The sequence below is a fragment of the Physella acuta genome, unplaced genomic scaffold (assembly GCF_028476545.2).
Source record: "Physella acuta isolate Inbredline_101_S28 unplaced genomic scaffold, ASM2847654v3 ptg000535l, whole genome shotgun sequence".
In the NCBI taxonomy this organism is placed as follows: Eukaryota; Metazoa; Mollusca; class Gastropoda; family Physidae; genus Physella; species Physella acuta.
The window spans coordinates 189,179-295,071 of NW_026732054.1; the positions used below are offsets into that span (position 1 = coordinate 189,179).

At 36.3% G+C, this 105,893-nt stretch overlaps 6 protein-coding genes across 15 annotated transcripts in view; 3 read left to right on the forward strand and 3 right to left on the reverse strand.

Annotated features, from left to right (window-relative positions):
* The window catches only part of LOC131945820 (neurexin-4-like), an 18,630-nt gene extending 3,624 nt beyond the window's left edge, over window positions 1-15,006 (forward strand). Inside the window, exons 6-26 of the mRNA XM_059306422.1 lie at window positions 526-704; window positions 2,403-2,573; window positions 2,779-2,937; window positions 3,613-3,694; window positions 3,968-4,123; window positions 4,219-4,363; window positions 4,609-4,715; window positions 5,187-5,309; window positions 5,496-5,705; window positions 5,940-6,118; window positions 7,790-7,934; window positions 8,550-8,726; window positions 9,004-9,222; window positions 9,879-9,998; window positions 10,288-10,407; window positions 10,859-11,044; window positions 11,632-11,774; window positions 12,176-12,275; window positions 12,370-12,497; window positions 12,752-12,899; window positions 13,753-15,006. Of these exons, the coding sequence (XP_059162405.1) occupies window positions 526-704; window positions 2,403-2,573; window positions 2,779-2,937; window positions 3,613-3,694; window positions 3,968-4,123; window positions 4,219-4,363; window positions 4,609-4,715; window positions 5,187-5,309; window positions 5,496-5,705; window positions 5,940-6,118; window positions 7,790-7,934; window positions 8,550-8,726; window positions 9,004-9,222; window positions 9,879-9,998; window positions 10,288-10,407; window positions 10,859-11,044; window positions 11,632-11,774; window positions 12,176-12,275; window positions 12,370-12,497; window positions 12,752-12,899; window positions 13,753-13,943 (3,188 nt within the window). The 3' untranslated portion in view covers window positions 13,944-15,006. The remainder of the gene's footprint in view (window positions 1-525; window positions 705-2,402; window positions 2,574-2,778; window positions 2,938-3,612; window positions 3,695-3,967; window positions 4,124-4,218; window positions 4,364-4,608; window positions 4,716-5,186; window positions 5,310-5,495; window positions 5,706-5,939; window positions 6,119-7,789; window positions 7,935-8,549; window positions 8,727-9,003; window positions 9,223-9,878; window positions 9,999-10,287; window positions 10,408-10,858; window positions 11,045-11,631; window positions 11,775-12,175; window positions 12,276-12,369; window positions 12,498-12,751; window positions 12,900-13,752) is intronic.
* A 2,979-nt stretch (window positions 15,007-17,985) lies between these two features.
* On the reverse strand, window positions 17,986-55,857 carry LOC131945824 (puromycin-sensitive aminopeptidase-like protein). 6 transcript variants are annotated; one of them, XM_059306425.1, is made up of 16 exons: window positions 55,711-55,856; window positions 30,660-31,344; window positions 29,551-29,824; window positions 28,190-28,310; window positions 26,548-26,702; window positions 26,188-26,301; window positions 25,864-25,995; window positions 25,516-25,647; window positions 25,000-25,181; window positions 23,924-24,193; window positions 22,237-22,458; window positions 21,476-21,583; window positions 20,551-20,718; window positions 19,756-19,896; window positions 18,808-18,889; window positions 17,986-18,184 (listed from the first exon to the last, which is right to left on the reverse strand). In XM_059306425.1, exons 1-16 carry the CDS (start codon window positions 55,745-55,747, stop codon window positions 18,035-18,037), a joined length of 2,973 nt encoding a protein of 990 aa, XP_059162408.1. In that variant the 5' UTR covers window positions 55,748-55,856; the 3' UTR covers window positions 17,986-18,034. The 6 variants fall into 6 exon arrangements, with proteins under 6 accessions (XP_059162408.1, XP_059162411.1, XP_059162409.1 ...); XM_059306428.1 differs by lacking the exon at window positions 55,711-55,856 and adding an exon at window positions 52,489-52,856; XM_059306426.1 differs by lacking the exon at window positions 55,711-55,856 and adding an exon at window positions 36,561-36,669.
* A 5,594-nt stretch (window positions 55,858-61,451) lies between these two features.
* Window positions 61,452-70,146, forward strand: LOC131945826 (origin recognition complex subunit 4). Of its 3 annotated transcripts, XM_059306436.1 has the most exons (15): window positions 61,452-61,478; window positions 62,818-63,263; window positions 63,676-63,766; window positions 64,478-64,553; window positions 64,665-64,750; window positions 65,120-65,168; window positions 65,442-65,590; window positions 66,379-66,552; window positions 66,913-66,999; window positions 67,148-67,256; window positions 68,310-68,405; window positions 68,534-68,598; window positions 68,874-68,993; window positions 69,382-69,462; window positions 69,526-70,146. In XM_059306436.1, exons 2-14 carry the CDS (start codon window positions 62,833-62,835, stop codon window positions 69,454-69,456), a joined length of 1,608 nt encoding a protein of 535 aa, XP_059162419.1. In that variant the 5' UTR covers window positions 61,452-61,478; window positions 62,818-62,832; the 3' UTR covers window positions 69,457-69,462; window positions 69,526-70,146. The 3 variants fall into 3 exon arrangements, with proteins under 3 accessions (XP_059162419.1, XP_059162417.1, XP_059162418.1); XM_059306434.1 differs by having other exon boundaries at window positions 69,382-70,146; XM_059306435.1 differs by lacking the exon at window positions 61,452-61,478 and adding an exon at window positions 61,489-61,564 and having other exon boundaries at window positions 69,382-70,146.
* A 92-nt stretch (window positions 70,147-70,238) lies between these two features.
* LOC131945828 (testis-expressed protein 49-like) lies at window positions 70,239-72,696 on the reverse strand. The gene is made up of 3 exons (XM_059306437.1): window positions 72,390-72,696; window positions 71,783-71,918; window positions 70,239-71,128 (listed from the first exon to the last, which is right to left on the reverse strand). The coding sequence occupies exons 1-3, from the start codon at window positions 72,637-72,639 to the stop codon at window positions 71,080-71,082; spliced, it is 435 nt and encodes a 144-aa protein (XP_059162420.1). The 5' UTR covers window positions 72,640-72,696; the 3' UTR covers window positions 70,239-71,079.
* Window positions 72,697-78,387: 5,691 nt separating this feature from the next.
* On the forward strand, window positions 78,388-82,450 carry LOC131945821 (T-complex protein 1 subunit epsilon). The gene is made up of 10 exons (XM_059306423.1): window positions 78,388-78,605; window positions 79,280-79,505; window positions 79,794-79,992; window positions 80,083-80,275; window positions 80,363-80,512; window positions 80,601-80,720; window positions 80,998-81,183; window positions 81,299-81,436; window positions 81,532-81,712; window positions 82,033-82,450. The coding sequence occupies exons 1-10, from the start codon at window positions 78,498-78,500 to the stop codon at window positions 82,158-82,160; spliced, it is 1,629 nt and encodes a 542-aa protein (XP_059162406.1). The 5' UTR covers window positions 78,388-78,497; the 3' UTR covers window positions 82,161-82,450.
* Window positions 82,451-88,849: 6,399 nt separating this feature from the next.
* LOC131945823 (dnaJ homolog subfamily C member 30, mitochondrial) lies at window positions 88,850-103,461 on the reverse strand. 3 transcript variants are annotated; one of them, XR_009387633.1, is made up of 2 exons: window positions 103,367-103,461; window positions 88,850-88,922 (listed from the first exon to the last, which is right to left on the reverse strand). XR_009387633.1 is itself a non-coding variant. In XM_059306424.1 (2 exons), the coding sequence occupies exon 2, from the start codon at window positions 94,555-94,557 to the stop codon at window positions 93,877-93,879; it is 681 nt and encodes a 226-aa protein (XP_059162407.1). In that variant the 5' UTR covers window positions 94,558-94,588; window positions 103,367-103,453; the 3' UTR covers window positions 93,429-93,876. The 3 variants fall into 3 exon arrangements, 1 of the variants encoding a protein (XP_059162407.1); XR_009387634.1 differs by lacking the exon at window positions 103,367-103,461 and adding an exon at window positions 92,162-92,510 and having other exon boundaries at window positions 88,856-88,922; XM_059306424.1 differs by lacking the exon at window positions 88,850-88,922 and adding an exon at window positions 93,429-94,588 and having other exon boundaries at window positions 103,367-103,453.
* Window positions 103,462-105,893: the final 2,432 nt, after the last annotated feature.

The following is a 105,893-nucleotide window of genomic DNA, read 5'->3' on the forward strand; positions in this document are numbered from 1 at the left end:
GCTCACAGTTTGATGTTTGTCTTGTGTCTGACCATTCTCACAGTTTGATGTTTGTCTTGTGTCTGACCAGGCTCACAGTTTGATGTTTGTCTTGTGTCTGACCAGGCTCACAGTTTGATGTTTGCCTTGTGTCTGACCAGGCTCACAGTTTGATGTTTGTCTTGTGTCTGACCAGGCTCACAGTTTGATGTTTGTCTTGTGTCTGACCAGGCTCACAGTTTGATGTTTGTATTGTGTCTGACCAGGCTCACAGTTTGATGTTTGTCTTGTGCCTGACCAGGCTCACAGTTTGATGTTTGTCTTGTGTCTGACCAGGCTCACAGTTTGATGTTTGTCTTGTGTCTGACCATTCTCACAGTTTGATGTTTGTCTTGTGTCTGACCAGGCTCACAGTTTGATGTTTGTCTTGTGTCTGACCAGGCTCACAGTTTGATGTTTGTCTTGTGTCTGACCAGGCTTACAGTTTGATGTTTGTCTTGTGTCTGACCAGGCTCACAGTTTGATGTTTGTATTGTGTCTGACCAGGCTCAACTGCTGAGAACGCTGGCATGACAGTGGTCAAGGCTGGCAGTTTGTTGGATGACAACCAGTGGCACGACATTGTCATCACCAGGGACAAGAAGACCGTAAAGATTGTAGTGGACAGGCTCATCAACCAGGTGGACACAACTGGGCTGTTCTACAGGCTAGATATTGACAAATATGTGAGTATATGGGGTCTATAAGCTAGATATGTATATGTGAGTATATGGGGTCTAGAGACTAGGTATGTGTATGTGAGTATATGGGGTTTATAAGCTAGATATGTATATGTGAGTATATGGGGTCTATAAGCTAGATATGTATATGTGAGTATATGGGGTCTAGAGACTAGGTATGTGTATGTGAGTATATGGGGTTTATAAGCTAGATATGTATATGTGAGTATATGGGGTCTAGTGTAGATATTGATAAATGTGTATGGTGTCTATAGAGGCTAGGTATGTGTATGTGAGTATATGGGGTCTAGAGGCTGGATATTGACAAATATGTGAGTATAATGGAGTCTAGATATGTATGGTGCCCTGTCAAAACGGCCCTGTTAATTTGACCCCGTCAAATCGACCCCTGTAAAATAGCCCCGTCAAAAGGGCCCCGACTTATCGGCTCCCGTTATATTGACTCGCGACATATAGGATCCCGACATTTAGGCTCCCGGCATATAGGCTCAGGACATATTGGCTCCCGACATATTGGCTACAGACAAATGAATTGTAAAAGTAACCATTTTGTCCTCCCTCCACTAGAACTAAAACCTCTTTTAAATGCCTGAATGAAATTGCTTTTCCATGAAAAAACATCAATTCACAAACAAATCAAGCCCTTAACAGCTAAAATCCACCAATTCTAAAATTTTGATAATGTTTAATTTACAACAGTAAAGATCTGTTGCTTAAAAGCGAGCACAGAAGTGAAAATTTATGATATACATGATGTTTACAGGATAACGGCACTTTGTTTTGATAACTTACAAGCATACTGCATGTTGGCAGGTACAGTATGGACCCCTCTCCCCACACACTGAGTTGGAACAGCCTATAACCGACTCAATTATGGAAGTCATAGATAGATGACCCTTAAATTCAAACATACTATTTCTTATAACAGATAAACTAATATAAAAATAAGGCCTGTCGAACAAGAGATGCAAATGTTGTATTACTTAAGAGTGTTGGATAAGCTAACTCTAAAGAATATTGATGAAGGGGTCCCACTGGCAGGTGTCATGACACCGCTTTGCCGGGAGACTTAGTCTCTACAGAAACGGTATTGTCAGTGGTCCTTTTGTTGGGAGCCAAATTGACAGGAGCCTATTTGTCGTGAGCCAAAATGACGGGGGCTTATTTTTCGTGAGTCGCAATGACGGGGGCCATTTTGTGGAGAAACTAAATGACGGGAGCCTATTTGTCAGGAGCCTTATTGACTGGAGCCTTATTGACTGGAGCCCTTTTGTCGGGAACCTATATAATGGGAGCCTTTATGACGGGGTCCATATGTCGCAGGCCATTTTGACAGGGCTCTTATGTCGGGGCCGTTTTGACGCCGCACAGATATGTATATGTGAGTATATGGGGTCTAGAGGCTAGAAATTGACAAATATGTAAGTATATGGTGTCTATAAGCTAGATATTGACAAATATGTGAGTATATGGTATCTAGAGGCTAGATATGTATGAGTATATTGCATGTACTGAATAAGCTCCAACAAATTTCTTTATTGTATTGTGCTAGAAATTAAGTTTATTTTTATGGTGTAATGTTAAATGTATCTAGTAACTTCCATTGTTTGATAATAATAAGTAAATATATCAGATATCTAAACTAATATAATTTACTGAGTGGGTTATTGAAATTGTGTGCAGATGTACATTGGTGGTGTCCCCTTCTTCAACCAAGATGGCATCTCAGTCAAGTACAACTTTGTGGGATGTGTACAGAATGTCATCCTCAATGGTGCTAAACTGATCAGAGACGCCATGAGTGGTACTATATCAACCATCTCTACAAAAAACAATGTCAACCCTTACTGTAATGTAAGTTTTTTTTCTTATAATATTAAATTATAATTTGGACTAAGTCAAAGGGTGTTTTGTTCGTAGGATACATAAAAAGAGTTGAAGCCATCACACTTTAAGTCTACTGCCTTTTTATTTAATGTAACTTACAGATGTACACAATGTAGGCCTATATGTACATCTGTTTTTTTTTACCACAAACTGTTACCATACTTTTTAACAGGTTGCTGCCAAAGTTCCAATAACCTTCCCTTCACTGGCATCTCATTTGTTTGTCACTGCCTTATCTGGCCGGGTCATCCACGTGTCTCTTGATTTTAGAACTCACGACGAAGATGGGCTGCTGGTCTATCATCCAATGAATGCTGATAGCTATTTAACTGTAGGTTTTTCCATTTTAATTTTTACTTAACATAAATCCACAAAGAAATTTTAATGCAGACAAGTCTATAAAAAAGTATAATCATAAAGAAAATAATGGAACATCCAAAGAGTTAACTGTTAATAGATATGTCCATTGCAAGTTTTAAATTTTAAAATATAAAAATAATTATCATTAAAAAATTTTTTAAAAACCCATGTTTTCTGATTGAACTAAAAAGTAGCAGAAGAGGGAAAGTACCGAACCTTGTTTTTATCAAATTACAATTACTAGGTTATGTCCCTTTTTTGTACAAATCAATAGGAGCCTAAAATGATCAATAAAATTTTTCCATGGATCAATTTAGTAATAATAATAATTGAATATTGTATTGTCATCGGAAACAAAGCTTCCCTGAAAATGTCAGCGCGCTAGCTAGCTGGGAAGTGCCCGAAATTTCGATCGCAAGGTTTGATGGAAAGACAAACAAACAAACAAACAGACACGAAAGCAAGTTAAAGAAAACGTAGAAAAAAATGTCCATAGTGTAAAAGTTGTGGGTTGTTTGAAGCTCCAGCTTGTTGTTTGACAGTTTTTTAATCTCTTAGCACCATGTTGGGTGGTTGTTTATCTAGTTGAAGTGTGTCCTGACTTGTCAATTTTAACCTGAGCCCATGCAATATTTCCTGTCTACAGATCATGCTGGATCAAGATGGCTACATCAAGTACTCTCTTAAAACAGCTGATGGAGTTTTGGTGGAGGACATTGTCAGAAACAGTGAGTTCAGTCTGCACTTCTCATGTACTTGAAAACTTCTGATAACTTAAAAATTTTTATAGTGCTTGAAAATTTCTATAGCTTCTAAAAATAATGTATGCATCTATAAAAAGGCAGAAGTTTCAAATTTTATAAGGTGCAATACTTTTCATAACGTTTTAATTTTTTTAATGACATTTTAATACTTTTCATGACATTTTAATACTTTTCATGACATTTCAATACTTTTCATGACATTTCAATATTTTTCATGACATTTAAAACATTTCTCAGCCGATGTCAGTGCCCCTGATAGCTCCTTCACTGATGGCCTCTGGCACTCTTTATATATGTACATTGACAACGAAAAGATCAACTGCACTGTAGACAGAAACTCTAAAGTTTCTTTGAGGAAATTAAGTGTTCAAGCTTTAACTGACTTCTACATAGGTTGGTGAAATGTTGCAGTATATTGTTTTTAGTTAATTTATCATGGTGCTTCTTTTTTAATATAGATTTTATGGCTTTTTTTTAACTATGTTAAGGTGGGCATGAACTGTTTAATGGTTTCCGTGGTTGCATGAGGGACATCCAGATAGCTCAGAAAGCTGTGAGTTTGGACACCTTGACACAGAACGCTGCTTCAAGTATATACGGGGCTGAGATTGGCACCTGTGCTATCAGAGACAGGTAACTGGTGTTTTACAAGTTCTGTAAATCTGTCTTTTTTATGTTAATTTTAACTTACTTTGATGTAAACCTAACCTTAATTTGATAAAATCTAAACATACTTCAATATAAATCTAGCCTTACTTTGATTAAAAAAAAACAAAATGTAACCTTATTTTGTAAACCTAACTAATGTTATGAGACATGTTCGTGTTTAGACCCCATTTTTTTTATGTTAACCTCTGAACTTTGACCTTCCATGCCAGGTGCACCCCTAACCCATGTGAGCACAACGGGACATGTAAACAAACCTGGAGCACCTTCACCTGTGAATGTGGTGACACAGGGTACTTTGGGGAACTTTGTCATGCCTGTAAGTTGTCTTTACCTGTGAATGTGGTGACACAGGGTACTTTGGTGAACTTTGTCATGCCTGTAAGTTGTCTTTACCTGTGAATGTGGTGACACAGGGTACTTTGGTGAACTTTGTCATGCCTGTAAGTTGTCTTTACCTGTGAATGTGGTGACACAGGGTACTTTGGTGAACTTTGTCATGCCTGTAAGTTGTCTTTACCTGTGAATGTGGTGACACAGGGTACTTTGGTGAACTTTGTCATGCCTGTAAGTTGTCTTGCTGTGCCTGTAAGCTTGTGATGTCTGTGAGGAAATGATTCACAACACTGCAATAATCATGGACATTCGTCAAATAAAGAAATAACTAGCATACATATTTTTTATTCCATTAAAATTTTCTCTCGATGATATTCATACTTAAGACCAATAGCTATATCTCCAGAAATTCTCTTCTCTAATGCTTATGTGAAGCTTGTTTTATTTTTTCTAGCTTCTTATCATGTGTCTTGTGAAATGCACAAGTTTTACTCAAATATTGAGGGCAAAGAGGTCGCCATGCTGGATCTCGATGGTGCAGGACCTTTAAAACCTTTTCAAGCATCATGTGAAAGAGGTAGGTGATGGTAAATCTCCAAGCTATAACCCTGTTAAATCCTTTTTTTTTTTTGCTAAACTTTTGCTGGGTTGTTTTCTACAAAATTATATATTATTTGGTTTGTAGTCTTGAGCAAGTCTGAGCATTTATTGATTGTGTACAAATTATTTTTTTTTATTACATAATTTATTATTTATGTTCTAGATGATACGGGTACGATTATCACCTACCTGGCCCATGACAGTATGGGGGCCATACGTGTAAATGGATTCCAAGATCCTGGCTCATATGTTCGTAAGATTAAATACAATACTGCTGAAATACGTGAGCTGGAAGAACTGATTGACAGGTCTGTCTCATGCAGACAAAATGTGCTTTACCGTTGCAAGAATTCTCGTTTCCTTTCCAGTCCAGGTAATTTATAAATTATATAATGAATTTTGAACATTAAAAAAAACAAAAATGTGGAGAACAAAATTATAGCGTTTTAAGAAAAGAAACAAATTGGTGGATGTAAACCTTAACATTTACTTCCATCTAAAATCTAACCCAACTTTGAACTAAGGTAAAAAAAAAAAAGTAAAAGAAAAACATTTGAAGATTAGCCTCTATTATTTTTAAGTGGATTATTGTCTTGTTTGACCACAGGGGTTATGCCTGACCCAAGTATCAGAACTTGGGGTTGGTGGGTTGGGAGAACATTCCAACCCATGTACTACTGGGGTGGTGCAGCCCCAGGCTCCGGCAAGTGTAAGTGTGGTCTGGACGAAGAGGGCTGTGGGGGTCAGAGCTCCACCTGCTACTGCGACATCCTCATGGGGCAAACAGTAAGTTTTATCTCAACTGTCATTTGTACCTGTCGTAAACAGTAAGTTTTGTTAGAACTGTCATTTGTTACTATGGTAAACAGTAAGTTTTATCTCAACTGTCATTTGTATCTGGTAAACAGTAAGTTTTATCTGAAGTGTCATTCGTTACTGTGGTAAACAGTAAGTTTTGTTAGAACTGTCATTTGTATCTGTGGTAAACAGTAAGTTTTGTTAGAACTGTCATTTGTATATGTGGTAAACAGTGAGTTTTGTTAGAACTGTCATTTGTATATGTGGCAAACAGTGAGTTTTGTTAGAACTGTCATTTATTGCTGTGGTAAACAGTAAGTTTTGTTAGAACTGTTATTTGTTACTGTGGTAAAGTTTTATCTGAACTGTCATTTGTATCTGTGGTAAACAGTAAGTTTTATCTGAAGTGTCATTCGTTACTGTGGTAAACAGTAAGTTTTATCTCAACTGTCATTTGTATCTGGTAAACAGTAAGTTTTATCTGAAGTGTCATTTGTTACTGTGGTAAACAGTAAGTTTTATCTCAACTGTCATTTGTATCTGTGGTAAACAGTAAGTTTTGTTAGAACTGTTATTTGTATCTGTGGTAAACAGTAAGTTTTGTTAGAACTGTTATTTGTATATGTGGTAAACAGTGAGTTTTGTTAGAACTGTCATTTGTATATGTGGTAAACAGTGAGTTTTTATCTCAACTGTCATTTGTTACTGTGGTAAACTGTTATCTGAACTGTCATTTGTTACTGTGGTAAACTGTTATCTGAACTGTCATTTGTTACTGTGGTAAACTGTTATCTGAACTGTCATTTGTACCTTTGTTAAACAGTAGGTTTTATCTCAACTGTCATTTGTATATGTGGTAAACAGTGAGTTTTGTTAGAACTGTCATTTGTATATGTGGTAAACAGTGAGTTTTGTTAGAACTGTCATTTGTATATGTGGCAAACAGTGAGTTTTGTTAGAACTGTCATTTATTGCTGTGGTAAACAGTAAGTTTTGTTAGAACTGTTATTTGTTACTGTGGTAAAGTTTTATCTGAACTGTCATTTGTATCTGTGGTAAACAGTAAGTTTTATCTGAAGTGTCATTCGTTACTGTGGTAAACAGTAAGTTTTATCTCAACTGTCATTTGTATCTGGTAAACAGTAAGTTTTATCTGAAGTGTCATTTGTTACTGTGGTAAACAGTAAGTTTTATCTCAACTGTCATTTGTATCTGTGGTAAACAGTAAGTTTTGTTAGAACTGTTATTTGTATCTGTGGTAAACAGTAAGTTTTGTTAGAACTGTTATTTGTATATGTGGTAAACAGTGAGTTTTGTTAGAACTGTCATTTGTATATGTGGTAAACAGTGAGTTTTTATCTCAACTGTCATTTGTTACTGTGGTAAACTGTTATCTGAACTGTCATTTGTTACTGTGGTAAACTGTTATCTGAACTGTCATTTGTTACTGTGGTAAACTGTTATCTGAACTGTCATTTGTACCTTTGTTAAACAGTAGGTTTTATCTCAACTGTCATTTGTTACTGTGGTAAACTGTTATCTGAACTGTCATTTGTATCTGTATCTGCTGTATTTAATTATTTTTTTACACCTTTATTTTATTTTAACTATGTATTTGTGTATTTGTAACAGTATAAACCATTTTCTGTACTTCAACAGGTGAATGATGTAAAAGTGGACCAGGGTTACCTCCAACACAAAGAGTATCTGCCTGTGTTGGAGCTCAGGTTTGGGGACACAGGTTCTACAACTGATGACAAGTGGGCAGAGCATGAGATAGGAGAACTGGAATGTTTTGGTGACAGTGAGTAGTGGAACTTTATTTCATGCTACGGTGTCAGTGAGTAGTCGTACTTTATTTCATGCTATGGTGTCAGTGAGTAGTCGTACTTCATTTCATGCTATGGTGTCAGTGAGTAGTCGTACTTCATTTCATGCTATGGTGTCAGTGAGTAGTCTCAGTGAGTAGTCAAACTTCATTTCATGCTATGGTGTCAGTGAGTAGTCTCAGTGAGTAGTCAAACTTCACTTCATGCTATGGTGACAGTGAGTAGTCATACTTCATTTCATGCTATGGTGACAGTGAGTAGTCGTACTTCATTTCATGCTATGGTGACAGTGAGTAGTTGTACTTCATTTCATGCTATGGTGACAGTGAGTAGTCGAACTTCATTTCATGCTATGGTGACAGTTAGTAGTCGTACTTCATTTTATGCTATGGTGTCAGTGAGTAGTCGTACTTCATTTCATGCTATGGTGTCAGTGAATAGTCGTACTTCACTTCATGCTTCTTTGCTCTTAATATTTGAGTAAAACTTGTGCATTTTTTCTTTGACATGAAGTACCCTACTATGACTGGTTTTCCTGGGTTTTTTATTTTTTATATAACAATAATTAATTATACATTCAATGATTTCAGATCTGTTTGATAACACTGTGACCTTCACCCAGAAAGATGGTGCCTTAGAGTTCCCTACCTTTGAAGCCCAGACAGCTGGGGATGTTTGGATGCAGTTTAAAACAACAGCTGAGGATGGTGTTTTGATACATTGCACTGGTTCAGAAGTTGCAGACTTTATTGAAATCAGGCTTTTCCGTAAGCTTTTTATAAATGTTACGACTTGACTACTTTATTATATGATTAATCTGGAATTATTTTGCTGATTTAATTATTATTATTAGAAGTAACGCATATTTCTCAAGCAAGCTTATTTTTACATTGTTGTATTCATATTAATTAAACTTGACATCATGAATTGATGATTTACTTAATATATTACTTGCTATATAATTACATAAATTATCACTTGCAATATATTGATTTATATTATCCCTTGCGGTATATTCACTTGTATCTTCACTATATTTTCCAGAGTCCAACACGATACAGTTCCGTTATGACGTGGGTAACGGGGTGTCAGTCCTCGCCTTTAAAAGCCCTTCCCCGCTGAATGACGACACATGGCACACCATCCATGTTGAAAAGAACCGCAAGCAGGCCTGGATGAAAGTTGATGATTACCCAGCTACTGCCCTGAATGAGGACGCTGACCTCATCAGACAGCTGGATCTCACCAGCCCTCTTTACGTTGGTCAGTCATTATTTAAGTCGCAATTATTTAATATAATTATTTCGTGGCACAAAAATGATTTTAGCTTTAGTTCAGGAACATGTTTTAACAGTCAAATGTTCTGCAACTTTTTTTAAGAGCCAAATGTTCTGGAACATGTTTTAAGAGCCAAATGTTCTGGAACATGTTTTAAGTTATAATTGTTCTGGAACATGTTTTAAGTTATAATTGTTCTGGAACATGTTTTAAGAGACAAATATTCAGGAACATGTTTTAACAGCCAAATGTTCTGCAACTTTTTTTAAGAGCCAAATGTTCTGGAACATGTTTTAAGAGACAAATGTTCTGGAACATGTTTTAACATCCAAATGTTCTGGAACATGTTTTAAGAGACATGTTCTGGAACATGTTTTAACATCCAAATGTTCTGGACATGTTTTAACATCCAAATGTTCTGGAACATGTTTTAAGAGACAAATATTCTGGAACATGTTTTAAGAGACTATTGTTCTGGAACATGTTTTAAGAGACAATTGTTCTGGAACATGTTTTAAGAGACAAATGTTCTGGGACATGTTTTAAGAGACAAATATTCTGGAACACATTGGTTTAGTCAAATATTGTTATATCTACAATGATTTAAGAGACACTTGTTGACCAAAGTTGAAACCATTCAGGGTCCCTGGTTGGCTACCAAGATGGCTATGTGGGTTGTATGAGAGGACTGAGAGTAAATGGCCGCCTCATGGACATGCTGGGTAAACTCAGGAACGGAGACGTGTATGGTGTTAGGGCAGGTAAACATATGTTTATAATAAACTACTTTGGTTTTTTATTGAAGTTAATACTCTTTTTTTTAACTAAATACATCTATTACTTTTCTATCTGATTTAAGCTAAAGATAATTATAAATTCATTATTTTCATAATAAACTTTTAAGTGTTGTTGGGATGTGTTCGACATTTTAATTATTTTCTAATTAAAATTTAAGTTGTTAATAATTTTTTTCATTTTATTGCTTAATAATTATAATTAATTAAAATTAAGGTGTTGTTAAGATTGATTTATTTTCTAAATACAATTCAGGCTGTGTGGGTAAGTGTGCTAGCAGCCCTTGCTTTAATGGAGGCACATGTCGTGAAGGCTATGACAGATACCGCTGCGACTGCTCTTACACACCATGGAGAGGCTGGAACTGTGGCAGGGGTGAGGCTCACATTTTTAGTGACATTCTTATATCAAGGATATATATTTCTGATCACATGTTTATATCGAGGGGAAAAAATTCTTGTATTTTTATATCAGGGCACTACATTTCATTTCATTTACAATTGTTCAACTGCAGAAATAAAGTGTAATATATCATTATTATTAATTTAAAACCTCTATATTGAATTACTATACATGATGTCACAGCTTAGGGATAATTTTGTATTCTGTATATTTTATCAATATTTCTAATCAAACATTCCATGGGTCAGTTGATCTTAAGGTAGAAACAAAAGGGTTCACATCAAATCATTGCAGAATCTAAATAAATACAATTTATATTGATGTATTATTGCTTACTATAAAAAAACAGATTTTTATCCTCAATCTTTCAATGGTATAAAGACATAAATGTGTTACATTTTTAATTTTCTATTTGAACTATCAGAGGTTGGTGTCAACCTGAAGAACAACTACATGGTGCGGTACACATTCGATGAGACCCAGGGTCTATCTGCCTCTGACTTCCAGCGCGCCATGATTGGCTTCTCCACCAAAGTCAAACAGGGCATCCTCATGCAAATGAGAAATGAGGCCAACACTGAGTACATCAGCGTGGAGATGAACAACAACGGTGGGTTTCTTCACTCTCTCGTTAGTGCATGAAATTCTATGGTGGGTTTCTTCTGTAATATGGGCATGAAATAAAAATGGTGGGTGTCTTCACTCTCTCATTATTGCATGAAATTCCATGGTGGGTTTCTTCACTGTCTCATTATTGCATGAAATTCTATGGTGGGTTTCTTCTGTAATATGGGCATGAAATAAAAATGGTGGGTTTCTTCTCAATTAGGGCTTGAAATAAAAATGGTGGGTTTCTTCTCCAATTGAGGTTTGAAAAAAAGGTGGGCTTCTCAATAATTGCATAAAATAAAAATTAGGGCATCGATTAAAAATGGTGGGCTTCTTCTCAATTAGGGCATCGATTAAAAATGGTGGGTTTCTTCTCCAATAGGAGTATGAAAAAAGGGGATTTCTTCTCCAATTAGGGTATGAAATAAAAATGGTGGGTTTCTTCTCCAATTAGGATATGAAAAACTGATGTGTTTCTTGTATCTCATCTGAATAGAAACAAATGAACCGCTTCAAACGTAGTTATAAATTTTGGTGTTTGTCTGCTTCTGTTTGCTGGAAAATAAAATTTAAAAAAATGTTATGCAGGTGGTGTGAAGGTGGCCATGGACGTAGGGTTTGAGAGAGTTGAAGTCAACACCCCCATGCAGCTGGGTATTGACTACGCTAACAGTCAGACTCATGTTGTTGTTATAGAGCGCTCTAACTACGGAAAGGATATTAAAGTCCAGGTTTGTTAGCTTATTGTTTAATCATCATCCATGTGAAATTAAATATTTTTATTTACACCTTACATGAACCAGACATGAAGTTGACAACTTTTTTTTTTACATTTTTTTAAAGTTCTGATTTAGTCTTATAGTCGAATTTTTGTTTTTATTTCTTATGATTTGGTTAATAGCATTTTTTAATATATTTTATAGAGTATGAGATTTCTTTTCTTGCTTGATTGTTGGTATTTTTTAACTTTTCATTTTTAGCCTATTTTTTATGAATTTAAGGGAGTTAAATAGATTTATTGGCCAAATTTTCTAGCCTTGGAAAAAGTTTGAAGTGAAGACATAGTGCCATAAAACTTGTGCCTGTATAAGCTGGTTGCCTGATGTGATATTCTTTTAAATGTGTTCACCAGGTTGACAACTACCCTGCAGCCTTCTACAGGTTTGGTGATGCCTCCAGTAGCTCAGATACCATCCTGGACAACCCCAAGTATCTGTTCATTGGCAACAATGGCAAGTAGTTTGTTGTTTTTTTTTTAAAAGGTTTTTATCCAAAGTTTAGGTAAAGTACTGAACTAACAATTTTTCCACAATTCAATCTACTCAGATACCACTAATACTAATCGTGGATTTGAAGGATGTATATACCGGATGCAAGTGGATAATATTTTCCCACTTAAAAGAGCTTTCCAAGATCCAAAGCCTGTTTACATGGCTTTAATTCCTGATGATAAAGTATGTAAAAATGTTCTGTAGTAACTTTATACACATTCAGAATCTGTTTCAATCCTTTCATTCAAAAACTGAATTTAAAAAACTGAACTATTGTTCTTTTAACTAATGTTCATGCAACTAATATTTTTACCACAAATGTTCTTGTAACAAATGTTCTTTTAACTAATGTTCTTGCAACAAATGTTCTTATAACTAATGTTCTTGCAACAAATGTTTTTACCACTACTGTTCCTACAACTATCACCTTGACTTAGGTAAAGGAGGATATGTGCAGCTTTGAGGAGATCACTGTGTCACCAGAACCAATCCAAACCCGGCCATTTACTGGTGTTTTACAGAACGTCACATACAGAAGAGCTACAGAGCCACCTCTCACTGATGAGGAGAAAGCTTTAGTTGGAGGTGCTTAATTTTAACAGTCTTTTTTTTTTTTACTCCAAACATCATTTAATTCTAAAAGACTGCAATTATTTTCAAATTTCATTGCAACTTTTTCCCATCAATTTTCGTTTAGTAGGCCTACTTATGCAGCACCACTAAAATTATAAACATAGATTGTAATTGAATGTCCTACAAGATATCTATATATATATAATTCTCTTCTTGGATACCCTAGAAAACACTAAGTGCCTAGCAGCCCCCTCTCTTCCTCTCTAAGCATATCCCAACTAACCCCACCCCCACTTGGTCTGGTGAGCTGTGGTTCACGCTAAACGTTTACAATCGTAGAGCAGGGTTTAGTGACTGCTGTTAGGGGCAGATAATTTAGTTTGAAACGATTTTAAACTTAGGGGAGTAACTCAGAGGAGGCTGCTTTCACGGGGGAGGGGGTAGGGGTTTGGGGAAAGTAGGGTGGGGGGGGTTATCGTCCTTAACAACCTACTGGTAGTGTTTTAAAGCAAATATTTTCAGTGGCAGCATTGGTACTGTCGAATTCACAAATTATGAATTACTGAAAAGTAGAAAATAAAACAACTAAATAGTGGTGTGTGATACGCCGCGGGTCGGCTCGTTAGTTTTAAAAGATTGAAAGAAGAAAAAATAGATAAGCTTTTCTCTTGAAAAAAATATACTCATGTTTTGAAACTTAATGACAAATTATATTTCATACATTCTGATCCATAGAAAACAAAAGTATGCCAAGTTTTTTTACCAAAATCATGAATGCATTAATATTAGAATACTATAATTTTGGTTCATTTTTATAATGCGCAGGCATATTTTTCAAATGCTGCTTCTGAATATTTCTCCACAGTTGGCTGCACATTGCTGGTTATACTGCTAGTGTGTATCATTCTGTTCTGCTGCCGGTCAAGATTTGAAGGTGCAGACTATGAAACAGAGGAGGCCAAAGGAGCAGAATTTGCTGATAATCCTGACAGTGCTGTTGTATATAATCAAACTGGTTTGCCAAATATGCCCAAAAGTTATGAATACTTCATGTAGAATAGTGTGTATGTTTTAGTGTGTTGATTATTAAACAATGCAAGGAAATTAATGAAACATTTTTTAATTAGTTCATATCTTAACCATTTTATATGTTCCAGGTAAGACTGTATTCATTCCTTGTGTAAAGTTTTTTATTGTTAAAAAAGTGTACATTCTAAGATGGGTGAAAATAATGTAGAGCAATAGAAATTAAGCTATCGTATGAATTCTTTTCAGTTTGATTTTTTGAGAAAAATTATTTTTTTGCTAAATGTGTAAATAGTGTGTCTGAAATGGGATGAATTTTAAATTGGAAGATTTTTTTACTGCTAGGTTTGTTACAAAAAACATTACATCATCAGCTGTGTGGATGGAATTTTTTTTTAATCTTTGTGGGATAAAAGTATGTGAGAGATATCAATGAATGGATGCTCAAATGTCTTTTAATGACTGCCATTAAAGTTATGACTTAAGTCCAAATAATTTCATAAAGAACAAGATTAACGAATATTAAACTCAACATTTAGCAGTTCAGTTGTGCTTCTCATGTGTTGTCAACATGTGTTTTTGAATTTCATCAGCACTTGTTATTTAGACTAATTTCATTACCCTTATGCAGCAGAACTCATAATAATTATATTCGCCTGTGTTTTGACTTGTAACTAGTTGTAAATAAGACAAAAATAAATCATGTTCATGTATAGTGGGTCTTCATATCCACTCGCTATGCAATGTTTTGTCACTTGATGTATTTTTTGACTCAACACATTCCCAGTTCATTTATAAATAGAATAATGTACGTGACATAATCTTTACATTGGATCAAATCATTTCGTTTGGAGATTTCAGTTTGTGACATTTTAAACTGCTGGAATCTACTCTGTGACTTCTTTCATCTTATGCTGTTGACTCATGATCTGAAAGAAATATTTTCCTTAGATTGACTTTGTTTATAATTCCTCTAAATATTTTTGGCCTTAGGTTAGTTGTAAAGTTTTGTGTACTGTTTCTACTGAGATACATTACCTTTGACCTTATTACAAAATTATTTTGATATTAAAATAATTGAAATTAAAACTAATTTCTTGTTCTGTTGTTTTTTTAAAGTGTTAGTTTTTATATCACAGTTATCAATTTTTTTCATTTCAGTTTTCTTTATGTACTTGGTAATTGTAATTAGTAATTACAATGAAATTTTTTTAACATCCTACATTCACGAGTTTGGGAAATATCTACAAAGGCAATAATTCTTCAGTATATGTTATTTGCACCCCTCCCCGTATTATAGAAAAATGACTCCAGGTTTGGTGTGTGCCATCATGCTAATCTTTTAGCATAACCTCTTATACATAAGACAAAAAACAACTTATTTCACAAATGACATCAACATTTATTGACAGGAAGAAGCACAAAGTAATGATAAAACTTCATTTGCATTACAAAAACCTTAAAATCAATTTTAAATTAACTTGCATTTCATAAATTAACAGTTATCCAGATAGGAAAAAAAGGGTATTTAAAATGTGTAAAAAAAAAATTGCATGAACTAAAATATATAGCTACACAATTGTATTAGTACTGTAGATTGTTTTAAAATAAATAACAGATTTGTAGAAACATGCAAATCATTTTTAGAATGTAAATTGTATTTCTTGAAAGATAAATTTTAAATGCTTTGGTAAAAATATTCTCTTTAAAATCACAAAACAGCAACATTTAAAGTATAAAAAAATATAAACGAATTATTTTGGCCTCAACTAACCACTTCAAGCAGATTAAGTCTTGTTCACTATATACAACTATTTGTGCCATCAACACCAACATAATCAATTTCAAACAACAGTTACAGTTTTTTGCAACAACCTTTTTTTAAATACAAAACATTTTTTAAAACTTTACAATTTTACTTTAAAAAAAAAACATTACCTTAGTTTACTTCGTCATTGAACAAAGAAAAGCAATCACAACACTCATTGACAAGTTACTAAATAAAAAAAATTTTTATAATTCACAATTTTTGTAAAGCAAAAGAAAACTATCCTTAATTTAAAACTATCATTGCAGTCTATGTTACAACAAAAATTCAATAAACTAAACTCAGACAAGGGGAAATAAGCATCACTTAAAACATTAAACAATATTTTTTAATAACATCACAGGACAACAGCCCTTTAAAATATGTTTTTAAGTCATTTTTGGTACTTAAATTAGAGTAAGGTGATACAGTTTTACTTCAACAAATATTTTAATTATTCAAAGAATTTTCTACAACTATAACACACTGACATTAAAGTTATGGCTATAATTGAAACAGATTTATTTCTTAACTTTCTTACAGAACTGTACTAAAATAAAAAAAAATGTATAATAGACCACAAATATAAAACTTCAAATACCAAAAGTTATTATGCTACGAGAACTTTAAAACTTTGCTAGGTGCTATCTTTGCTAGTCCAAATGTTTGTGCACATTCAGTTCTTGTGGCCTTGTTTTAAAATTTTACATCAACAGTATTTTTTATCATATGTCTGATTATATTATATTTATATATATAACTGGTTCATGTTACAACAGTAAAGCATAAAAAAGAAACATTTGTTCAGTTAAATATTGCCTTTACAAAAATGTATCAGATTTATTTTTATGTTTACAAAAAAAAAAAATTGCATATTACTAAACAACAATAAAATTTAAACTAATAACATAATCACTATAATATTTAAAGCATCTTTAAACATTACATATTCACAAATCTGGAGAATATTTAAGACTATTTAATTTTGTTTATCAAAACAAATTGTGTTTGGCTCAAAAGTATCATTAAACAAACAACTTTCTTTTTTTTTTTTAAATTAATAAAACATCACTACAACAACAAAAAAAAAAAAAAAAAAAAAAAAAAAGCAACTCTCAATTCAGAAAAATGTTGGAACAAAATATTTTTGAATTCAAGTGTCAATTCTGTGAATTCCATTTCTAGCTATCCTAAACAAATAATTAAATCCAATAATATTTTTGTAACTGTACCCACCATATGGCCAGCTTGTCTTCCCTATCTAAGGGTTGAATGTATGGATTAATATCCACATTATTAGATTTGTAAATCACTGGGCGTGTTAGGGATCAAACAGTTAAGAAAACTTAGCATCTCAGAACCTTAAATTATCTTATAAAACGAATCGAAATATGTTTACAAAAAATAAAAAAAATGTATATGGTCAATATGAAATAAATACATGTTGTAAAATCTGTACAAATTAAAAATTAGAGAACATTAACAATTATAAACATTAGAAATGTTTTAATACAAAAACCTCTGAAATGATGTTCAATCCCAAAAGTTATGTTTTAGTCAGATAAATGTAAACATAATAGTCATGGTTCAAGTGTAAATTGTAATCCTCTTTATAATCAAGTTTTAGTCCAATGTTTTAATTAATTGAAAGAAAGAGATCATCCGGTAAAAGTCAGATTGTATTTTTAAAAAAGTAAGCTTAAAATAAAAAAAAATTCCCCACACATTAAATTGTTTTATAGTAAACTGGTTTAATTTTTTAAACTAAAAATGTGATCACCCCCTCCCTTATCTTTTGATCACATACCCAGAGCTATCTGGCTCTCAGACAACGTGAAAAACTTTCAAGAGACAAATTAAATTCCCTGAACTTTAATTGTTAAAGAATAGAATAGTTACTTAAAATAGGAATTGATTCCTAGTTCGTTTGTAATTTTAACAACCATAAAAAAAAATCTTTTTTTTATCACAAATGGCAATGGAAAAAACATTGAGATTCATCAGGTATGTGATAAAAATAAATGAAATCAAACAAAGTTTTTGTTAGTTCAGAAAATACCAACTTTAGTTACACTTATCAAATAATAGTGGAATGTAGAAATAGTGCCAGCAAAAATTTGGATATTTTTTACAATTGACTGATATTTTCTGCTTTCCAAAAGACTAAACAAAAGGGAGTTACCACTCTGCTTTATGAGAACACTTGTTTTTGCTTAACATAAAATTTCACTTTGGACTAACATTACCTCACATAATTTTAAAAAAAAATTTTTCTTCAGACTAACATTACTCCACAAAATGTTTAAATAAAGTTTTACTTCGGACTAACATTAGTCTTGAGCCATAGCTTGACAGTGTCCATGTTTCTCCTAGCCCAGTCTATGTGGCTCTGTACAACTTCCAGAGCCTGATCTAGAGCCATCTTGGCAGTTCCTAGCTCTTTGTTCTTGAAAAAGTTGACTATCTGCAAAAGTTAAACAAACTTACCATTGGCTTTGTTGTAATTTTACATTTCTGTATAGGTGAAAGCTTTAAACTGGTGATAGTACAGGGGATGGCGTGGTCAAGTGGTAAATATTATGACTGCTAACACTAAAGTCTTTAAGTTCGGATACCAGGCTCAAGGCTGTAGCATGTCCATGGGTCCACCCAGCTCTGATGGGTACATGACTCACATTAGGGAAACAAAGGTGGGTGGGCATAGTGCTGACCACACCATCCCTTCATTGAAACAGATAAACTCTACTTCATTTGCCCCATATGTCTTGGGCACAAATGGGAAAAAGTGATGTGCTAGGTGATACCAAAGCTTAACTTCTTTATACGTAATAGATCTAGTAGCTGTAAACTGCTTTTTTTTAATACATAAATTCTAAAGCAGCTAGAATAAAGCACACTTTGCTGTTTGAAAATGGCTATTGGTTGGTAGCTGACGACAAAAGTTTTTAATAATTTAAATCTTATGAAAGAAACTTTGCAAACTTTGTTGGCAATCAGAATCTGTATACAGAAACATGGTCAATATAAATAATTAAAAGGGGAGAGGGGGGTAAGAAGATAAACTTAGTTTAATGAAATCACACAAACCTCATCATAATCAAACTGTGTACTAAAAGGTACAGTCACACTTTTTAATACACTGGACAAGATGAAAGCACTGTCCCCATATCTAAAGAAACAAATAAAAACATGTATTTTTTTTTAAGAAAAACTCAAATGTGCAAATATTTTGTTGCCATCTATAAAATTCAACACATAATATCAAATAAACTAAATTTCTTTAATTTACCTAAATTCATCAACCAAATTATAAAACAAAATTCCATAAGTAACCAATTCACCCTTAGCTAACCAATTCACCCTTAGCTAACCTATTAACCCTTAGCTAACCTATTAACCCTTAGCTAACCAATTCACCCTTAGCTAACCTATTAACCCTTAGCTAACCTATTAACCCTTAGCTAACCAATTCACCCTTAGCTAACCTATTAACCCTTAGCTAACCAATTCACCCTTAGCTAACCAATTCACCCTTAGCTAACCAATTCACCCTTAGCTAACCTATTAACCCTTAGCTAACCAATTCACCCTTAGCTAACCTATTAACCCTTAGCTAACCAATTCACCCTTAGCTAACCAATTCACCCTTAGCTAACCTATTAACCCTTAGCTAACCAATTCACCCTTAGCTAACCTATTAACCCTTAGCTAACCAATTCACCCTTAGCTAACCTATTAACCCTTAGCTAACCAATTCACCCTTAGCTAAGCAATTCACCCATAGCTAACCTATTAACCCTTAGCTAACCAATTCACCCTTAGCTAACCAATTCACCCATAGCTAACCTATTAACCCTTAGCTAACCAATTCACCCTTAGCTAACCTATTAACCCTTAGCTAACCAATTCACCCTTAGCTAACCAATTCACCCATAGCTAACCTATTAACCCTTAGCTAACCAATTCACCCTTAGCTAACCAATTCACCCTTAGCTAACCAATTAACCCTAACTAACCTATTAACCCTTAACTAACCTCTCATACAGCTCATCCCAATGTAGCCTGAAGAACCTCCAGCTTAGCAGAAACCCATTGTTGTTTGCAGCAACATACTCAATTACGTCCCCTGAATTTTGGGACTTGACCTTTGTATCATCAAGGCTGTATTCTAAAAAGCTGGACAAACACATCAACATTAATACATGAGCTATTAGGCAAACTATTATATTAATAAAGTTGTTTAATTTGCTATTAAGGTTAAAAAATATAAAATTAACTTAAGTTGTTTCAAAGAGCACATTGGAAGAATTCTATAAAAACTAACTCTTGTATATAAGAGTTCTATAAAAACTAACTTACATTTAAAGAGATCTATAAAAACTAACTCACGTTTGAAGAATTATATAAAAACTAACTCACATTTGAAGGGCTCCATAAAAACTAACTCACATTTAAAGAGTTCTATAAAAACTAACACACATATGAAGAGTTCTATAAAAACTAACTTACATTTGAAGAAATCTATAAAAACTAACTCACATTTGAAGAATTATATAAAAACTAACTCACATTTGAAGAACTCTATAAAAACTAACTCACGCTTGAAGGGCTCCATAAAAACTAACTCACAACATTTAAAGAGTTCTATAAAAACTAACTCACATTTGAAGAATTATATAAAAACTAACATTTGAATAGTTTTATAAAAAAAAACTCAATTTGAAGAGCTATATAAAAACTCACATTTGAAAAGCCCTACAAAACAAACTCACATTTGAAAAGCTCTATAAAACAAACTCACATTTGAAAAGCCCTATAAAACAAACTCACATTTGAAGAACTCTGGCATCCGTAGTATCAGCAAGTGATGACAACAACGTAATCTTTTCAGACGGAACGTTGGATGTGAGGTATCTCTGGAACACAATATCCCAATCAGCTTTCTTGCCGTACTTGAGCCCAGTGCCATAGATGATGCCTCGGAGATCATCATTCATTCTGAGAAACATGAATATTTCCTAGAGGGTGGAGCATGCTCACAACATCTATATATATAATTCTCTTCTGGGAGACGTTAGAAAACAAGCTGCAAGCGCGCCTTGCAGTCCCCTCTCTTCCTCTCTATCGCTACCACCCCCTCCCCCTCACATGGTCAGGTGAGCTGTGGTTCATGCTAAATGTAAGCCGGGTTTGGTGACGGCTATTAGGGGCAGATAATTTAGTTTGAAACGATTTTAAACTTAGAGGAGGTAACTAAGAGGAGGCTGCTTTCACAAAGGGGGGGGGGGAGGTTAGTGTTTTAAAGCAAATATTTTCAGTGGCAGCATTGGTACTGTTGAATTCACAAATTATGAATTACTGAAAAGTAGAAAAAACAACTAAATAGCGGCGTATGAACCACCGCGGGTCGGCTCATAGGAAATAACATAGAAAATTGAGGACTAAAATTACAAAATGTTTCCACCAGTAGGCCTACATCACATTTGTTTATAGGCATTTCATTTTATAACTAATCAATACCAAAGCAAAAAAAGTCTTAAATATTGGGCCTAATTCATTATTATTTATTTATTTTTTTTTGTAAAGGACAAAAGTTGTTCATAAAAACAGAATGAGAAAAAATCACACTCCACTATAAAAGAGGGGTAGAATATCACGAAAATCCATCTAGTTGGTAGAACAAGATCTGTAACATTTAAACACACAGTCATTGAGCTGAAATAGACAACATTTATAACTGGGAGTGAAATCTTACAGTGTGCTTTGGTTTTGAATCCACTGTTTAAATTTGCTTATACCAATATCCACAGCAGGCTGGTACTCCACAGCTATGGCAAGTGTAATCATGGAGGCTCTCAGCTTTCTAAAAATAGAAAAATATGGCAAGTGTAATCATACAGCTCTAAGCTTTCTGAAAATAGAAAAATATGGCAAGTGTAATCATGGAGGCTCTCAGCTTTCTAAAAATAGAAAAATATGGCAAGTGTAATCATGGAGGCTCTCAGCTTTCTAAAAATAGAAAAATATAGCAAGTGTAATCATGAAGGCTCTCAGCTTTCTGAAAATAGAAAAATATGGCAAGTGTAATCATGGAAGCTCTTAGCTTTCTGAAAATAGAAAAATATGGCAAGTGTAATCATGGAAGCTCTCAGCTTTCTGAAACAAAAAAATTATTTTTTTTTAAACAAAATAGATTAAGTACAAATTTTACAAGAAGAATGTCATTTATCTGACAACAATATTAGAAGCAAATTTACTGTAACAAATCTTAGATGTGCTAAAAATAAATGACTAAACCAAACTACAAACTTGGTGAGATGAGTTCAGGATACAAAATAAATGACTAAACCAAAACTACACTTGGTTAGATGAGTCCAGAGTTCAAAATAAATGATTAAACCAAACTACAAACTTGGTTAGATGAGTCCAGAGTTAAAAATTAATGACTAAACCAAACTACAAACTTGGTGAGATGAGTTCAGGGTACAAAATAAATGACTAAACCAAACTACAAACTTTGTGAGATGAGTTCCGGAGTTCTCCCATCCCAGCTTGTCTATGAGCGGCTTGGCCAGACCCAGGAGGAAAGATTTCAGCAAGTCAAACTCCTCCTGCAGCTTCAGCTGGCTCTCCAGGAAGTAGATGTGGCTCAGGGCCTCTTCCCAGACAAAGTAGTCGGTTTCATTGATCAGGTACTTGGTCATTTCTAGAGGGACTGTGTAGTCTATTAGTCCTGCTCTGATGAAATTAAAAAACATTTCATTGATCAGGTACTTGGTCATTTCTAGAGGGACTGTGTAGTCTATTAGTCCTGCTCTGATGAAATTAAAAAAAACATTTCATTGATCAGGTACTTGGTTATTTCTAGAGGGACTGTGTAGTCTATTAGTCCTGCTCTGATGAAATAAAAAAACATTTCATTGATCAGGTACTTGGTCATTTCTAGAGGGACTGTGTAGTCTATTAGTCCTGCTCTGATGAAATTAAAAAAAAACATTTCATTGATCAGGTACTTAGTCATTTCTAGAGGGACTGTGTAGTCTATTAGTCCTGCTCTGATGAAATAAAAAAACATTTCATTGATCAGGTACTTGGTTATTTCTAGAGGGACTGTGTAGTCTATTAGTCCTGCTCTGATGAAATAAAAAAACATTTCATTGATCAGGTACTTGGTTATTTCTAGAGGGACTGTGTAGTCTATTAGTCCTGCTCTGATGAAATTAAAAAAAACATTTCATTGATCAGGTACTTGGTCATTTCTAGAGGGACTGTGTAGTCTATTAGTCCTGCTCTGATGAAATAAAAAACATTTCATTGATCAGGTACTTGGTCATTTCTAAAGGGACTGTATAATCTATTAGTCCTGCTCTAATGAAATAAAAGAAACATTTCATTGATTAGGTACTTGGTCATTTCTAGAGGGACTGTGTAGTCTATTAGTCCTGCTCTGATGAAATAAAAAACATTTCATTGATCAGGTACTTGGTCATTTCTAGAGGGACTGTGTAGTCTATTAGTCCTGCTCTGATGAAATAAAAAACATTTCATTGATCAGGTACTTGGTCATTTCTAGAGGGACTGTGTAGTCTATTAGTCCTGCTCTGATGAAATTAAAAAAACATTTCATTGAATAGGTACTTGGTCATTTCTAAAGGGACTGTATAATCTATTAGTCCTGCTCTGATGAAATAAAAGAAATATTTCATTGATTAGGTACTTGGTCATTTCTAGAGGGACTGCTCTGATGAAATAAAATAAATTTCTATTGTAAAAAAATTTGACAAAGTATTGTATATGCCATTGTCCATTAAAAAACAATACACATTCCTTTTTTTTAATGAGCTAAGGTAGATTCGTAGGGTCAAACAAAACTATTTTTATCACATGCATTACCAATACCATTTTTTAAATAACTGTATTTAAAAAATTGTCTTCAAAAGTAATTTGGCTGCAAGTACTTTCTGTACAAATAGTTTGAAAAAAAAAGTGTTTTTCACAAATGGACTTTTTATTTGGAGACCAAAGTTTGCTCATATGAAGTCAAACTACCAACAATAAATTCTACTTAAATTTTATAAATATCATAAAATAAATGGCAGACACCAATCCTAAAATGTATCAAATTGGAGCTTACTATAAACCTTAATTGAAAACGTTGTACAAAATATAGCCTCCATATTTGAACTAAACTGCTGATGTTTACCTGGCCAGTGAGAAAGCATCACTGATAAGCCCCACTCTGTCAGTGACTGCAAACACAGTATGGTCAGTCCTCAGTTGCTTTATGATGGCCTGCCAGCCCTCCTTGTCATAGTTGACCCTGTAGTAGCCATAGCTGCCCACATTGCCTTTGATCCAGGCCACCGAATCATTGGGCAGATCCACGGAGGCGGAGTCTTTCATCATCCAAACCAGGCTTTGTCGAGATGGGTTGGCCGATGTGGAGTATGTGAAGGGGATGTACCACTTGTAGCTGAAAGAAAAACACTTTGGCTTTTACACAAGACAGTATTAAACAATCTAAGGCCAAAAAATTTTACACAAACTTTACCATAAAGTAAGTAAAGTTTCCCTTTCAAACCTGACGGTCTATGGGGCAAGTGAAGTAGAGTTCATTTGTTTCTGTGATCTTGGCATATGAAGAGATAGTGTGGTCAGCACTATGCCCAGCCGCCTTTACTTTCCCTAACGTGAGTTAAGTACTCATCAGAGCTGGGTGGACTCAGGGACGGTTTACTGACTTGAACCCGGATTCGAACTCGAGACTTACGGGTTAGCAGTCCAGCTCTCTACCGCTAGACCACCCCATCCCACAACTTTACCATAGGTGACAGCAAAAGTATATAATGGTCATTTACATCGAAAATGAGAAAATGTTCGTAAATGAATATTTTTTACTCCTTAAGGGAAGGCATGGCCTAGAGGTAGAGAACTAGAGTGCTAACTCGAGAGACTTGAGTTCGAAGCCTGGTTCAAATCAGTGAACTGTCCCTGAGTCCACCCAGCTCTGATGGGAAACAAAGGAGGCTGGGCATAATGCTGACCACACTATCCCTTCATATGCCAAGGTCAATGAATCAGATGAACTCTACTTCATCTGCCCCATGTGTCTTGAGCATGAACGGGATTAAGAGAAGAGATCATAAATCAGAATTGTTGAAATGACATGCAAATTTAGAAAATTACAATTAACAGGCCTAGAACATATCACATTAATTTTAAATGACTTAACAATGTTGACAAATAGCATCACAAGTGAAAATTTAAAAAAAAAATTACTTGTAAGGTGATTTGTATGAGCTGACAGAGTGATTGTGGGAGACATTCATTATCAGAAATCTCTCCTGAGTTAAGAGTAGTTTCCCCTTCTCCCTCACAACTGTAACAACTGGATAGCCCATTTGTTTGGTCCATGTATCCATGACAACAGATACTTTTAGGCCTGCATCCAAATTACTGGCCTGACAAAAACAATTTACATAGTTAAGAAAGTTTGTTTTTTTTCAAACAAAATTCTCTGCTAAAATATTTGTTACATAAGACTGTTTTAAAACAAAATATGTTCCAAAAAAATAATTGTTAAAAAAATATTTTTTTAAAACCAAATTTGCTGCTAAATATTTGTAAAAATTATTTTTTAAAAAAGAAAATTTTCTGCAAAAATATTTGTTGAACAGGACTATGGCTTTTAAGTGAATGCGTTGATGTCAAATTTTTAGTCATTCTTTCCTTTAGTTCAAACATGTGTGTTGCTTTAGTTACAGAACCTCAGGCTGTATGAGAAAAGTTCCTCACCTCCTCAAAAGCATCCCAGAGATCTTTTGTTTCAGCGTTCCCATACTCGTGTTTTCTGAGGTAGGAGGTAAGTCCATTCTTGAAGTCAGCTTCACCAATAACACTCTGGAGCATCCGTATCAGTGACCCGCCCTACAACAGTTTTAAAGTTTTAAATAGAATTCATAGGGAATTCATAGAACACACAGATATCATTAAAAGTATAACCATTTTCAAACCAGTTACCTCCACCTTACCAGTCACCTCCACTGAACCAGTCACTTACACCCAAACCAGTCACCTCCACCCAAACCAGTCCCCTCCCCCCCCCCCCCCCCCCCAAAAAAAAAATTCAAGCCAGTATTTCACCTTATCGTAAGAGATCTTGTCAAAAGCTGCATCAACTTCACTAGGGTCCAGAACTTCAACTTCTATTGGGTGGGAAGTGGCCAGACTATCCAAATACATGGAGCCACTAAATGGTTCCATGAATGAATCAATCTGCAAATTTATTTTAAAATAATTTCATGCATCACACTGAGTCAATTGTTTCACAAATAATTTATACAATTATTTTCCTCCTATAAAAAATTTATAAAAAATATAAAATGAAACATGTAAATGTAAACTTTAATTAAAAAGTAACATGTAAACGTGGTTACCCTATCGTATGTCATAAGTAAACCTGGTTACCATATGAAATTCTTTATCCACTTGGTCAGCCCCAATACGTTCAACATACGAGGCAAATCCCTCATTCAGCCACAGGTCATTCCACCATTTCATTGTGACCAGGTTACCAAACCACTGAAACATTTTACAACACACCATGAGATCACTAATCTTTATATTAGACCAGTGCTAAAGTCATTTTTCTACTAAAAAGAATATCGAGAAAATTAATAAATCATCTAATTAAGTACAAGTTCATGTAAAACTATGTTGTCATCAGATCTTGATGTCGTTTGAAAGAAATCTGTTCACTAGAAACAAGTGAGCTGTAAACATTTCCCCTAGTTAAACCAGGTTAACCCAGCCCACAACAAAACTTACCTGATGTGCCAGCTCGTGGGCTACAACTATGGTGACCCATTTCTTGGTGCCCTCAGTAGAAATGGCAGGGTCATACAGGATGGATGTATCCCTGTAGGTGATCAGGCCCCAGTTCTCCATGGCGCCAGCAGCAAAGTTGGGGATGGCTATTAGATCTGTACACACAGGAGTCATTAGGTACACACAGGAGTCATTAGGTATACACAGGAGTAATTAGGTACATGGAGTCATTAGGTACACAGAGGAGTCATTAGGTACATGCAGGAGTCATTAGGTACACACAGGAGTCATTAGGTATACACAGGAGTAATTAGGTACATGGAGTCATTAGGTACACAGAGGAGTCATTAGGTACACACTGGAGTCATTAGGTACACACAGGAGTCATTAGGTACACACAGGAGTCATTAGGTACACACAGGAGTCATTAGGTACACATAGGAGTCATTAGGTACACACAGGAGTCATTAGGTTACACACACAGGAGTAATTAGGTACATGGAGTCATAAGTTACACACAGGAGTCATTAGGTACATGCAGGAGTCATTAGGTACACACAGGAGTAATTAGGTACACAGAGGAGTCATTAGGTACACACAGAGGAGTCATTAGGTACATGGAGTCATTAGGTACACAGTGGAGTCATTAGGTACACAGAGGAGTCATTAGGTACACACAGGAGTCATTAGGTACACACTGGAGTCATTAGGTACACACAGGAGTCATTAGGTACATGCAGGAGTCATTAGGTACACACAGGAGTCATTAGGTTACACACACAGGAGTAATTAGGTACATGGAGTCATTAGGTACACAGAGGAGTCATTAGGTACATGCAGGAGTCATTAGGTACACACAGGAGTCATTAGGTACACACTGGAGTCATTAGGTACACACAGGAGTCATTAGGTACACACACAGGAGTCATTAGGTACACACAGGAGTCATAAGGTACACACAGGAGTCATTAGGTACACACAGGAGTCATTAGGTACATGCAGGAGTCATTAGGTACACAGAGGAGTCATTAGGTACACACTGGAGTCATTAGGTACACACAGGAGTCATTAGGTACACACTGGAGTCATTAGGTACATGCAGGAGTCATTAGGTACACACAGGAGTCATTAGGTACACACACAGGAGTCATTAGGTACACACAGGAGTCATTAGGTACACAGAGGAGTCATTAGGTACACACACAGGAGTCATTAGGTACACAGGAGTCATTAGGTACACACACAGGAGTCATTAGGTACACACAGGAGTCATTAGGTACACACACAGGAGTCATTAGGTACACACACAGGAGTCATTAGGTACACACACAGGAGTCATTAGGTACACACAGGAGTCATTAGGTACACAAAGGAGTCATTAGGTACTGAATGGCTAAAATGACAAATCAGTTGAATTACAACTTGTAAGAAAAAAGAGCACAGTAAATAATAAATTACGAATCAAAATATTGTTTAATTTACATATAATTTTAAATATTTATTAATGTGGTAATTCAAATTAACATACTTTTAAAATAAAGTCTAAATGTCAAATTAACTGGAACAGCAAAAAAAAAAAAAAATACAACATCATTTAGAAGACAACTATGTATAAAACAATCTTGTAATTCAAGCTGTGTACCTTGTTTAGGAAGGGGGTAAGGAATACCAAAAAAAGAGTTGTAGTAGTTCAAGACTGTAACAGAAGCATTGAGAGCAAACTCTCCCATGTAGATTTTATCTTCTGGGGCAAATAGGCGCACCTGTGGGAGACATTAGGACATAGTCATATTATCTCTAATAAAACAGACTTTAGGACAGTCATATTATCTCTAATAAAACAGACATTAAGACATAGTCATATTATCTCTTATAAAACACTGGGAAATAGACATTAGGACATAGTAAAATTATCTCTAATATAACAGACATTAGGACATAGTCATATTATCTCTAATAAAACAGACATTAGGACATAGTCATATTATCTGTAATAAAACAGACATTAGGACATAGTCATATTATCTCTAATATAACAGACATTAGGACATAGTCATATTATCTCTAATAAAACAGACATTAGGACAGTCATATTATCTCTAATAAAACAGACATTAGGACATAGTCATATTATCTCTAATTAAAGTAAGTCTCGAGTTTGAATCCGGGTTCAAGTCAGTAAACCATCCCTGAGTCCACCCAACTATGATGGTTACCTTACTCACGTTAGGGAAAGTAAAGGCGGCTGGGAATAGTGCTGACCACACTATCTCTTCATATGCTGAGGTCACAGAAACAAGTGAACTCTACTTCACTTGCCCTATAGACCGTCAGGTTTGAAAAGGGAAATTTACTTTACTTTTACACCCCATCAATATTTTCATAAGGCTTTTCATTTGACTCAGTGTCCAAAATAAAGGGCTAGTTTATTTTGTGAGTAGCCAACATAGCATGAGAAATTTATAGTTTTATAATTTTGCAGTGTGAAATAATTTTAGTACAACATTGCAAGCTTGCAGGATTATGTTAATGGATTAATAGAATGTGGTTATATATTCATGGTATGTGTTAAGATATTTACAAAATATGATCAGATATTCACAGAAAATAGGATAGTATAATCACAGAATGGGATAAGATTATCACATAAAATGGGATCATATATTCAAATAGAATGTGATCAGATATTTACAAAGAATGGCATCAGATAATCATATAGAATGTCATCAGATAATAACATAGAATAGGATCTTATAATGATATAATCACATCAAATATTCACATAGAATGGGATCAGATATCCACATAGAATGGCATCAGATATTCACATAGAATATCATCAGATATTCACATAGAATGTCATCAGATAGTTACATAGAATGTCATCAGATAATTACATAGAATGTCATCAGATAATAACATAGAATGTGGACAGATATTCACATAGAAAGTCATCAGATATTCACAGAGAATGGGATCAGAAACATGAACTGCACCACTCACCTCTACACCATCCTCTGTTGTTTTGCTCATATTCTTGAAATCACATATGACAAACGCAACAAGGTACGTACTCATCTTCACTGACTCCTCGTACTCATCTTGCACCAAACCTTCCCCGTACGGCGTGCTCCCTTTTAATGGCGTGTTGAATAGAGTGATGTGCTCTTTGTTACGGACAATGGACATTTTAAATTTGGCCTTCAGCTGAGGCTCATCAAAACAAGGGAAAGCATTTCTGGCAGATGTTGCTTCAAACTGGGTGCTGGCCATGTATCTAGTGGGCAGAGAATAGTCAAAGGGAAGCTATTCAATTCAAACATTATCAAAGGGAAGCTATTCAATTCAAACATTATCAAAGGGAAGCTATTCAATTCAAACATTATCAAAGGGAAGCTATTCAAACATTATCAAAGGGAAGCTATTCAAACATTATCAAAGGGAAGCTATTCAATTAAAACATCAAAGGAAGCTATTCAATTCAAACATTATCAAAGAGAAGCTATTCAATTCAAAGATTATCAAAGGGAAGCTATTCAATTCAAACATTATCAAAGGGAAGCTATTCTATTAAAACATTATCAAACGGAAGCTATTCAATTCAAACATTATCAAAGGGAAGCTATTCAATTCAAACATTATCAAAGGGAAGCTATTCTATTAAAACATTATCAAAGGGAAGCTATTCTATTAAAACATTATCAAAGGGAAGCTATTCAATTCAAACATTATCAAAGGGAAGCTATTCTATTCAAACATTATCACTTGTAAAAGCCCTTCATCTTGCTGACATGCCCCCCCCCCCCATTGACCAACACCTAAACTGACCTCGTCTCCCCCTTGACTGTATATTCACTCTTGTAAAAGCCCTTCATCTTGCTGACATGCCCCCCCCCCCCCATTGACCAACACCTAAACTGACCTCGTCTCCCCCTTGACTGTATATTCACTCTTGTAAAAGCCCTTCATCTTGCTGACATGCCCCCCCCCCCCCATTGACCAACACCTAAACTGACCTCGTCTCCCCCTTGACTGTATATTCACTCTTGTAAAAGCCCTTCATCTTGCTGACATGCCCCCCCCCCCCCCCATTGACCAACACCTAAACTGACCTCGTCTCCCCCTTGACTGTATATTCACTCTTGTAAAAGCCTTTCATCTTGCTGACACTCTCCAAAGACCCCCTGAAGTTGACGTGGAGCTCCAGCCGTGTCTTGGCCCTGATGGTACTGTCCAGCCTGACGTAGTACTGGTCATTCCTGGGGTACTCCAGCTCCTGCCTCACCTGTAGCCTGGTCTTGCTGAACTCCAGCCTGTGATCCAGCACCTCGTACAGGCTCAGGTCGGATATGTTCAGGTCCTGGGTGTGGAACACGATGAAGTTCGTATCCGACACCACCTCAAGCACCATCTCAACCCTCCCTTTGAAATACGACTGGGATATGTTAGCATGGAGGAATATACTGTAAGACTCGGGGACGACTGTTCCAGGGAGTCTCAAATCTTTCCAGGGAAAGGGTTCCCCGTTGGTGGCAATGTACGTCTGAGGTTTGTCATAACCAGGGTGAAGGTCAGCGGCGCTGTGACCTGAGGACTCAGGTGCCTGCTGGTTGCTGCAAGGCTCTTGTGGCAGGGTGGAGCCTGGCCTGGCAAACGCAGCAATCACTGCTATGGCGATCATGGCGGTGCCCATTGACATCAGGATGCAGATGGCCCAGCCCTTGGAGCAGACGACCTGACGGAACCTTTGACCTTTGGTGGGTTCATACACTGCCTTCTTGTTGAGGATTGCCTCCCCTGAGAGAAACAGAAAATGTGTTACAAAACATAAAATTATTGTATTTTAAAATTGTAACTAACAAAACTAACTTTTTTCCATCATTGTATACCATGTTGATACAATGGTGAGATATGCTTATAAAAAAAAACCCAGAGCATCTGTTTTTAATTACTACCCCATTTTTCATATTGGCTTTGATCCAATGCTTTTAGATCTTTTACCTAATGAAATTACTGCACAGAGAACTACTAAGTGCTTTTAGTGTGACAACCTTATAGATACCAATAATATAAAATATCTTTTCACACCACACTGTTATGGTTTTTTACTACATCATCTTCATAGAACAAACTTTCAACATCATCATAACCTATTTTTTTACTATATCATCTTCATAGAACAAACTATGAACAACATCACAAACTATCATCACAAACTGTTTTTTCAATTTATCATCTTCATAGAACAAACTATATCATCACAAACTGTTGTTGTTTTTTTTTACTTTATTATCTTCACAGAACAAACTTTCAATATCATCACATACTGTTTTTTTTTTACTTTATCATCTTCATAGAACAACAGTTTTTACTACATCATCTTCATAGAACAAACTTTCAACATCATCACAAACTGTTTTTTTACTTTATCATCTTCATAGAACAAACCATAACACAAACTGGCCAGGAAAAAAAAACACCCAGTTATTAAACCATTGGAGGTTGGGCTAATCTAATTAACATCAAGTTAATCACAAGATAATTACAAGTATTTTGACATTCAGCCAAGGTGTAGGTGAAAGGTGATGAGACATGTGAATCTCATTACTCTGTGCTGCACTTATATAGGCCTACACGTGTCTAGGGAGAGAGGAGGGGAAATTTTCTAGGGGGGAAAGTGGGGAATGGGGGGGGGAGGATTATTCCCTAAATAAATACATTTCATTTCAATATTGGTGGTGGTATTTTTTTAAGGTTGGTCGAAATAATTTAAAATAGATAATGTAGTTTTAGTTGATTTGTTTTCGCTTTATAAACAAAAAGATACAGCACATAAAAAAATATTCTTAAAATAAGTTTGTGTCAAGCTTTCGCCATAAAAAGATTTTGCTTATAATACACTTCTGACTAGATGTTACATAAAGATACATTTTTTTCACCAAACAAGAATCAACATAAGAGAAATAGCTTTCTAACCTATGTGATGAAGGTAAACCAACTGTTAGCTGGTTCTTACACAAGCCTCGTATTGAGCTGACGGAGGCAACAAAAGAGCTGGTAAACAGCTGAGATGACATGTACACACTTGACATGTGTCATCAAGTCAACATTGGCAGTGTGTATGTAGGTTAGGTGTGTGTGTGTGTGTAGGCTAGGTGTGTGTGTTGGGTAACACAGCTAGTTTTGTGGGAGTTGACTACAGAGTGTTGTCCCCTTTACAGCTGAGATGACATGTACACACTTGACATGTGTCATCAAGTCAACATTGGCAGTGTGTGTAGGTGTGTGTGTTGGGTAACACAGCTAGTTTTGTGGGAGTTGACTACAGAGTGTTGGCCCCTTTACACTGATGGCAATACAAGGACTGGTCACTTACAGTAGTGACAGGGGAGGACATATGCACTACAGGCTTCACATACGGCCCCAGGGGGGTCATCCAGGGGGGGGGGGTTCATCCAAAACTGACATCACACCTGTGGTGCGGGGTGGGGAGGGGTTGACTTTAAGGAGAGGTTTTTAAGAAATAGAATGTATTATGCTTAAAAGGTAAAAAACATTTTCATTTTAGTAAGAATTAGACTACATGGTCATGGGATAACTTTGAAATAGTAGGCGCGGGGGGGGGGGGGCGCGGGGGGGGGGCGCGGGGGGGGGGGGCGCTATCATGATGATAGTGTTGAGGGACAAAGCCAAGGTGATTTTATTTCTGGAAAAGCCCCTTTTAACAGCAGTGGGTAAATATGGGCTAATGTAGCTTACAGGTGATGTTATTTCTGTAAAAGCCCTTTTTAACAGCAGTGGGCAAATATGGACTAAAGTAGCACGATGCTGATTTCATTGATAGAAAAGCCCCTGTCAGTAGTAGAATGTCTAGAATCATGAACTGCTGTAGCTATGCCGAGTACATCTGTAGAGCTCCCAATACCAGTACTGGTGTTGCAGCAATTATCTCAGCCTGCAGCTTTTTATCAGGCACAAAGATAAGCTGATGATAGCATGACTCCAGATTAGCCACTATGGCAGTCCCACCTCCCCCCTACCATAACCATCCCACCATCACCACCCCACCTCGCCAGTAGACCTACTACACTAAAAGTTTATGAATGCAGGTAACAGATCGTAAAGCTTGGAGAATTTGAATGAACAAAAACAACTCTCACGGACATTTAATTAGACAGATGTGCTGAAATGGGTTTTTAATGACCCATAAATTAGCCGTGCACGTGTTTGGTTAAGTCAACAACTAGCTAGCTAGGTAGCCAGGTACTGAGGTAGCTAGCTAGGTAGCCATGTAGCTAGCTAGGTAGCCATGTAGCTAGCTAGGTAGCCATGTAGCTAGCTAGGTAGCCATGTAGCTAGCTAGCCAGGTAACTGGGGAGCCAGGGGCCAGACAGTAATTGTTGTGATCAAGAACATGCCTGGTCATAATTCTTTAATTCAACAAAAATCCACATACCCCCCCCCCCCCCCCCCCCGTCCACTTAAGCTGGAAGGCAAGGCCGCGAACAGCATCTACATACAGCACACGGTTGCCAGGTTGGCAGAATTTAAAACATACATTGCTAAATAGCAAGCCGTTTTGGCAAACCCCTTAATACAGGCAATAACTCTTTTTTTTTTTTCAATAGCATCAAAGTGTGCAAGAAATGAGAGCACGTCTCAATGATAAGTGTCCCCATTTTAACAAAAATATCAACATCTCCTTCATCAACATTCCTGCCGTAACGCATGACTAATTGCCCGCGTCAAATCAAATTTACCGTAGTCAGATGCAATTTACCGTAGTCAGATCAAATTTACCGTAGTCAATTTACCGTAAACAGATCAAATGTACCGTAGCCAGATCAAATTTACCGTAGTCAGATACAATTTACCGTAGTCAGATCAAATTTACCGTAGTCAGATCAAATTTACCGTAGTCAAATACAATTTACCGTAGTCAGATACAATTTACCGTAGTCAGATCAAATTTACAGTAGTCAGATCAAATTTACCGTAGTCAGATCAAATTTACCGTAGTCAGATACAATTTACCGTAGTCAAATACAATTTACCGTAGACAAATAAATGTAAGTGGTTAAATCAAATCTACCAGCAGACCAGGCGACTTATAAACTACACGACAACACCTGCTAACAGTGCCATTGATTTCTCGAGTGTAATACCCTGATTAGCGCGGATAACTAATTTGAATGGCGGTGCTGACGTCACAAATCTGCGGATTATCGACGGATTATTCTCTACAGTAGCCCGACAAAGTAGGAAAAAAAATTACTCAACTCGCGAGAACACCCATAGATCACATTAATGCTAATTAATGTGCTAATCACCATCCTACGTCAGACCCTGAATTCATCATCAACACCATGCGTCATTGAATCCAGTCTTTACTGTAACGGCATCTTTCTAAGAATTCTTAAGTTTAAGCCTCTAGCGCACGACAATGTCGGTTTAAATAACAGAAGTATGCATGAAACTTTTTTTTAGAAAGGTCTCGGACAATATTTGTAGGATGTCCAACATCTTTTGCTTGTCAAACAACTTTTGCTTGTCAAACATCTTTTGCTTGTCAAACAACTTTTGCTTGTCAAACAACTTTTGTTTGTCCAACAACTTTTGCTTGTCCAACAACTTTTGTTTGTCCAACAACTTTTGTTTGTCCAGCAACTTTTGTCCAACAACTTTTGTTTGTCCAACAACTTTTGTTTGTCCAACAACTTTTGTTTATCCAACAACTTTTGTTTGTCCAGCAACTTTTTCCAACAACTTTTGTTTGTCCAACAACTTTTGTTTGTCCAACAACTTTTGTTTGTCTAGCAACTTTTGTCCAACAACTTTTGTTATTCTAACAGCTCAGCGCGTTGTCCCCCAATGCACACAGCCTGCGTGACCTATGACCTCCAACCTTTAGAGCGGTCTAAAATTGATCAGAGTGTCGCCCTAGCAGTCCAAGCTGTTACTTGTATACCACGTGACTTGCTTTGATCACTGTAACCGTATGGGGGGGGGGGGGGGGGGCTGCGGCACATTATTTACACAAGCCAAGAACTGTATTACGGTGGAAACAACAATTGAATTTTTACTGCTAGGAAAGCATCGTTTGTGGTCATTTAACATGTTTTGTTGTCATGTGATTTAATTTTACATCTTTTGTGGTCATCCATAAACTTTTTAACGCTTCTTTTTTTTTAAAAAAAAAACGTGTTAAAGTTCGACACAGCAACTAATTTGTTAACGTTCACTAACAAAGTTTTCTAAAACTAAAAAATGGATGTGGTGAGATTTGAGAGAGGGTGAGAAAGAAATGGACAGGGGAATGAGAAAATCTTGATTGCCAACGATTGACCAAAAGCAAGGTTTCTTTCAGACATAGCGCTCCGGGGTGGGGTGGAAGGGTGGTTAAAAATATGCAAGAGATTTTATGAGCGCCCAATGCTATTATTAAAGACAGCGAATTAATTATGTTTTCTTGCTTTCGGTGCATTTAAAAGCTTACGATTATAAAGGTTTTATTATATTTGTTTAATTAAATTCAGTTGTTTTTTGTTTTTTCACATGGAGTTCAAAAACATTCTTTTACAGGGTAAAGAGACACTGGGAGAAATGTGGGTTGGTGAATTGGTTTTCGGGCAGTAAAATGTATGGCGGCCAGTGTTTCTATCAGACATTTTCTCGATGGGGGGGGGGGGGGGGTGGCACTTGAAACATTCGGATGGGGGACGGACTTAAATTTCCGGGGAAGGGCGGACACTGATTGAAGCCTTAAAGAAAATGTTGGTGCCTCAACTGCTGAGGAATAAACAACTGCTACCTTTACCATGACAAGATGTGAACCTTGCCTTAAAGAAACTCTGTTGGTGCCTCAACTGCTGAGGAATAAACAACTGCTACCTTTACCATGACAAGATGTGAACCTTGCCTTAAAGAAACTCTGATGGTGCCTCAACTGCTGAGGAATAAACAACTGCTATCTTTACCATGACAAGATGTGAACCTTGCCTTAAAGGTCTTACCCTCATCGATAAAACATTTCTCCTCTAACAAATCCATGTCTTTAGAAAATCTGAACCACGATCTTCCTAATGCAGGAGTCAAATTTTTACGACAAATCGCTTGCTTCAAATTTCCGAAGGCACAAATCGCTTGCTACAAGTTCATGAAGGCACAAATCGCTTGCTACAAGTTCATGAAGGCACAAATCGCTTGCTTCAAATTTCCGAAGGCACAAATCGCTTGCTTCAAATTTCCGAAGGCACAAATCGCTTGCTTCAAATTTCCGAAGGCATAAATAGCTTGCTTCAAATTTCCGAAGGCACAAATCGCTTGCTTCAAGTTCATGAAGGCACAAATCGCTTGCTTCAAATTTCCGAAGGCACAAATCGCTTGCTTCAAATTTCCGAAGGCACAAATCGCTTGCTTCAAATTTCCGAAGGCATAAATAGCTTGCTTCAAATTTCCGAAGGCACAAATCGCTTGCTTCAAATTTCCGAAGGCACAAATCGCTTGCTTCAAATTTCCGAAGGCACAAATCGCTTGCTTCAAATTTCCGAAGGCACAAATCGCTTGCTACAAGTTCATGAAGGCACAAATCGCTTGCTACAAGTTCATGAAGGCACAAATCGCTTGCTACAAGTTCATGAAGGCACAAATCGCTTGCTACAAGTTCATGAAGGCAAAAATCGCTTGCTACAAGTTCATGAAGGCACACGTCGCTTGCTACAAGTTCATGAAGGCACAAATCGCTTGCTACAAGTTCATGAAGGCACAAATCGCTTGCTACAAGTTCATGAAGGCACAAATCGCTTGCTACAAGTTCATGAAGGCATAAATCGCTTGCTACAAGTTCATGAAGGCACAAATCGCCTGCTACAAGTTCATGAAGGCACAAATCGCTTGCTACAAGTTCATGAAGGCACAAATCGCTTGCTACAAGTTCATGAAGGCACAAATCGCTTGCTACAAGTTCATGAAGGCACAAATCGCTTTCTTCAAGTTACCGAAGGCACAAATCGCTTGCTACAAGTTCATGAAGGCACAAATCGCTTGCTACAAGTTCATGAAGGCACACATCGCTTGCTACAAGTTCATGAAGGCACAAATAGCTTTCTTCAAGTTACCGAAGGCACAAATCGCTTGCTACAAGTTCATGAAGGCACAAGTCGCTTGCTACAAGTTCATGAAGGCACAAATCGCTTGCTACACGTTCATGAAGGCACAAATCGCTTGCTACAAGTTCATGAAGGCACAAATCGCTTGCTACAAGTTCATGAAGGCACAAATCGCTTGCTACAAGTTCATGAAGGCACACATCGCTTGCTACAAGTTCATGAAGGCACAAATAGCTAGCTACAAGTTCATGAAGCCACGATCACAACATGATGCTCTTATACCGGTAGTTAAGTATGTATCACATATCCTTAACACATTATACCACATCAGAACATTTCAAACTATCCTGATATCCCAAAACACAGAGTGTAAACACTACCAGCTTCTCAGTCTGCATTACACATCTCATTCTTTATCTCTTCACAATAGCTAGCTTATAAAAAGACCAATCCTTTAATAACGGGTATTGCTTTAGTCCAGTAGCAACTATAGCATAGCACGAATAACTTTATTTGCATCGATCACAGTATGATAAGAATGCTTATCTTTAGAGTATCCTTTGCTATCAATCTCCGTGAAATCCTTCATAATCGGCAACCCGACCTACACTTATTACTCTCGACAGCCCAGCTAAAACTGCAATCAACTCAAGTCTATCCCTATATTGCCAGAGTACTGTTATATAGGCTAGCGGACACACACGCATCTGTTTGTGACATTAACATAATTCAAGAGACCATTTGGATACACAGCCTTTACTACACTAGCCCAGTCGTGTAAAGAAATGTGCTTTAAATCGTTAAGTTGAGGGGGGGGGGGGGGTCGATATGGTAGTGTAGTTTACATTGATATTTTCAAACATTAAAAAAAATTGATTTGCGAAGTTTGAAAGTGAAAGCAACAAGCGATCGGCTTTAAACAAGAAGAATGTAAATAATGTCACTAGATATGTATTTAATGAGAGACGACAGGAGCATCCAGTAAACAGAACTAACCACCCAACAGAACTAACCACCCAACAGAACTAACCACCCAACAGAACTAACCACCCAACAGAACTAACCACCCAACTGGACTAACCACCCAACAGAACTAACCACCCAACTGGACTAACCACCCAACAGAACTAACCACCCAACAGAACTAACCACACAACAGAACTAACCACCCAACAGAACTAACCACCCAACAGAACTAACCACTCAACAGAACTAACCACCCAACTGGACTAACCACCCAACAGAACTAACCACCCAACTGGACTAACCACCCAACAGAACTAACCACTCAACAGCCAACAGAACTAACCACCCAACAGAACTAACCACCCAACAGAACTAACCACTCAACAGAACTAACCACCCAACAGAACTAACCACACAACAGAACTAACCACCCAACAGAACTAACCACCCAACAGAACTAACCACCCAACAGAACTAACCACCCAACAGAACTAACCACTCAACAGAACTAACCACCCAACTGGACTAACCACCCAACAGCACTAACCACCCAACAAAACTAACCACCCAACAGAACTAACCACCCAACAGAACTAACCACTCAACAGCCAACAGAACTAACCACCCAACAGAACTAACCACCCAACAGAACTAACCACCCAACAGAACTAACCACCCAACAGAACTAACCACCCAACAGAACTAACCACCCAACAGAACTAACCACACAACAGAACTAACCACCCAACAGAACTAACCACTCAACAGAACTAACCACCCAACTGGACTAACCACCCAACAGAACTAACCACCCAACTGGACTAACCACCCAACAGAACTAACCACCCAACAGAACTAACCACACAACAGAACTAACCACCCAACAGAACTAACCACCCAACAGAACTAACCACCCAACAGAACTAACCACCCAACAGAACTAACCACTCAACAGAACTAACCACCCAACTGGACTAACCACCCAACAGCACTAACCACCCAACAAAACTAACCACCCAACAGAACTAACCACCCAACAAAACTAACCACCCAACAGCACTAACCACCCAACAAAACTAACCACCCAACAGAACTAACCACCCAACAAAACTAACCACCCAACAGAACTAACCACCCAACAGAACTAACCACTCAACAGCCAACAGAACTAACCACCCAACAGAACTAACCACTCAACAGCCAACAGAACTAACCACCCAACAGAACTAACCACCCAACAGAACTAACCACCCAACAGAACTAACCACCCAACAGAACTAACCACCCAACAGAACTAACCACTCAACAGCCAACAGAACTAACCACCCAACAGAACTAACCACCCAACAGAACTAACCACCCAACAGAACTAACCACCCAACAGAACTAACCACCCAACAGAACTAACCACCCAACAGAACTAACCACCCAACAGAACTAACCACTCAACAGCCAACAGAACTAACCACCCAACAGAACAAACCACCCAACAGAACTAACCACCCAACAGAACTAACCACCCAACAGAACTAACCACCCAACAGAACTAACCACCCAACAGAACTAACCACCCAACAGAACTAACCACCCAACAGAACTAACCACCCAACAGAACTAACCACCCAACAGAACTAACCACTCAACAGCCAACAGAACTAACCACCCAACAGAACTAACCACCCAACAGAACTAACCACCCAACAGAACTAACCACCCAACAGAACTAACCACTCAACAGCCAACAGAACTAACCACCCAACTGGACTAACCACCCAACAGAACTAACCACCCAACAGAACTAACCACACAACAGAACTAACCACCCAACAGAACTAACCACCCAACAGAACTAACCACCCAACAGAACTAACCACCCAACAGAACTAACCACTCAACAGAACTAACCACCCAACAGAACTAACCACCCAACAGAACTAACCACCCAACAGAACTAACCACCCAACAGAACTAACCACCCAACAGAACTAACCACCCAACAGAACTAACCACCCAACACAACTAACCACCCAACAGAACTAACCACCCAACAGAACTAACCACCCAACAGAACTTACCAGAACTAACCACCCAACAACACTAACCACCCAGCCCAATCTATGAATATCTTACAGAGACCATCACCAAGAAGAGACGATGCGATATGTGGCCTAGTGCCAGCTTGATCAAACCTAATCAAACTTAATTAACTTTCCCCCTACCCAACCTGTAGCGACACGTGATGATCTGTTATCAATAAGGTAATATTTGTATTTATTTATGATAGAGACATCGATCTCAAATAGTAGGTATCTTTGTGTGTAGCTGTACACGGAAAAACAGGACACGACAAGCTAAATATGTAGTGTTGTTCTGGATGGGGGAGGGGGAGATTGCATTAATTGCACTTAATTCTATGGCCAGAACCTCGCCACCCCCAGGCCTTTCTCTCTCTATATATAATTCATATATGTGTGTATATGTGTATTGTGTATATACACATAGGTCAGTGACCTCGGTATGTAAGGGTGTAATGTGGTCAGCACTATGCACATCTGTATTTTACTTCATTAACTTAAGTCAGGTACCCATCAGTGCTGGGTGGAGTCAGGGGCGTCCTACAGACTCGAAAACAATATCCGAACAGTCAAAAAGTCGAAAGTGTGAATGTGTTATTCTGACAAAACACAATCACATGTTAAACACATTATGTGAATGTGTTATTTTAACAAAACACAATCACATGTTAAACACATTATGTGAATGTGTTATTCTGACAAAACACAATCACATGTTAAACACATTATGTGAATGTGTTAGTTCTCCCCTTAACACTTGTCCCGGGCCACATGTTAGTACAATACTGTACATCGCTAGTTGAGCCTGTAAGCCACGTGACTATTTCCTGTTTGTTTGCCGCTGTGTTCTATTTATAAGTGGCTTAAATGGTCTAACGGGTATTATTTTACACAAAGAGATGATTATTATTCAAAGTGTATGAAATCCAGAATTTTTTTTAATAATTTACAGTAAATTACACAAATCTATTTAAAGCATAGTATCACCAAACGTCCAATGTGTAGAATTTATTTATTATTTATTTTGGTGTGTGTGCATTGAATACGTTTAATCGCCTTCTTTTATTTTGAAATGTATTTATTTTTAAACCTCTCTTGCATGTTGCTTCTATTTGGTTGTTACTCACGCTAAAATAGAATAGAAAACTTACCAGGAAAACAAAAACGGAAGTATAAAAAATAGTAATTTCCGTTGAATTGTAGCTGAAAAGTACATGTCTATTGTTTTAAAAGAATATAGATCGTATACTGTTACAACTATTATGCAAGTTTCCTCTTGTAGAAAGCATACAATGTTATATGCACTACATTCAATTACAATATATATATATATATATATATATATATATATATATATATATATATATATATATATATATATATATATATATATATATATATATATATATATATATATATATATATATATAAATGAGATTTTCTGTGGAAAAGGTCTATTGAAAGAGAATGATATTAATATAGATACAATAAAGATAAACAGATTGTTATCAACACACAATCAGCATTTCCAAAGCCAATTTACTGTAATCATTATTATTTCACGATGTTTACGACGCGGACCTAAATAATATTTCTTTAAAGAAAAAACAGTACATGGAGTTTTACTTACATTCACAATGGGATCTCATTGTAGAGCTATACCTGAACGTCCCAAGCAAACACAGCGGCTTTAGGTAAAGACAGGTGCACACAATCGATACAGAGGAAAAAGCTTATGAAAGCTGAGTCAACCTCGACAGGTACAGAGAGGGGGTTAATAATGTTTTCATTCACGCGTACTGTTATTTAGATTCGTTTCTTTTTTTTTTTTTTGCAAGCTTTTATTTCACTTGCACCCCCCTGTCTTTTGTGTCGTGTTTCGTCCGTCATTGGTTGAAACTGCCGAGCGAAATTTCGACCACCTCTAACCGACCAATTTATCTTAAACTTGGCACGTGGGTAAAAACCCGATGACAATGCAATGTGACATCAAATTAGATTTAATTGGATGTTTAATTGATTTTTAAGGTATTAATTACAATTTCCTATACAAAGTACTATTTGGCGCGCTATATTATACGCACATTTTCGTGTTAAGTTAGTGCGCGTATAATAGTGTGGAATAGTAGTAAAACGACCTACTAATTTCAGAAAATTTTAATTAATTCATTAAAAAATTAAATATTCATCCAACAAAGTCAAATGTGATGTCAGATTCCATTGTCGTCGGGTCATGACCCACGTACCAAAATTAAAACGAATCGGTCAGTTAGAAATGCTCGAAATTTCGCTCGTCCGTTTCTGGTCTATGACGACAGCGAAAGCAAGTTAACTAACAGCTTGTAAAAACGTTTGAATAACACGCCTTGTGTTACATAATGCACTAAAAAAGAGAAAATAAAAGATTTTCTTTAAGAATATACTAATGAACAACTATTTAAATTAATAACTTAAAAAATAAAAGCTTCTTGAACTCTAGTAAAGGCATTCAATTTATAATTTAGCGACCAACTCTTTTCTTTTCAATTATTTAAATAGTAGTTCACTATTATATATTTAAAGAAAATCGTTTATTTTCTCCTTTTTAACGCATTATTACTAGTGCTCAGGGCTGAGGTGATTGGTTACACCAGGAAACCGCGGCATCATACATCAAGAAATCACCTGTAATGAGGGGCGGGACTGTTACACGTATCGCAGTTAACACGCCAATTGTTACAGTTACAAGATCCCGTCCAATCAAGATTTGAGCTCCTTCAGTAGTGCAGATTTGCACGTGTTTACAAAAATCAGACACCCCCCCCCCCCCCCCCATAAATGATAACTACACCCCGAAAGTTTTAGTTTTTCAAAATATTGTTTTCTCATATATATGTTGAGGGAAGGGTGTGTGGTTGTGGTAGATGTGCTAGAGGGGGGGGGGCGTTCTCTTTGAGATGCTTGAGTTCTATTACTTCCAGGCTATGGTTTCATTTCGAGCACGATTCAAGTTTTATTTTACCAAAAGAAGAATCGAAATTCTTATTAAAATACCGTTACACATCGATACATAAGTCCGACTACACCCCCCCCCCAAACACACACCTTCCTTCCACCCTTACCGACTTTCTTGAATGTGATGTCACTTATGGACGACCCCTAACTTAACCGCTGAGGGTGAAATCCCCCCCCCCCCCCCCGCCCTACTGTTTACATGTATGAATACCGTGTGCACATAACGTCACTGGTCGTTACATTCCAACCTCTAATCGTTACGTGGCTTTATGTCAGCCCAATATAGAGCCAGTGACGAGCAGCGTTTCTTCCAGGCATCTCTTCTTCGGTGGGGGGGGGGGGTGTCGTCGTCCGCCCCCCCCCCCCCCGCCCGAAGAAAGTCTTCCTCCCCCCTCCTCCCCGAACGAGATAGAATTTATATAGTAAACATACATTTTACTAGTGTCCGCCCCCCCCCTCCCCGCAAATATCAAGTGCCACCCCCCCCCCCCACCCCGTGGAGAAAAAAGTCTGGAAGAAACACTGGTGACGAGAGGATGAAGGGTCCAGGCAACAGATTGAAGCCACATTAGCAGACGGCAAGATCTAGACGGTACCAGCTCGTGGTGCTTCGGCGGACATCCACATCCGGCAAACGGCTTGCTGACCTCATTGTTCTAAGTTCTGCTTCAACACGTGACTACTAAACTTCGGTTGAGGGCGCGAAGGAAACCTGTCTTCATCCATAAAGGTACTTGCACGTATCATACTCGGGGAATTTGATATGGTGACACCATCCATATGGGTGACACCATACAATAGGGTGACACCATCCGGTGGGGTGACGCCACAACGAAATATAACTAATTTAAATGAGAAAGTCTACTTTTCCAGTTAGTTCAATAACTAATCAAGGTCGTATGCTTCGTTAGACACAAGGTGACATCATTGCGGATGGGGGTGACACCAAATTTATATTTTTAGTACATCAAATATAATGGCGTCGGAGGGGGGGGGGACACACCCTGTGTTACTGCGCTGGGTGTCCCTCGACCTAGTGATGCCACTACCGAAAAGGGGGCTGGGGGGGGGGGTCTCGTCCACATGTTACAGTTAGATCAAAATATGTGCATGTTGCAAAAAATACACCTAAAATGACGTTTGAATACAAAATGTTTGTGTTTCAAAGAAATTAGCACAGCGGGTAATTAAATCGTAGAATCTGGTTTTAAATCTAGTACTTCAGCTTTAGAGAACGATGAACAAAACAGAAATAGGGTCTATGAGATGAAACAAACATAAATGGGGAGTGGGGGGGTTGATAAGATGAAATAAACAGAAATCTAAAACGATTTTCCCTTTCTCGTATACTCCCGATTTCTCAAAAGCCTTTAACTTGAGTACCGCTTTAGTTAGATGGACGAAATATCATATATATATATATATATATATATATATATATATATATATATATATATATATATATATATATATATATATGTGACCTTCCCCGAGTCTATCCTGCCCGACAACGCCAATTGTAACGAGTTGAACCACTCATGCTACACAACATCGACTACAGTAGAAAGACTCGAAGATGCAGGTTCGCTATTGATCCTTTTATTACATGAATCAAGAAATGCTTCAATATAACACAATGAATCAACAGGAATGTTTCACAATAATAGTCTGAATCAACTGACCCCTAACAGTCCTCACTAGGCTTCATATAACTGAATCCACATGTCTATTGTCCTTCTTAACACAATATAACCAACTTGATATGTCACACAGACTGACTGATCTAAAGCGAGCGATGAAGAGGGAAGAGAACGAGTTCAGCCGTCCCCTCCTATTTATCCCTTGTATCCGTACTCGTCCTCGTACTTGTATTCCTCCGTAATCGATACTTGTACTCGATGTCTCCGACCACTAGTTGCGCAGTTCTAACGTACAGTCCGTGAAATAACATCTGCATCCTATCAATCAAAGTTGACAGGCTGTCTGAATCCCCTCGTACCGTTTCCCAAAATAGCACGCGTTGGCTTTGAGATTGTTATCAGTCCGATCCAATAAGCCACCTGCTATGTTGCATCAGACTGTAATACTGCGTCTCGGCTTATCGTTCGTTATCAGATTTGTAACTAGTGGCTAGGCCTACCCTAGTCACATCCACCCCTGCCTTTTTTTGTGTGTTTTCAACCACAAACAACGCCTGGCAGGTGCACTCCTCCAAAGTCAATCGCACAATCGTAAAAATTTTTTATTATTCCACTCACTGTCCACGACGTCCCATTCGTATACGATTGACAGTTATACCTATTTCACATATCAACTGTGTCTACATCATCTTCCTGAGACACAAAACAGTTCTAGAATTCACATCCACCCTTTTCGTTTGGTGCCTTCACCAGTTCACTGTTATAGCTTTTTGAACCGTCTGTTCTCATACCAGCGCGACCATGAAAGACTTGATGGTTGCTGACAAAAAATTTCGTCTTCCTTCTGTTCCTCAAACTTCTCCGCGGACCACTTATCTGATGGTCTACTGTCTCTCTGCTTCTGGAAGGAACGGGATCCTCTTTGTTGCCGTTATCCTCCACTTGTGTATCGCGGTTGTTCTGTTGATGGTGATATGGTTCCGGGATGGGTATGTGAATTTCCGTTATAGTTTCCGGTTCCCTAATTGTCTTGGATTTCCTTGTGTGTAACTGCTCTTCTTGCCTATTCCAATATTTCTTTAATTGAGCAATATTCGCCCACCGATCCGGTTTGGCGTGATCGATGGGTCTTATCTTAAAGGGGCCACCTGCTACTTTAGGCATCTCCACGACTTGCCATATCTCCTGTCCCCAGAGATCGTGGATTTTGTTTCTGCCTAACGGGTGGCTACGCAGTAATACCCTGTCATTCAGTTTGAGTGGCGGGTCCTTTGTCTGTACCGGCGGTTCCCTTCGCCGTGCTTCATGTTCTAATCTTTCCTGTACTACCCTGTACATTTCTCTTCTTCTCATATGTTCATTCACATATTCCAGTGCGGTGTATGAGCCAGTCATACTCTCTCTTTTTCCTAGGAACAAATCAAGAGGGAGTCGAGCCTCCCGTCCGAACAGCAACATGTATGGCGAAAAGCCGGTTGTGGCATGGGGTGTGCAGTTGTATAGATATACCAACTCTGGGAGAAAATCAGGCCAACGTTTTTTCTGTTCAGGTTCTAGCGTACGCAGCAAATCATGCATGCTGCGGTTGAACCGTTCACACTGTCAGTTTCCTTTCGGATTAAATGTGGTTGTTCTAGATTTGTTGATCCCGTAGTGGCTGCACAGTTGGTTAATTACTTCTGACTCGAAAGCCCTTCCTTGGTCAGAGTGTAATTGTCTTGGTATGCCATATTTGATGAACCAATGTTCTATTAAGACCTTTGCCACTGTTTTGGCAGTCTGATCTCGTGTGGGCACCGCCACAGTCCATTTGGTGAATACATCAGTCATTACCAACACATGTTCCGTCCCATCCGATGATTGCTCCAACGACGTAAAATCCATAGCCACAATCTCTAGTGGTTTTGTCGCTAGTAGGTGTCCTGATGGCTGTCTCATTTTGACAACTGGCATTTTCGCATGCTGACACCTCACACAAGCCTCACAATGGCGTTTGACCTCCATTTCCATATTGGGCCAGTAACACCTCCGTCGTAAAATTTTGTGCGTCCTGTCCTGACCCTGGTGTCCTGCCCTGTCATGTGCCAACCTTAGCACTTCTTCTCGTAATTGTCCAGGCACCACCACCTGGTGTATTGTCCCATCAATGTGGTCATGAATTCTCCGCATGAGAACACCATCCTCTATACTGAGACGGTCCCACTGACTCAGTATTTTCTTTGTTTCTCGACCAAATTGTTCTCTTTCCCTTCTTCCTGGGAATTTTTGTTCCTGGACGTATTTCAATAGCGGTTGTAAGCCACTATCCGTTCTCTGGGCATCTCTTATCTTTTTGTGATTAAGGCAATTAAAATCACTGCTGTCCATATCTCCGGGCTCTGTGGATATGTGCTCCACCCCGGTCTGCCCGTTTTGCATCACTTGTACCCCATGAGGGATATCTGTTGACGCTCTGACCTCACATATTCCTGTCAGCGTTTCTTCCTCAACACCCGGTCTCTCGTAAGGATTCCTTGATAAGGCGTCCGCATTGCCATTGGACCGCCCCGGGCGATACTTTATCTCTAGGTCAAAGAGTGCCAATTCTGCTGCCCATCGCTGTTCGATGGATCCCAACTTTGCTGTCTTTAGGTGACTCAAGGGGTTATTGTCAGTGTATACCACACATTTAGCACCTAATAGATAGTCCCTGAATTTCCCAGTCACAGCCCATTTTAATGTCAAAAGTTCTAGTTTCATGGCGCTGTAATTTGTCATGTTCCTCTCTGATCCCTTCAGAGCTCGACTGGCATACGCAATAACCCTGAAACCTTGCTTTTGTTGTTGTGATAGCACAGCTCCCAGACCTTTAGAGCTGGCGTCAATTTCTAGCCGAAATGGTTTGTCAAAGTCCGCGTATCCCAATATCGGCGCCTCTGTCAAAGCCTTTTTCAATAGCTTAAACGAGTTCAGGCATTCATCAGTCCATAATTCACCTATCAGTTGTGTTTTACCTTTCTTTTTCTCCTTACTGTGTTTCTTTGTCATTTTGTTTACCAAGTCATGCAATGGTGCGGCAATTTTTGCAAAACCAGGCACAAATTTTCTATAATAGGAGGCAAAGCCCAAGAATGACCTGACCTCTACCGTAGTTGTTGGTTGTTTCCATTCTTTAACAGCTGCAATTTTATCTGGGTCAGTGGCGATGCCATCCGACGAAATCACGTAACCCAAAAAATGTACCGATTTCAAACCAAAGCAGCATTTGTCTGGGTTCAGCTTTACTCCAATCTCCCTAAGACGGAGAAACACTTGTTCTAATCTTTTTAGATGGTCCTCCCAAGTTTTTGAATAAACTAGTATATCATCCAAGTACACCAACATTATTTGAAATAGAAAGTCACTCATAGCACTCTGCATTACTCGCTGGATTTGGCTCGTGATTGTCCAGAAGATCGCGGTCCAGATGACCGCAAGTGCTATGGATGTGGTGGCGTTGGTCACATTTCAAGAGAATGTCCTACGGCTCAGCTTAGTATGGCAAGAGATTGTTACAGGTGTGGAGCTAATGACCATTTGGCTCGTGAATGTCCAGATGCTGCCAATAAAACTCAGTGTTATAACTGCAACAATGATGATCCCGGTCCTCCCAGAAGTAGAGAGACAGTAGAATATCAGATAAGTGGTCCGCGGAGAAGTTTGAGGAACAGAAAGAGTACGAAAATTTTCGTCAGCAACCATCAATTCTTTCATGGTCGCGCTGGTATGAGGACAGACTGTCCAAAAGCTATAAAAGTGAACTGGTGATGACACCAAAAGAATAAAACGGCGGGGGTGGATGTGAATTCTAGAACTGCTTTGTGTCTGAGGAATATGATGTAGACACAGTTAATATTTTGAAATAGGGATAACTGTCAATCTTTTATGAATGTGACGACATTGACAGTAAGTAGAACAGTAATTTTTTTTTATGGTGTTGCGGTTGACATTGGTGAAGTGCACCTGCCAAACATTGTTTGTGGTTCAGAACACACAAAAAAAACGGCGGGGTGGATGTAACTAGTGTAGTTACTAAAGACGATTGATAAGAACGCAATACAGTCTGTCAACTAAGACATGACCAAGGCCAAACTGAACTGATGCAACGGATGCAGGTGGTGTGACAGAAATAGAAACAAAAGTCTAATAATCGGACTGTACGACAGAACTGCGTAGTTCATAGTTATGATGCAACGGATAGAACCGATTACGAATACGAGGCGATATAATAGGACGGCACTACAGTAGTGGGGAGAACAGAAGTTGAGGCCTGAACTGAGGAGACGTGTTTTAAGTTGTGAGAAGAAGGTTGGAAGCCTGAACCATGGACACGTGTATTCTGATATGTGAGGACTAGTGAGGACAGTGGGGGTCAGTTGGTTCATTGTATTCTTGTGGAACATTGATGCATTGCTATGTGGAGCATTTCTATTGATTCATTTAATAAAGAGATAAATGTAAACCTGCACTTCCGAGTATCTATATTGTGGTTGCTGTTGTGTGCTGGTCAAAGATAGTACAAGTAAATAGACTCGGTAACATTTGGCGCTGCAAGTAAATAGACTCGGTAACATTTGGCATTGCGGGTAAATAGACTCGGTAACATATATATATATATATATATATATATATATATATATATATATATATATATATATATATATGTACAACGTTGTTTGCGCATGTTTCTATAAACGTTTGAACTATTTCTGGTAACCGGAAGTGGTACTTAAATCTATTTCCGTGAAAACACATAAACTTGAGTACTGCTTCAGTTAGGTAGAAGAAACTTTGTACACAAGTATAATATATTGGATTACATTCAAATTTGTGTGACCTCCGACATATGTAAGTGGTACTTTATTTCTGGTTTCTAAAATCTAAAATACCGATAACTTGAGAGCCGTTTCACTTAGGTGAACAAAACGTCATGTATAAGTACTAGTTCCTGTAGGTAGATTTCCAGTAACAGGAAGGGGTATTTTACTTGTCTCCGATTTCTCAAAAAGCCTTCAGAATTTGAAAATTACAAGCTTTCAAATTTTCACGCAGACCAAGCCTTAGTGAAAATGCAATGTGACACAAAAAGAGACTTAATTAGAAAACTTTTAAAATCGAAGTCTTGTTTCCTTTATTAAGTACTAACTTTCCGCTCTAATAGACAACCATTATTTGCGTGGCAATTCTTTTCGTCTCCGTGTTTTCTCGAAAACAAAACGCGCTATTTTGTCACAAGCTTCTGTATTTCTATAGCTGGATTGCTCTGGAAGTGCCATCCCTACCCCTATTGTTGTAAAAGAATATACTGGAAACTTTAGGGGAGATCACTCCCGCTTTATTTTCTCAAAAGATTATGTTCTTTTTTAATAATAATGATATCTTTTTTTATAATTCCGAAAACAATAAATCACTATATAAAAGTCATTAGCATTGCAGTGGGATCACTTAATATTATACAATACAAAGGAGTAGGGATTGTTTTGTTTTTTTATGTTGTGTAATATGGGAAGGATGGGAAAGAGCAGAATTATTACACACTGGCTGTGATTTGTGTTAACACGCCTAGGTACTCACGGGGAAGGTTTAATTTGTGTGTTATATAATAAGTGCCATGCTATTGTGTTTTATAATAAGTGCCATGCTAGTGTGTTATATAATAAGTGCCATGCTATTGTGTTATATAATAAGTGCCATGCTATAGTACAGTTATATAATAAGTGCCATGATATTGTGTTATATAATAAGTGCCATGCTATTGTGTTATATAATAAGTGCCATGCTAGTGTGTTATATAATAAGTGCCATGCTATTGTGTTATATCATAAATGCCATGCTATTGTGTTATATAATAAGTGCCATGCTATTGTGTTATATAATAAGTGCCATGCTATTGTGTTATATCATAAGTGCCATGCTATTGTGTTATATAATAAGTGCCATGCTAGTGTGTTATATAATAAGTGCCATGCTATTGTGTTATATAATAAGTGCCATGCTATTGTGTTATATAATAAGTGCCTTGCTATTGTGTTATACAATAAGTGCCATGCTATTATACAGTTATATAGTAAGTGCCTTGCTATTGTGTTATATAATAAGTGCCATGCTATTGTACAGTTATATAGTAAGTGCCATGATATTGTGTTATATAATAAGTGCCATGCTATTGTGTTATATCATAAGTGCCATGCTATTGTGTTATATAATAAGTGCCATGCTAGTGTGTTATATAATAAGTGCCATGCTATTATGTTATATAATAAGTGCCATGCTATTGTGTTATATAATAAGTGCCTTGCTATTGTGTTATACAATAAGTGCCATGCTATTATACAGTTATATAGTAAGTGCCTTGCTATTGTGTTATATAATAAGTGCCATGCTATTGTACAGTTATATAGTAAGTGCCATGATATTGTGTTATATAATAAGTGCCATGCTATTGTGTTATATCATAAGTGCCATGCTATTGTGTTATATAATAAGTGCCTTGCTATTGTGTTATACAATAAGTGCCATGCTATTATACAGTTATATAGTAAGTGCCTTGCTATTGTGTTATATAATAAGTGCCATGCTATTGTACAGTTATATAGTAAGTGCCATGATATTGTGTTATATAATAAGTGCCATGCTATTGTGTTATATCATAAATGCCAGAACCCCTTTAGCTGCCCCTCGCTGTTTAACGAGATTGTAATTTGAATTTCCATACAGCATTTTAAACCAGTGTAATTGATACAGAGGCGTAGCGACCCTTCCCGGCGCCCGGGGACAAACTTTCGATTTGCACACCCCCCTCGAACTTTTTATTTGCACCCCCCCCCCAAACTTTCGATTTGCACCCTCCCTCTCGAACTTTTCATTTGCACCCCCCCTCAAACTGTCAATTTGGCGCCCCCCCTAAGGTCGGCGCCCGGGGACATATGCCCCCCCCCGCCCCCCTATTGGCTACGCCTCTGAATTGATAGAAATCTAGAAAATGTTGCACCAGATGTAAAACAAAACCGACATATATAAAATTGTATATACAGCGGATCACGTCAACAGAAGCAATATATAACTATATAATAAACATAACCAACATTACAAGTAAATCTGCATTTAAAACATATAAAATACAAACTTTTAACAACTTACTAGTAACCATCCAAGCGAATTTACTTCAAAAATCGTATCAGAAGTTGGAGAAAAATAACGAAACAATCCTTGTTTGTAACACGATCCCACAGCTCAGTCAACACATTCCCTTCATAAAGCTGATCAAACTAGAGCCCCGCCTCCTTTTATTCAATCACTGCAGAACAATGTGAGCTGCCACTTAGACCTCAAATGAATCAGTGCAGGTAAAAAAATAAGAATCGGTTCCTATAAGCATAATCCTCGTACGCTCAAAAGTTGGTTAATATCGCAACCAGGCGCCAAAGTTTAGAGAACAAAAAATCCGCGGTTCAAGTTACATCATCAGCCCGCCTACATGGAGCCTAGGATATGATACCATTTGTATGTTCTAACTGAACGCGGAGTAATTTGGATGTAGTTGAAAAGTCAGCCGACATCCGGTCTCGGCAGTTTCCCTACCGCAGCTAGTGGGGTGCATAATGTGCTACATGGAGGACGCTGCATGCAGGGAGCTGCACATACGTCTGTTTAGCTCTGACACGTCACGGGCAATCAAAAACTTTTCCCACCATTTTTTTGTTCTCACAGTTGCACTGTACGGGCTGTGTTTTCTGGCAACATACACACGTCATAACGTGGGACGTGTTTTTATGGCAACATACACACGTCATAACGTGGGACGTGTTTTTATGGCAACATACACACGTCATAACGTGGGACGTGTTTTTATGGCAACATACACACGTCATAACGTGGGACGTGTTTTTATGGCAACATACACACGTCATAACGTGGGACGTGTTTTTATGGCAACATACGTCATAACGTGGGACGTGTTTTTATGGCAACATACGTCATAACGTGGGACGTGTTTTTATGGCAACATACACAAGTCATAACGTGGGACGTGTTTTTATGGCAACATACACACGTCATAACGTGGGACGTGTTTTAGTGGCAACATACACATGTCATAACGTGGGACGTGTTTTTATGGCAACATACACACGTCATAACGTGGGACGTGTTTTTATGGCAACATACGTCATAACGTGGGACGTGTTTTTATGGCAAGTTTGTAAAAACGAGTTTTGATAAGCGTAAGTAATGTTTACAGTTGAGTGTTTTCTATTCTATAAATAAACAAAAAGCACCTGACACCAGAATAGAAGGTTTGAATGATGCGATTTGGTAACAATCTAGCGCAATTGGAACCAACTAAAATTCAATGCATGTTTGTATTGCAAAATGTAAATAGTTAATATTTTTATCTTTTATTACACTGCAAGGAATAGCAACTCGGAATATAGACATGATTTTTTAAATCAATTATTAAACAACGTAACTTTTTAAAACAGAATAGAATCTCGTAGAAGAAATCGTGCATTAAATGAACGCCAAACAATATGTGTATAATAGTGCGGAATATTAGTACTTTATAAATTAATGTGCGTTTTTTTAAAATCGGAAATAGCGTAACTATTTACTTCCGGTCGCCGGAAATTATGTGATACTAATATAAGACATTTCATCAACCTAACTGTAACGGTACTCAAGTTATTGTGTTCGCAGACACACAGATGGACAGACAGACACACAGACAGACACACGACACAGACACGCACGCGTGCATACACGCGCACACACACACACAGACAAAATAGAAAAACTAAGATTTTCCGACTCAGGAAAGTGTAAAACAACGAGATTTATAAAAATCTCAATTTCGATTTTTTGCACGATTACAATACTCCCTCTATACTCTATATACAAGAAAGTAAAAACGACTTTATTATCGTTGCCTTTACTCTTACCGGGGACACCTCAAGCTTGAAAATAAATATTAATGGCTTGATAGTAGCTAAGACAGACAGCAGCTATTTTCTATACTAAATCCTACAATGTTGACACTATAGAACTTATAAACCTCACCCCTGAAATACATACCAAAAGTTGTGTATTTAAGGGTGAGAAGTCATTAAATAGCATCAGTACAGTCTGAACTATTGATAAAATTTAAAGCGAAATCTTCTTAAAGAAACAAGAGTGAACACCAATAAACACAACAAAGTTATTTTCTCAAGAAGCTAATTTAGTTCAAATACCCCACAAACCTGCTCACCCTCATCATCAAACATTTGAGGAACATGATTAAACACAACTTTCTTCTGGGCTACTGCATGGATCTTCTTCTTCGTTCTTAATTTTTAGTGTTGGAAGGGATCGAGCTTTATCTGCCAGAGGGTTTGAACTCGAATTTTTCAAATTTATCAACCATGAACTTTTGACGACTCGACCACGCCTCCATCACAATTAAGGATACGTGTCAACTGGTTATGCGCCATTGAGGCCATTGACTCCGATTTCAGCCTGCTTTTCTTTTTGGATTTGCTTCCATAGCCTTTGTCCAACCAAGAACAAACTACAAGGCAGCACATCTTACACAACCACTCCCATCTCCACATCTTACACAACCACTCCCATCTCCACATCTTACACAACCACTCCCATCTCCACATCTTACACAACCACTCCCATCTCCACATCTTACACAACCACTCCCAGCTCCACATCTTACACAACCACTCCCATCTCCACATCTTACACAACCACTCCCATCTCCACATCTTACACAACCACTCCCAGCTCCACATCTTACACAACCACTCCCATCTCCACATCTTACACAACCACTCCCATCTCCACATCTTACACAACCACTCCCATCTCCACATCTTACACAACCACTCCCAGCTCCACATCTTACACAACCACTCCCATCTCCACATCTTACACAACCACTCCCATCTCCACATCTTACACAACCACTCCCAGCTCCACATCCACTCCCATCTCCACAACCACTCCCATCTCCACATCTTACACAACCACTCCCATCTCCACGTCTTACAAATATGGCACCAAATGCAGAGCCTAATAAAAACATCTTACAAATAATGCATTAACAGGGAAGGTTAACAGAAAAACCTACAAATACTGCTGCAACCATAAAACCTAATAAAAACATCTTACAAATAATGCACCAGCTGTAGAGCCTAATAAAAACATCTTACAAATAATGGGAAGGTTAACAGAAAAACCTAAAAATACTGGTGCAACCATAAAACCTAATCAAATACTACACCAAATGTAAAGACAAATAAAACCATCTTACAAATAATGCATCAACTGGGAAGGTTAACATAAACACCTAACAAAGACTACATCCAGTGCACCAACCTGGCAGGAAGGAGACCTCCTCCACTTCTTGGTCCATGCTTGCCACTCTTAGCTGGCGACAAACAGCTACACAATGGGGAGGGGGGCCAGAATTTATCTACACTTCCTCAACATCACCATATTGCAACATCACTGAAAACAAAACATTTATTAATGGCAAAAATCAGTAATAAAGTGAGTGTTTGTTTTAAGTCCAAAAGCTTTTTAGTGATTTTTTTTTTTGTCCATACTTTTTTAAGTGAATTTAAAAAGTCAGAAACTAGATTAGATGAATTTTGTTTAAAAGATATTTTACAGCATCAAATTTTAACACTTAAAAAAAGAAATAATTTAATAGCAATATAAGCTAGAATACAAAAAGTTTTTATTGTAAGAATACATCTAATCTAATCCATTATTTAACTGATGTTAAAAGTTTGCTACTTAGTGAACTACATAATAAATTAAACCTAATCATTATATAGTAACAATAATTAATTAAATCAAGGAATAAAACTCTTATCATTACAAATTAAAGCAAATTTTTGTTTTAAATGATTCAGTATGGAGGGTAAAGGTCAGCCCTGAGGTTGTTTATGGGTCAAAACTTGTAAACAAAACATTACAAATGACCATGTTAAACTATAGCTCCAAGTGCCAAAGTAACTTAAGATAATCCATCACTCTGACACACTGCTCAGGGCTATTAACATCTTCATAGGAGATCTGATGATGTCATTTAATGTAACACTGAACACTTACTATGACTATTTTATAGAACTTTTTAAAACATAATTTTTTCTACAGGAGTTCTCTAATTATTAATAAGTTGCAGCCTTTCCTCCAGCTGTTGCTTACAGTCTGGAGTAATTAATTAATTAATTAATTAACTAGCTTCAAGCATTTTCTATGAAGTGTTTAATTCCAGAAACTAAAATAATAATTATTAATCCCCCAAGCCCCAATTGATGACTGTACTTCTTCACCAGATCTTTTTTATTATCTCAAATGTTTATATTTCAGAACAAAACCACGTAACTAAAAGTCGTAATATCTCTTTTCATACAGATTTATTCATTTTAATTACAGATTAGGCCCTAAATTTAACAAATGTATTCTTAATAGTCCAACATCAGTCCAGTTTACACTAATAATTTTCTTGATAAATTTAAGTGATAATAATTATTATTTAAAGTAGTGTAAAATCTCAATATAGAATTTAGATTATTTGGGATTCAAAGCAATTCTAGTCACTTTACAGATAGGTTTGCCATTCATTAAGCCTTCAATAGACTTGCTGAAAAGCAAACCTTGTCCCCATTAAGTGTAAATCTGATGCTAAAGAAGTGTTTCAACATTTTCTATTTTGAACAACTGTTAATATATTGAAGAGGAGAAAAAGAACTCAAGAAAATTAGTCTAATAATAGAATTTGGGGATGGATATATATATATATATATATATATATATATATATATATATATATATATATATATATATATATATATATATATATATATAGCCATCTGCTATGTCTGTCTCATGGTCTGACGGCCCTTTTGATCCATGTCGCCTTGCATATAGAATGCTATATAAACAAGAGCTAAACAATACGTTACTCTCAATGAAAACGCCCCCAGAATAATGAAAATGCGATCACAACTTAGTCTAGATAGAACATTGGCCAGGACATCCCGGCCAGTGCGCGCATTGGCCGGCCAATGTACAAAATACGCTGTCAAGTTTAAGCGCTTCGGACTTTGGCCAGTACGTCCCGGCCAGTGCGCGCATTGGCCGACCAATGTACGAAATACGATCTAAGTGCTAAGTTCTTCGGGCTTTGGCCAAGAGAGCTGGCCAATGCGCGGATTGGCCGGCCAATCCTAGCATTGGCCGACTTCGGGCTTTGACCGTAACATATATATATATATATATATATATATATATATATATATATATATATATATATATATATATATATTCAAGGTGCTCTTTGCTATTGCTACAAAATCAAATCAGATAATGCATGGCATGGAGTCATCTAGATGTTTTTGTGCAAATGATACAGAAATGTTTTACCTTGGCAAAAAAAACACTTGGGGGGATTTTTTATAACCTAACTGTCCTAACCCTAACTCCTAACCATAAAACTAGTAAAAATTACAATCTACTAACAACCTAACACACCTATTTCTGGAAGAGCCTATTATCGGTCATCAGTATCTTAAATCATCCTAAATGAATACTAATTATTATTCAGTCTATTATTATTATTCAGTGGTCATGTTTAAATTGAAAAAATTTTAGATTTAGCGAGAATATCAGTGATCGTTTTAGGTAGGTAAAATTTACAGAGGCTAGTAATGTGAAATAAGGGTGACTCATTAAATTTTAGTAATTATTTTACATTTTAGGAGGATTTATGTTTTGAAAGTTACAAAATTGTTTCAAAGTTTCATTTATGTACCTGTTCTTAAACAAATGTATTAAAACTTTTCAGAAAAAAATAGATAAGCGATGTTTTCATCAGCAACCAAGCTCATTTACTTTAGCAGCCATCTTGTATAAGTTTTGTTTTGGTAAAAACTAACTTACAGATGGTCGCTTTTTATTTAGTATTTAGCCATTGATTTTGGTTATTCAGTTATCTATAATATTTGACACAAATATATCACAATATACTTCTATTAAATAAAGCCTTAACAATGAGGCAACTGTTTCGCACATTACTAGCCTTGGCCGATTTTACGCACCTTAAACGATAAATTACCAAAAACTTAAAATCCTAAAATTAAAATTGTGATTACTTTCACTATACTAAAAATACTAACTATACACCCTCTAGTACACTGGACGAGTGGTTAGGTTTGGGGAAGGAAGTAGGTAGGAGGTTAGTCTGATTAGGGCGGTTATTGTTAGGTTAGGTAGGTAGGTACTCTACTAGGTAACTAGACTAGTAGTAGTTTAGGTACTACTAGTAAAACTAGTTAAACTAAAACTAGTAATGGTAATCTATCGTTTTAGGTACGTAAAATTGCCCACGGCTAGTAATGTACGAAAAAGTTATCTCATTGTCAAGGTTTTAATAGAAGTATATAGTGATATATTTGTGTCAAATATTATAGATAAATGAATAATAAACCTAAATCAATGGCTAAATATATCAATATAGGCAAGAAATTAACTTTAAACAGTAGTGTTTTCGAGCAGGATTTGCTTTATAAAAAGCGGCCATCTGTAAGTTAGAGTGGCTTCCCCTGATTCTTGCGCTATAAGTTTACAATAACAAAAAAATAAACAAGATGGCTGTTATCTGTTGGAAACATCGCCAGTCTTCATTTATTACTTAAAACTTTTTAAATCAATTGTTTAAAAATAGGTACCTAAATGTAGGGATTTTGGTAAAAAAAAACACTAATCAGCATATAAAAATAAAAATTACATATTCTTGTAGAGCTCAACTATATGAAAACAAAACAAAAAAGATTTTCTGTCTAGCTCAAATAGTTTTTTTTTTACGAATTTTTTTGTGAGGGGTGGAATCCCCTTGTTTTTGCATTGGCCAATTGTGACAAGTCATGGTATACCTGAATAAATTGAGCATAGTTATTTTACTTGCAGTTGTATTTTGTTCATATTTGCAGAGTTTAGCTAGAATGATATATAGAACTTGTAAATGCTGTTGAATAAAAATAATAGAAAAGTTATATTTTTGTGTTGGCTTCCTCCTATAACCCCAAAAAACTGTGTGCTGCGCAAATATGAAAATGTTTCTAAAGCCATATTTTATATAAATACAGCAAATGAAAGAACTACAAAGTTAGAAATCTAAAGTAAATGACTTGAACACTGTCATGTGCATATAATTGCCTCATTATTTTGGGCAGGTGAAGTAGAGTCAATCTTTAAGCCATTTTCTTATAAAACTGCTGCGCAAATATGAAAATGTTTCTAAAGCAATATTTTATATAAATACAGTGAATGAAGGAACTCCATGATCAGAAATCTAAAGTAAATGACTTGAACACTGTAATGTGTCTATAACTGCCTTATTTTTTTGGGCAGGTGAAGTAGAGTCCATATAAGCCATTTTGTAATAAGTGAAATGAAGTTATCAGATCAATGTTTTTATGTGTGAATTGTGTATGGATTCTGATTTTCAGCATATAACTATATAGAAGGGTTAGTAGAACTTGAATACTTAAAATTACAGTTAGCACAATGCTAGTGTATAGCAACAGACAGGTAACCTAGATCTAGGTCTGACTCTTGTCAGTCTAGTCTGACAAAATTGGATTTTAGGAAAAACATATTCTGCAAAACTAGAACTAGAGCTGAAAAATTTAAGATGTGTATGTAAATATATTTTGAAAACAACAATTAGGAAATTTGTTTGCATATTCCATAAGAATGCTGTTGTTAGTTGATCAAACTTAAAGGCCGGAAGATCGGGATGAAAAAATATAACAATGGTGGCAACACGACCTACATACATACAGTGACTACCTCTAAACGAGTATATTTAATGTCCGAGTCAAAATATCCAAAAACAAATATCATTTCCACATACATAAGATATGTCTGCTCAGTAATCTTCTCTCATCTAGAATAACCTTTTAAAAAATCGTGATTCCAACGTATTTGAAACTAGCCTTCATACAGGGGGAAGACCAAAGCAGAGACAGCGTGCAATCAGATCGCTAAGCTATCAAAACAATGGGAAAACCATTCTACTTTTCATTTAACATTAGGAAATGACCTTTTAAACTTAATTAATTACCATAAATTAAAAACTTATTAGTATGCAAAACCAAATCTAGTGCGCCCGGTATCAGAAAGTAATGGGTGATTTCGGGTCATGTTTTTACCGCAATCTCGGCCGATACCGACAACCCTACTAAATGAAACGGAAACATTTTTGTATTTTTCAAAACATAAATTATAAATCCTCCTCAAAATGTGAAATAGTTAGGCCTATTAAAGTTTAAGGAGTCACCTGTTTTTCACATTACTAGTCGCGGGCGATTTTACGTACCTAAAACGATAGATTACTCGTAATACTACATAGTAGTAGTAGTAGACGAGTAGGACTAGATCTAGTACTACTTAAACTTATAATCTTTTAAGATAGGTAGTTGTTAACTTGTTAGGTACTTATTTTTAATATTTTAGGTAGGTTTACAAAGTTTACAACTCAAGTTTACCTGATCAAGATATCTGAATATCAATATCCGGTCAAGTGAAATTTAATTTAGTCTAGCAAACCTAGCTTATTTATTTAGGTAGACCTAATTTAAGCCACTATTAAAATTTAAAACTATTGAGACCTAGATATCTAGATTCTAGAATCTAGATCTAGATTCTAGACTTATTTATATATTTTCATTTATTTTATGAATCTAGTTTATTTTGATTAGTTACATTAGTATTAGCTTCCGGGTCAAAGATTTTCACCAAAGTTTTGTATCGCCATTTTATTCAGTAAACATTTATATTTTATAAAACTAGTTACTATATTTTTTGGAGAATGTTTAGACATTGGATTAACGTCACTATTACAGTTTATATATTAGATCTAGTATTTATTTTACTACAATTAACCAAACACTAACATTTTAATGATATTCCATTTTTGTGGCATTATCGGACAATGGTTAACATAAACGTCGAAAAACCTTCTAAATATTCTATTTTGTTTTGGTTTACAAATGATCCTTGCAAAATAAATCTGGCAAGCACTCGCGCTAATTTTGTTATGTTGAATCAACATCAATATATTTACTCATTCCGTTAGTCTCTTAGCCTGTCTTAGAGGCCTGTTGTTGAATTGAGATTTAGATTATAGATCTATATCTATCTCTAATACTAAAATATTGTAGGCCTACAGACATACTTTATTATATTTTAAACATATCAATGGTTATTTCTATACTATAGGCTATTAATTAGTTTTTACCAGATTCTAGTCCCTAGATCTGAAAATACTAAAAAATTCAGTTTGAAGTTTAAATTAAAAATTATGTTACTAACTAAAGTCTTTGACTCATTCATTAATTAAATAATTAATCAGTATTTAATATTTATCATTAGTAGAGTCATTCATTAGAGTTTTAGACAGAGGCTTCATGCCTTATTATAAAGTTATAAAATACAAATAGTAACAACTAACATGTCATCATAAATTCATCATTATGTAAAAGTAAATTGGGATGATTAGGGGCCTATAGTATAGAATCTAGATACAGTATACAGGTGTCTGATAATATAATCTTCTTTAAAAAAAGGGGTGTTGGGTTGTTAGTAGTATTGTAATCTCGACTAATTTTATGGTTAGAAATTAGGGTTAGGCATATGGTAGGACTAGGGACAGGGTTGGCATTGACATTAGCCAGCCATATGTGTATTTAGTTTACTACCAGTAACCTAACACTCCTTTTTTAAAGAAGATTCCATTATCGGACACCGGTATAAACATTCTCCCGTAAATTGTAATGATAGACATAAATAATAAAATCAACTCATACATGTCTCACATATACTTCATATCATTATAGTCTACACTACATGACAATGACATGTATTGACATGTAATGTATCATCATTAAAAAATTAGTAGGCTGGTTCTAGGCTTATAAAATTATTAGGCCTGTATGTAATAATTAATTCACACATTCATTTGCCACTAATGTCTCTTTACTGCTAGTAAAGGAGTGTGACACAATTCATAATTCATTCCTAATCAAGTAATTTAAACTTCTGTGTTCCACTGCAATACTGTTTAATAACTATTTATTTCACATTAGGTCTTCTAAGTTAATTAATTAGATCAAGTATGAGCTATATATAGTTTTGTGTTTATTGTTATTAGTATTAGTTATTAGAATTTGTTCTGACACTAGATGCATTGTATTCATCAAAAGTTAGATGTTGGCCTAAAAGTATTATTTAGCTTATTTCATTTGAAAATTAACAAAGTTATATTTTCTGCAGTATTTTTAAAACTAGCATCTTCTTTACTATATTAATTGGTTTCCTCCAAACTTAAATATAAAACAGTAATTATAGTATAGGCCTATACATTTGAAAAGTTTTACTAGCTAACTTATTTTTAAATATTTAATCCTCCAGACATCGTACTTCAAAATGGTAAAGCATACAGCATCTGATTGTAAAGGAAAGTTGTTGTCTCCAGTGAAATCTGCAAACAGTTTTTCAAGTCCTAATAAATCTAATTTAACACCATCCAAACTGGCAGCTGGTCACTCTTCTAGAGCTTCATCTTATTCACTGCGGAGTCCTAGTGATACACTAAATTCCCCCAGCAAAAGTATTAAAGAAACAATAAAGGGGACATCATCCTCTCCTAATACTTCTCCATACAAACGAAAACTAGATGTATCAGTATCTTCTCCTAGAAAAGTTTTATCCCCCAAGAAATCTGTCAGAAGAAATGTGTTTTCTAAAGACCAGATTTCAAGCTGCGATAACTTGGAACTAATTCAGCAAATACTGAGAAGACGAATATCACAGATAAACCAACCTCCAGAAATTAAAGGATACTCAAGGGAACGGAAGTAAGATTTATTGTAAACGAGTTTTAACTCAGTTTTATATGTTTATTCTATCAAATATCTATATTCAGCTTACAAACTTGTCTGAACCACTACTGTCTATTAAGTAGGCCAAAATATTTACAGTTTATTGAAGATATCAGTAACTCATTTTTAGAGATTTGTAATTGTTACTTGTCTGTCCAATGGTTTAATTAGTGCTTGCAGCTCTCACCTACAAAGTGCAAGTTATTTAAATTTAACAAGTGAAAAGATCCAGAAATCATAAATATAGACCTGTTAACAAATGTTAAGTGAATGTTGCTGAATGTTACAAAACTTCACTGGTGTAAAATCATCTTTTAATTGTTCTCTATTTATTAACTAAATTTTGTATCAAATACAACCAAAGGGTAATCTTTAAATCTTATTTTAGACAGCTGTACGATCTAATAAAGAGAACAGCAACAACTGGTGAAAGTAATTCATTGCTACTTATTGGGCCAAGAAGTTGTGGTAAATCTATGGTGTGTGGTTTTCATGTTTTTAAAATGTAGCTTAATGTGCACATTTATTTATTTCTGGTGAATAAATATCATTAGAATATGTTAAATATGAATGTTAATTATACATGTAACGATGTTTTAAAAAGCTCTTCTTCTTCTTCGTTCTTAATTATTAGTGTTGAAGGGGATCGAGATTTATCTGCCAGTGGGTTTGAACTCGAGACTTTGTTCAAATTTATCAACCATGAGCTTTTGCCGACTCGACCACACCTCCAACACAATTAAGCGTTACGTGTCAACTGGTTATGCGCCATTGAGGCCATTGACTCCGATTTCAGCCTGCTTTTCTTTTTGGATTTGCTTCCATAGCCTTTGTCCAACCAAGAACAAACTACAAGGCAGCAGTTGTTTAATTTTGGAGTTGTCTCTCCTAGAAGAGTGGCTGTCCCCAGCTAACGAGCCTCATCTGCCCAAGGGTTCGAACTCGAGTCTTTTCGGTTTAGCAACCATGAGCTTTACCGACTCGACCACGCCGACCTAAAAGGCTCTAAATACATGCTAATTCTATTTCATTTTTCTTACAGTTGGACCTACATGTTACTAAATATAATTATAAAAAAATATATTTACTATGTAATAATAAATAATCTTTATAATTTAAAAATAATAGTTTTAATTTTATTTCGCACTTGTAATTAATTGACAATGTAGTTTCTGATTTTTTTATTTCAGCTAATTAACAATGTTGTATCTGATTTGTGCCAGGACAAGGGAATTAAAGAAAATATGTTGCAAGTCAAATTGAATGGTAGTTTCTAAATAAATTTTAATCTCACATTTCTTTTACTCGTTTTTTAACATTTAAATCTGTTTCAAATCTTTAAAAAAACCTTTCATGATAATGAATTTTTTTCTTTAGGCCTCTTACAAACAGATGACCGAATAGCTCTGAGAGAAATCACTCGCCAACTTCAGCTAGAGAATTCTGTTGGCGATAAAGTCTTTGTGAGTACCTTTAGTAATTAGCTTCATTCTGTCGGACATTCCTTAGTATTCTATCTAAATATACAAATTTCAACCAGATGCTATACTAATACATTTGTAAAAAAAATTGATATACACTAAAAGAAGTTGGTTCAACAACAACAACAAATAATTTTTCTGCATGGTTTTCTATAATGAATCTAATTTCTCCATTGTTATGCTTAAAAACTTTTGTGTAATGATTTTTTTTATATAAGTTTAATATGTTTTATATAAGTTTTTATATAATGAGTTTTTCTTATATATTTTAATTGTCTCCCTTTGTTCATGATTCTATTTATGCACCCATGTTTATACTAATTTACCCTTTATTACTGGAATGTTTTTAAGGGTTCCTTTGCTGAAACGTTACAATTTCTTTTGCAAGCCCTGAAAAAAGGTACAGATTTAAACATTTTTAATGAAAATTTACATGTGGTCATAAAGCTTTTTTAGTATTAATTTAAATATTTTTAATTCTTTAATTCAAAACATATTTTGATTATGTATTTGTTTTAAATTTCATTTTCCTTTATTTACATTTAAAACAAAAAGATCCATTTCTGTGTTTATTTTAAATACTATAAAAATGCATGTTAATAATTCTATTAGAAATTACTTAAATCAGTATCAGGTGAAGTATGACAAAGACTTTGAATACAATATTTTACAGGTGATCAAGACAGTAAACCCATTCTCTTTGTCCTGGAGGAGTTTGACCTATTTGCCCAACACAAAAACCAGACACTACTCTACAACCTGTTTGATGTAGCTCAGTCAGCACAGGCCCCCATTTGTGTCATTGGAGTAACTTGTAGGTTGGTGAGTGCCTACTGTTGAGTCATGTTTCATTCTATTAACTATTTGAGCCATGTTTCATCCTATTGACTCTTGAGCCATGTTTCATCCTATTGACTGTTGAGCCATGTTTCATCCTATTGACTATTGAGCCATGTTTCATCCTATTGACTATTGAGCCATATTTCATCCTATTGACTGTTGAGCCATGTTTCATCCTATGTTGAGCCATGTTTCATCCTATTGACTGTTGAGCCATGTTTCATCCTATTGACTGTTGAGCAATGTTTCATCCTGTTGACTATTGAGCCATGTTTCATCTTATTGACTATTGAGCCATATTTCATCCTATTGACTATTGAGCCATATTTCATCCTATTGACTATTAAGCCATATTTCATCCTTTTGACTGTTGAGCCATGTTTCATCCTGTTGAGCCATGTTTCATCCTGTTGAGCCATGTTTCATCCTGTTGAGCCATGTTTCATCCTATTGACTGTTGAGTCATGTTTCATCCTATTGACTGTTGAGCCATGTTTCATCCTATTGACTGTTGAGCCATGTTTCATCCTATTGACTGTTGAGCCATGTTTCATCCTATTGACTGTTTGGTTATTTCTTCACTGAATATGTTTCTTGTTGTTTACCTTGACTGTGATTTATTAGGCTCCATGCTTGTTATAAAATCAAGTCATTACTGAATGAATCAATACACTGCTCATGTTGTATTTTCAATGTACACCTAGTTTTATTTTATTTTCACCTTCTTTTGTTTACCTTTACTTTCATTCCCACCTGAACCCATCAATTAGGATGTAATAGAACTACTGGAGAAAAGGGTCAAGTCGAGGTTTTCTCACAGACAGCTGCACCTGTTCAACAAGTTGACCCTACATGAGTACAGGGAGTTGTGCAAGTCCTATCTTTACTTACCTGCTGACTTCCCTTCTACAGAGCTGATGGAGGCTTGGAACACAAACATAAATGTAAGGAGATATGTTGTATTGACAAAACATTGGTACACAATCATAAACACAAATAAAAAATAATTGACCTAAATTTGACTACAAACATAAACGTAAGTAGATACTTTGTATTGACAAAACATTTGTACACAATCATAAACATAAATAAAAACTTTTTGTATTGACCAAAATTTGACTACAAACATAAACGTAAGTAGATACTTTGTATTGACCTAACAAGAAAACATTTTGGATAATTTTTTTTTTTTTCAATACTATTAAAATATAACTATCATTAGCATGAAAACATCTTTTAATTTAAAAGTTAGTTTGTTTCTTATTATAAATTCTGTGTTTCTTACTATTTTGTGTTTTTTAAAGACTGTTTTAGACGAAGTGTCAGTGAAAGATATCCTACAACGGCAGTTTTCTTTATCAAACGATGTTCGGAGCCTGATAATGTTACTGGTAGAATTTTTTTTTAATTTTGCTTTATTTTACTTAGATAATGTTACTGGTAGTGAAAAAATTATTTTCTCTTTACTTTCCCCACATTTCAACCCCTAAACACTGTGTTTGTTTGAATTGCGTGTGAAGTTTTTATTTTTATCCCCAGACCTACCCTATCTGCCAGGTGTGCCCCACCCACCCCAACATCACAGCAGGTGACTTTGTTACTTCCTTCAAGATGATCTCAAATGACACGAAATCTGCCATGTTACATGGTAGGCAACCCATTCTTTTTTTTTTACTAGAAACTAGACATGGAATGGAAATTATTTTTAAACTTGCTATATGAAAATACCATAATGGTGTCAAAATTATTTAAACCCTCGGGCAGATGAGGCTCGTTAGCTGGGGACAGCCACTCTTCTAGGAGAGACAACTCCAAAATCAAACAACTGCTGCCTTGTAGTTTGTTCTTGGTTGGACAAAGGCTATGGAAGCAAATCCAAAAAGAAAAGCAGGCTGAAATCGGAGTCAATGGCCTCAATGGCGCATAACCAGTTGACACATAAACCTAAATTGTGATGGAAGCATGGTCGAGTCTGCAAAGGTCATGGTTGATAAATTCGAAAAAAAAAGTCAAACCCTCTGGCAGATAAGGCTCGATCCCTCCCAACACTAAAAATTAAGAACAATGAAGAAGAAGATTTAAACACATTTTGTCATCAGTACATTCAGCTATGGCTGCAGATTTGAAATATAATAAAAACTTAAAGTTAATTCAATACAGTGTTTAGATTGTTGTATATATTATGGTATATTGTGGTATATCTTATGGTTACTGTAAGCTTGAGTTTGTTCCTTAGACTCGTGCCCACATAACAGCCTTATGCTTACCAATACAATAACTGGTATGTGGTTTTAAAATCTGGGAAAGTAAAGTAACTGCTGACCACATAAGGCCTGCCATACAAACTGTAATGGGTACCTGGTTATAAAACTGGAAAAGTAAAGTAACTACTGACCACATAAGACCTACCATACAAAATATGATGGGTACCTGGTTATAAAACTGGAAAAGTGAAGTAATTGCTGACCACACATTGGCCTGCCATTACAGAAGTCATAGAAACTTCATTTGCCCTTTGGATCACTGTGGCTGCAAATGCTGCCTTTAATTACATTAATTTAATACAAGAATGTATTGGTGTATCTCTCTACCATTGTTTTGCACTCATTATTGCTGCCATTAAGCACAAATTTATTTACTATAAAAAAAATTTTGTAAAGTGATTTTTTTTTTGTGAAACAATTTTTTGTTTATTTTCCAGGAATTTCTACACTTGAACTATGCTTGATCATTGCTATGAAGCATCTAACAGAGATTTATGAAGGGGAACCATTCAACTTTGAGATGGTTTACAGTGGTTAGTTATGTAATACATTAATGATTGAAACAATTTTTAGACCACAAAAATGCTACTAATGGCTAGTAATAATCCAATAAAAATTTTAGCTATTCAGTAACAACAATTTTGCCTTTTTTTTTTTTTAGAATACCTCAAGTTTGCCCGACGCAAAACAGGTATGCAAGTTTATGAAAAAGCTGTTGTCATGAAGGTAATCTTTACTCCCCTTTAATATTTTTATTGCATAAATTTGTTTTTTAGCAGACTGGCCAATGCCCTTTCTTCATGAATCTTTAGCTAAGGAAACATTTTTTTTGTTCAATCATCATTTTTTTGCATTCTACTCAATTATAAAATACCTTTTCTCAACTAATTTCAATAAACCTTAGGTGATTTTTTTTTTTAACTAATCATAAATTAAAGCCTTTTTTTCAGTTGGGATTTTTCTAAGAGAAATTTTTTATATGAATTGTTTTTATGCTTCAGGCATTTGAACATTTGCAAGTGTTGGAATTTATTCGGCCACACTCTGGTGGTGCAAATACTGGAGGATTTCAGATTTTAAAGGAATATAAACTGATGAACCTATTGGTTCATCCTTCTCAGGTGGGTTTTTATTGACATATTTCCAAAGTATTTTTTATTTTACAGAAGAGATTTTATTTTTGTGGTACAGTCTGACTCATCTGTATTTGCCTGAATTATGTTTATTACGCTTATCTACGAGATTTTGATGCAGAACTAGAAATAATAATTTTTGTTTACGTTGTTAAAAGTTTATAAGACTTTTTAAAATTACTAGCAATATAATAGTGAAATTAAAATCAAATTAAAATGCATTTGCTCTTAAAACAGGCTTTTAACTTTTGTTGTTATTAGTATAAGTCCTCTTTTTAGACTAGCCTTAAAGAAGTAGAATTGCTTTATGCCCAGCCTGTAAAAGTTTAAAGTGTTAAATATGTCATGTCCTCACACACATATTTTGTATTGTCAGATTCTTGATGCACTACAGAAGTATCCAGGTTGTCCAACAGAAATTAAACAGTGGGCCTCACAAAGTGTTGTATGATAGACAGTAGGTCTCACAAAGTGTTGTATGATAGACAGTGGGCCACACAAAGTGTTGTATGATAGACAGTGGGCCTCACAAAGTGTTGTATGATAGACAGTGGGTCTCACAAAGTGTTGTATGACAGTGGGTCTCACAAAGTGTTGTATGATAGACAGTGGGCCACACAAAGTGTTGTATGATAGACAGTAGGTCTCACAAAGTGTTGTATGATAGACAGTGGGCCACACAAAGTGTTGTATGATAGACAGTGGGCCTCACAAAGTGTTGTATGATAGACAGTGGGTCTCACAAAGTGTTGTATGACAGTGGGTCTCACAAAGTGTTGTATGATAGACAGTGGGCCTCAAAAAGTGTTGTATGATAGACAGTGGATCTAACAAAGTGTTGTATGATAGACAGTGGGCCTCACAAAGTGTTGTATGATAGACAGTGGGCCTCACAAAGTGTTGTATGATAGACAGTGGGCCTCACAAAGTGTTGTATGATAGACAGTGGGTCTCACAAAGTGTTGTATGATAGACAGTGGGCCTCACAAAGTGTTGTATGATAGACAGTGGTTCTCACAAAGTGTTGTATGATAGACAGTGGGCCTCACAAAGTGTTGTATGATAGACAGTGGGTCTTGCAAAGTTTGGTTTCTGAGTTGTTTGTGTACAAATATTTTGTCTGTCAGTGACTTTATAAGCCACTTTACTGTTGTGTACATGATGTTAATAATCATTGAGACAATCTCATCTGTTTTATGATGTTGATGGAAAAATAAACATTTTCTAAACTGATTATGTGAAAACTGTTTTATTATGTTAGTCAACACACAACATATACAAGCATAGTTTGCCCTGAGCATTGGCTATAAGGTTTAACACAGGTGGTATATAGACATTTCTCTTGTTAATTTACCAGCTAAACTGTTTATGTTAACTTGATTTTTTTCTACAAGTAAGCATATACAATTTTTTTGTTAGTGTTAGACAAAAATACATGTTTTACAAACATAATTATGTAAAAGGAAAGTCTTAACAAAAAAAAAACAGCTTAATAAAATGAGCAAGTGTTCTAAAAGAAGAAAAAAATATTTCTAATTCTGAGTGACTTTAAATTCTGTAATTATTTATTAGCCAGGATTCATTGTTAATTATAATATCACAGTATACTGAGTATCAAACAATAAATGCATGAAGAAAAATTGACTTATTAAGAAGCACACATATTTTCAAAATATACAAATGAATCACGCACACAAAGCCAAAAGTTTATGTACAAATGTAAATCACAACTTTGGATGGGTGAGTGAAAATGAAGAAACCATAATAGCAGAACTTAATAGTGGGAGACTAGATTCTATCCAAGAAAAGATAACTGCTGCAAGCATATCACCATGTGCTTTTTCCTAGGTTTAATTATTAGGCAGCTCTTTCCAATATTTAATGCTGAATATTCAATTGTTTTCAAAAATTAAACCTACAAACAAAAAGATCCATTGAAAATGTAAGTTATGTAAAAATTACAATAGTGAAGATTTTAGAATTTTTGGCAATGCAAGAGACATGATAAGTAAAAAAAAAAAACCCAGCTTAGTCTCCTTATAAGCTTTATTTGATGTCTTGAAGGATATGTAGTCTAGAACAAAGTAAACTGCCTATTGGTCAATTTCATTTCATCCACAAATCTGAAAAAGGATAATAGGTTGATCTTTTAAAAGCAGTTTGTTTTTCTAGAAACAGTTTTTAAACTACCAAACCAACCCTCCTAATCATCTTATTTTAAACTTAGTTATAAATTCTTGTAAGAGGTTACAAAGAATTTTTGCTACAAAGAAAAAAAATTTCCACCGTGGGCTCTAAAGGCATTATTAGGTCTGTCCACCCCTTCCTCCACACTTATTAAGGTACTGAGAGAACAAATTTGTGTTTGTGGTACTCATTAGTTTAGAAGTTTAAAAAAGATAGGTATGCTTTATCCAGTCTTATTACATATAAGGTGATGATTGCCTGGTTGGGTGAGAAAGCAAATGGTTCCTAACCCAAAATTCCCGAGCTTTGAACCCCTGGGCAGATGAGGTTCATTAGCTGGGGACAGCAACTCATCTAGGAGAGAAAGCTCTTAAATCAAACAGGAGTGGAACCCCCTAAGGGTGATAGAATTACACCTGCATAGGTGAAGAGAGGGTCATGATGAATGGGCAACCTATGATCTCTTTATTTAATGCCAGGGTACACCCATAGAATTTCACTTCTGAAGATGCATCCACTGTCTTCCAGGCCAAAATGGAGCCATATTAATAAGTATAAAAATACCTCCAACACGGCTTTAAATATTTTACCTGCTCATCTCACTATGTATTGTCACCCGTCTAGGTACATAGGTCCAGGGGTGGTTTTGCCTTAAAGGTTCATCTTTTGTCCACCATCCTATATCATGGGCCGTGGTTGCTGGACGCAGATAAATATCATGTGGTGCTGTAATGTAAAAATCATTTTAGGACACTTTTTTAAAAAAAAAAGTGTTAGGTGACTAACAGTAGATCATTTACTATTATTATTTACTAAATGAAAACATGGTAGAGCGCTAGGCTGTAAACCCAAAAGTCTCGAGTTTGAATCAGAGTCCAAGTCAGTATAACGTTCCAGAGTCCACCTTGCTCTGATGGGTCCCTAACTCATGTTAGGGAGAGCAAAGGCTGCTGGGCAAAGTGATGACTACAATAAGATCCCAGGGTAGAGAATAAAGGATGTCCCTTAGTCCACCCAGCTCTTATGGGGTCATGTTAGGAAAAGTGCTGACCCCACTATCCATTATGCTGAGATCATAGAAATAGGTGAACTCTACTTCATCTGCCACAAGGACTACCAGGTTCCAAAGGGTAACTTCATTTTTTGATACGATAAATTTCCTAAACACAACTACAAAAATTTTATTTCAGTACTTACAAAGTGGATTTCTTACATGCTTGGCTCGTAATCTAACATATTCATTGTATGATCTATCAGGGCCTTTTCCATACTGTGAAACATCATTGATAGGAATAATGGACTTTTGCATTGGCATGTGATCTTTCAGTGGAGGGAGAGCTAAATATCCTAACTGTGTTTTAGATCTAATTGGATCCTGCTGTGATTTTACTGATGCTTCTTTGACAACATTTTGATATCCAAGGTGTGTGAGTCCAAAAAAAGACATGATGACAATCTATATTCCACCAGAAAAAAACTGAGGCTTGTTCTAATATTTTTTGTTTTTATTCTGTTAAAATAAAAAAAGGTTGGTATTAAAAGTAAAAATAAAAAGGGCCTAATTAAATAGCACTAGAGAGACATACTTACATATTACCTACCTAATACTTATACTCTATACTTAAATAGATTTTAAATATATTATTAACTCTAGGTTGCCTACAGTAAAAACTTTTAACTTTACTTTTATAAATGTTTTTTTTTAATATAATTTTAATTAGGCCTGCATAAATCATTTAATGGAAGCAATATTAATCATAAATTATTAAATATAATAATAGGCCTATACTATACTTACTTCTTACTACAGCCATAGCGGCTTAATAAACATTAAAAGTAAAAATCATGCATACAAATTAATTAGTAAATTTGTTATTAGATCTAGATTCTATGTTATGTATTTTATTTATTATTATTTTATTAGGTTACAAATTATAAATGGTAATTAGGCCTACATTAAACACAGGGTATAGTGACTACTGAATAGTCATTTTACACATGAGTTAGATTGTTGACCTAGATCTAATAGCCTAACAGTAAATGCAGCATCTGTAAATAATATTATATTATGATAAAACTCCCTTTTAGCTTATTTTATTCCCAGCTACATGTATGTTCACCTCCAGTTGAGCATATTTAATTATAAACACAACTGAAATACACAAAAATGTTAGGAAAACATTAGGCTTATTTCTTTATGACTTTTTGTTTTAGTTTTTGATAATTAATTTACTTTTGTCAAAACTTGAAAAAAATCCAAATTTGGAGTATTGAATGTGCTTTGCCGGTGTGTCAGTTAAGATTTTCAAGCAATGGGCGAAGTACAAAACTCACAATTTCAAGGCAGTGAGTTAAGTTTGTATTTTTACAAGTATCTCCCAGGCATGAAAATATAGGCCTAAATAATTTTTTATGAACTCATAATGACCCCAAAACTGAGGTCAACACAATTCCAAATAGCAATCGCCCAAGTTATGATGTACGCTGATAATTAAAGTCAATGTGTCAATGTGAACTCACGCACAGTCACTGAACCCTCGACCAGTGGCGGAACTAGAAAAAAAAGGCTCCCCCGCAAAGAAAAAATTAGGGCCCCCTATATATATATATATATATATATATATATATATATTAATATATATATATATATATATATATATATATATATATATATATATATATATATATATATATATATATATATATATGTATGTATGTATATATTTATATATATATATCCTAACTGAGTAATTTAGTCTACTTCATTGACCTAACAAACCATTCTGAGAGAACAAACCAGAAAAAATTTAGTCCAAACTCATCTTGTGTTACTAAGATATCATGAACATGCTGGTCAAAAATATATAAAGACGTTAGCTTGATTCGTGAATGGTTTCTCGCGTTATGTTTATTTTTTTCATTTTTGGCTTTTATAATATCAATTTTGAAAACATTGATTTTTATATCTATACTATTGTATAGTACGTCTTATTTAAGTAACAATTCAGAGAATCAATTGTTTTTAATATACATAGTACAAAACTATTTAAATGAGCTTCGTGGGCATCCCTATTTTAAAGAAGGGCAGTAAGTCATGGAAGTAGTGTGAATGTTTACCTTCCTTTCAAACTATAGCTCTTGTAGATTTTAAAATATTTTTCTACGCAGCAATCTCTGCTATAGTAGACCTGTTGTTGTTTTTTTTTTTTTACAAAACCACTTTCAAGATGCATGAAAAACATAATTTTTGAAAAAAAAATTCAATGTTTTTTGGTCGGAACTGGGCCCCTAAACGTCCTGGGCCCCCCCGCATTGCGGGGTCTGGCGGTATGGTAGTTCCGCCCCTGCCCTCGACCATGTATGTAGTATGTAGGGATTTTTCTCCCGCTGACAATAACGCTGACGATCACACGTCATAATGCTTATTTAATATTTACGTTTTTTTTTACCTTTTCTAATTAAAACACACATTAATTTTTAAAAAGTAGATCTAGAATATTGATCTAGATCTGATCCTAGGCCTAGTATGTTTTCTAAATGTTTTTGTGTGTTTGGGTTTGTGTTTATAAAATAATATATTGATAATAAAATTAAAAATACGCTCAACCGGAGGTTAACGTGAAGCGGCAAATAAAATACGCTAAAATGGAGTTTTACCATAGTATAATATATGTTGTCTTGTAATTTTAAAAATACATACTATTATCTTTTAATCCCGTTCCATTAATTTCTATTATTTCACGAACAATGCATTTTGTTTATTTATGTTTTGTCACTAGTGGCAACAAAGCAAAGAGATCTCGTCTATAGCGAGATTAACGCGGATGCATACTTCCTGTATGAGAAAAACGGACAGTATCGATACTAGCCTGATACTATTTTGTTAGCCTAGTACTAGTGGCAACATAGCACTTAACAGTATGATTCGACCCAACAGGAACTGGTGAACGGCAAAAAAAGTCACAAAGGAAAAATTTTATCGGAAAAAAGTCACAGAAAAAAGTCACAAATGACGTCACGCTCATAAGGGAGGGGGGTCCGTAATTTTGTGACGGTGTGTGTGATGAGGGGGGCAGATGGTGTGACGTCTGGGTTTGTGTGTAGAGAAATCCTTTAATACAGAATATAAACAAATTCTAATGGGTTTTGAGAAATCGGAATTAGTGTAAATCGGAAATCACAGGGAAAAAAGCTTAATATGTAATTTCGACTCATTAAAAGAAACTACTCAAGTTAGTGTTCACACGGAAACAGAGGTGTAGCGATCCATTCCACTATAATTTTGTACCCCCAATCTCTTCCCATAGGCATTTACGCTGTTGAAAAAGCGCCTTCCCTCCCCCCTCCCCCACCCCCTCAGTCGGAAAGGCTGGTGGTACTTTTTACCAGCCGCACTACCCCAGCTTAAAATGAGCTTTTCAATTTTTTTCTTCCCCTTTTGGCGCCCCCCCCCCCTCCTAATGGTCGGCGCTCGGGGAGGCCGCCCCACCCGCCCTAGCTACGCTACTGCACGGAAAGGGGGTAACGTTGAGAGACATCTGCGTATACGGACTAAAACTTTTTTTTTTCAATTTCGTCCACCTTACGGAAACGGTACACAAGTGTGTTTACATAAAAACACACACACAATAAACAGACCTATAACAATGGAGTCTAAAGTTATCTCTTTTGTCTAGACAAATAGTCAACTTCAAAACAGTGTAAATGGGGTGGGAGGCTTTTTTGATGACATTTTAAGAATCAAGAAAAATGTAACAGAAGATGAGATAAAGCGTACTAAGTCAAGTTAGGCAGGAAAGGAAGCCCACTTGTGACTAATGTCGAATGGGTTTTATGTCATGTCGCTTCTGGTGTGTTGTCCTTAAATAAGATCACACTATTTTAGCCGATTACTGTAAAAAACAACAACAACACACACCCTTATTGTCGCACAAGACCCCATCCCCCATAAAATAACGTCACAAAGCTATAGACTCTAGGCTATATACTATCCAGTGGCATAGGCGGGGGGGGGGTGTAGGGGAGTTACAACCCCCTCCCCCCATGGACCCCTCTGTAAAAAAAATTACAGTCATAATACCACTCTTACTTATTTAAATCTATTTCTGAATCAGTATATATGTATAATTGTATGTATGTTTACAACAGTCATCTAAAAACTGCTGACGCTATGTTCACTCTGAGTTGGTTATCCCCCCCCCCCCCCACAACCTCACCACCTAAGACGGGACAGGCCGTAATTGTGTAGAGTGACATTAATGTCACACCTCAGAGGCGTAGCGGGGGGGGGGGGCTCTGGCTTTTTGTGACGATGTGTGACGAAGGGGAGGAGGAAGGTAAAAATCGTCCAAAAAGCGTGACTTTTTTTTTCTCTTTTTTTTTTTCTCTTTCTTTTTTTTTTTTTTTTTTGGCCTCAGACATGTAATTTACAACGTCAGTTGTGTGTGTTCGCTTTAGTATTACAGTTTTCATCACCGGCTTGTGAGGACTGATACAGATTTACAATAGTAATATTTCTTTCTTACTTGTAGCCCACTTTCATTCATTTAAGATGGTTTACTTATACATAGATCTAATACAAAACGTCTAAATATTTAAAAAAAAACAACAAAAAAAAACCCCTGAAAATGCAAATGTGTAATTAAACGATCATTCAACCGGACAGGCGGATATTTCAAGGTAGCGTGCCCTCATCGCCAAGGGTCAATTTTATGTCATGGAAATTTTTGGAATGATAGATCAGTATGAGTATTACAGAGACACTTCTCCCACGGTCGTTTCTATTTCTGTCCATGGGTGACTACAATGAGAACTTTTGACTCCGCAGCTAAGGACTGAGCACAGTAAACTAAGCAGTCAAGAGAAACCGAGTTTGCACACCTTATTTTAGTCTAGTTCTTATGCCATTTTATTTTCTCCCTTTGATTATTATATATGCAATTGATGTTCATGTCCTTGGGGGTCATCCATAAATGACGTCACGCTTTTTTTGACGATTTTTACCTCCCCCCCTCCCCTCCGTCACACGTCGTCACAAAAAACCAGATCCCCCCCCCCTAAAATGACGTCACACCTCAACCTACAACCCCCCTCAAAATTACAGTTGAATTTTTTTTAAACATCGATATTTTTCCAAAATCTTGTCTAAACTATTACAATTTATTAAAACAGTTATCTAAAACGCGAAATAACGTCTAAAATTCGTTTTCTAACATTGCTTATTTATAATGCAAAAATGTGACGTCGCAACATCTGAACCCCCCCCCCCCCCTCCCCCTCATCACACTTCGTCACAAAATTACGGACCCCCACTCCCCCCTACGAGTGTGACGTCATTTATGGATGACCCCTTGATGCTGTGTAAAACTATCAAACAAATTATTATTACTGATTTAAATGTTTAAAACAATTGAATTAAAAAAAAAAAACCTGTTTGAGGACTGTATATAGATATAGATGTTTGAAAGGGAAGAATGTTTGCTTTGATGTGTCTCGTTGTAATAACATAACTTTTCCGATTGCTTAAAATTTGTATCATTGTAATTCTCTGTAATCACAAATTTATTTCAGCTCTACTTAAAAACACAAAATTCCACCCGCCCCTCCCCCCTCGCCCACCACGTCGAGGGAAAAAAATCCCTTGAATCGTCCAAAAAGCGTGACGTCATTTATGGATGACCCCTAAGCTATTATTCAGAAAGTTCCACCTATTAGATTTAGTTGTTTTTAGATTGAAAAGCGTGATTTTATACCATCTCCGATTTCAAAAGCTTTCAATATGCTGTAATATTTTAGCATTTATGATGACAATATATTTAATTCTGATTGTAGACAGCGAATTTGTGTAAAAACGCATAGTGAAGTAATTATTGATGTTTTGACATTTACAATTAAATTTGTAGAAATATTTATATTTATATTAAGAGAGTGATTATTTCCCCTAGTTTTAACAACGTCCGCCCCCCCCCCTCCCCCCCGAAATTTTAATCCACCCCGAAAATTTAAGGTGGACCCCCCCCCCCCCCCCCCACGGAGAAAAAAGTCTGGAAGAAACAATGTATACTATATTTCACAGTAAATAACATTTTTTTTAAACGAGTGTTATGTCGTGAAGCATAGACTACGCATGGGTGCAAAGAAAGGAATTTTAATAATAATAATAATAATATGGTATCGTAGAGATATATGGTATCGATATAGCCATAGTGAACTTCCGCTCTCTAAAATATTTTCTAACCGGCGTCTTCGGCCAAGTTAGGCCATTACATATCCATATACATCTGCTTATTTATAACTTAGAGAAATATGAATCAACTACCAACGCAATTAGCGTTTGATGAATATGGAAGACCGTTCATTATTCTGCGCGATCAAGAAAGGCAATCGCGTTTAACAGGCAAAGATGCTCACAAGGTTAGTTTCGATTTCTAGAACATTCCTATGTATTGTAGTTTTACTATTTAACCGTATTCTTAGACAGCTAAATCTAGATCTGGATTTCTAGAATTCTGTTACATCCCTTTTAAAATATAGATCTAGATCTAGTTCCAATATATTTTCCATATAAATTCCATTGTTTTTTGGGGGGGGGGGGGGGGGGCAGAGTCGTCGGTTTCCCCCCCCCCCCCCCCCCCCCAGAAGAAAAGCCTGGAAGAAACTGATCTTATTTTTGTGACCCTTGCATCTTAATTCTTTATCCAATGCAGATTCTAGATCTAATCAATAGGTCTAGAATATAATCCTAATTAAAAGGTTTAGGGCTCTAGGCCCTAATAATTTTAATTTATTATTTTAATTTTATGCATGAAGAATTTCTGATGGCTTAATATTTGCCACTTAGTTCAGACATCATGCCACAGTAATCAGCAATTGATTAATATTCTAGATTTGGTTTCAAAATCATGTCAATAGGCTAATATCATTTGCACATTTTGTCGACTATTCCCATAGATTCTACTAACCTAACAGATTGCATTAAAACACTACACACCGTCTGAAGTGCTGGGAGTAGTTTTCTTATCGCAATTCCTTGAAACTGGTAACTCATAACAGTCTGATCCATGATCTTTAAAATGTATCTTTTTCAGTCTCACATTCTGGCAGCCAAATCTGTAGCCAATGTGATAAGAACCTCATTAGGACCAAAAGGTCTTGATAAATTGATGGTTGGGCCTGATGGAGATGTGACAGTGACAAATGATGGTGCTACCATTCTTGACCTAATGGATGTTGATCATCAGATAGCTAAGCTAATGGTCCAGTTGTCCAAGTCTCAGGATGATGAAATTGGAGATGGAACTACTGGAGTAGTTGGTAAAGAGAATTTTTAATCACCATTTGTAAGCATGAGGAATTTCTAATGGTCTTGTGGCCTATTAGATCAGAAAACATGCAACATAAAATTAAAGATGACAACCTCAGCTCTTGACATTGTTGTCATGGTCTCTGAAGATCATCCTTACAAATATTTTTTAACCCAAACATTTTTGTTTTTAAAAGGGAAAGCTTGTTTTAAAACCTTAATTTATTTTTGTTTTGAAACAACACAACTTCCTCTCTATTTGAGTATCAAACTAGATTTTTTTTTTTTTGATTTTCCAGTTTTGGCTGGTGCCCTGCTTGAGCAAGCTGAAAAGTTGTTGGACAAAGGTATTCATCCAATTAGAATTTCTGATGGTTATGAAATGGCTGCCAAGATAGCTACAGATAAATTAGACAAAATTAGTGAAACTTTCAAAGTTGACCTTTCTGATACAGAACCACTTATTCAGCTAGCTATGACAACATTAGGTTCCAAAATGTAAGTAAACTTTATTAACAATGTAGATCCAATTGTGACTGAGGTAGTTGCTTTTGTCCTTTATAATTCCTTTTTTTTTTTTGTTTACAGTGTAAATAGATGCCACAGACAAATGGCTGAAATAGCAGTTAATGCTATATTATCTGTTGCCGATTTTGAAAGAAAAGATGTTGACTTTGAGTTGATCAAAGTGGAAGGAAAAGTTGGAGGAAAACTTGAAGATACCATGCTTGTTAAGGGAGTGATAGTTGACAAAGATATGAGCCATCCACAGATGCCTAAAGTAATTTTCATTTTCTTAATTTTACTTAGCAATAAGAACAGCTGTTACAACTGTTTGGTTAACAAAATGTTTAATAAAATATCCTAGGAGGTGAAGGATGCTCGTATTGCTATTCTCACCTGTCCATTTGAACCACCCAAACCAAAAACCAAGCACAAGCTTGATGTTACAAGTGTTGAAGATTACCACAAGCTCAGAGAGTATGAGAAAGAAAAGTTTGATTCCATGGTGCAACAGGTTGGTTTTTTTCTCCCTTTATTTACTAATCAGGTTTAGGTCAACATGTGCTTGACTAGAATAACTAGATTGTGTTTATTGTTGCCAGGTTAAAGACACAGGAGCTAATTTAGTTATTTGTCAGTGGGGTTTTGATGATGAAGCTAATCATCTGTTACTGCAAAGAGAACTCCCAGCTGTCAGATGGGTTGGTGGCCCAGAGATTGAGGTAAGTGTGCTTAATGCCTATTCACTTTTGAAATCCCTACTAATTTTTTTTTCCTTTTGTTTATGCATGGGGAATTTCTGGTGGTTAAATAGCCATTAAGATCAGACACCATGCAAATATAAACTTGCTAGGTAATAACCTCAGCTCATGAAACTTGTATTCATGGTCTCTGAAGATTACCCTGACAATAGTTTTCTGCCTATATGTATCATATTTATAGAATAGTTTTAAGTTTTTCTTTCTTATGTATAAAGTGTAACATTTACATTTTGAACAGCTCATAGCTATTGCAACAGGTGGAAGAATAGTACCCAGGTTTGAGGAGCTTACAGCAGAAAAACTTGGCAAAGCTGGATTGGTAAAAGAATTGTCATTTGGTACTACAAGAGATCGTATGCTTGTCATTGAGGAATGTCACAATTCTAGAGCAGTCACCATTTTTATTCGTGGTGGAAACAAAATGGTTTGTGGCTTTCTTGGTATTATATTTTTATGGTTAGCTCATTAGGCATTTGGTGTGAAAATAGCATTGAACTGTTAAGGAATATATGATTTACTACAACTTTTTTCTATTTCAGATTGTTGAAGAAGCTAAGCGAAGTATTCATGATGCTCTCTGTGTAATTCGTAATATTGTTAGAGATAACAGAATTGTGTATGGTGGTGGTGCACCAGAAATTGCTGCTTCTCTTGCTGTCCAGGAAGCTGCTGATAAGGTAAGCAATTTTTTTCTACATTAGTTCATTAGCTCGAGAACTTGTCTTCTCTTGGTTAGTTTTCTCATGGTTGGTTTTGCTTATCCTAATTTCAGATCTCAACTTTAGAACAATATGCAGTAAGGTCATTTGCTGAAGCTTTAGAAAGCATACCTTTAGCATTGGCAGAAAACAGTGGACTGTCACCATTCCAGACACTTGCTGATGTGAAATCCAAACAAGTAAAGGAAAATAATTCGTTCTTGGGCATTGACTGTCTCAACAAAGGAACAAATGGTAAGCACCATTTTATAATTGAGAGTACTGCTAATTTCTATTTCTCAAATATTTTCTATTGCGCATTAATGCTGTCACATCTTTATTGGCTTTGTAAGGTTGGGTAGAGCCAATCTTTTACTCCACTACTAATAAAAACATTGATTCTTTAAAATAAGTCCTTAGTGCCATTAAAGCTTTATTCAAGCTAATTCAACTATGGATGTAACACTTTATTTACATTTCTATTTAAATATGCGTTAATCTCAATTTCCTTTTTGTTATATTGGATTTAACTTCGGGATATCTTATAACTAATTTACTAACTACTTGTGTTACAGACATGAAGCAGCAGCTTGTGATTGAAACTCTGACTGCTAAGAAACAACAGATCTTGCTTGCCTCTCAACTGGTCCGAATGATACTTAAGATTGATGATATTAGAGCTCCAAGTGACATGGCTATGTAGTGTTGTTTTGCTGCTAGTATCAACAGTTTACAAGTGCTTTGTTATGGATGAGACAGTTGCTTCCTGTGAGCAATTTGGCTTTCCTTGTGAGTCTGCTTGATTGTATATATGTATTGTAGTTATGCTGCCTTATGTTGTATTTATTATCAACGTCGTTGGCAATATTTTCTTCAGTTATTTGCAGCATCGTTGAATGAGTGAGTGGTGGCGCTTTTTTTAATTATCATTTTGAAATCAACACCCTTCATTTACGTGTGATACTTTTGTACCAATAAAGAATTAAATTTAAATATGGTCTTGATTATTTTTTATTCAGCAGTGTTAAAACAAAATAAAGGTTTTCAAAGAGCTCCCAGATATAATTTTTTTAACTTGGACATATAAGGTCACTTAATATATTCTGATAAATTACCAGTAAATTGGAAATTAAATATGTGTTCAAACATGTGGTAGAGCAATAGACCCCTAATTGAAAGGCAAACTTGGATCATGTGTGTAGTATGTCCCTGAATTCACCCAGCTCAGATGGTAAACTCACTGGTATTAGAGAAAGTAAATTTGGCATGGTATTGACCACACTATTTATAAACCTAGATCACTAAAATGTGAATTTCACTTGTTCAAGTGTTTTTTCCATTGTAGTAAGCAGTAAATGAAAATGTTCAAATAAGTAGCTAAGATGGGCAAGGAACCTTTGATTGCTATATAGTGCTTGAACAAGTACATCCAGATAACGGCCACAATTTTTCCTGAAAGATGAAAAATTTTAAAATTCGGTAAAAACTGACTTTACTTCAGGATAGATGACATGAACAAGTAGGGAAAACCTGTGGGATAATCTTTAGCTCCATTTGGGAGTTTAATTAATATAGAAACAGGAAACAGCTGAGTTACTTTATTTTAAGCATGTGAAAATAGTAATCATTTGTCAATAGTGTAAGGGGAGGGTATGGTTCCCCTATGATAAAATGTCTACCATTTACAAGCTAAGTTGAAAGGCATAAATATAAATAAGTCTAAATATACTAATTATAAAGATTATATGTATTGTCACATTGGAGTATTGCTGAAACAAATCTACATGCCACAATTGAGGGTTGCCTAGACAAGTCTACATGCCAAACTGGCAATTTCTATACACAAGGCAACACACTTACTGGCAGAGTGGAATACCTGGTATGATAAAACATGATGCCTTATAAACAGATTTATTATACTTGTGATATTTTAAAGTGTAAAATACACAGATTTAGAGATGTGAGAAATGTGCGGAGTAAGAATTGAAGATAAGACTATTTCAAATTCACTGTGGTATGAAAACTGTTACCAGTGAAATAGCGACAAAATAATGATTTTTATAAAGTGGTCGTATTGTTATCAATAACTTCAGAGGTGTCGTCCATAAACTTCATCTATTATTTATTTTACCACTTAAGTTACATTTGAGTAAGGGGAAATAACCATGGAAAATGTATTTACTTAAAATATTAATTTAGTTTTTTCCCTTAGTAAGGAATTCTCTATTTTGTTCTGAAAATTAGATGATCCGATATTTTTGACTTCGGATCACTGGATAGTCTCTAGGATGTCCCTGATTCCACCCAGCTCTGATGGGTAACTAACTTACTTAAGTTAGGGAAACAAAGGCAACTGGCTCCACTATACACTCGTAAATTTGTCATTTAAACAAATGAAATCTACTTCATCTGCCCAAAGTGTCTTAGGCACGTATAGGAAAAGATATTAGATTAATTGATCAGTTTTTACATAATGATTTAAACTAAACAGTAGTATATGTCACTTTTTAAAAACCATCTTCTAATTGTGATTCTAAACCAGGATAAAACTAGTAAGCATAGTGGCCAATGTAGCAGAGGCAAGTGAGTGCTGGGGTAATGACAGCGGTCTTAACATTAGTTACATCTATTGAATACAGCACACTCATTCCTAATTTATTATTCTATTCTAAAATTTTGATGTATACAAACACCATGTATTTATATTTACATGTAGGTAAAAAAATGATCCTCCCCAGATAATGCTTATTCCACAGCAAGCAGGAACCAATATGATCTCTTCTGATGAGTCTTGCTAATGAACCAATTTACAGCAAGGAAACTTTTTCTAAAAATTTTATGATTACTTGTAGAAATCTTGGCACTGATTATTTTGACTTACATTTTACTTTTAAAGGACCAATGCTTTCATGTAACAAAAGGTTTTCTCATTTTTAGTTTACAATTAACTTTTTACCCTCTGGAGCAGTTACACCTCACCAATACCCTATTTAGAGCAGTTCTCTTCAGTTGAGTTCCAGTACATCGTAAAGCGTATAACTTTTTAAAAATATAATTCCCCGAAAGCTAAGCGCATCAATGTTGAACTATGAAGTCTCCTTTGTAAAATTTGTTTTTTGCAAATTTATTCCAGACCTTTGTACACTATATTTGCCTGGCGATGATTAACTCCTAGTATTACAGAATTCTCATATGTTCTACCTTAACTAGAACTTAATAGTCTTCCTTATCCAATAATGTGATAATAAATATCAACTTAAACTTTGCTGTTACAATGCCTCATTTACAAACAAAATCTAAAAAAAACAACAACAGCAAATTAGTTTGAAAACTTTTAATGTGCAGTTCTAAAATGATGATGAATGAAAGAAATAATTTATGAAAAAAATAGATGAAAACATTCAACCCTTACAGCCATGAACATTCGAACCAGCCGAACCAACAGATTGAATTATTTAGGAGCCCCTGGAGAAGAAAATAAGAAAATTTTAATACTTTACTTGAAGGAAAAAAAACATACTAAGAATGCATAAATAATAATATTGTTTATATAGTTATAAAATAAAACTTTTCCAGCTCAAAACACTAATCTAAGACTAAAATAGATACATACACAATGATGTTATTGATGGGGATGTGGATCAGCTTGACAAAAAATCCAATAAATCCCATGATAGCAAAACCAATAGCTGTGGCCATTGCTATTTTTTGAAACTCTGATGAGAAAATGTTTGATCAGATTAAGTATCATAAAACATAAATATACTCCAAAGATTCTAAAAAAAATTTAAAAAAGACTGCCAATGCTAATAGCATTCTTAACATTAAATAAGTAGCAGCCTGAAATTTAATGATGTAAGTTACATTAACTCCTAGGATGTTGCAAATTTTACAATCCTATTCTTTGGGGATGAGGCACAAAGTGACTAACTCTTTGAAATTAAGCTCTGAATTATTACTATAAAATGTTTTTAAAAATTCACAATAAATAAAAAAACTCCTATTGTTTTAGGACAATTGTAAAATGGAAAAAAAAGGATCAAAAAATAAAAAAATATTATTTTAATCTAGTATTTAATTTATAAGATGTACCAATAAAGAGTTTATTTTTCTATATTGTATTTAACAGCTTAACAATACAAGGTCTATATGATTTCTACTAATTTATGTAATTAAAAAAACCCACTAAAGGTTTGGTGACAAATAATTTGAACTTGGAAAAATGAATCTTTGGATTTTTAACAAGCAACTACACTGCTTAAAATATGATTGTTGACATTGTGGAAATCCATTATATATCTATCAACCAACACCCCATAGCACCTGGATTCACTGATTTATAAAGAATTATGACTAAAATGTACCTTTTCTATCTGGCTTAGTGCATTTCTTTACTAGTCTGATTGAGTCTTTTGCAAATGTCTTTGCTGGCTCAACAAACTGCATAACCTGATCCATGGCTGAAAGTAAAGAATAACAATTGGTTTTCTCAAAATTTAATAAATGAAGTAAAAGACTAGTTGATAAGCTGATACTCCTAAACTTTATCTTACACTGAAGAATTATTATCAACAATAATAACTGTATGTCTACCGTAGAATAAAGTGCTGTAGTGTGCTAAACTGTGCTTCATTGGTCCTTACTTAAGTCTGTATCGCAACAGGTTTTTAAAAAGAACAATTTTGTAGGGCCAATTTTTACAGATTTGAATTCTGTAGGACGTGCAAATTTTTTTTTTTTTTAAAATCTGCAAATTTTTAGTTTGGTTACACCATTTGGTTTTATTCTTATTATTTAAATGAGTATGGTTATTGGTAAAGTCCATTTTCAAAGTGGATTATACATATTTAACAAGGACATAGTTTATGTACTTTTAAAATGTACTAATTATGAATTGACCAAAGCCTAATAATTAAATATTTAAAAAAAACAACAACATTGAAACGAAATAATAAATAATTTCATTAGGCCTAAATTCTAAATAAAAGAAAGAAATGAAGAAATCAGATCTAGAATCTATATTCTATTCTATAGGCCTATTATAGCCTATCTACTACTAGATTAGAAACAAGTGTGACACTAACTAATTTGACTTTTGCTGGTTATTAACAGTACCTATCTAGTTTGCTGGTTCAGTTAATGAATTTCTCTAAGAATCAGTGGAAAGAGTTTGGGCCTTAAAAATTGGTCTCTTATTATATTTAATAGTTCACATGTTACAGTGGTACCTAAACATACCTAGTGCCCCTACACAGGAGATTTTTTTTAGATATGAGCATTGAGTTAAATTTGAGATATGCTGAACAAGATAGTTTCAATGGAGAAAATCAGTTTAAGATACAGACAACCTGACATAGACCTGAAACACCTATATTTGAAATAGGGTCGGTAAAAATCAAGACTATCAAGAGAAATTTAAATTATTTTAGGCCTAATGGCGAGTAATGAATGGGCATCAACAAGTTGACACAAATCCTTCCATCATGTTGACATGAATTAATAAAAATCATCTTGTTGTCAATTTTGCCTTCACAGCAGCCATGAAAGAGTGGCAAATGCAGATAGCTTGAAAATAATTTTGTGTTTAAGGCTACATTTCATTTCCATAACCAGCAGTTTCACTTTAGATCGAGGAAGACAAGCACCAATTGGCTGTATAGAAACATCATGTTTGATCTTCTGTGAACCCCACGTTTAAGTGATTTGTACTCAAAACTTTGCAGACAGACCAGCATTTTTAAAAATAACATTAGGCCTATCATTTATTTTTTAAACCACACAGCCTAGTGCTGCCTAGTTATGCTCTATTTATTTAGGCCTATATTTTTAGTGATGAAATGAAAAACAAACATACTAGTAATTTACTAGATTCTAGATTTCTTTTTCTTCTGGAATTCTAGGGACATAAAAACGAAACAACTGGTTTCAAAATTAAAGCCTAAGCGTAGGCCTACTCTAGATTCTAGAATCTAGAGGAGCTTACACTTTTCGGACACACATAGCGAAAAAACGCAACGTAAAAATTCCATGCGGTCTCATTCAGTAACCGCTTAACATAGAAAACAAAAAAAAGTATCATATCTATCCGCAACCATTCTACTTTAATAATGTGTGTGTCATTTTGTATTCATACGCATAGAACTTAAGCTATTCTTGTTATAGTGACTGGGGGGTCTTTACGTGTGTTCGAACACATGTAATACAGTTTTACATGTGTTCGGACACCTTTACCCGTCATCGGACATAGCACTTTTTGTTCATTTAGAATAATTTAAAGTCAATTTAATGAATAAAAACATATATTATATGCATTTATATTGTGTTATTGATTGTTTGTGAGGTAATTTTAATAGTATAAAACCTTTTTCCCACACTCCCAAAGTTCATCCCATTCAGCCATTGCGGCTCGCGCAGTACGCTGCTAAGCCAGCCAGGTCACATGATTCCCCCTCCTCTTTCGCATTCCACTGCCTTCTTGACCTTATTTTGACCCTTTCCCTTCAATAACCAGCCCCTTTTATGCTCTAAATTCTTATTTAATAATATTTTTGTGTTGCTGTCCGGTCCCATGTAAGGCCAAATAAGTTAGCGAACACCCCTTTTTTATTGTTCAAGCACGAAAAAAACCCATTAACCTTGACATTTACGATGTTCCATACATATATAGAAGCTATTTATAGTGTAACCTTTTAGCTAAGCATTGATTGGTTCAAGTTTTGCCCCTAAGTCCAACCCTAGGTCACTTCATCCGGCTGGTGTAAAAATAGAAATGTGCGTACCATGCAACGTTAAAAAATTTCTAAAAATAATTCTTGAGAAAGGAAACGGAAGTACTTGACACGGAAGTGTTCATAAATGAACAGTTTACGTGCAGGCGCCGTGGTTTCGCGTGAGACATGCTAATTAAAGTTTCTATGAGCCAAAAACCGACGAAGTGTTCGCTCCTACGTAATTTTTGGTGTGTGTCCGAAAAGTGTAAACTCCTCTAGATCTAGATTTCTAGATCTTCTAGATCTAGATCTAACTAAATCTAGATTTCTAGATCTAGTCTAGTAGTTACATAGGGCCTACATGGTTATACAAATATTTAGATCTAATGGGCCTTTCGAATAATTTGATGCATATTCTGGGTCCATTCTGACCATCTTTTCTTGGAGTAAAAGTGACAAACAGGGCCTACTAAAAGTGAAAAAGGCAAAAGGCAGTCGTCAGTCTGTGCCACGTCGACGTTGAGACTAAAAAATTCTGAACGTCACAATTATTTCCTGAATAAAATATTACAAGAAATAGTCACCTAAAACTCGTTGGTTGTTTTCAACTGTTTGGTACTTCAAATTATAACGATAAACCTAAGATCTAGATCTACAATGTTAATACGTATACTGGTAAATACCTTTTGATCTTTTAGTTCTGTTTCGACAGCTGCTTACGTCTTACTTTCAGCGATAGAGACCGTTTCCTGTTCCTGAAAAATTAGGTCAAGAAAAAACAATACCGGTATTCGAATATCTGCCCATTGTCGATACCAAGTGCAAAGGGAGCTAAGAAAATAAAGACTAGATCTACTAGACTACAAAAAATGTTTAAAATCTTGATTTCGGTAATCGCTTACGAATAGCCATGCTTAAGGCCTGGATTAAAGCCTATGGCCTATGGATGACATGAGGCCAAAATAAGTCACGAGCCTCCTTCCCTGCTTTAAAGCAATATCCATTATCCTATTTCACTTTTGCATCCGAATCCCTTGTGGTGTATGTTACAGAGCCATTTCAGACTTTGGCCAGCCTACCATGCCCGCCAGTCCGCAGAGTGGCCGGCCAAGGACCGAAATTGAGTAAAGTTTCGGACTTTGGCCGGTCAATGGGAGGCGATATTGGCCAATGCGCGCATTGGCCGGCCTATGCCCACTTTGGCCGACTTCGGGCTTTGACCGTAACATATATATCACAACGATTGCTTGACCAGAATTTCTTCGACGCATTTCTTCCAGGTGGAGGCCCCCTCCCCCCAACATTAATGGAATTTATATAGAAGATATATACTTATATATACTTGTATATATACAAGTGTCCCCCCTCCCAGGAAAATTGAACCCCCCCCCCCCCACGAAAATATCAAGTGCATCCTCCGGGAGAAAAAAGTCTGAAAGAAACACTGTGTCTGACTCAAATCGCCCCTGGCCCCCATGTGAGAAATAGACATGATTTTTAATCAGTTTTTACATTCTTAAACTTTTTAAATTAGAATATAATCTCGTAGAGAAAAAGTAATTGCGCACCAAGTGTACGGCAAACAATATGTGTATAATAGAGCGGAATACTAGTACTTTTATAAACTTATATGCGTTTTTTCGTTGTTGAGAAATCGGAAATAGCGTAAAGTACTATTTCCAGTCAACGGAAATTTTTCAAAATTTGATAGAAGGCATTAGATCTTTTACTTATATGTGAAATTTCTTTTGTCTATGTGAAACAGTACTCAAGTTATATGCTTTTGAAAAACCAAAAGTAGAATAAGTAACGGAACTCAAATTATCGTGTTCACAGACATACACACACACATACACACATCGATTTTTTGCGCGATTACAATAGTTCCTCCATATTTTGTATACGAGAAAGTAGAAAAGACTATACACTGAAGAAACGATGGATGACAATAACCTTTGACTATATTGAATAGGGCGCGTCTGCCGGCGCCCAGGACTATCCTTTTGGCGCCCTACCCCCCTTAGGTCAGCGCACGGGGCACCCCCCCCCCACCCCACCCCTAGCTACGCCTTTGGTAGGCCTTCAACAACATGGTCTGATAGAAGTTTAGACAAGATTTTGTTTCTGACAATTTGACGCCAGACAGAGGTAACATGATAGCTATTTCATGGGCTGAATACGATTGGGGAAGGGGGGGGGGGGGGGGCGAGATATCGTCACGTAAAATGCCTGCCTGTTTGATCTTGTCACGGTCCGCTAACAACGTGCACAGCGCAGGACCTAATCGAAATATCTTGGGTATTCTTAAATGCTTGAGATATAGCTATAAAGGAAAGTCAGCTTTGTGTGACGATGATACAAAGTTCGATTACAAACACCATTTTCTTTGGAATGGCAGTTTAGGTTGACACAATGAAAATAAAAACTTAAGACGACCGACTCGATAAAAACAGAGTTTCTTCCAGGCATCTGTTCGGGGGGGGGGGGGGGGGGGACGAAGAAAGTCTACCGACCACACACCCCCGCCCCCCGAACGAAATAGAATTTATATAGAAAATATATACTTTTAACAGTGTCCCCCCCCCCTCCCGAAAAAATTCTACCCCCCCCCCCCCCAACGAAATGAAATTTATATAATTTAAACAGAAAATATATACTTTTAACAGTGTCCGCCCCCCCCCCCCCCCCCCGAAGAAAGTCTACCCCCCCCCCCCGGAGAAAAAAGTCTGGAAGAAACACTGGATAAAAATAATACGTTAATTTGAGGCGGGGCCTAACAGAATTCAACTGGTTGCACGCCGATGGACATATCAAAACCATTCAAGCGCTCTGTTAAAATGTTCTACAGTCAATAATACACGCGAACATTATAAAATTAGTTCCCTGCCCCCATTCAAGAATAGGCATGAACATTCGATCCTTACAATTTAACAAGCCAAAGTGGCAGATAGCTGCCTCAACAATATCGTTTACCGTCTACTTTTTAACCATTCGATTTTCTTGAACTTGGTAGTAGGAAAAATGCCTGAGGGAATGGACGGACCATAATGGAAGATGGATTATTTATATTGTAGCTTGTTAATGGGCTAATCAGTTTTCTGTTGGGTGCTAGGTTACAAGAAAGTTTGATAAGGTTAAGCCAGTGTAAGCGTACATTCTGATTTGTTGTGTAGACTTCTTTTATGGCAGAAAGTAGGTTATGACCTGGTGACGTTGATCCGTGGCCAAAAATAGAAAGCGTCCATAACATAGTTCCTGGCGTAGCTCACGGTAGTGGCAAGACACGGCGCTGACAGGGGAATGGTGTGGGGCAGAGGCATAGTGAGGGCGGGGCGAGGGTGCGGACCGCACCGGGTTACATCATTGGGGGGGGGGGGGTGATACCAAGGCAATAAATTGAAAAATGTGCAGAAGAAAAATTACTTTTTGCCAGATCCATTAGTGATTAATTAGTTAAGTAGTCTTTTAAGTACAAATCGACAATTATTACAAGAGGGTGGGGGGTGAAACCATGAGGTAATCATTCTAATTATAGAGAAAACAATGCAACATCCGACTGTATTATTAACAGACTATAGTCTAGAAAAACAGTTATTAAGTCTGCAGTGATTAAAGCATATAAACAGACATGTACACTATGTGGCATATATTTAAATTATAGGCCTATGTAGGCCGACACACACACGCCCCCCCCCACATATATATATATATATGTATATATATATATATATATATATATATATATATATATATATATATATATATATATATATATATATATATATATATATATAATACTTTGTTTCTTGGGGGGGGGGTGACACCACAATCTAGCGACGCCACTGATGTGGGGTGTGTATGTGTGTGTGTGGGGACTATTATTTAAAATGAAATAAGAAACTACTGCCATTATCAAACTCAAATAAACATTATTTTTATCCGAACATAACACTTGGATGTACCCTACAATTCGTTCGAAATGTGAATTAGTTACCTTAAAATAGTTTGACCATTTCTAGTACAGACATAAGGACATCAGTTTTAATTGTTTTATCCACTGAAATAATCCAATGCCTTATAAATAACTGGAAAAAAAAACCGCGATAAAAAAAAACATGTTGGCCTTCAACACGACCGGGCCTGTCCGCCATTGTTAACCACCCACAAGCCTGTGAATCACGTTCTGGGGTCAACATAGGGAATGTAAATTCTTTTGATATTCAAGATGAACCAAACGGAAAAAGTCCGATATGAAAGGGAGAAAAAAAAATCTCATACGGTGAATCCACAAACGGACGTAAAGCAAATAAAGCAAATGAAATAAACACGAAATCAATAAATCAAACATGATCAAAGTAAATATCGAATTTTGGTCTGATTACGGGTTGGTGAGGGTTGTTCTTCAACTGTTTTTTTTTTAGATGAGAAGGGAATTCGGTGGTGACACATGGTTAGCACCCCCCTCCCTTCCGGTACCACGCTTCCAAGGTACATGTTGTAGTTTTGAGTTTGTCAACTATATGTTATTCTGTCTCCAATCATAGGAAACCGTTGTTGTTGTTTTTTAAATCACTCCTCGGTCACATTCAGTAGTTGTTGATATTGAATCCTTATCAGCCTACCCATCAATCATCTGTTTATCGCAAGTCTCGATGTGATTTATTGCTGGTCGAGTTTGGATAACAGACAAGGTTTAAGGGGGCAGTATCACCCAGACATTTGAAAATTGACGAAAAAATGTGCCAAAAAAAAACTATTAAACATACACACATAATTTTTTTTTACCATAATAGTAATTATCAAGGAGCTATAAAACAGCACATGAAAGAAGTCAACGTATGATGCTAACATTTTTTTATAAATAATTTTACCAAAATATGTTTAGTAAATAATTTTTGGCTTCATTTTTACCAACATTTAGGCCCTTCCTGCTGAAAATTCCCTAGGAGATGCATAGCATAGTTGATTATCGTTGGAACTAGAAGATATCTATTATGACAAATTTTAAACTTTTCAGAATTTTTCAAAGTCAGACCAAAAAATTGGGACTTTGAAACTTTCTAAATATATATATATATATATATATATATATATATATATATATATATATATATATATATATATATATATATATATATATATATATATATATATATATATATATATTGTTCAACAAACTTTTATTGAATCAAACAAAAGCCCAAAATTATTCCTATTCACACATTCTTTTAATAAAATTTCTATACATACAAGTATACGTTCTTATACTTTTTTCATCTATATCAAATCTAAAAAAAAGCTTATCAAATGACACATCTTTGTTGCATATTTTAGGACATAATTATCTGCATTTAAATAGATCTAAGTCCAAGAGAAGACAAGCAGGATTCCCCACAAGATAAGTTGGGGTAGTTCAGCAACAGGCAGTGGTTCACGGTTGTCAGACTTGTGTCTGGATTCATTAGTTCAAGGTGGACAGTTGGTTAACAGTCTTACTGTCTTATGGATAGCAGATGGCCTATAAAGCCATTTGTTGAATATGTTACAAGTCATTTCAGGCAATCGACTCTTAATTAATGAGGTTTTGATAGCTAACTAAAATCAGTTCAAGTTTAGTCCTGATATCTATCAGCTTGTCATAAAGATCTACTTTAGTGTCTATTACTATCTGGTGTACATAAGAGGAGATTAAATATAGATTTTATAATATTAAAGATCAGAGCGGTCATTTTTTTTACTACTCACATGAACAATGTCTTTAGCATCCTTATACTTATACCAGATTACAAAAGAACAAAGTGACAATGCGCACAGAATAATCAGTGATCTAGGAAAGTTATTTTGTTCCTGCTCAGCTTTTAGTTTTAACTTCATCTCCATGTAATTCTGGTATGATTTAAACTCTGCAGCTTTTCTTTCACGGTTTTCGTTGTAATGTTGCCGATAAAATTCATCAAAGTTGTAGATTTTGGTGTGTCCTGTAGGGGGTCTGGGCCTACGTTTTTGCTGCTGAGACGCATTACGAAAAGCTTGTGTGTAATCTTCCTCTGCTTCAGGGGAGCTTCTCTCACTGCTCATGTGACCATGATTATAGACCCCTCTATCATACATGCGTCTCTTTCTTATGTTTCCAAGGACCTCATATGCCTCATTTATTTCAATGAAGTGAGAGTGGTCCTGAACACACTGTGTAGTGTCAGGATGGTACTTTTTACACTTCTCATAATACGCTGCCTTAATCTGATTTTGTGTGGCAGATGGTTTGAGGCCAAGAATGTCGTAGTAGTGAAAGGCTGATTTGGATGCAGTAGATGAGAGCCTATAAATGTTACTGACAACACCTTTTGGTCCTAGTAGTTGCAGCTGTAGGACCTGATTCATTTTGTTCATAGCTTAGTGGGTCATTCTAGTTCTATTACTTCTGTGGATAATATAATTTCATTATGTAACTTAACATTGACCATCCATTACGCTACAGTAAAATTGTTAATCTCTTCATTTCTAATAATATTTTTTTAACCTTTCGTTTTTTTTTTCATTTTTTGATGATGTTCTAAAAACAATATCTATCATTAGAATGCTATTATTTTAGTTCCAACGATGACTTATGGTTTTGGAAAATTGTTTACAAAAAATTCAAAATGTAATAAAATATTGACAAAATATTTTTTTTGAAAATTTGTTGCTATACCCTAGTTCATATACTGTATTATAGCACAAGAGACGTTACTACTACTGTAAATGTAAAAATTTGACATGTGTATGTCGAATAGTTTTTTTGTGTGAATATTTTTGTTTCTCTCCCTTAGTCTGGGTGATACTGCCCCCTTAATAGAAAACAATTGCAGGACACGAAGCTCTTCTAAATAATCAAGGTCATGGTGCATCAAACTTATCATGATACTGATCTCACGACCCAGTGTCATAAGTTGACCCCAGTTACCGTGCCATAAGTTGACCCCAGTTACCGTGCCATAAGTTGACCCCAGTTACCGTGCTATAAGTTGACCCCAGTTACCGTGCCATAAGTTGACCCCAGTTACCGTGCTATATGTTGACCCCAGTTACCATGTCATAAGTTGACCCCAGTTACCGTGTCATTTGACCCCAGTTACCATGTTATAAGTTGACCCCAGTTACCGTGCCATAAGTTGACCCCAGTTACCGTGTCAAAAGTTGACCCCAGTTACCGTGTCATATAGACCCCAGTTACAGTGTCATAAGTTGACCCCAGTTACCATGCCATAAGTTGACCCCAGTTACCGTGTCAAAAGTTGACCCCAGTTACCGTGTCATATAGACCCCAGTTACAGTGTCATAAGTTGACCCCAGTTACCATGTCATAAGTTGACCCCAGTTACCGTGTCATATAGACCCCAGTTACCGTGCTATAAGTTGACCCCAGTTACCGTGCCATAAGTTGACCCCAGTTACCGTGCTATAAGTTGACCCCAGTTACCGTGCCATAAGTTGACCCCAGTTACCGTGCTATAAGTTGACCCCAGTTACCGTGCCATAAGTTGACCCCAGTTACCGTGCCATAAGTTGACCCCAGTTACCGTACCATAAGTTGACCCCAGTTACCGTGCCATAAGTTGACCCCAGTTACCGTGCCATAAGTTGACCCCAGTTACCGTGCCATAAGTTGACCCCAGTTACCGTGCCATAAGTTGACCCCAGTTACCGTATCATAAGTTGACCCCAGTTACCGTGTCATATAGACCCCAGTTACAGTGTCATAAGTTGACCCCAGTTACCATGTCATGTTGACCCCAGTTACCGTGTCATAAGTTGACCCCAGTTACCGTGCCATAAGGTGACCCCAGTTACCGTGCCATAAGGTGACCCCAGTTACCGTGTCATATAGACCCCAGTTACCGTGCCATAAGTTGACCCCAGTTACCGTGCCATAAGTTGACCCCAGTTACCGTGCCATAAGTTGACCCCAGTTACCGTGCTATAAGTTGACCCCAGTTACCGTGCCATAAGTTGACCCAAGTTACCGTGCTATAAGTTGACCCCAGTTACCGTGCCATAAGTTGACCCCAGTTACCGTGCCATAAGTTGACCCCAGTTACCGTGCCATAAGTTGACCCCAGTTACCGTGCCATAAGTTGACCCCAGTTACCATGTCATATAGACCCCAGTTACAGTGTCATAAGTTGACCCCAGTTACCATGTCATGTTGACCCCAGTTACCGTGTCATATAGACCCCAGTTACCGTGCCATAAGTTGACCCCAGTTACCGTGCCATAAGTTGACCCCAGTTACCGTGCCATAAGGTGACCCCAGTTACCGTGCTATAAGTTGACCCCAGTTACCGTGCCATAAGGTGACCCCAGTTACCGTGCCATAAGGTGACCCCAGTTACCGTGTCATATAGACCCCAGTTACCGTGCCATAAGTTGACCCCAGTTACCGTGCCATAAGTTGACCCCAGTTACCGTGTCAAAAGTTGACCCCAGTTACCGTGCTATAAGTTGACCCCTGTTACCGTGCCATAAGGTGACCCCAGTTACCGTGCCATAAGTTGACCCCAGTTACCGTGCCATAAGTTGACCCCAGTTACCGTGCCATAAGTTGACCCCAGTTACCGTATCATAAGTTGACCCCAGTTACCGTGCCATAAGGTGACCCCAGTTACCGTGCCATAAGGTGACCCCAGTTACCGTGCCATAAGTTGACCCCAGTTACCGTACCATAAGTTGACCCCAGTTACCGTGCTATAAGTTGACCCCAGTTACCGTATCCCACATATTCCGGTGTCGGAGATATCAAACAACCAATCAAAATATTTTTACAAAACGACGGTCAATAGCATTGTTTTTGTGTTGCATCGTTACAGCGATAGCTAAATCAATATTTCAAACGATATATCATAAAACACGCTATTTAGAAAACTAAACATTAAACATTAAACATTACTGAAACTGGTGCATGCGGGGCTATCAAAATAATACCGTTTCCATGATGACTTTAGCAGAATATGATATTTTTTCATATTTTTACACATCGTATTTAACATATTTTACAATTTAAGGATGACCATACAACTCTCACAACAGTGAGCGGAAAAAGTCACTCTTTTTTATAAAAAAAAAGTCATAGATTTTGCTTGGAAAAAGCAACAGAAAAAAGTCACAATAGAAAAAAGTGATCGGTAAAAAAGTCACAAAAATAAAGTCACAGAAAAAAGTCACAAGTTTGGTCATTTTTCCTGCGACTTTTGTTTTCAACGCAATAGTGTTACAAAGGCCGATTTTAGATTAATGGTGTTGTATTTAAGTCTACAGCAGCAGATGGCGGCAACCTAACCATCGGTTTTTTTGGAGAGGGGGGGGGGGGGCAGACTTGTTTCAGCTGAAGCGAGAAAATTACTGAAATTTATGTTTAATTAATGGATATTTAATATTCATGTCATTTACATACGCATAAAAGAATAATAAAAGGCAACACATAATGTAAAAAGCCTTCACATCCGTAGATGTTCGATATTGACTTACAGACGACAAATATTGATACAAAAACTAAGATTATTGAAACGAATTATAATAATACTAGTTGAACGAAATGTACACAATTTTTAGTGTCATGTGTACGACAAATGAAGATGGAAGAAACGTAGGCACATCTAATAATGCCTGGGATACCTGTACACACATATTTGGATATTTTATAAAAGGTAGGCAAACAAAGAAGCCCGTAGACAACTGTATAACAAGAGAAAAGGGACTCTAGCCTTCGTCACTCAAGCGTTGAATTAGGAATACAGGTATCATAGGACTATAATATCACACCAAGGGGACTAATGTCTCAGCCCTAATACAACACCAAGAGGACAAATGTCCCAGCCCTAGTACCACACTAAGAGGACAAACGTCCAAGCCCTAATACCACACTAAGAGGACAAATGTCCCAGCCCTAATACAACACCACGAGGACACACGTCCCAGCCCTAGTACAACATTAAGAGGACAAACGTCCCAGCCCTAGTACCACACTAAGAGGACAGACGACCCAGCCCTAGTACCAAACTAAGAGGACAAATGTCCCAGCAATAGTACCACACAAAGAGGACAAACGTCCCAGTCCTAGTACCACACTAAGAGGACAAACGTCCCAGCCCTAGTACCACACAAGAGGACAAACGTCCCAGCCCTAGTACCACACTAAGAGTAGAATTATCTTCGACCTGGTCTCACACTAAGTTGCCAACTGACAAATCATGGTCTAGAGGTGATAAGGGTCAAAACTCCAATATAAAATAAGATGTCAGTTTCTCGGCCATTCACAAAAATAATTGACTTTTAAAAAAGGGGACACATTTCTACATTGCGATGTGCGCCGTGTACTGGATCAATATACTTCTTCCCTGTGGGCAATTACATTTAAACAGAGAAGAAAGAATTTGTTTTTTATCTTTGATTTTTCTTGTCACGAGACAAAAATAAACCGGGAGTGATCTCCCCTAAACTTTCTCAAATATTCTAATATAACACTACGGGGATGGCAACTCGGGATATAGACTTCTAGACATGATTTTTAATCCATTTTAAATACTCAAATTTTTAAAAATAGAATATAATCTCGTAGAAAAAAGAAATGCACACCAAGTGAACGCTAAATAAAGATGTGTATAATAGTGCGCAATATTATTAGTACTTCATAAATTTACATGCCTTTTTGAGAAATCGGAAGTAGCGTAAATAAGTACTTCCGATAAACGGAAATTACTCAAAATTTGACAGAAGGTAGAGAATTAGATCTTCTACTTACATATCAAATTTCATTTATCTATCTGAAATAGAACTCAAGTTATAGGCTTTTGAAAAATTCAAAGTAGAAAAAGTACCACTTCCGGTTGTCGGAAATCGCTCAAAAGTTGATACGGATCTACGATTTTGATAAAATACTTATATATGAAATTTCATCAACCTAGCTGTAACGGTACTCAAGTTATCGTGTTTACACACGGACACACACACACACAGACACACACACACACAGACACACAGACATACGGACAAGATTGCAAAATTATGTTTTTCCGTATCAGTGAGATGCAAAACGTCGAGATTTGCAAAAATCTCGATTTTTTTTTTTGCACGATTACAAGACTTTCTCTATACTTCGTATATACGAGAAAGTAATAAACACAAACTACTTGATTTACAGATTTGTGTCGCTCCTCATGATCTGACACCAACATTTTATAAGTGGTAACCAAGGTGATCATGCTTAGTTTACAGTAGTAACAAGGTGGCGTGGTAGCATAAATATAAAAGTTAAAAAAAACCTCGTTATTACTTACAACTGGACCTAGTACAACCTTAAGGGTTAGTTCTCTATTGATTACAATCATTCTTCACGGTCAAAACTCACAAGGCAATCTCAGTGATTCTCAAACCTATCAGTGGCGTAGCGAGCAGTGTTTCTTACAGACTTTTTTCTCCGGGGGGGCACTTGAAATCTTCGGGGGGGGGGGCGGTAAACTTTCTTCGGGGGGGCGGACACTGTTAAAACTATATATTTTCTATATAAATTATATAAATTTCATTTCCTTCGGGGGGGCGGTAAAAATTTTTCGGGGGGGCTTCGTCCTCCCCCGAAGAGATGCCTGGAAGAAACTCTGGTAGCGAGGTCGGGTGTCACCCGGTGCGGCACTTAATGGTGTCACCCCCCCCCCCCAGAGGCGTAGCGACCCTTCCCGGGGACAAACTTCCAAATTCTCGATTTGCACCCCCCCCCCTCAAACTTTCGATTTGCACCCCCCTCAAGTTTTTCTCTATATATTTTGCCATCTTTTGCCCCCCCTCCCCCCTCGCTACGCCCCTGAAACCTATACCAAATTTATTAGTTCCTTGATTTAAAAAAAAAAGTTTATTTCATACCTAAAATGATTTTAAAAAAAACTATTCATCCAACATACAAAAATCTAACTGTAAAATAAATACGGATGTAATGGTAACTGAAACACGAAGGGGTTCAGCCTTGACCTTTGTGAGAACCCCTCACCTGAACACTCCCTAGTCCTAGCTTGCCTTTCATACACGCAGCACTAATGGTGCCACTATAGTCTGTCATTGAGGCAACTTTTTCGCGCCGTGGTGAATGGTTGGCATTGAACCGTTTCAGAAATTTCACAGAAAGAGATTCGATACGCTCGTTCTTGGAAACCAGAGCTGTTGCAGGTTTTTTTTTAGGCTTGTCATTAATCGCATTAGGCAACACAGGGAAGTTATAGTTAGGTTACATTAGGTAAGTCTCCTTTTGGGGTTGTTTTTTTAATACATTTATTTTTCCATTAGGGTGGTAAATTAATTAACAAAATTATACATTTAAGCTAATTAGGCCTACATATAAATATAAAAAAAAGTTTAAAATGAAAAATTTATTTTTAAAGGTCAGGAAAAATAATCATAATCTCTTAATTAAATTAATTTAAAAGATTAAATCGTCATTTAAAAAAAATAATTAAATATATAAGCCCCCATATTTTTTAAAATATAAAATATAAAAGCCCCATATATATATATATATATATATATATATATATATATATATATATATATATATATATATATATATATATATATATATATATATATATATATATATATAGGTCTTACACACATAGGCCTATAAATATATGCATATACGCATAGACAGAGACATATTAGTTATTTGGCATTACGTGTGTAAAATGAGTAATATATTGGTATATAATCAGGTTTATAAATAGAAATACTTATTATATTTCTCCAACTTAAAATTTTGTTTAAATTATTACAGTGTCATCGCTAGGTCGGTTGTCAAACGGTGTGGCAACCGAGGTTATCACCCAATGTCACTCCAACAATTTACATTTCAGTTTCCACTACGACTTTATAATTTTTACCGGATAAAACATTTTTGCCCAGTAAAGTTTACGACTGCTTGAACGTGGTGTCGGTCCTAAATTGGTGGCACCCATGGCGGACCACAGCCCCCCACCCCAGTTCACTCCCTTAGACGCTATTGTATTTTTGTGCAATTGGTTTCATTCCTACGTGTCAAACTATTTCTCTACTCATAGATTTAGATCCAATGAAAAAACTTTTGATTTATGAATTTATGTTGGTAAAGAAGCACCCAAGCTCTCCATTTAGGAAATGGTGGGATGGAGGGGGGGGGGGGGGTGAACTTACTACCAGTCACTGGCCATAAACTGAATTCAACCGCTTTAGAGTCATGTAGATATCAGTACAACCATTCTGTTTAGCCAAGCATGTGTCTATATTCGACTCTGTTGACGTCTAGTATATTCACACCGAGATGAGCAGCTAATTTTATTTTTCTAACATTGTGGGTGGCTCTAGAGTCGGCTCTCTGCCTTCCACGCGCCCCCCCCCCCCTCCCTTCATATATACACGACTTGGATACATGTGGACTCAGCTAGGCTTCGTTATGTTGTCCAGAGGCGTAACTAGGGCTGGGCGGGGGTGCGGAACGCACCGGGTAACACCATATAGGGGGGGTGACACCGAGGCAAAAAATTGCAAAATGTACAGTAGAAAAATGCCTTTTTGCCAGTTCCATTAATGATTAATTAAAGTTAAGTAGTCGTTTAAGTACAAATTGACTATTACAAGAGGCTGGGGGGGGGGGGGGGTGATACCATGACATAACCGTGCTAACTATAGAGAAAGCAATGCTACATCCAACTGTATTACTAAAAGGCTATAGATTTAGATCAACTTCCTTACTATTACGTCTGCAGTGATTGAAGCTTATACACATATAAGAACGCATATGTGGCATATATTTAAATTATAAGCCTATGTAGGCCGACACATACACACACACACACACACACATATATATATCTATATCTATATCTATATATATATATATATATATATATATATATATATATATATATATATATATATATATATATATATATATATATATATATATACTTTATTTCTTGGGGGGGGGGGGGGGGATAACACCACGAAGTGCCGCACCGGGTGACATCTGTCCTAGCGACACCACTGACGTTGTCTCATTTATTTACTTCATTACGACGTTTATGGTTATATTAAAATTCGATTTAAGTCATTTCGACTTATGCTTAAATATTAAATTTAAATCGATCTAGATGTACTCGAAGCGATTTCCGTAAAGATTTCAGTTATATCTTACAGGAAGTAGAAAGAACGCTGGAGTCTAGATCTAGATTTAGAAACTAGAATCTAGATGTAAATAATACTAGATCTAGATCATTTTAACAATTATTTGACGATTCAATAAAAGAACTAATAAACGCAACGACATATCTAAATCAGGTAATCCCTTAGTTTAGCGTCGGTTATTATTCCGGAATCGTATAGCAGTAAAAAACAGTAAAACAATGCCAAAGTCTGTCACACACTTCCGGAATTCACCGGAAGTACTGTAAACCATACTTTATTTGGCGTCATCTTTTATTTTTATACAGAAAATTTAAAATTTGGATAGATTTATTTTTGTAATCATTTTTACATTTTGTAATCATTTTTACTATTTTCGTAATCTAGATTTTTTTAACTTGGCCTAGCAGCTAGATATCTAGCTAGATCTAGATCTAATTAATTATTATAATTAGGCCTAATGGTCGCAAATCCGCTGCAAGCCAAAAACATTAAATTATTACATTTAACATATGACTTCATTATTTATATTTATATTAATATATGTTTTGTTTTTTATTTTTAGATCTACTAATTTAAATCTACTATTATATTTATTCTTGTTTCCTTTTGTCAATTAAACTTAAAAAATTAAAACATTAATTTACTACAATCGACTTTTAATTTATTTATATTTCAATGGTCAAATTAACGATAGTTTACCGTAACTCTAATTACCGAAACTCAACAAACATTACCCGATAATTTCCGACGCTAAACTAAGGGATTACCCTAAATCAATCAATTCTCATTCGCAAAAAATAAAAGACCTTGATCTAGTACAGGGGTCTCCAAACTAATCTAGATCCAGATTCTACGTCCAAGGAAAAATCGTTTGTTAGTGATGGTTGAGGAACTTTGCCCAGAAAAATCAAAGACATGCCTGGAAGAAACTGCCCCCCCCCCCCCCGAACTGTAATTTGATAGTTAATGCGGCCCTCGGACTGAAAAGTTTGGAGACCCTTGATCTAGTAGATCTACCTACCTCTGCTCTCAACCACGCCCCGCTTAGATTTGCGAATGGTAAAAGTTCTGTAGCACCGAAATCTTTTGGTAGCCAGGCAAAGAGGAAATTCTGCGGAGGTGGGTGCGGTTTGGTGCGGTGCGTTGTTATATGCCTTCAACATGTTGGTACACGCTTTGTACAGTGCGTGGCTACATGCTTGATACAGTGTGTGATTACTTGGTTGGTACAGTGCGTGTTTACATGCTGGCTACAGTGCGTGACTACATACTTGGTAGAGTGCGTGATTACATGATTGGTACAGTGCGTGATAATATACTTGATAAAGTGCGGGATTACATGTTGGGAACAGTGCGTGATTACATACTTGGTACAGTGCGTGATTACATACTTGGTACAGTGCGTGATTACATACTTGGTAGAGTGCGTGATAACACGCTTGGTACAGTGCGTGATTACTAGTCTCATATGCAGTGGCGGAACTAGAAAAAACAGGCCCCCCCGCAGAATTTTTTTTTGGGCCCCTATATATATATATATATATATATATATATATATATATATATATATATATATATATATATATATATATATATATATGGAAAACATGGGTCGCTCTAAATTTTAAAAAAAATTCCATCTGGTACACGAATAAATCAGAGGTTTTCCAACACACGAGCTGGCCCCTTTCAGTTTTCCAAGTGAGAAGCACAAACTCTCTAAATCTAGTCCAACACACCAAACTGAGGCTTTCGTCAAAACGTTACCAACCGTGTGCCCTGTTTTCCAGAAGTTGAATTAAATGTTAACAATGTCGGCAGTTCATTTCTTGGATCTTAGGGCTCGGGTTTGTCCACACTACCAACTAGACACGCCAAGGCATGCTGTAAGTCCCTCGGCGACGGGCCCAGGTGTCAGGGGAGTCGCGGGGTTCTTGGAGCTACCGGTTACATTACTGCACGGGTGATGGGTGCAACACATTGTTTCTTCCGGCAGAGCTCCCCCCCCCTCCCCTCCCCCTAAAACAGTCTACCCTGGAAGAAACATTGGTGCGACACCTAATTAGATTTAGTCATCGAGTGTTGTAGCGAGACTTATTCCTAGTGTTGTGGGAACTTTTAATCGACTGTCTGTGGTGGCCAACTTGATCATATGTGATGCGCTCAGGATGACACTGCCGCTTATGCAGGATCTTCGGGCGTTAAATCACATATTTCCGTTAGGGGTCCGCACTCCAATATGGGGTCATCCATAAATGACGTCACGCTTTTTTTGACGATTTTTACCTCCCCCCCCCTCCCCTCCGTCACACGTCGTCACAAAAAGCCAGACCCCCCCCCTAAAATGACGTCACGCCTCAACCTACAACCCCCCTCAAAATTGCAGTTGAATTTTTTTTAAACATTGATATTTTTCCAAAATCTTGTCTAAACTATTACAATTTATTAAAACAGTTATCTAAAACGCGAAATAACGTCTAAAATTCGTTTTCTAACATTGCTTTTTATAATGCAAAATGTGACGTCGCAACATGTGAACCCCCCCCCTCCCCCTCATCACACATCGTCACAAAATTACGGACCCCCCCCCCCCTCCCCCCTACGAGTGTGACGTCATTTATGGATGACCCCTATGTACAAATGTTAGGCCTATGACAGAAACCTTTGCGGGGCTGTACTCAACAGCTTCCCAAGTTTTCATGGCGATTGGGTGAATGTTGCAGTAATGCATAATAGACAGAAAAATGTTTTTCACGTGTACAACTGTATGTGGCCAGGTCACGCGTTGGATAACCTTCTGATTTAGGGGAGGGGGGGGGCTAACAAAAAGCCAGACCCTCACACACCCCCACCTCAATGACGTCATTTATAAATAGTAATTGACTATTAATAATGTTCAATTAATTCTAAACGTTCTAATTAATTTCTAAATAATTATATAAATATATATAAAAAATCTTACCTGCCCTGTTTTGTAAATTAGATGTGCCTAATACTATGAAAGTAAATTAATGTCTGTTGACTAGATCTAGTGCTGTCTAGTGTCTGACAAAATGTGCTGAAGTGGTGAATCGTACGGTTAGGAAGTAGTTCATAAACGATACATTTATCTCCTCGATACTTGTGAGGTTGAGAAAGAGGGATGGGATAGGGTTCGGCTCGGCTCGGGAAAAAACTTGAAAGAGACAACAACATGCCGCAAAGAAAAACCGCGCATCATGAAAGCCCACTTCATGTGTAGCGGCTTTTCGTGCTATGGACTTTGTTGTTTTTTAAAAAGAATTTTGCCGGCGACAGCGTGTGTTTGATTGTAGGGAAATAGAATTCGGCCTTGACGATGGTTAAAAAATACAACTATAAATAACTCTTTTAAATATGTAAAAAATGTGTCGACAATTTTTAACCCCCTTTTTGGTCCCCATCCCCTGCCCCACCCGCCACAGTACACTTTGGAGGATCGGTCAAACAGTTACGTGTCCTCTATTTAGCTATTAAAAGGGGGGGGGGGGAACGAGTCAAAGAAGTCATTCAAATTTGAAGAGTTACCT

Excerpts from the sequence above, each read along its gene's own strand:
- LOC131945824 (XM_059306425.1), bottom strand. The coding sequence starts at position 55,747 with ATGGACCAAGAAGTGGAGGAGGTCTCCTTCCTGCCAG. Across the intron at positions 31,345-55,710 it reads GGAGGTCTCCTTCCTGCCAG|GGGAGGCAATCCTCAACAAG; the intron begins GTTGGTGCACTG and ends TGTTTCTCTCAG. Across the intron at positions 28,311-29,550 it reads CAACAGAGGATGGTGTAGAG|GTGCGCCTATTTGCCCCAGA; the intron begins GTGAGTGGTGCA and ends TGTCTCCCACAG.
- LOC131945826 (XM_059306434.1), top strand. The coding sequence starts at position 62,833 with ATGGTAAAGCATACAGCATCTGATTGTAAAGGAAAGTTGTTGTCTCCA. Across the intron at positions 63,767-64,477 it reads GAAGTTGTGGTAAATCTATG|CTAATTAACAATGTTGTATC; the intron begins GTGTGTGGTTTT and ends TTTTTATTTCAG. Across the intron at positions 65,591-66,378 it reads TTGGAGTAACTTGTAGGTTG|GATGTAATAGAACTACTGGA; the intron begins GTGAGTGCCTAC and ends CCCATCAATTAG.
- LOC131945828 (XM_059306437.1), bottom strand. The coding sequence starts at position 72,639 with ATGTCTTTTTTTGGACTCACACACCTTGGATATCAAAATGTTGTCAAA. Across the intron at positions 71,919-72,389 it reads GCATGTAAGAAATCCACTTT|CACCACATGATATTTATCTG; the intron begins GTAAGTACTGAA and ends TTTACATTACAG. Across the intron at positions 71,129-71,782 it reads ATACATAGTGAGATGAGCAG|ATTTGTGGATGAAATGAAAT; the intron begins GTAAAATATTTA and ends ATCCTTTTTCAG.
- LOC131945821 (XM_059306423.1), top strand. The coding sequence starts at position 78,498 with ATGAATCAACTACCAACGCAATTAGCGTTTGATGAATATGGAAGACCG. Across the intron at positions 80,513-80,600 it reads TTGATTCCATGGTGCAACAG|GTTAAAGACACAGGAGCTAA; the intron begins GTTGGTTTTTTT and ends TATTGTTGCCAG. Across the intron at positions 81,713-82,032 it reads TCTCAACAAAGGAACAAATG|ACATGAAGCAGCAGCTTGTG; the intron begins GTAAGCACCATT and ends CTTGTGTTACAG.
- LOC131945823 (XM_059306424.1), bottom strand. The coding sequence starts at position 94,557 with ATGAACAAAATGAATCAGGTCCTACAGCTGCAACTACTAGGACCAAAA.